The 124,074-nt window shown below is 40.7% G+C and overlaps 1 protein-coding gene across 1 annotated transcript; it reads right to left on the bottom strand.

The window, feature by feature from the left end:
• Positions 1 to 14,632: 14,632 nt before the first annotated feature.
• PDE3A (phosphodiesterase 3A) lies at positions 14,633 to 110,259 on the bottom strand. Its single transcript, XM_075706998.1, is given in 19 exon segments — positions 14,633 to 14,720; positions 15,180 to 15,191; positions 15,278 to 15,348; positions 15,901 to 16,040; positions 18,254 to 18,494; positions 23,239 to 23,394; positions 26,766 to 26,969; positions 29,179 to 29,378; positions 30,865 to 30,978; positions 34,395 to 34,506; positions 40,004 to 40,141; positions 40,851 to 40,854; positions 41,479 to 41,626; positions 42,068 to 42,153; positions 46,058 to 46,271; positions 50,044 to 50,159; positions 54,768 to 54,922; positions 57,786 to 58,046; positions 110,212 to 110,259. Coding segments are annotated over 19 exon segments (2,508 nt in total).
• Positions 110,260 to 124,074: the final 13,815 nt, after the last annotated feature.

Here is a 124,074-nt window from a genome sequence, read left to right as displayed (position 1 = left end):
TTGCTAGACAATCAATCAGACAAGAAAAGTTTTGCTTTCCCATAGTCCTAAAAGAAATTGCTTACTTATATATACTTATTCTGTAATCGAAACAAAGCCTTTAAAGTAGCTACAGAACAAAGAACCAGACTAAGACTTTTTCCTTGAGGTCTGTTTCTATTTTCTTTGCATTCCTACCTTGTATTAGTTACAGGAAATTAGAAGCCAGACCACCTTAATTTCTAAAGCACAGGGTTAAATTAATTACATTTCCAAAGCCTAGTCTAGCCATGCTGAATAGCTGTGACAAGAGTAATCTTGATTCATAGAAGTACCAATACACTAACAACACAGCAGGTTTGTGGGTCAGTCTTTAAACCATCCAACAACAACAGATCTCTGAAGCGTAGCTCCAGGGAACCAGCTGCTTCTTCCAGCACATTTCATGAGCAAATGCTAACCTTGTAAAGTCTCAAAAACGTCCCCCAGTGTTCAGAAGCATGAAACTTTTTCCTTTGTAAAAGACTTATTTTAAAAACATATTCCAACAGACTTACTTAAATCATAAGGGCTGGCTTGTAAAGATAAACTTCACGCTGAAATCTGAGTACATACATAACAGCTGCAAAGAAACTTTTGGTTCTATTGGATAGAAGGAAAATATTGACTTTTTTAGAAAAGAAAACAAAAAATGGATAAATGGGATTTTGATATACCATACCATCTTAAAATTTGAATTTACATAATTCCTAAGGTCTGACAGCGAACACATTCTCAAGCCTTAATACTGCATTACAAAGCAAAGCCACATAGAAACTCACAGTAGAATGAGTCCTCAAGTACTCAGTCTGACGCTTGGCCAAATGCTCCTTTATTATTTTATTTATGCTAGCATCTAAATACTCCAACCCTGAGCCGCTCTGCTGTTCCTGGAACGACTCAGAGAGGAGACCCAGTCAAGGCAGCAGCTACTTGTGGCCCAGAATTCTCCTACGGCAATGGTCTTCTAAACCGCTGGAGGCCTCAGCACGGGAGCTAAGGTGCAGCAGGCAAGACCAAGACAGCTGGCTAAATAGCAAGTAATATTCATATTTGAAGGAGACGCATTGAAACCGTTCATGTTTGCTGATGGTCATGCAGGAAGTCTGTGCAGAGCTCAGGAAAAACTCCAACAGATCCAGATCTTTTGAATCCTTGTCCAGAGAGCAGGAAGCTCAAGGCATCATGCCACTGTCGAGTCTGGAAATGCAGCTGCCAGAATAAAGGCAACTTAGAAAGTATGACGGCTTGGAAGCAGCTTTTTCTTTCAAAGAAACTTCTCCAAGTATTTAAATTTTAGTGCAATTTAACTTTTATAATTTATAAAAAAAATGTATTTCTGCTTGCTGTGATTCCTAGGCAGATATGTAGTTTGGAGTCAATAACAAGCAGACACAGTGAAGCCATTTACAGTTAACTAATAAAGTAATTCAGTTTCACCACCTATATAATTTTAATTGCTTTAGCTGTAGTCCTCTATTGCTATAGAGACATTATTTCTTGACATTACTGTTCCTCTTCTTTTGTTGCCAGCCCTAAGAACACGCTTGTTAAGAACATAAATGAGCAGGAACAAACCTTGTATATCCATTCCACATCAAAGAGCCAGAGACAAACAGTACGCTTTGGCTATTGGAAGCACTGGGAGATTGCAGTGAATATTTCAGGCCTGAAGGTATCTTCTTTGCCCAACTAAGGATTTCCAGGTCTAGCGTCAAAGAACAATTTTCTTTTCAAAGAACAGCAAAAACAATAGAAAAGTTGTCTAATTATTTTTTGGGCCCCGCTAACTTGTTATTAGGATATCCACAGGTCCTTCTGAGAAGTCTCGTTACCCTGAGTGCTCACCAAATTATTCATGACATTCAGATTTTCAGCCCCTTTCATGAGACCACAGGAAGAATAATTTTCAAAAATAGCAGCTGCAGTAAATTTAGCGTTTACTGCACCTGACCATAGAACAATGCCACATTTTCTACGTATGCTCCCCATGCTGGGTGCCTGAGGTAATGTACAGGAGCATGCATAACAGCTGTAGGTCACCTTGAAAGCACCTGCAGAAGGTAACCAATCAGGTAAAAGAGCTAGGAGGTTTTCCCTCCTGAATGATAAGTAAAAAAAAAAAAAAAAAATCAAAATTACAGATCCAGACAGATTTTAACTAGAATTTTCAAGAGAAGTAATGTGTATACCTAGATAGCACCACACTTTGCAAAGATCACAGTGGGCCCTGTGAAACCCAGCTCCAAGGGGGTATAACAAGGAGGATGAATGAGTGATCCAGTGACACGACACATCTCTTCAGGGCAGGAAGCATTTGTACCCACTGGAGATTTGGGGAGAATTTTAATTTAGAAGAACGTAATAAAAGAAACTGGAATTTGTCCAGCCACTAGGGATTAATACCATTAATCTTAATAAAATCCCATAGCACTTTCTCTAATGCAGGTAACTTCTTTGAACTAGGTTTAAACTCAAAGATTTTGGCTAGAAATGTGGAAAGAGAAGGTGTAAAGAATTTAACAGTAGAGTTTATTACACAGAAGGCGTTGAATTTGTAGAATATGATGCCTTTGGCAAGCACAGCAGTACACAATTGACATGTGCAAAGGATTGTGAGGGGAAGTAATTTATCAGCAACAACAACAAAAGTCACTGTAAATGAAGCCATCATGCAGATCAAACAGGAACCTTCTGCTTTGTATTTCCAGGCTGCAGACAAGCAGATGTTGCAGCAACCTTTTATCTGTATCAGACTTCCAAACCATGACAACTGCGTCTATCCCAGGTTATTTGATGATTATAACTAGCAGTCTGGATTGGGTGTGACACAAGCCATCAAAACCTTAGGTAAAACTTTAAACTTGCACATTTTCTCCCATGGCTCATGAATGAAGGCAACGTTACTCTCACCCTTTGGCTGTGAACCTGTTTAACAAAGTAGCTGGCTTTGACAGTTTCCTTCTCAGCATGCCAGGTTTTGGGGATCCCAGTGTGGAGCGGTTAAAACTCTCCCTCGGATTGTGTGAGGTGGCTGTCCCAGAGCTACAGACCCCATCAGTCAGGGTAGCACCTGGAAGTTACACATCTGACTGTCAAAGTCGTTTGCTGTTCTACCCCTACGTGAATCACCACTGATATCCAGGGAGTCCATGGTGGCATGAGGGATGATGTCGATTCCCACAGGATTTTGGTGAGATAACTGAAGAAACATTAAAGAAAGCATTTCTAAACAGAGTGCCGAGAGTTCTCTGAGATTTCTATTTTTAGTGAAACATTTTAAGTGGTTTTAGGCAAGTGGATTTGCCTGGGCAATTGAGAGTAATTTGAACACCTGGAAAATGCAACATTTAATTGAGCTGCTACTGACTGTGCATCATGGCCTCCTTTATGTTTTATCAGAAGCCCAGGAGAGGCATGCTCATGTGTGGTCTCATTAGCAGATTGACTGCTTCTGGGCCGTGTTTTATTGCTCATTTCTTCCCACGGGAACCTCTTGCTGTTTGAAGAGCTCCAGAGAGAGTTTGGTGATTTTCAAATGCAAGTGCATTCTTCACCTTGGTAGCCCCTACTCTTTGTGATGAGGAGTACTGAAGGAAAAGAGTTTTTCTTCATTACTTCAGTTGTATGCTTTTCTGTGGGCAGCTGTGAATCTCTGGATTAAATAATTCCATGCTAGGAAGTTAAGTGCTTGGGACAGACCAGCTGCAGAATTATGAGGAACTCCCCTAGAATAGGTATAACCATATTTTACTTTTGTACTGGCAACGATCCCAACTAATACCTTCCTAATCACTGCCCGGTGCAAATTTCCTTACATTTTCGCCATTCAGAATTTGAGCCAGAGGACAAATAAACTGGTGGGACTTCAAAACTGACAGCTAGATACGTGGCTGATGCTTTTCCATATTTTGACATCTGTTAATTTTTAAGCCATAGGAAAAGAGGCTTTGGGCACACAGTTGATGCACATAATTTGTGTGCAGCCAATTCAAATGAGTTGGCTGAAGAACTCTCCAGATCTTTGATGAAAGTAGGTAATAACTTCAAAAAATGGGGAAAATATTAGACAGCTGAAAGACACTTTTTTTCTAAATTATAAAAAGTGAGCAAAGAAAGTAGCTAGATGTCAATCCTAGCCCACATAATGGACTAACGAAATCTTTCACTGAAGAATGACAGTATACTTACCAATATAATTGCTAGAAAATTGATTTCACTTGCTGATGTCCCACTTTAACAGATTACTTCTGTGATTAATAAGGAAAGCACTGTTAAGGTAACACATTTCATTTTCTCTGGAAGCATTAGTCACTCTGCATTACTATGGCTGAATAGTGCCATGCCATATAGACCACATTCAAACAGTATGGTCCATATTAATTGGATTGAAATGTACACAGATGACAGATGTTGAAATATTGGTCATCATTAAAGAAGGATGTTTATAATAAGGCCCTCTGCAGATTGGTTGAGTCACACAGCATTTAACATGGGATTTATTAGTGATCTGAAATAAAGTGCAGAATTCTGCTGGTAAAAGTTGCAAATAGGATACCAATAAACGTGAGCTTGGGTCACTAACACATACCAAGCAGAGCCGGCAGATAAAATGGTAATTCAATATATACCAGCTTTACTGGATTTGACTCAGAGTTTGAAGAAGCTACAGGTCATTTGCAGTCTGGCGCTTAAACTGAAAGCTGGGCACTCAAAGCAAATTTGTTCAATAAAGGAAAAAGAAACACAGCAAACAGGATACCACAGAATTATATTTATGTTGTACATTTGTCTTCACATTGCAACATCCACATTGTTCAATTTGTGACAAGTATTTCTAATAATTTTGAATACATATTTACTGTATAATACATTTTACCAAGAGGCACTTCCAGTAATTCTGGCAAAAAGGAGCTTCATATAGTGTCTAACTTACAAAACAGTAAAAATAAATAATGTTTATCTAAAAGATTTTTTTTTCCCTGTACAGAATCTATTTTGTACAAAACATTTATCAGCCATTAACTAAATCACTTAACAAATACTTGTGAAGAGAATATATTAAGTATTGCTACATGTATCAAGTGCAAGATACTAGTGAAAGGAAAAGAATTATTCTGTTTATGAAAATCACCTAAAAATACAAGGCCTTGTTCCTGAAGTGTTTAAAAAGGAGAAGCTTGGTTACAACACTATTGACAATATATAAATATAAATTAACGTATGTAGTACTTAGTGAAAACACTGTGTTAAAAACTGGCGTGTACAAATCCTGAACAAGATGGCACTTTTCTGCATTGCCACTTTGGCTGGCAGTTATTTTTTTAAAATATTGCTTCAAAAGAATTATAAAGGTACACAAAACCCTTTTCAGAGAGCTGTATAAAATTACATTTCCCCCCTTTTCCTCACCTTTTGAAGTGAAAAAAATCCAGGAGGGATTAATTTTGAAGTACATGGGTGAATTGCAGAAACTTGCTACTAGAGCTGAATCTGAATGAGCATCATAAAATAATTCTGTCTGAGGTGCAGTGTCCCGAGGTCGCAGGCCAGGAGTCAAACCTCATAGGATAGGATATAAGGTGACCAAATTCCTCAGTGTTTTCTGAAGTAAAAAAAACGTCAGTTGGCCTTTTGTGAATCTGAAAATACAAAATTTGCATGATTTGGCCCCAAAATCTGGTGGGGGATCAAGCGCTTCAATTATATCAACACACCCAAAATTTTCACTCAGAAAGGGTTTTGACCTTGCCTGATTAATTTCTTGATTACTTTCAGCAAAATGGGAGGTGTTTGGGTTTGTTTTTTTTTTTAAATCATATCTTGTACATGAAATACATACTTGCATATTGTTACCCAGATGGCCAAACTGTATTGGAAAACAATGATTTTTTGAAAGGTACTACTTCCACAACTGGAGGCAAAGATTACAAAATGTGTTTCTGTAGGAAAATGTCCTAGGTGTTCTTCTATCAAAAGCACTAAAAAGAAAAAAAACTGCCACCCGTCAGTGAAAATGTTAATCTGTTAAACAAACACAACCTACAGTATGAATCACATCTTTTTAAAAAGTGAACTTAAATTACTTTCCATCATGCAAACATCTTATATCGATTACTCAAGAAAAGAAGACTTAACTTTAGAAAAGTAATGACCAAATGTAAGCTGACATGGTTGAAATATTAAAAATATCAACACCACATAGCAGTTAACACTGTCTTTGATCTCTTAGGATACCATCTGCAGTACTGTATTAAGGTTTACAAACATCTAAAAATGAAAATTTTGCATTCAAATACAGATTTTCATCGTGTATCAGAATCAGGCAGGAATTTTGAAAAGGAGACATATCTTTAACAGACGATGGGCTTTCTACCTAAAGTAGTATGTACACACATGGCAAACTCCTAACTATTTTCTCTCTGATCACATTATGGACTTTTTTTTTTTTTTTTCCCTTTTTATGAAAGCACGGGGGCAAAACGACTAGGGTCAGGGGAGAAAAAAAAAACCCAACAGCAAAACACTAAAACCTCAGTCTCCTTTAAATAAACATTTAGAAGCAAAAAGCAATTCCTAATTCACATTAATTGTAAGTGTTCACTGTGGTAAAGGAAGGCGGCGTTGAAAACCAGAGCATCTAAGCCCACTGCCTCGGGGCTATCGCTGTGAGCAAACCACGGCGAGGTGGGTATAGAGTTGGATTACATTACTCTAAGGCAGTTCTCCAGCTACTTTGACAACAGCCCTCTGAAATTTGGCATTTGTTCTCTACCTCCCACCAGGTCCTCCCCCTGAGCCGTGCTGCCCAAGACCCCACGCCATTTGCAGGCCAACGGTGCAAGCGCAGCTCCCTCTGCGAGCCCAAGGCAATGCAAGCTAATGCACGCCTGCCTCGCCGGGGCCACAGCACGCACTGTGTTTTGCTTATTTCATCTGATTTCTACAGTTTTTGAATCAGGACAAGAGAATTCAATCGTAAAAGGATACGTGGTCCCCAGCTGTGGCAGTCCTTTTTTACCTACTCTTTTGCTTCCACACAGACAGAAAACAGAAATATTTGGGTTTCCTCATGTAATTCACTGCTGGGATACACCCCTTTCCACGCCTGCAGATTTCAGAGGAGCTCCTTGGTGCACACAGATCCCATATGCCATCAATAGGAGAACAAGTGTCATCTGTTGTCCCACTTCCACACCTCAGACTTACTGCAAGCACGGCTTTGGAAGTAAGAAACAACTGGCATGGACTAGCCACCTGAAAAGCTCAACTGAAATAAATATTATCCTTTTTTTTTCCTCCTCTAGCACTAAAAAAAGTTTTCTTTAATGAGGGAGAATTAAACTACTTCAGTCAAAAAGTCCTTCTTGGTTTACTATATCCTTCAGCTTGACAGACCACGGCCAAAGCCAGTTGGCTATACCTGAACTCATCACCTTTCAGAAGGAACAGTTTTACAAATAGTTTTAATTTTTGCATACTCCTCAAGTGACGTTGGCAAGCTTTCAAACGGCACAACACTTAACACTTACTGTTGTTTCAGTTTTATCAAAGTAGTATTGTTAACTAGCTTGAGCTTTTGCCCCCTTTTGTCATTGTGAAAATGGACTCTCCAGAAATGCGCCCGCACTCTCCTGCCTGCAGGCTCCTGAGGAGCTTGTATCGTCCTAAGAATTCAGGTGGATGCTCACGCGGGCAACAGCTGCATCCTGCCAAGGAGGCGTGATATATTTTTCATCAAGAGAACACCTGCCTACCAGGAAAATCCTACTAATGGCCTCTGCATAAACCATAATTAGGATGGAAATAGAGGAGAACTCTGGCACTGCTCCCTCCAACAGTGGGATTCAATAACTACCACAGCAGGGGCTAAAACTCTGCTTTGATTTACCTCCAGAGGAATGTTGTTTTGCTAAATGAAAGTGATGAAATTCAAAGAAAGATTTATCATACTAAGTTGCTCTCGAAAGTACTGGTGCTTTTTTGCTCTAATTCAAATTTTGCCTCCAATAAACAATATTTTTTGCTAGATCTCCCAATGATTGCTTAAGACAACCGTCACCTAATTTCAATTATTGCCCTATCTGTTCAAAAACACTTGAACATGCATTTTCTTCAGGAGGCCTGGACACTTTTACTTGTTGGGTCACCTAAAAATATGGTGTGTGTGTGTGGGGAGATTCCCCCACCCTAGTTAATGGGAACAATTATCTTCTCTTTAATGCTGCCACCATTTTGAGTAACGCTGCAACATCAAACAGTAATTAAAATCCCAGGAACTCCATGGTTACTTCATTCCAGTGGGATTACATTTGATTTTGAAATAAAAGGAAAATTGTGTTGCATAAAGTCTGTTTCATACTGGACTACAAGTTCCTTTTCTCTTTCCTACGAATTGCCAGTTTGACTTGCTCCCTGTATGTCTACAGCCCCATCAACTTGAGGACTAATTACAGCAGGGCTGTGCTGCCAGCTGAGGAACACCCAGGTTCTCAGGCCAACATCCAGGCCTGAGACTGGAAAGAGCAAGCAACCTGCCTCCCAGCTGCGGTGCCTGCAGCGGACCTGGGAGAGGTACGTTCTCCGCTCCAGGCATGTGCCTCGATCTAACCTTCTGCCCATGAGGCCGTGGGACGCTCAAGAAATTCTCCTACTCATCTCTAAACTGAAACCTTTCTTCCTTAAACACGTAATGCTGGAACATCTCAACCATAACAGTACTTGCAAAAGTAATAGTAAATATACGTTTTTATGAATTACAGGTTTTCCAACACTCAAAAGCCTCTTCTTTCAGAGAAAGAAAAGCCACAGACTGTCATTGCTGTCCTCCCAACCTATTGAACACTATGTGTCTCAGATGGCTCAGCTCTAGAATGAACCACAGCACATCTGTGTTGCCTCTCCCACACTTGAATCAGCTGATGCATCTCCCTGGGGTATTTGCTGGTCAAGTGCCTTGTGCCCCCTCTCGTAGCCCCAGGCACAGCTGGATTTGCTGGGCTGCCCAGCTCACACTGACTCACATCTGGCTGTGCCTATGGAAAGTCACTGAGAGGGCGGACTCAAACCTGCAACCATCACCAGCAAAGCCCTCACCATCACCAGCACAGGATCTCACCACACAGACCAAGCAGGATGTGCCGGATAATTGAGACTTTGCACAAGTACTTCATTAACACCTGGGACTAACCACAAACCGTTTGTTGCATTATACTTACGGCAAATTTTTCAAAAGTGTCTAAGGTTCATTTTGGAAACTGACAAAACTCTCTCAGATCCCAAGTCCCACTAAAAGCTGGTGGGGCTCAGGCTGCTGAGTACCCAACCTGAGAGCTACTCCACACCTACCCAGCTCAGAGCTCAGCAGCACGGGCACGGCACTGGGTGTGAACGCGCCCAGCCTGGGGCACAGGTTGGGCAGTCCTCGTGGGCTGTACCACTGACTGATGCTCAGTTTGGCAAGGACCTTGGCTTCTCCACACTGCATTCTACTTTCTGCGGTATTTCTGAGGGAAGAAAGAAAGATGGGGCCAGAATTTCAGAAAAAATTTTGTATCTAAAAAGCAGACAGAAATTTAGGAGAACTTTCTAAAGAAAACAAATGAACTCAATGTCCAGCATGGAAAGCATAAAAAGGGAGTTGGGTACAGAATTTGCTTAGATGCCAAATGGTACTTTTAGAAGCATCTATCTGAACCTTTACAGACTTAACTTCCTTCCAAATTCAGACCATCAGGATCTTAAGAACTTCTAAGAGTAGTACACTAAAGGTAAAAGTCTCAAATGCATCCACTCAAAAGGTCCTGAGCAATTGAAATCTTGGATTTTAATTTGATGATGATGCAGAGACACGTTCACACATGATGTCAGGGCAAAAAGTGATGAACAACTATCCTTGCATTGTTAGCAAATGCATTCTCAAATTACATCTGCCCTGGGAACCATTTACTGCCAGAATGTGACCGCCATTTGCTATGAGAGCCAGCACCCTGCACAAGGTCACAGGGGAGGCCGTTGGTGACACACAGCCATTCCGAAGGTTTTCTGTAAAGCATTGCGCTCACAGAGGAAGGGAGTTCAAAATGCTGCCAAGAGCACAGTAGAATCCCTTTTTCCTAGTAGATTCCTGCAACTCACTTCTGATGCATGGCTTGCAGCATTGCATCAAACACCATCTTTCTACTGGAGGAGGCAGCTGAATTTCTCTGAAAAGAAGAAATTGCAGGTTCCCTCCGGAATTAGAGCATAAATAGTAAACTATGTCCCTCTGAACATGGTGGAAATTATTACTTCTAGACACAGGTATTTTTGGGTTCTTGGAAACCAAAGTCTCAGAATCCTCCTAAAAGAAAAGGTAATAAAATAAATAGTTTGGGGCTTTCACACTCTCTACTTCCATGTGTTCCTTCTGCAACACAAGCATAATGAAAGAAGTTATATTCCATGGTAAACAGCATGTGACTGTCAAGCAAACTGGGAATATGGGGACAAAAGGGTTTATATGTGATTGCTACGTGACGGGCAGAGTGCTCTTCTCGCTACACTCGGAGCTGCAAGCACTGCAAAAAGCCTCCTGTTTAAGGGAACAGCAAACTTCTCCTAGACTAGAAGGGAACAGCCGCCAAGTGACATTACAGTGGAGAAAACAAAATATCAATCTAAAAAAATAGTTCAATCCTTCTCTCCCTGTTTTTAAAGAACTGAAAACAAGAACATGTGTGGGATTTTTACTGCAAAACACTGTTTAAATGGGGCTTGCTTTTTCTAGTATTTAACAAACCTCTTTGCATACTGTACATACCAGAAACCCATATCAACATTGTAAACACCCCATGTGAAAGCAGAGCACTTTGCTGATAGAATACAATTCTTTTACTTATTTTCTTTCCAAAAACATTGCACAGGCTGTGGTTTATTTGGGGTTTGCAACACCAAAGGACTGCACAAAGTGGAAAACCATCAAGGTCTAGCTTCCAAAAGGTTGCTGCAGCTGCAGGTCAAAAAGTTTTGCCTCCTTTGGACTAGAAACTACTACAACCCCCCCTAAAAAATTACCTGCTTCATTATCTACTAAAAAACCCCAAAGCAAAACAAAAAATGGTATTCACATGTTTGATATAAAATCTCTCTGGTATTTTCTTTTGTGTTACACTTAAGCCAACCTGGAAAATTTCCTGATCGTTGCCTGCCAGAAATGCACTGCAAAGACTGAAAATCAGATTCATAAGGAGTGGACACCTGCAGAAACTGGAGTCTGTTAGTAACTATTTGGAGGGCAAAAAGAAGTCACCTCTTACCAAGTTAACGACTCCCAGCTACTTTAGCTTCTTCACTGGTATTCCTTCCAGGTTGGATAAAATCAATGATCATTCTGATTTTAAGCCTGCCAGCAATTCTTTCACTGTAAAAGACCTGAGTTAATCAAACTGTATGCACAAGCAGGCTTGTGTAGCAACGCAGTAACAAATTGTGACAGCTCCATTGGTAATATAGAAAGAAATCTTAACAAATTAGAAGCTGACCCTGATTTTATCTAATGGCAACCAAAAAATGATGACTAGGAAAAATATAGTAATTCCATTTCAGCACATTTTTAGGGTAATTTTTCTTAGTTCAACCCTGTGTATACCTGCTTAGAGGAGTACGTGGAAGTCCACTTGCAGGATTTCGCCTCATTCTTGAATGCCTCTTCGTAATTTTACCAACTGGGTACCCACTAACACTTTCTGCAATAACTTCTTTTTTTCTTCTTCTAGCAAAGGCAATAAAAAAATCAATATAAAAAAACCCAGTCTCAGTGATCATGCACTGAGAATGGAGAAAAAAGTGCTTGGAGATGTGACATTTTAAAGCATCTCTGTAAGTTTAATTTTTAAAGGACAGAATGAGGCATATTAAATTCTTCTCATACTACGCATATCACATGTACAAAACCCCCCCAAATAAAATGATTAATCCCAGTGACTGAAGAGGTGTGAAAACAGTGCAAGCTGGAATTGGTCGAGACTTGCTGAGATCCTGGAGACATCTTTTTTTCTTTTGAATGAACTCTGCTATATCCTTTTCCCTTTAAAATAATACCGCAATTTGGATCTTTGCTTTTCTGATTTCATTGAAAAACACTTACTAAATATTTCTGCTGCTAAGAGCATTCAGAGCCATGCTCTAGAGTCACTCTGTCAAAAGGCAAACCCCTTCTTTACTGGCAAGAGTAGGGTGGGACAATTTCATGCAAATGCAACCTGTAAGAAACCAAATCCTGTTTTCCAGCAAAAGCTCACTCGAATGGAAATGCAAAGCAAAAACAAACTCTGAAGTGGTAACACACATGCTGATTTGCTTTGATAGAGAATGTTTTTCCAACATTGTGGGGAAGGTGTCAACAGCATCATGAAATATGGTGAATGTGTAACAACAGCAAAAAGTGATGGATGCAATGTCAGAGATTTAATATAGAAAGGACTTCTCCTACAAACTCTTCCTTTCACAAGCATTCTTACTCACACAAGCAATCCTCTTCTTGGCAAGGGGCTGCAGGATCAAAATATAAAAAGCATACATAGTCGAATGATTTTTGAGAGATACTGAACTTTATATATATAATTCTTTTTGTGGGAACAAAACTCTAAATTGTGTGGTACTGGTTGGTGCTGCCAGTCCCGAAGAGCACTGATATTTTAAAGCCTTGATCCTGTAGACCACTGGCTTCCCAGAATGGTCTATACAAATCCCTCAAGACTTTATTTGTTGGGTTTGGAAATGGCTACACTGTATAAAAATGTTTTTGTATTTATTTTTTAAAAAATTAGCTTTACAAAAAAACTTTTCCCTTTTTTTCTTTTTCTTTTTTTTTCTTAAAGATATCATTATCTACAGGAACCCATAAAAATTTTTCCATATTTACATCTAGATAGCTAATCATTGACAAATATAATATCGTGAAATAAAATATTGAAAGTGAATATCCAACCTTTTAAATAGACATTTGGCTCACAGCATAAACAACAGAGAAAACAAATAAACAGAACAAAAAAAAAAAAAGATCTGCTCTTCTTACAGGCCCGATCTTTTCCTTTCTCTTAAAAAAAAAGAAAAAAGAAAAAAGAAAAAAAGTATATTGGTGGGATCAAACACGCTGCTTCTAAGCAGAATGCCAGCAACAAACTGCTCCCATCCAGCACCTCACACTGAAAAACCAAGTTCTCTGAAGCTCATGTGAGTGGTTGCTGAGACATACAAGTGTCCTGCTGACGCAGGACTGGCACCTGTCCCCCACGCTGCTCCTAATGCATCGTTTGCCTTTTATTCTGAGGAAGGGCACGGCCCCGCACTCCCCTTCTTTTGCTCTCAAGAGGCATAGTTTAGCTTCGTTCCTAAATGATATATTTGGCCACTGATGCATGGAGGCATAACGTTGACAGCGTGCCTCTAGTTTCCGAGTATGTACACACATTTGCTCTCTGTCCTCTCCTGCCCAAACACACACACCGCCCCATGCAGCCACTCACGCACTCAAAAGTATACAGAGGGCCAGGTCCTCTCAAGGGGAACAGACCAGCGTGCCACACAGTCCCTCGTAACCCCCTTTGGAAAATAAATTTCCTGGCACATCCCTTTCGCCAGCAGTCTGGGAAGTGCTGAGGAGGAGGAGGAGGAGGAGGAGGAGGATGAAGAGGAGGAGGCGGAGGAGCCCGCACAGCCGGATGGGGCCAGGCCAGCAGCCCGGGCCACCGCGGCCCCTGCTGAAAGGCTGCTGCCTGCAGCTGGAGTGCAAAATTGGGACTTGGAGGGCTACGGGGAATGCAAAGCTCCTCAAAATGGTCTCCGCTTCCCTTGTGGGCACAAATTCTCTAAAATTCAGGCCTTCTGTTTGTTGCTGTGTACTGGGATATGTGCTACAGCTAGTGTAATAAGAACTATGCTATATTACATGACATCCACTCACACTTGCAAACACCCCCTCACGCACATATACATGTTGGCAGGATATATCAGCATTCATATAGAGCTTTGGAACTTTTATCCCTCAGCATTAAGAGCAAAAGCTACTTAACTGGTACCTTACTGTTAACTGCAAATGTGCTTTAGAAGCAGCATTTCCTTAGATAACTTTCTTCTGTAAATATCACAGTGACCATAATATATCATTAAATGTATTTTGCTGAAGTGCGCAGCCAATAACCCTGGCTATATATATATATATATTTATATAATTCCACCCACCCCCAAATCTCTTTAAAGAAAGTCTGTAAAAGCCGGTGTCGCAGTGTGAAAGCTTCCTTGAGCATAGGAGTTTAAACAATGTACCTCACCATAAAAAGGAAAGATAAACAAATTAAACAGCTGTAGGCGCATTATCCCATACTTCTACAGTGTTGTGTCTAAATGCTGTGCTGGCTTGAGAAAGAGTCTGTGCACGAGTCAATCTGTCTTAAAATACTGCTGTAAATATTGTCATTGGTTCGGTTCTACAGTTGTGTTCTCCTCTTCATCCCTCTTGGGTTTCCCTTTCTCCTCTTCCTCTTCCCTGATGGCCTGGATTTGTTCTGAAGATTGGTGCAGTGTGGATTGCTCCGCGCCTTGCTTCTCTGTCCCGGCTAACCTCTCCTCGTCCTCAATTACTTTCTTCCACATTTTATGGTTCTGAAGCAGGTGCTGAGTGATCTGACAGTAGATTTTCCTCCTCTTAAACTTCTTCTTTTCTGTAAAATACCACATGACATTAATGTACTATGTTCTGTGAGAGAAGAAGGAAAAGGGACTGAAGGTGTAGGAAGCAGGGTGTACTACAACATATAGGAACTGTACCAGCAGATTTTTAAAACCACATACTTAAACAGTCTTAAAATTCAGAAAGCTATGCCTCTCCAGAACTCTGGGAAAGCTAACTGGTTTCCTGCGAAGTTGGAGCCCCAGCTTCATCCTATCATAGGCTGCATGCTGTCCCTGACCACGCAGCTCACAGAGACATCTAGTGTTTGAATGATTACGCATAAAACATGTTGCTGAGCCATTTCTGCTCATCTTTTTCTATCAAGTACTTAAAGACTCTGATCAACCTACTCCATAACACACACATTAAATTTGGTGCCCCCCCCACAATGGATGCCTGCTGATTGCCCTAGAAAAAAAATCCTGATTTTGTTTTCTCCACATTTTACCTCTGATCTAAGCTGTGGAAAGATAACATATGAGCAAGCATTAGTAATCAAAGGAGGAAACCCATTCCTATCTTCCTTTTTCAAAGTCAGAGATTTACCACACCACCGTCACAGTGGAGATGACCTTAAAGCCTTTGCACAACATTGCTCCGGCAACAGAGTCTGACCACTGAAGGAACAGTCATATAGCCAAATACTATCAGGGAGCTCACTTGTCTTTGGTTTTGAAGCATCAGTCCCCTGCTGTTAACCTACAAAATGTTTTTGCCACTGGTAGTTCTCATGGCTCCTGCCACAGCTGCACTACAAGTGTTTTGCTGTCAGAAGTGTGGTTTTTTTCTGTGTCAGTATAGCCTGTCTGACACAGATTGTTAACTCCTTAACAGTACAAAGCTTCAAAATTTTCCCTGGTCATTAACAGTGGCAATGGTAGTCACAGAACTCAAGTAACGACCCCTCCAAAGACAACTGCCGATTTCTTTTTTAAAGAAGGTGACGCAGAGGAATGTTTTGTACCAAATAAATTTGTGTGGATTAGTATTTGCAGGTTGCCTGAAGTATGTCTGTGTCAGGATCCAAAACGTTTAGCCCTTGAAGCTTTTGAACTGGAAACAAAGAGCTTTTCACTGAGAACAGACCAAATCCAACTCAATCCTTCATTAGAAAGCCCTTGGTTCCCTGCAGGAAACCTTCAGGTTTAGCACTAATAAGAAGCCCCTACCCTGCCAATGCCGCAGCACGACATTCTCTCCTGGGTTTCCCGGGTGACCTCGCATCTTGCTGCTCTCTGCAGACACCAGCGAACACTTGCTGTGGTGTTAAAATTTGTCTGAATCGCTACAGACTGAGCCTGTTTAATTCCTATACTTCAACAGAACTTTGGGGGAATTACATGCTCCTGTATAATAACAAAAATTATTTTAAGGTACCTTAGGGTTTTATAACTCTTAAATTTATCTCAACTGCTTTAGTGAATTATCAGGACCTAGGTGAAGTGTTTTCTGCCACTATTATATTTCCACCTGCCCTAAAAGGCATTTCCATCAAGAAAAAGATCTTCACCAACATCTACATGACTCTTATTATCTATGCATCTGACATCTTAACCTTTTATTTGGTTTCACTGAGAAAATTTAGAACATCCAAAATTGTGTTGACCATAGGTACAAATTTCTAACTTCCTGTAAGATCCCTATATCGACACAACATTGATTCCTGATTCAGATCCACACAGTTGCAGAGAATTTAGGGAACCGGAAGAAAACAGTTTGTAACATGTTGGTATGATCGAGAAGATGACCACTCCATATTTGATAAGAAGGAAATAGTAAGAATTTGGATATTTCAAAACTTCTGGTATATTCATTTTTAAGGTTTTTAAAAAGATAAAGAGCCTAAAAGCACCAGGTTGAATACTAAAGTACTGTCGTGGAGTAGAATGTGAAAAAGAAAACAGAAACCAACTAAAAAATGGTCTGTTTTCAATGTGACAAGGGTTAATAATGGTTTGTCCTTTCAACCTGAAAGCAGCATTGTTGGACTTGACTAGCAGTGATACAGAAGGTAAGTGAATACAGAAATGAGGTGAAAGGAAACTAAGGATTTCGAAGAAGGTTAGACGCTCCAATGGATAAATGAGAACATCTTTCATCTTTCTTTTTAATACAGCAATATCAGTTTCAGGCTTAGAGGTTTTATGTTGGTTACCAATCACATATGCTTTCCCCCTGCTGGGCAATTCCCTAAATGCCAATCTGCCACAGAAACATGTGGCTCTGCCTGCTATTACAGAGCTGATGGATCATAAGGTGCTAAAATAAACCTCTGTGTGCTATATTACTTAATGTTTGCTGTTCTCAGCAACGTTTTTTGTGCATATGAACCTGCTAAACTTAAAATATGTGCAAGTGTGTGTGTGAACAACAGCAATGATTTCTTAAATACAAACCGTGTACCTCTGGATCTTACTAGAGATAAAAGGTCAATTCTGCACATCAGGAGACGTAGATTTTAGTTCCACGTCCCTATGTGACTTATTGCAATCATCAAATCTTTCCACTTCTCAGCTTCCCCAACGGAAAACAGGGATGATACTCAGTAGGGCATGAAAGCGTGTGGAAAAGAACAGAAAAAGTGAGGCTGTTAAGAGAAAAAGCTACATATCAATATTTCACTTGTGCACTTAGGGCTGGTGCTTTCTAGAACAATTAGATATAGGGGAGGGAGAGAAAGATGACCTGGAAGAAGGAAATAACAGTAGTAGGAAACTCAGAGGGAGGAGGAACACAAAAGAGAGGAAAAGGTAATGCATGCAGGATTAAACTGGTCAAAGAAACAGGTCTACAGTTGCAGCCTTTTCTCTTAAAAATCACTTCCAATGAGTTCCTGAGATCTCCTTTGAAGGTACAAAGTTTTCCTCTCAGCATGACAAATGTTGGCACTGTTGCCCTTCTGGAGGAGAGGCAGACTAGCAGCTTTAGTTACTGATTAGCCAGAAGGGACAAGTGACGCAGCTCCCAGCACACAACACAGCGATGCTCAGTGCCAATTCTCTCCCCACTCTTCTCCACACATTACCTTGACGGGATTTGCATTAAAATACTTTAATTGCCAAAAACTCTTTTACTGCATCAGCATTTCAGAACCTCATTCTATTATTCCTGTACATCATGCTAATTCATGGAAATGTTGAGTGCTTTCCTCAAAAAATCTTCTCCCACCCATCTTTTCTTCAGCTGAAATTATTGCAATCTACTAACATCAGTGCTGAAATAGTCTAAAAAACCCTCATGCACAGATGGGTGATCCACCACCAGAAACCTCACCTGAAGATAGAAATGCGTAGTAGATATGAACAGCAATGTGTGTCAGTCCTGAAACCATGGTGCATCTCCATTACCAACGTAACTGGCTACATGCCAGCTTCACCAAGGACAGCACTGAATCACTATAACTCTGGAGAGGCCCATGTTGAACCTGACCAGTTTGCAGTCTCTACGCTTTTACAATATGGCTGCTTAGTTTTTGGTCACAATATGGAACTTGTTCTGTTGAAAAAAGTGTGAACAACTTACTGGATTCAGCATTTTCACAAGTTTCCATTTCTGCTGCTTCTTCCTCTTCGTGCTCATCAGTGTCTCCTGATTCATCACTATCTTCTATCCATTTTCCTGGCATCAGCCCCGCTGAGTCATAGGAGTTACATAGTGGTCCCACAATGTGAGTGATGAAAGATTCCTGGAGGTGTGCCAGCTGAGGAGCAGAGCGATCCATGAAAGGACTGATTGGCAAGCCAAGGCTAGCCTCTTCATCACCCTGGAGATGAAAAATAGCGGTAATTTCTTTGAAGTAAATGAAACAAAGCCATGTCACGAAAAGGAGTAATGCACATCAAACCAATTTAAAATGATGAAAGAAAAATAATTCAACTCTAATGCCACTTCCATAGCATGCCAGCATGACATTACTACAGTGCCATCACATCACATGGTTAATCAAAATTACAGGGCTTTGCACGAGTGTGCAAAATGATGCCCACCGCCCTTGTCCTGCCCTTTGTTATACTGTGAGTGTGAAAATCTGAAAATTATTATTTTCTTTCTTTCTTCACATTATTTTCAAAAAATCCCTTCTAATTTTGTGATTGTTACCTCACAACAACCTTGTAGTCAGACACCTGTTAGCAGGGAACAAGACTGAACTTGTACAAGCAAGGGCTATCTCATTGAACTAGTTTTCTTATTAATTTTGTACTTACTATACATAACATGGAGAGGTCCTCTTGCCTTTGGGTCATAAGTATTTGTTTCCTGTGACTATTAAAATGGTCCCTAAGAAAGCAGGGGTTACTCAGAAATAGTAAATCTTTCCCATAAAGCTTTTTGCTAGCTTTTCTTGGGGAGAGAGGGTAAAGGGGAGGTATAGGAAGACTTTTTTCTCCCTCCTCTCATGATGTAAAAGAAGGTAAAACTTTCTTGCAGTACCAAGTCTGATATACTCACTCATCCATATCACAGCAAAGCTTCTGGTGATATCAATGAGTTTTCAGCTGAGTAGACACGTCAAGACCGGATGCCACCTCCCCAGGAAAAAATCCAATCCCCCTAATCAAGCCTGATATGCAAATTAATGTTTAATGCAGTACAGAGATCTATATTTGAGAATATAGATTAGAATTTGCAGAGACATTTTCAGTTTCTATTACATTACAGATTGCTCAAATTTATCTCCTTGTAACCTAAATTTTCCAAAAGTCATCGAAAATGTTATCTGGTCAACACCCTGTTGATACCTGGGAAGGCCAATGAATGAGAGGTAAATTTTGATGCGTGTACGATAAATGTCTTGTTCCCTTGTGTTTTGTTTTGTTTTCTTACTTTCATGTTCCTGAAATGTTATGTTCAATCATTAAATGCAAAATATTAGTGTTAACGAAACACTGAAACATGCCATGCATTCTCGAAATAGCAAGCAAATTAAGAAGAGGTGGCAGCTCGCTCTTCTTTACAGTAACACATCTGAGACTTCCTGGTTACGAGCTGTCAATAGTGGAAAGCAAGCTGACTATCAAAATGCTTACAAGTTCTTTTTTCATGTTCTGTGAAAACATGATTTATTACATGAAACACCTTGCAGTGCATTTTTAAATTCTTTTTAATATGTCTAGCCTGTCTTCAAATAAGTATGCTGAGCATGTGGAGGGAAGAAAAGGAAACACACTCTAACAATACTGCACCAGATTTTGAATGATTCTATGCAACATGTTTTTAATAAGGAGTTTTTATTTATATGGGAGTTAAATTCTTCAAAGGAACTGGTGTTTATTAAAGAAAATTCAAGAAAGATATTTCATTATTTTCACAGCATAGGTTGAATGTACATATGTATGCTTTCTGATAACAATTCTAGGGAAATTCAAATTTCCCATAAAATTCTCCTTTTTAGCAATGAGAAAGCGAAGACTTTTCCCTTCTCAAAAAAAATCTGATAATCAAAAAGATGGTGAAGATGGTTTGATACACCTCTCATAGCATATTACATGAAAGAAAATCAGATTTTAACCTAGGTTAAATAAATTGAGAATCTAGCTTATTGTCCTGAATGCTAAAAGTAAGTCCTAGAAAGAACATCGTCTCTGTTTTCAGTCCCATCTGTATTGTGTCAGCATGGCAATATCGTGTCATGCAAAAAAACCAAAACAGGAAACCCACTGGGACATACTGATTTCTCAAGATAGTGAATACACATCTTCTATTAAAAAAAAAACAAAACCAAAAAACTCTAATATCTTACTGACTACCTGACCTCTTGGAATTTGCAGACTAACAGTTCAAATACATTTGCCCGCAATCCCCATGCCAAAAGGAATGCCATTAACAAAGATAATTTGTTATTCTGAATCAAATTTTGCAGAGAGGATAAATGTATTTTTTTTTTAATTACAGGACTGTAAGAAAGAGTATTGATCTGCTGGAGGGTAGGCTGGCCCTGCAGAGGGACCTGGACAGGCTGGGTTGATTGGCCGAGGCCAACTGTATGAGGTTCAACAAGGCCAAGTGCCGGGTCCTGCACTTGGGTCACAACAACCCCATGCAATGCTATAGGCTTGGGGAGGAGTGGCTGGAAAGCTGCCTGGCCGAAAAGGACCTGGGGGTGTTGGTAGACAACCGGCTGAACATGAGCCAGCAGTGTGCCCAGGTGGCCAAGAAGGCCAACAGCATCCTGGCTTGCATCAGGAATAGTGTGGCCAGCAGCAGCAGGGAGGTGATTGTCCCCCTGTACTCGGCGCTGGTGAGGCCGCACCTGGAATACTGTGTCCAGTTTTGGGCCCCTCAATACAAGAAAGACATTGAGGTGCTGGAGCGTGTTCAGAGACGGGCAACAAGGCTGGTGAAGGGTCTGGAGCACAGGCCTTATGAGGAGCGGCTGAGGGAGCTGGGGTTGTTTAGCCTAGAGAAGAGGAGGCTGAGGGGAGACCTTATCGCTCTCTACAACTACCTGAAAGGAGGTTGTAGTGAGGTGGGTGTTGATCTCTTCTCCCATGTAGTTAGCGATAGGACGAGAGGAAGTGGGCTCAAGCTGCGCCAGGAGAGGTTTAGGTTGGAAATTAGGAAAAATTTCTTTACGGAAAGGGTGGCCAAGAATTGGAACAGGCTGCCCAGAGAGGTGGTGGAGTCCCCATCCCTGGAAGTGTTCAAAAAACGGGTAGATGTGGCACTTCGGGACATGGTTTAGTCTAGTCTATCCTTGATTGGCTTAGTGTGGACTTGGTAGTGTAGGTTAGTGGTTGGACTGGATGATCTTAAAGGTCTTTTCCAACCTAAATGATTCTATGATTCTATAATCTCCAACAGTCCTTTGGAGCAGCCTCCAAGAGCACAGAAACATTAGTAGCACACTTTTCTGACTCAGGGAAAATAACCCAGATTCCTACTGTGGAACAGATAACAGTATCTTCCCACACGTGTTCCTCCCAAGCTCGATTCAGAGCTCACTATCCAACACTTTCACAATATTAATGTACTGGAGGACTTACTACCCTCTGACATTAGTTATGTTGGATCAAAGGAGAGTTATATCATATATCTGATTAAGAGGTTTTGTCTGCATGCAGTAGTCACCCACATAAGCTACAATCATCACTAGAATTGAGTGAAGTACAATTTGTTGGGAGAGTTGTAATGAAAACAGACAAATATGAAGAAAAGCATTTCCTGAAAGAAAATTTGGGAGATGAAGGTTGACCACTGTTGTTATGGGACTCACTCTCTGTCTTTAAGAAAAAGTGAAAAGAAAAATGAAACCAACTATATATGTAATACACATAAGGGTCATTGTTCTTTCTTTTTCTGAGCAGATCTGAAATAAATGAAGGAGCTTCAGGTCAATGTCTGAATTTTGTCCCTCTTCCCATTTCTTCACCTACTCCAGAAGGCAGCAGCAGCAGAAAATCCTGGTTTTTTCCAAACTGTAAGTACAGTAAATTTAAGGGAAGATGAAAAGGATTTAAAAGGGATTAATCTATGACTTCAAGCTACTGCACAGCCTCCCCAAGAAGTCTGTGGCGTGTCTGGTTCAGTGATTTAGCCTGCTTGCTTCCTCTTGAAAGGACAGGATGTAGAGTTTAGTCTAACTAGCGCATTCAAAATATGTTCCCTCTTGGGAAACAGAGGAATAGTGTGGGAACAGTCCTGTCCCTTGCACTCGGCAGGGCTAAATAGGTTATAATGAGAAAAGGTTCAATTAAGGGCTCCCTTACACCTGGCAGGAGAGGACCAGTGCTTGGCTGTATTCCCAGGTCTTTGTAAATCAATCTGTGGCTGTCCTCCTTGCTGATGCTGCCATCAGCTGAGCCTTGCATAATTAGAGCAGTTGTACTGACAAACCTTCTGAAAGCTGCAACTGTTGTCTTAAAAAATAAAGTATGAGTTAAGATCCACGTGTAGGGAGCAGATACGGTTAGTCTGTGATAAACTGAAAGTCAATTTTACAGTCATGCTCAGTACATAAAGGTTCTGCATGTGTGAACAGAGACGTGGCTCACAGGGAAGCTAAAATAATTTCTCTGCTCTGTTTAGATCATCTCAACAAGGATGTTGTGTCCAGTTTTGGAGACCACAGGTCAATAAAAGTGTGAGCCACCTGGAGTGACTGCAGAGGAGAGCAATGAGAACCAGCTGATGTCTTGAAAAGACATAGAAGGAAGGATGAAAAGACAGTTTGCACTAAAGAAGACTGAAAGGGAGACACGATGACTGCCAACAGAAAAAAAGAGGAAAGGAACACTTGTTCGCCATGTCCACTGTAAGGATAGTGCCAGACTGGAACAGTTAAACCTGTAGAAACCCCATCATCAGAGGTCTCTGAGGACACATCAGAAGTTTTAGTGACAAATGGACTTTCACTGATCCAGCAAAAGGATGGACTAGTGTAACTCTAGCCATCCCCTTCACCCCTGTTCTCTGTGATTTTCACTCATCACCACCACTAGCATGCTGCAGGACTGTTTAACACAAGACATGCAACCAGCAGATACCACTTTGGACATGCATTTACTTACCTGTTCATAAAACTCATTGACAATGCCTTCTGTCCACTGCAGATGTAAATCTTTGCATTTTGCAGGCCCATTTATGTCAGCCAGTTTGATGCACATCTGGCAAACCAGCAAGCGGTCATTCTCATTAGTCCAGTCAATTCCAACATCATCATTCACCTAGTAGACAGAAAAAGGAAAACCATGACAGTAATCCTGGCTAAAAGGATGCATCCACAGAGGAAGTTCTGCCCTGGGATATCTTACAGTATATTTAGCTATTTAACAAAATCACAAGTGCAAGCAGGTGAGCTAACCCAAGGTTGGAATTTACAATCAGCTGTAGAGCAATATGTAAAAAGAAAAATAAGTGAAAAACAATGAACATTGAGATAAATTATGAGAAATTAACATTTAGCAAATGATGTGCCTGTTTGAAAGCATTTGCTAGGAAAACAAACAATTGTTATCTTTCCATGGCATTTTCCAAGAAGTTACTACCTAATTGGTGTACAAAGATAAATCACCAACAAATGCCAGGCTGATTTAATTGCAGTGTGAAGATGCATGTAACGAGCTTATTTCCCTATTTGATCTGTCTGAAAGTATTCCCTATCTTTTTCCTTTTCTCTATTTTTCCCATACCTCCTCCCACAATAAAAAGTGATATATGCCATCAACTGCTCTAAAATAAAAGTGTCACCTTAAAGAATCGCAGAAAGGTTGAGGCTGGAAGGCACCTTTGGAGATCATCTAGTTCAACCCTCCTGCTCAAGGCAGGGCCAGCTAGAGCAGGCTGCTCAGGATTGTGTCCAGTTCGGTGCTGAATATGTCCAAGGAGGGAAACTCCACAACCTCTCCAGGCAACCTCTTCCAATGTACAACTCCCATCACAGAAAACGTGTCCTTCCTTATTTTTAAATGGGGATTCCTGTATTTCAGCTTGTGCCCGTTGTCTCTTGTCCTGTCACTGATACCACTGAGAAGAGTCTGGCTCCATCTGCTTTACTCTCCCTATCAGGTATTTATACACGTGGCTGCATCCCATCAGGTCCCATGGACTTGTGTACGTTCAGCTTGTTTAAGTGCTCCCTAACCTGATGCCATTCATTGAGGATAAGTCTTCACTACCTCAGACTTTCTCTCACACCTCAGGGGCCTGTGATTCCTGAAGCCAGGTCTTAGCCACAAAGATGGAGTCTGAAAAAGCATTGAGGACTTCGGCCTTTTATATCTCCAAATGGTGAGCGATGCCAATCTTTACTGCTGTTAGCCACATTTTCCCATCTCAGCCTTTTCTCCTAGAATACCTCCTGGTGTGGGAGGGGCTGTCTTCTACCATCCACTTAATTTTTGAAATTCAAATCCCTCCTTGAAACACAACTTTAATTGTCAAGCTTGCAATAGTTGAAAATGGACAGACAGTTGTTGTACTATGACTAGGTGAAACATCCACATCCTCTGTCAGCAGGTTCCCTGCCCCATACAGCAGTGGGCCCACATAGTGAGGGCTTTGCTTTTGGCGTACATGATCCAACATAACTAATGTCGGAGAACAGTAAGTGCTTCAATGCACTGATATCATCAGTGTCAGACAGTGAGCTTCCTTCATTATTTCTTGTTGGTACTTTCCAGACTGCAAGTTTTCTGGTGGGAGGATGCTTACACTACATGTGTTTACACTGACTTCTGTACAGAAGGGTCTCTCTGACTGTAGCTTCAATATACTAAACTACTGTTCAGCAACCCAATCAATAATGTGATCATTTAGAACTAATTTTATCAGTTACAGCAGCTCTACCCATATACAAACATGTCAGGTCTGCTCTCTGAGACCACTCTGGTACAAAAGAGTTTTTGCCAACCAAACATAAATAATCTGTTTTTTTGATTCCTCTGGGAAAGCCAGGCTCAGCGACAAGCACTGGTTAACATGTTCACCTTCTCCTCCACCTTTTGTTCTATGCATGACCATTTTACTATTCAAGTAATAAGGAGAGAGAAGGAGGTTAACAGATGTCCTTACAAATCTATAGTGAGCTGGCAGGACGTGATAAATCAGACTGTTCTATTTATCTGCAGTGTCTCAGGTACCACCTTGCTTGGTTACAACAGTGGTTACACCTACCGTTGTCTAGCCTGATACATATAAGACAAATTTCGTTTTCAATATCCACAATTTACGCCTAGTACTGTGGTCAAGCTTGTCCTCTTCCACAGTTAAGACAGTTAATCTCTGTGACAAAGCCACAGTAATCACTGGCTTAGCCTGTCTTTTTTCATTCCTTACTTATGTTCACAGAAGTCAAGGTTTTGGTTCAAACTGTCAAATTCAAAGGATGTATTCAGACAGCTTAAATTCCTTGTGCTTTATTGTCATTGTAGCCCTGACAGATGAGAATCTGCCAATACTGTTCAGTACTTTATGAGGAAATTAAGCTGGTGAAAATGATCCCAGAATTTAAAATTAAGACCTAAAGAAACCCCCCTGATATTACTGGAGGTTTTGGGACATGACTAGCATGGGTGCAGAAGGAGTTCAGACTTTTACAGATCTACAGATCAGATCTCTGTCTACCCTGGACCATAATTTAAGGCCTTTCTTTACAGCTTCTTAAAGCCTAAGAAGGAGAGGGATGTTACAGTGAAATGGAAAACAAAAGCAGTCATACACCTGGAGGCTTCAACATTTCAGGATACAGGTCCATCACAAGCAATACCACAAGAAAACATTTTATCTATGTCACCAAAACAGCTAGGAGGTCATAGTCCTGGATGAGAAACACACTGGGCTTGCTGTGTTTCTCACAAGGATCAAGAAGGCAGTACCAGCTCCAAAGGCAGGTATCACGAGGTAACATGCCAACAGCTCTGATAGATGATGGAGTTTAATAAAGTAACTTGATAGGTGGTGATTTCCAATAATTTAGGTTGAAACTGCACAATAATTTTTAAGAATCGTTTCCCAGGGTTGCAATTTTATACTCACTGAATGGAGCATGCAGGAAAGATCTTTTAGTGACCTTTCTCTGGGGTTTACCCATTTGAAACAAAGTAGGGAAGAAAGATCATGCTTTTATTGCATTTGAAATTAGAATTTCAAAATTGTTATGATTTCTGTGCTTTGATAATATAACAGTTCAATTATACCAATAAAAATTCACATTAAGTATTTAGCCATTATGGAAACTTGGTAACAGCTTTGATTTTTTTCGTGAGTGCTTTGCTAATACATCTGAAGTGCCAGTGAACAAGAGAACAATCTTGAAAAGTAGGATGTAAGTGGGATTTATATTCAAATAGTCCATAATATCCTTCGTCTTAAACCACTTACTGAAAAAACTAAACATATGTAAGAAAAGAAGCTGTGCCACTGAATTTAAATAAGTAAAAAATAACAGAAGTGCCAGATTACTATTCAACAGAATGTTTTGCAGCAGCCAAAAGGACATTCAGAAGAAAGAGCAACACAGCAGCCTTTTCACTGTGGTGCTACCAAGCCCCACAATCTTTTCTGACCATCCACCAGAGACCTGAATCAATCTTCTTACCTTGGCATTGAATTTGGCAACAAAGTCAAAGTGTTTCTTCAGGTCAGTAGCCAAAATTGCCTCAATGACGAGGAAGCGGAAATGCTTGAACTCCACGTGGTCGAGGTTGACCAGGAAGTTGTACTCTGGCCTTGACATGAAAAGGTTCCAGGCAGCAGCAGCGTGGTGGTTCTCCAGGACGGAGCGGTCATTGTACAGCACCGCCTGTGAAAGTAATGCGGGCAGCTGAAAGCTGAGAAACCGCTTAGCAAAAGAAACACTGCAATGCAGAAATGAGAATGGCGTGGGGATGATGCATGAGGGAGGTTCAGGTTTGCTTGATTTCTTTGGCTCTTTTTTTTTAAAGAACTTCTCGAGGTTTGAACATGTGATTTCGGCAGGACTAATAGCAGACACCTGAATTGTGATGGGGAAGATTTATTGGACGATTGATTTGAAAAATCTGGGTCTTTCATGCTCAAAGGTCTTTGGTTCCTGACTGAACTGCGTCATATGACTAGATTATTCTGTTTCAGGCCACAAATTAATAACTAATATAATATAGGTGTGTGCTTCCCTGTTTCTCAGAACTAACCTCATTTAACAGGGATTATTATCTTTGGCGTTTGTACCTGGCAATTCTGTCCATATTGGATTGATTCCAAACACAGAAACAAGTGAAATTCCAGTTTGCAACCTGACAACACACACTCAGCCTGACAGATTTCTCAATGCTAAAATCCAATCTGGCTCAATCTTTACCAAAACAAGATGCATAACTCTCATAGTGATGGCAATTCCATTCAGAAACTAAAGAAAGATCTCGAAAATTGAGTTTAGGGGACAACAACCATCCAGGAAATCTCTCCACTTCAGCAGCATTCAGACTTTTAACAATTTGGTTTATGGAAAGAAAAGCTTTTGGAAATTTCCTTCTATGTAAAACAGATACAAGTTTTGCAACTTTTTACGCAAATATATACACATACGTTCCAGTGGCTTTTCACTTCAATTATATTTTTCTGTCATCTAAAGATGAAAAAATTCAATCCTGTCCTAAAGTACAGAATCTATTCTTTACCCCAGACAACAGGTTGCTGAAGCAACTCAGCTTTACAGCCCATCTTGCCTAACTGCACAGTAAGCATTTGAGATAGATATATTGTGCTATCCAGGCCCAACTCCCGAGGTCAGATTTTTAATACAGCAGCACTGTATCATTACTGGAAGCTGATACTGCTTGTCATGAAAAAGAAGAAAAAAATCTAGATGCCAAATACAAGTTCTGCAAATTTCAGGTGATATTAAAAAAAAACAAAATAAAAACCCCAAACAACTAATGAAAACCAAAACTCCCAAAAATAACAAGAAGAATTTGAATTTTCCCCATTCATTTATCTTCAAACTAGGGACAATACATTAAGGCTAATCATCTAACTTCCCTTGTTGATTTTTACAACCACAAAGCTATAGCACTCATTTCTTAAAATTAGATTTAAGGATAGGATATGTTTTCTATCAATCTATTTACCTGGCCAGAGTATCAAAGTTCTCCATCACATAAAGATGTGGCAAGGATGAGAAGTATTACTACCAGTTTATAGACAGACACTGATACAGAGCAAGTTCAGGTGACTTGCTTTTAGTAAGAGAGGAAGTCTGGATCCAAGTTGGGGAGTAAATCTAGAATTTCTGCATCCCTACCCAACTCGTCACCATTAAGCTATCTTTTATTCTTTCCTTGTCCATAGAAATATTTTTCAGCACAGTATGCTGAAGCCAGGCAGGTCAGCTATGTAAAGTAAGGAAAGATGATCTCATAATTAAGCCAATAAACAGTGACTCAGAATTGCTGAATTCAACTGCCAGCCTTGGCAGCAACTTCTGTGCAATCTTAGGTAAGTCTCAATTCTTCATTTATAAAACTGAGATTATTTTCCACACACACACCCTGCCCTGATAAATGCATAGTGTAAAAATACATTCATAAAAGACTGCAGCTGCTCATATTTGATAGGAACAACAGAAAATATGTTATGATCATGCACAAACTAACCTGCATGGTGGACTGGCAACTATACAGGTGTTTTTTTATTTTATTTTAATCTTTCTGTGCCTTACTGAGTAGAATAATTCATCCCTTATTTCAGTTACAGCTTCTCTATCAGTCAGCAGAGAATTAGCTTCTCCTTCACTGAGACATTTTATCAGTACCTTTCTTAACAGCTCTACTAACTGAGGATGGTGAGGGTGTGTAAGAAGACTCTTACTGGTAATCCCCAAGTGAAGTGATTATTTCTGTCACTTCAATAAGCTGTTTCAAAATATTTGGTAGACTTGTGCTTAATGGAGGCCACAGGCACCACTGGCAAGGAGAAGCTGTTACCAAAGACCTTCCAAAACTTAACAGCAACGCTGCTTGAGATTTATTTACCTGAGGAGCACTCGTTGCTACCAAAAAGGCATTGGTCCTTCCTGGATGATCATAATCATGCATGGCTGCAGCTACATAAAGAGCCATCAATTCAAGGGCAGGGATGTTGCCAGCTAGGCATCCATAGCTGTCATCTGTAGGTGTATATGTCTTCGAAAACACATAACCCATATGGCCGTGAGTGATTCCACTGTCAGAATCTGAGCAGAAATAAATAAATGACAAAAAAAAAAAAAAAAATCCTTACTACTTTTTCAGGGACTTACTGAAACAGATAGAAGCAACAAAGCAGGAAGAAAAGGAGCAAATTTACAATACATAATAGAAGAGTAAACACATCCTGACCTCAATGCTTTCTGATACCGTGCACATGATCCAGTGCAATAAGGCACAAAATTGGAAAGGGACAAATTCCGATCCCACCTGGGGATCTTCCAGCCATACATCAGAGCCTGTTTTCAAACTATGTAAGTTACTAGCAATAAGCCATGGATTCATGGCCACGCTGGAGCTTTGTGGGTAACTCGATCTTCCCACTCCTTCCTCTAATTGCTTCAACATATAGATTAGTCTATGAGACACTAACAGTCTTTAAAGCAAAGGACTAGCATTTATTAATTCAATTAAGGTACATGTTTTCCAATCCAAAGGTCTAGACTTTGGATCTTTGCTGACAATCATCTTAACAGCATCTTTTTGAAGCAGCTTGAACATGCCTGTCAGAGGCAAATACTGAGTGAGATGTTTTGCTATTTTATTCTGCTTGAATGGGTCTTACATGCAGCTGAACAATGTCTTTCAAATAACAAACACCAAAAAGCCCCCAAACTCAACCCCTTTCATTCCACCCCTTTCACCTCACCTACAAAGCCTCCAACAGCCCTTGCTAATAAAATTTTCCAGGAATAAAAACTTTTCCTGCCCCACCAAAACATCCTGAAGTGTTTCACAAATGATATGTATGTGCCACACAGACACCACCAAAACAAGCAGAAGAAGAAGTGGTTTCTGCGGAACAAAGTCCTGCTTTTCCAGGAACTCCCTCAGAACTCCCACAAAATACAGACAGCTCCTCTAGTTGCTACAGCTGAATCTGGAGAAGTTAATATAAAGATGCAGTAAGAACATCTTCCTGTAAGGTGCAATCATAAACCACCAGATGAGTGGTCTGGCAAACTAGCTGCAAAATGGTAGTAAGTCTCTTTCTTTGGAGACAGTGAGGAAAAGCAAAGGAACACTTCACAACAGCCAAGCAGCAGCAAGTGCACGGCACTACCTGCATGCCCCAGTGGTTTTGTAATAGCAAAACAATGCAGGGTTTGAGGATTGAAAAGTATACACTGCTTCTGGAGCAGCAATGAAAAGCACTACTATTACAGTTTTCCTAGTAAAAGCTTTGTAAAAATCAAATGGTTACAAACATTCGTTGTTATGGGTGACAACAAAGGCCTGCATTCATACATCGTTGTGTGTGTATATAAGTATTAGGTTTTGGAGGACCAATTCTATTCTCTTCAGTTACACAAACATACCTTAACATCTCCAACATCCAATGTGCTACTGAACTTAGAAGTCTATATAAATAACAAATACTGCACACATTCCTCAATTGTTTGATTTCTTACAGCAAATTTCATGACAAAAACCTTAAAAATACAACCTATATACTTGCACATTTAAATATACCTGAATCGCTTGCTGACCCGTGATCATTAATCACAGTTGGGAGTCCTGGGATGGGCTGAGTAGTAAGGTACCAAACGGCATGTAGAACATCAGTTGCGTGGATTCGGTTGTGATCTGTGATACAAAGCAAATGACACTGCTATTAAACATGAAGGATATTTCCAACAGAGGGAAATCAGCACCATCTAGTGGGTACTGCATGGCAGTCAATCGAGCAGAGACAAATCGAACATTATCACAAGCATGAAAAACAGCTGTATTCTGTAAATGCTCAGTTTTTCTTTTACTAAAGTTGAAGCACTTTCAATAGTATATCTCACACCAGTCAAGAAAGAGAAAACAGCAGAGAAGCAGTAGGATCTGCAATGTAGGAAACTTTGCAAAGAAAGCGTTAAACAAGGAGCCTGACCTGTGCTACCAGCTCCGATCCTTTGCTCCAGTGGTTGCCTTTAGCTAGCTAAATGACATCGGGTACATATGCACTGTTAACCTCCGATCCAAATGAAATCAGTGGGAAAATCTCATCCACTTCAGTAGCCAGATTCCACCTAGCTTCTAAATACAAGGCAGGTAACACGTACCTGACTCTACTTGAACAAACTTAGGTGCTGTGCTAGCAGCTGCACTGCAAAAAAAGCAAACTCAGGATATGTGTACACTGCACAGTTAAACCAGGTTCTTTCTGCCATTTTCTGGCCAGAGATAAGAGTTCAGGCCCCAGATCCTGTAATCTGGCTTACTACAAGCTCTCTTCACAGAAATGAGAGATAAAAGTCACCCCAAGGCTCACACCACCAAATCCTTCAAGGCCAGATAAACTATCCCACAATCAACACAACTGGTCGAAAAAGAATCACATGGTAGTTCAGCACAAAGCATCATCTAAACGTATGCTAGCAAAGAGAAACCATGACGCTGAAAGAGGCACAATGCTTTGCTGCACCAGGGCCAAAGCTTACATCTGGACAAGCATTTCTGCTTGTGATTCAGGCTAATTTTGGGCAGAGCACAGGTATCTTCTACAGTGACAGAAACACAAAGAAATCTGCTAATCTAAATTATAACCTGGGGCTACATTACTGCTGCTGCAGTTCTGGAAAGATGCATTTCAGAGGACAAAGCACAAAAATGTGGGACTCCACTGCTGGGTCACCCCCATCTGTAAAACTCACGGTAACTGGCTACACCTCTAGATAATTGGTCATCTTACTTGGAGACACCTTGGAAATGCCAATCAGTAATGTGCCTCCCATTGGCAAACCAGCTACTGGAATAGGCTTGATGGGAACAGGTGAACAACTAGGTTATATTAAGAAGATAATGGTCAAGAATCAAGGTAACACTGGAGATGATATGTATCCTTCATTAGGAAAAATTACCAACACACAAGTCCAGAAGCCCTCTCTAAGAATAAGTAAAGTTGACCAGATTCATCAGGGGTGAAAAAACGTCTGTACTCTGAGGGAGTAGAAGGGACTGGCAGCAAGATGTGTAAGCAACCTGGTTTTATACCTGCTGCATCCTAAAGATATGCAGTGTGCACCTGACAGAGGGTTTCTCAGCACTGAAGTTGAACTTCAACCTAGAGGCCCCTCCTTCTGTGGGAGAGGAGGAAGGAAGGAGTCCTGGGATGGATAAAGCACCCTGGAGAGCCATATTTGCTCTCTTGCCACTACTGCTAGGGGATGGATAATGCCTGCTCCCGCTGGGGACAGCCACCTGCCCCCTCCAGAGCAGCACTGCTGAGCCCACATTTCTAACCCCTGCCATCAGCAAGGGCAGCAGCTGCCAGTCTGCATCTCCCTGGCTCTGCCAGAGGATGGCTCACCACCTTGCAGACCCTACACTCCAGTGCTCAAGGCAACTGTCTACTTTGGCTACGCCTAAAATCAGCAGTATCCTGCCTGCCAAGGGCAGGCAGCTGTAGCACAGAAAGATTTATTATATTCACAATTTGCAATCACTTTGCTTACTCACTAAACGTGAGCATGATGTCATGCCACTTGGCCCTTTTGTTTACCCCTTGCTTTCCTCGCTTGCTCTCCTTTGTCTTCCCTGTGAGCTTCTCTTTAAATACTTGTTAGTGACTGCTAGCTGAAATTTTTAACAGCAAAACAATAAGCAGCACAGGAATGGTTATTTTTGGAAGGAAGGAAGTAAAATAAGGAAGGAGTCTCTTCTCCCCTGCCTTCCTCAAAGTACTAAGAACATCTCTCCTGAGACACTAATCTCCTCACGCAAAACCTAGAGGACAGCCCTGCGTAGGGTTCTAATGCTTTTCTCAGGAGTAAAGGCTGAATTAGCCTCTTGTGAAACTTGTACTGATTTAATCTAGCTGGGATAGCCACCATTAGTTTTGTGTGAATAACCCATTTTTCAGTTCAGCAACCAGAAGAAAGAAGTGGTTAAGTCTAAACAAGTTGTTTTGCTTTCTACCCCTCCACAGAAATAAAACACTGGAAAGTAAATTAATTTTGTATCAGACAAAATATCCTGCTTTACTAAAAAGAAACACACTTAAGAAAAAACAAGGAAATGAAGGGCTACATTCACAAAACTTCCTAAGACTCTATGAATAGTTAAATGTTTTAAACAAAGAGGAATGGCTCCAGTAGGACAGACAGACTGTGGGACATCCACCTATAACTCCCTCAGGCTACAATCTGCTGCTTCTAACCCCTGATCTGGTTCAAACACAAGGAAAGATTTGAAATTTGGTCTCTCACTTTCCCAGAAGAGAGTCCAAACCACCTGGCTGGGAGGCATTTTGAGGTAGCTTTCCTTCAAACCCTCCCACTGTAGCTGTTCCAATTGGTATTTAATATTTTGAGAGAGAGACTATATGACTTATTAAACCAAAGTTTCAGACATTTTTCTGGGAGGTGGGAGAAAACAGGGTGTCCTATATTCCTCAACACTGCTGTTATCTGCCAGCTAAAGGGGGTAATAACACCCTCTCTCCTCCTGGAAAAAAAGTGTCTTTTGCAGTTGAAGCAGTTTGGTAAATTTAATTTGAATTAGTGAATACTTTGGGGATGACTGAAAGCAGGTTTTTCAGTGAATAAATGATTTACAGTGAAAAATAGGATGCACTCATATACTTGGCATATTTTTTCTGCTTTACAAAGCTCATCTCCTTTGGTAGCATAGCACTGCTACTGTGTAAAAATCCAAATTGCTTATGGGGGGTGGGGGGAAATGTTTCAAAAAACTTCAACTGGGGCACTGGGGTTCATTTGCATCATGAGGAAAATTCTTTGTACCTATAGTAGCTTTGTATGGTATCAGGCTTGCACAGAATTTGCCATAAATTATTATGAAACAACGAAACATTAAATGCAATGAAAGAAAGACTAGAGGCTGTGGTTCAGCACCAGCCTCTGACTAGAGAGCCATGCATTTGGTCGAGATGTAGCAGAAGAAAACAAGTAGCTGTTATAATAAGAGAAGAAAGGCTTCAATAACAAAACGTGTGGAAAATGCCCAAAACTTTAAGAAAGCATCATTATCTGCTGGGAATTTTTACTTACAAGGTATCTCTCGGTATCCACATTCCAAGGCATGAAAGTAGTTCATAAATTCCCTCACTGGTATTTTAAAGGTTTCAAACAGCCCCATGTCTTCAAAAAGCCTGTATGATACCTGAAAAAACCAAAAGAACCATGCTGCTAAATAGACCAGAAAAAGTCTAAAAATTAGATATAAAAATCATTCTGTTGAAATACCCCATGAAAACTTGCTTTCCTGTTAGTATCTTCTCAAGTACATCTGATCCAGCTATAGCTGCAGCTATATGCATTTCCATAGGGATGTGGCTAGACAGCCAAACAGACAAGCTATTAGTACCAAACAGTCCTCATTCCTTCATGACACCCTTCCAGGTGTTCTTCTCTTCCTTTCAGACATATGGATGCCCCAAATTTTGCAAGCACCTCAGAAACATACACACATAAAGAAGATATCCAGAGGTCCTTAGAGTCTTGGGAAAAATTTCCCCACAAACTTCTCCAAGGAGCATCCATGAGTCAAATCTATTCCCAGAAAAAGTGGGAACAAGTGACGGAATGACAAAAGCAGAGAACCATTCAGATCCTATGCATTATCTCCTTTCCCTCACCCCCATTTTGGAAGGGAAATGGCAAAAGTCACTTCTCCGATAGGATTTCAGAGGCAGCAAGTGGCTTAGGAAGCAGAGCTGCTTCAAGTGTTCCTGCACAGAAAGGTAACTGCAGACATCCAGGAGAGGATATATTGGAAGGGAGAATGTGATGGATGAGTGAGGGGGCGTTCAGGAGAGACGAGTGCTCAGAAATGTAGACAGCAGCTGCTGCAAAATGGACGCTTTTGAAAACAAGTTTGGACTTGACATACAGAACAATGGGACATAGTAAAATTACTGCCTGCCCTTTTCACTTCTTCACAAATTGGACCCTGAAGCCTTTCAACTTCTTTCTTTATTTACTGCTGTTAGCTAAACTCTGTCCTTTTGATGCCATCTGTCTGGTAATGATCTGCCTAGAGCCAAGTAATTTAAAGCACACTTGGTATGATGAGTGCTATACCAATAAGAAATTGTTACAAATTATGTTTCATGTTTCACACCTGAATGTAAATCAAACACCTATCCACAGCCACTTCTTTCTGCGTATTGTGTACATAGATTGGAACCTGCGAGCTGCACTTGAAGTTTCATGAACAGAAACTTCAAATGTCCTGCCACTATGGATTTTTACAGTAAGAATAATAAAAAAGGATATGAATTTGCAGCATTAATGATCTCCCCCACTGCCTGCCCTCCTAGTCATTCCCTACGAGGAAAAACCTGCATGTGAACTAACTCTGGCACAGCATTGCAACAAAGGCAGTGATGATGAGGAGACAGGTTGAGTGTGGTGTCTGACACCATCCAGGATGCCCCTCTAATGATACATATCTGACGGTTAGGGTTCTGCTTGTGGCCCCAGCTCTTACTTCTGTTCTTACTGTAATTGTTAAGTGCCACTAGCAATGCAGTCAGAAAAATCACTGCTGGTGGCAATTTCTCTTTGTGGCCATGGCTGTTGGCCACACAGAAAAAGCTCTTTATGGCAAAGGAGTGAAAGAACAACTGAATTACAGTGCTCTGGCAGACACGAGCCTAGAATAAAAGGTAGGGCCTGTAGAAGGCAAAACTTTACTCTCTGAAAACCCCTGGGATCCTCCTGTACTGAGGCAAAGTGAAGAGACTGACTTTATGCATAATTTGCATTAGAAACGGCATAGAATTCTGTTTATCTATCTGGAATCATGGCTGAAGTAAATCAGCTGGGATCCAAAGTTTCAGCTACAGAGAGTTGAGGCGGTTTACACTCTAGTCTTAGATCATTGAATGGTGAGCTTCATATGTCCAGCAAAATATCCCTGCATAAGAAGAGGAAGCATAAAGAAATATTATTCTACAGAACAAACCTTACTGGTCTACACTACCAATACTAGATATGTTGAAGCATGTCATAAAAGCATATTTTCCCCCCCCTTGGATTTTGGGGGGCAGGAAATTCCACAGCAGTTGAAGTGAAGCTGACTGTGTTGGATATGAATGATAGCTCTTCCCCATGACTTGGAGTAAAATGGTATTATTCTCTGTGGTCATTAGAAAGCATAAACAGCCCAGCAAGTCATTTAGACATTTTTGTAATGCTTTCTTTCTTTCTCTCTTTCTCAGCAAATAGGGAGGAGGAAGGGGTAAGGGCAGGTCTGAAAGAGCAAAAAAGGGCATTGATGTCTTCCAGAAAGTCAACTAACTAAATTGTTTCATTAAAAAAAAAAAAAAAAAGCCAGAAAAACTGTGCAGTTTTGTTTATTCTTTGCTCTGTATTAACCCCTTTTAAAGACTTCCGTCCTTTAAAATCCTTCCTTCCCAAACTGCATGCTGCTTCATGAGCTCCCTGGGAGTTACCAAACCACAGGCTGAGCACGGTGCCCTTGCAGCCGCAGCGTGGTCCCCACTGCCAGCGACAAGCCCAGGGAAACTCTGACGGCTGCCAGGTGCTTGGCAGTGGGTGCTCCACACTGCCTCTTCCCTCCTGCCTCCATTTTCTACTTGTCTCTGCAATGATTGCTAACACTTGAATGAATCATTTATCCCTCAGATACTTCTGGTGGTGCTGCATGAAGAAGGACAAGTGCTTCTCCCAAATGATTCCTAATAAAAGCTTTTTTTGGAAATGGGGATCGTTATTCACACGTAGCTCCTCTCCTGGGTGTTGCAGGCACACACAGACAGCTCTTGTTAGAGGACATGTGCAAAGTTTAGATTAGCAGTTCCCCACTCATTTTTTGCAGGCAACCCTCTTGCACTCCTTTTTTGTCTCTTGTATTTTCTTTCTGCAAACATATGTTTCTTTTAAGTTGTGGCCCCTGGTCGCTGGCTTTGACAAACACAATTCCTCACAAGGGCCATTGTGACAATCCTGGGAACATCTCATCCTCCGAGGATTGATCTCCCCTCGGTCCTTCATATAATGGCTGCAGTTTCTCTCTGCAGAAGTCATGCATGATGATGCGATGACCAAACGTTCCTCTTGGCACTACCCAGGGACAACTCACATGCATTGCAACGATGCCACCCCGCCTCGACGCTGCTCATGTACCGAGAGCACAGGAGCATCACCAGCACTTCACATCTCTATGGGCCCAGTAATAAAAGCTAGAGAGAGACCTTGACTTTAGCCTATTCTTTTTCACTTTATTTGCTTTCCAAAGAAAATGAGTTTTTCTTCCACAGGTTTTAGTTTTATAGGAGCTGTAAGAAGAGTGTTAAGTGTGACTGAAGACATTATCTAACTTTATGGCCTGTTGTGAAGCACCAACTCAGTTGGAGAGTTTTGCTGTTCCTTTCTGAAATGAGACTGGTATGTAAATTCCTCTCTAACCCCTGTCATGCATATTTGTTAGTGCCACATTTAGAGTGCTTTCCACTGTACTTTGCACAGATGCTTTTATGGCCGCTGACTGGTTTGGGGTCTTTTTATATGTCTAAATCAATTTAACATTCCAAAAAGAAGAAAAAGACATCTCAAGCAGCTTTAAAGATGCTAAGCCAGCATTTGCTTTCTAAACTGAATGCTTCCCTAGAGGCACGTGTCAACTCTGCTTTGTTCCATCTCATAAATTTAACCTAGCAAGGCAAACATAGTTAATTCAGCTTGTTAATTTACTTCTTTTTAATGGATGAGTCCATTTAATGGCAAAGTACAGAGAATAAATCATTAGAGCTTTTGTTTTTCTTTGTTTATAATATCCCCGGATTTAAAAACTATACAAGAAAAAGACAATACTTTTAGCTGGAGAAAAAGATTTATTTGTTTTAGTTCTCTTATTTCTGAAAATAATTTTGTAAGGAACATATGAATAGATGGAGGAAAGAACTAAAGGAACTATATTTTATGAACAAGGTTGAACTTGCTACATTCTGCTCTTAGGGAGTGGGAGTTATTACAAACAGCTGTTATAGAAAATGTTGAATTTTGATCACAAATATTACTTATCAAAGCTTCATTATTTCATTTCACAGGCCTCATTTTGTAGCATTGCAAAATGGATAATGTGCTCAGAACCTGTGCAAAAGCAGATGTTGGGAAACAGAGTGTGGAGCTTTAGTGCAAATTGAGGGCGGCACAGGGGAATTGTCCTGAGAGGTACAAAACTCCATGCATCTTGGTAAAGTGCTTAAAACCTACAGAGGTACCCATGTAAAACCAGAACAAATTTTGCCCCATCCAAACCGTGGGTTATGCCATTAAAAAAAAAAGTTCTGTTTTTCCTTATGTTTCATTTTTCATTCTATAATGTGCTTTGCTCTTAGAAAACACCATGACCAATATAATCTAGAAGTGCATTTTAATCACATGCTCACTGTCTAGTGTAAAAGTGTCTCAATGATAATCACCGAATTTATTATCAACATCCACATCCAGCCACAGTTTGCCTATTTCTCTAAAATTAACCTAGAGAGCTTGCAGGCTGGTTAAACACAGATGTTACTTGCCAAACTACAGAACGATAAAAGGCAGACCACAGAATAAATTTGAATTCATGCTGTGGTTTTCCTGGTTGATCACTGGATAATTGAATGTAGCTGAATAACAGTTAACCACCAAGGGACCAAGATTTGATACAGCATTCTCTGGAGCTTGTTGCACTGAGATCTGCCTGACACACTAACCTCTGTGTTTGGGGGGGGTGTTAATGGTCCCACATTATACCAATTAACATAATCTCTTCTTTCCAGCACTCATCACTACATAAAGCCTTGTAAAGTGATACTAGATCAGGTTCTCTTGGGTTTTTTTACCTTCCATTCCTAAATGTAATTACTTGCCTTTCCTGTTTAATAAACTTCAATACTTCCGTAAGAAAAAATGGCTAATTTGTCAGTGTGACAGGAAAAAGAGGCATAACAGAGCAGAAAGTTCAGCCAATAAGGTGATTATTGAAGTGACATTAATCGTGCTGGGCTGTGTCAGCATCTGCATTCAACATAAAGGAGAGAATGAAAAACTGGTAGTTGAAACACAGACTAGCAAGCTCTCACATCTTGATTCATAGTAAATTAGTCTTCCTTATGTAATAATGATATGAATTTCTTATCAAAGTGCTGACTCTTTAAAGGTGAGGGAATATAGCAAGGACTGTTTTTTTCCTCCACTTCCTGAGACCTTGCTTTCTTGCACAGCCTGACTGAAATCATAAAAGAGGATCAAAGTTCTGTATTTCCTGCATCAACTGAATATATTTACTGGTTAGCCATCCCATGCTGAACCCCATGAGAAATCCTTTCACAAAGAACTCAGTAAGGGGTGGCAGCACCTCCTGCAGATAGAAGAGAATATTCAGAAAGGTTTATGTAACTCATTGGCAGAAAGCAGCAGGCAAAATAGGTGTGTGTTTTTTTCTTTCACATTTTTAAATGTAAAAATATGGAAATGTAAAAGTAGGGAATGTAATGAGATGGAGTTCATATTGTTAGCTTCAAATTAGGTGGCAGGGATCATAATTCATTGGATGATCAGCTTGTAAGGACAATGGGTCTTAACACTACTTTGTCTAAATCTGTCAATAATCTAGCCAGTCATTGCAGACAAGATATCCTTCTTACCTGACTGAGAATCCGACCACATTTCTTTCCAATTTTTTCCACCAGATCAAAGATTGGGAAGTTCCAACTATTTAGCTGCTCCATCAGCGGATCCAGGTTGTCCATAACCAGAGGCTCAGGTGCAAGTACAGGCTTGTCCTATGCCAGAAATCAGAATAAAGAGAAATCATAGCTCTGTGAAGCAACTCATGCAAAAATTTATGCTCTTAAAAACTAAGGTCACATTAGCATCATCTGTAAGCCAATGGTACTCGACTCAGCTCAGCGGAGATGTCCCCATTTCTACGAGCCCTGCAGCTAGTCACTCTCCTTTATAATTTGTTTCACTTGAATGAATGGGAAATTCTGTATATGAAACATCAGTCTCTGAACTTATCCATGAGACGCATTCATTCATTCATTCATGGGAATCATTCATTCATTTCCAAGGGAGCCTGCCTTCATTGTAAAATTTGCTGCAGTACAGAGGGAAAAGTGTTCAGTTTCTGCTTCCGCATCAGGACCCATTCGTTATAATCTAACATGGCTAACGGAGCTTGGTCCAAGTGAAGACTTGTAGTTCTTAAACTGAAACCTACCTGTTTTTCAAGGTCCACAAATAAAAGATGGGGTGTGTCCCTCCTTTAACATTTCTCCCTATATGCTTCCTTGAATTTCATTATTACTAAGAAACTGTACATAAGTAAATGCCAAAATATCCCAAGAAAAATGCCTTCTCTCAGTACATCCAATTCAACAGATTACAATAAATTTTTCAAGAGCTCATGCCAACTTAAATTTGTTAATTCAGTTGTACAACAGGCTGTGGAAAATTTAACTAAACAAAGCTTTCCCTCTACATCTCAACCAAGCTTACAGCTGAATACAGTAGTCGTGAGATCAGCACTTGTTCACCATACTGCAATGTTCTTATGTTCAAGACATACACCAACAATAATATCATGCAGCACCCTCACACAAGTGTTAATTTATTTTTAAATAAGGACCACTGTATATATTAGCCAAGACTGCAAGGCCATTGAGAAACTGAAGTGGCTGAACAGGAAGACTATATATCATGCCGGTAATCTGAGAAGATAATTTCTCTTCCTTCCAATCTATTTCCTTTAAAGGCAACGTTAACACAGAAGCCAAACATTTCAGAAATGCCTAACGCCAGATCCATAAACTTGTATTTATTCATCAAAATAGATGGTTAGTGTTTCACAAGTGGCCAGTGCTTAGCAGCATATTTCAATGGTTCCTTTCAATTCTTGAAAGTCAATCCTCCTACTGCAAGGTAGGAGCCTGCTGCAATTGTTGCTTAAAACCACAGTCACAACCTTTAGACAGACCCAGGGTTTTTTTTGTGGGGGTTTGGGTTTTTTGGTTGGTTTGTTTTTTTGTTGTTTTTCCTTTTCCCAGTGTCAGTATACACTCAGTCTATTGTGCGAGTGGAACTTAAACAAATCACCTCAGGTGGTATTAAGGGATGCAGAATGATGGTCTCAGGCGTGTACGTCCTACAGACGGATCCCTTCCGGGTCTGCTCTTTGGAGCAATCTGTCTCATCATCATTTTGTACGATATCGCTGCTGTCACTGTTGTTGGTCTCATAGTCAGAAGTGGCTTGCGCAGGATCATCTACAACACAAATCACAAAGATTGTTGTGTGAATAGCAAGGATTGCATCAAAGTCATCCTGTGACCTTCTGAATAATAGCAACAGGATCTCTGACTCATAATACATATGTGCTGCTTGGCTGGGTCCAAAGTCGGACAATCTGTCCAAAGGCATTAAAGCATATACCCTGCAGAGTGTAAAAAATGGGATCAGGGATTGAAGAGTGAGAAAAATTTTGAGGACTGTTATTTGAGCTGATTAGGTTAGATGAGGGAAACCATATTTCCTTTATATTTTAACTCCATTCTTCGTTAGTATTTTGCACGTTGTACATACAAAAAGGAAAGGAGCCTCAAACACAGTTTGTATGGTCTCACCTACATATGTTCTCCTTTTATGACAGACAGTGAATGACTATTGAATCTTAAGGGATGAGGAGTTTTTGATGGACAAAGAATTACCTGTTCTGTTCAGGGTGTGTGTGGAACCATTATTTCTATCTAGTGTCCCATCACCAGCTTCTATTTGGTTATAGGGTCTGCCACAGCTGAAATACATCAAGAAACATGCACAATATAAAGAACCATGCGCATTAGACAGTCTTATGTAAAATGATTTCCTGCTGACAGTGTAAGATTATGTCATACAGTATAAGCTATGGTACAGGGTGCATTCTCCAGACAAAATCACAAGAGTGAGCTGAAGTTTTATTGGAAGTCAGGAATGTAAAAAGACAAAAGTACCAAAAGACCTTAGATTAACTGGCCACCACCATTAAATTTGTGTTGCCAACAGTAAACCTATACCATGTGATTTTTTTTTTTTTTAAATGACTTTTTTATTCTCTAAGTTTATCAGTACAAAAAAAATCCCCTGGTTTTGTACTACAGCTGCCCTATAAACATGATTTAAAATGATGAAAATGTGCCAGAGTGCCATACAATCTTATATAATTCAATTTGAACACACTCATGATGTGGCTTTACTCTACTTTCCTTGCTTAAAACTTCAATATGTTCCTCTTAAGGCGGAAAAAGGTATTTTGGCATTACTTCAGCGACAACATACCAAGTACACCAGAACCAAGGGGGCGTTTTGGGCGAACATGAGGTGAGTGATCTGGCATCCAAACATTTAGCAATGAAACAAGAAGACAGAGTTTGCTTCATCATTCCCAGAACAGACAGACATTGTGGGAGAGATCACAATATCATGGCCTTTCAAAATGAGTGGCTCTTCCCTTCCATTAAAATGCTTTATTCCTTGTGTGTGATTCCCTTTAAGCCCTAATAAATTCAATACCAGCTGGAACACTTCAAATTACACTCTCCCAATATGATTGAATCTAGGACCTGAAGGAACAATGATACACCATGAAAACATGAGAGAACTTAAGAAATCTGAAGCCTCATTTAGCAGCATTGTATCAAATCTGTCCATAAAAAACTGACATTTTAACATTTCCTTCTCTGGTTTGGGTCAGTATTTTGTGGCATATCTTATATATAACAGCCTTTGAAAAGCAACTATTACAAAATTATTTTGTTTGGTCAAACTTTGTATTAGAAACTTTGCACCAATGAAAGTCCACCAAATGAAAATGGCTGAAACCCCATGCCTGATGGCTTTTGACTGGGTCATTCAAAACATATTCTGGAGCTTGGTATGCCCTGAAAACATAATGAATTCCTGAAAGAATTTTAAATAAAAATACAAATCTGTATACAATGATAATTGTAGTGCATAGCCAAGCAAATAAATCTTGTATCACTCAGGCTGATAAACAAGATGAAAACAATGTATTAATTTCTCTCTCCCACATTCCTTGTGGTTTCCATAAGGTCAATGCTAACAAGCCAAAATGTAAGAGTAAAAGAGAAAGAGAGCCTTTGATTGGTTGTAATGCTACAAGGCTTTTGTGTCATTATGAGTGTACCTCCTTATTTCCAGATCATACACAAACTCACACTGATTTAATATATATGTGGTCCACATAAAACACTATACTAAAAAAAAATTACTGAGCTACCCAGTAGCACACTTGAAATCTGCTCTATGTCAGAAGTAAACGTGCCCATGCAACTTTAACTTAATCCCCTTCATGCATGGGCATTATAATATATTTCTTAATCACAGGATTGTTTAACATTTTTTCCACAGGATTCCTGCCTCTTCCACTAAGCAGAATTAAAAATGATTACTTACAAGTTATTTTAACAGCATTGCCTGGTGTATGTTCCTGTTTAATGCAGTTTTCAAACTCTGCTGTCCTACCACGTTTCACAAGTAAAAAAAAAGTACAGTAAAACCGCTTTCTTGATGCCACTGCCTGGGTGGATCTGATCTAAAGCACTGAACCCATCAAGAGTTCATTTCCTCTTTTGTTGTTGTTGTTGGGGGAGGGATTGGTTTGGTGGTGGCAGAGGTTTGCTGACTTGGTATTATTTCCTAGCAAGGCAGTTTTTTTGGCAGTAAATGCAGGGGATTGCATACCATGAAGACTAACAATCTATAATGTGAAAGCTCAAACATTAAAAGATTTATTTCTGGTGTTTGTTAATTTAACTCTCTCAGCTTGTCTTAGCCATTTAATTTCTTTGGGATTTTTTTGGGGGAGGGTTGTTTTTTTGTTGTGGGGTTTTTTTTTTTCAATTGTGCCTACATTACTAAGGGGTGCATTATTTATGTGCTGTTGGTTCAGCTTGTATCTGTGGTTACGACATTTCATGGCTAGAAATGTGACACTGCTTATGTTTTTTCAACAGACATTAAAGGCACAGTGACTATCAGTAATAGTGGATGCCAATTCTATTAGCAGTCATTACACCGTAATACTTTAAATAATAAGTTTGTTTCAAATAATCAACAACAAAGTCTATGCCAGCAATGTAAATATTTGAAATGCTTACACAGTCTAAGCATTTGAAAACAAGGAAATTAAGAACCTAAATATGCTATGCAACCTACGCAGATCACATAAGACAGTAGCCACATAAAAGCTAATGAACATTTTACCAATGATTATGCTGAAATCAAAGTCTACACATATGAAGAAAATATATTTCATTACTATCTACAACAACCTTACATTTATGATTTTTTTTGACATTTTTTATGCAACTGTTAACTTCTCTTTAATAGAAGGCCTCTAGCGATAACTGTTACTAGATAAAGTAATAATACCTTGTTGAAGTAGTAATAAAGGCACAGGTTAATAACACAGTAGCATGTCTATGGTATATTTCTTATGTGTAATATAGTTTTCATTTCAAATGAATCAGTGCAAGTCCCAGTTTTGCAATACCTTTGGAAAACTTTTAAAACTTCTTAGTTTCTATTCAGTCACCTAAATAGGTTTTAAAAGCCTGTCAGGATCCTAGTCTGAACTCCAGTGAGGATGACTCCCTTGAGCAAACTCGCAATCTCAATTTTGACTTGCTCACACCCACTTCCGAGCCCTGCACATAGCATACTGAGACACATCCAAAGTCACGTGACTGAAGCCAGAAACAAAAGACTATTTCCAAAGATAGTCAAACTTGACAACATTTAACCTAGCTTCAGATGACGTGCTGTCTGCTGGCTAGCCAATAATCACAAATCACTCACTACTATGACCAAAAGTAACATCTAATGAGTAAGGTAACCTTGAAACTGCACTGGAGCAGGCTTCTAAATACCAGCGTTTCCCACTGTTCCATACTGGACACATATTGCAAACTCCACTAATCTAACTTAGCCACTGAATCCTTTTCGAGAAGATAATGAGAATAACTTTCTTTCCAAACTGTTGATTTTGCAGAGCATGTCTGCATAATCTAATAATGGGTACTTTAAAGTGTGAAATTAAACTGTGTTACTCTAACTCTTAGCAGCAGAAAGAACTTGGCTGCAGTTGATTTCTGAAAAAAATCCCAACGCTACATAATCTGACTCTGCCTAGGGAGGACAGGATCCGCTTCTGAGAGAGTGCGCAAAATTACATAGTCTTCAGGCACTGTTGGCACACCTTTATCAGAAGGCTACAGGCCAGCAGCTTTTAAACCCTAGCAGTCAGATTTTTCTATCAAACATCAGGTGCCTCCTGTGAAAGACTTGGCCTGTGACCTGAAAGTGACTGTTCATGTTAAGGGCATAGCCTGAGAAACGCAAGTTGTTAACATGAAATCCAACCTTGGGATCTGGAAGTTACTGATGAAGAACTTATTTATGAATCAGACTGTGCATCTGACATGAGTAAAAGCTATAAATGTATCTTAACGTCTTGTGCTTCAAAAGCACTTTGTAGCATCAATCTACACAATTACTCATATACTAAGAACTGCTTAGATAGAGTGAAATATCAATACACAACACCGCAGCAAATCACAAAACCTTGTACGTGAGCCAAAAGAGCTTGTTCACAAGAACAACATGAAATGATTCCAAGGCATGTCAAATTACTATCTTACCTGCTGCAGATGACAGAGGGGCTGATAATAGGGTCTGAGAGGCTAGGTGCACTCTGAGTAGAAGTTAAGACTTTGTGTGGCTTTAAGCCTTGCTTGGTATCTGTAGAGTCTGGAAATGACACAGAAGATGTTTTTCCGGTAGGACTTGTGGCAGGCGTCCCCTGAATCGGTGAATGGCATGGGGAGGTGAGAGGTGAAATATTTGGTGGGATACCTGGCAAGAGAAAAGAGTTGTCTTGTCAGTTAACAGAAGTGGCAGATGGTTGTATGAGTTCACTGTGCAGAAATACTTCTCTTGATATGCGCAGGTACCAGCATAGCTTCCAAATGGAAAAATAAGAGAAAACCCTTCTCCAGTCTGAGCCAAGCCCACGGCTGTCACAGAGAAATGAAGCTCCATTAATATCAGCCACTTCTACCTGCTGAATATCTGGCTCAAAACATGAAGCACATTCTCCCTGTTGAGCAGGATGCACTAACTGGCAGGCATGAAATGAAAGGCATGCACTGGTGACATGACTATCGGTATCAACATGTTCTAGTGACAGAGGCACCAAACTCCAAATAGGCAGTTCCCAGACCCATCTGCAGTTTCTCTTTGCTTCACTGTCTCCATCTGTAAAGCAGGGACAAGAAAGGCTTACACACATTCCCAGCAAATTTGAATATCTACATGTGTGAAGAGTAGCAATAAACCAAAAAAGCAATTTTTAGTAGTCTTACATTATATGAAAATAAAATATTGCACTTATGGTGCCATTTCTGCATTCCTCACAGATTTCTGCCTTGATCTTGTGCAGCTTGAGTTTATTTTTCAAAATCTGCTGCTTACTGTGGTAGACTTGTGACCACTACCTGTACCACACGGTATTGTACTCCTGAGCTAGTGTATCAGAAAGTGCCAATATCGTGTGCAAACACCAGCAAGATGTAGTTCTCTCCATCCCTTATTCTATCTAAGCACCACTGCCAAGATGAAATGCATCAGCCAGTCCAGTGTTTGAGACAGTGCCGTCTTCTTTTTGAATACACTTCACATTTTCTAGTCTCAGACAAAAATGTCCCATTCACAATAAAGCACAGAGGAGCAAACATAATCTATCTTATGAGGAAATGCATGTAAATTGACTTCCTATTCGAAAGTTTGTAGGAACTAAGTCCCAGTTCATTTACCATGTTCTTCTTCAAAGCCAAATGATATAAAGAGCTTAGGAACTAGTTTTATGTTTGAATTGTGTCCACTATCTAAATGCATTCCAGACACAAAAATTATCTTAGAATAAGGCAATATGTTGATCTAAGTTTATGAAATACTAACCTTGCAGGATATATGTGTACACTTCCAGTGTTTTTTCCTGATAAAAACTTACTGTGATATGAGGTTAACATATGATTTAGTGTTGACAATCCAAGAGTTAAAAATAATCTCTGACGGTTACTACACTGTAATTTTGAGATATCCAACATCTCCTAAGTTTTGATTAGGGTATTTATTCAGCAAACATGTGGTATATATTACTGTCTTAATTCAATTATTGCAACTAGGATATTACGCTAGTCTTGAGATCAGAAACCTGAGCAATTAAAAAGTTATCAGATGGCCATGACATATGGAAATTGCTTTAAAATACAGAAAGCCTCTGTTTCACATTTACTAATCCTTTGAGATACCTGCCTTCCATCCAACAGAAATATGCCTTTAAAAACATTTCGCAGTCTGTTAGTTGCACAGGGGATTGAGTTGGATTATCATCTATCTTTGAGCTATATGTTACCAGATAATCTTCATGACTGTTAGAGAATACAATATATATGGTCATCTTTCAACAATTTAAAACACGTCCTGGGAATTTAAACAGAAATTTTCACAATAATATTTCTAATCACAGCTGGTTTTCTACTGCTAGTCTGGGCTCCTCTCTCTTGAAATATGTTTGGTTGTTTTTTTTTTTTAAAAGAGTAATTTGCCAGGGTACGTAAACAAAAATAAATAAATTTACCAGAAAAATGCAAAGCTATTTTAAATAATCCAACATTCAACCATTTACTGGCAAAAGTGAGAGAACACGTGTCTTGCTACAGCAAGGAATTTTGAACAATCAAGATAACAGAATAATAACAATACAGGGAGAATTTTCTTAAGTACATCCATCTGCTTAGGTCCTCCAGTACTTTTACACATGTGCACTGTTGAAGAAATAAAACAGTCACTTCAACGTGATGTGAAATTACATATGAAAACACTTGAGTTTACCTCATAATTTTGCCAAAATAGGTATAGCTAGCAGTATTTTAAAATGTTAATGTTTTCATGCATAATTAAAGACACATTTTGTAAATTAACAGATTTACAGATTTAGCGAGATTAACTTCTACCAAGAATTATTATATACTGCCAATGGAGCTAATATATGAAAGTCTAATTTGTATTAACTAGTGCAAACTAAAGCATTTCCTTAGTTGGAATGCAAAAACAAATCATAATTAAAAATGCAGAATTGTAAACAGTCTAAAACATCAAAATATCAATCTTCTGCATAAAATGCTGAACCAAAATTTTTACTCCTGTCATTCAGTGCCCTTAGGAATTGCTTGTGATGGAATGGAGCTCTCCCTTGATCACAGGGGAGCTCATGCATTTGGGCAACAGAGATGACTATTAATGCTTTCTGGAACCAGAAGAGACTAAATGTAAAACTGACTGATGGGGTTGATAAATCTTGTTTTCCAAGTATAAAATATTATACACACACACACACACACACAACCCTTTCAAGTTAATGGGTTAATCTCTGCAAATCACCAGTCTAAGCTGGATTTGTTTTGTTCTAAAACAAATTCCTGGATTCTTGGTACTTTATCTTCATTATTTTCCAGGTTCAATTTTATTAATTTGCCTTTGTGCCTATTACTTTTTAAGATAATACTGTGTTACTTAATCTTCACTGTGGTATAACAAAGCAGCTTCTGTACAAGAGGAGATTAAATAAACTCTTCAGTTGAAAAGGAGATGTGATGTGACAGTGCTAGATATGCAGAACAGTTGTGCAGCCGTATCTTCAAACCCATCTCTAAGTTAGGATTCTCTGACTTTTCTGGTGTCAGGCCTCAGGCATCTACCAATTTCCATCTGATGTCTGGGTGGCCAGTATCTATGAGTAACATTATCTCAACATTATTCCATGTTTGGAAAAAAAAAAGGGCTGATTTGAAAAAGGAAGGCCTTGTGATCATTTTGAATTGCAAGTTAAAGCATGGGTAAACATTACTTTATCCTGCATTTGTACAGGGAAGAGAACCACGTTACTGTGGATTAAGACTGCTTCATGGCTGTCATATTAGACATTTCATTATCAATTAGTAAGTCACCTTCTCGATTTCTTTCCCTCAGTTAAAACAGGAGTCATTTTTTTAAAGGTCCAAAAACCTGAGTAAAAAGCCCGTTATTTCTCATCTCTAAAAATCAGTAAGAACTACCTCAACTTTCTCAGTAATGAATATACAGAGATAGACCTCTGAGTTTTAATGGCTTTGTCTTGGATATGTTTGCACAAGACGGATCAGTTGCTGCCTACAGCTCTGAATGGCATTATGTATGTCGTGCTTCAGGAAATCTCAGTCAGGCAATATACACAGACAGTTACTCTAACAAATGTTATAGAAAACACTCTGTTCTCAGCCCCGTTGTAGTCAAGAGAATTACATGGATATAAATCACAACACAATTTAGTATTGCACTTGCCACATCATGTCATGACTAACCCCTGTAAATCATAAAAGTCAAAACATTTACAATGGCATCACTATGAGCTATGGTATTTTAAGCCACTGTTTTTTTTTTTTTTAAATAAAGGAAATAACTATATTTATATTGATGGAAAAATAAGAAAAGACACAGATTGGACAGAGATCAAAAGCAGCTGCATGTGCTAGTCACGTGCAAAAGCAGCTAAGCAAGCCTGACAGAGCCACAGATGCCCACTCACCTTGCCGGCTCTGCCTTTTGGCATTCAGGTGGTTGGTAGAAGACATGGCGTAGGAGGTGGAGAAGGACCTGCTCTTCGTGATTGTCATCAGAATTGAGCTGTTCCAGGAGTCAGTGCTGCAAAACCAGAGCGCAAACAAGCATCGTTCGACACAGTACAAAGCCTCAACGGCAGATCCTTAGGAAGTTAGGAGCCGCAGCAAGAAGTATGCGATACTGAGATAGAACAAAATCTGATGAGGAAAACAGCATCTATCTGCTAGCTGAACTGCTACTTGTGAGGTGCTCAGTATTGTATTCAGCAAAAATATTTACAATGCAGACACTCCAAAGCTGGGCTTCCTTCAGCGCTGAGGCCTATTCACTTTATACAAAGATGTCTTCATTACATTGTTCTGACAGTACAGAGGCTTAAAAGTTGACTTGAAATAAGTTAAATTTATATTCTCTTTTAACGCCTCCTTACAAGAGCCAGAAGTGCCAGAAGTTCTCAGTGTAAATGAAAGATCAGTCTCCTTGACTCCTCTGCTGCATTCGCCAAGGCAGATACCCAGTAACCCTTTGGGCACTGACGGAGCTCCTCGGGAGGCTGGGAGAGGCTCGGAAGAGCCCTGCCTTGCTGTTGCTAGTGGTGTGTCTCTTCTCTGGGTGAAGCACTTCATGCTCTAGCCAACTGAAATGCATGCTGCATCTCAAAAAAAATCCTACTGACAGACCCTGAAGACATTGGTCACTGATCCAAGAGAAACTCACTGAAGGAAAATAGGGTGCATGTGTCTGTGTGTGCGTGGAACAAATGCTGGTCCCCTACAACAGGATGGGCGCATGCTTTCAGCCTTCAGGCTATAACTGTGTACCAGAAGAGGCCAAATACTTCTGTACAGCAAGAGAATTGTATTTATCATTGTTTTCCTGAATGACACTCATCAAATGTCAGCTGCTTGCAGGGATGTAGCACTGGCTCTTATCACGAGGCATATGACTTCTCTGGACAGATCTGCTAGGCCTCTCCGGCTCCACATTTCTCCTCACAGCCTCACATCCAAGGGAAGAGATGACATGCATGGCAGAGACAGCCTTTTAAAGCAGCCTAGTCCCACCTGAACTTGAAAAAAACCTTGGAAAAAAAAGAAGCGTTCTGAAAGAAAAAAGCATGTAAGATTGTCTTAACTCTACAAACACCTTACTGTTTTGGAAGAGCAAGCACTACCTACAAAAATATTTGCTGGTTGCCTTCATTGGCCCAAATTCCTATAATCCATGATGAGTAAGATGAAGAAAAAATTCAGCTGGTTTTTTAATTACTTTTTTGTTTGTTTTGCGGTTTGGTTTTTAATTGACAGGAAGAATATAACACACTGGCCCACTGTAAAGAAAAAACAAACCAAAACAAACCAAAAACTCCCAAACCACATTCTTTGACTTCTTAAGGGGAACCACTGGATATAGAAGTGACTGAGGGAAGGAATGTGGAAGCTCTATTATTTTTCACAAATCATCTGAAGCTATACGAGGACGACGTCTTACCAGTTTAGTGATACGGGGTTGGAAGAATACAGGTTTACTAATCTTAAACACAGATTTAAGGGGGATTTTTGCAAGTATGTGACTATAGAAATCTAGAGGTGATGTCCCAGACTGTGAGGAACAAGTTGCAGATTTTGTAACCCCAGAATTTGCCACAGGGCAATTCCAGTGTCATCTCCCCTCTCCTACCCTTCAAGCCATGAAATGTTTCTTTCTCTGACCTGCGCTGTACTTGAATTTGGTACAGGGGAAGTGGCAGATAATCAAGATTTTTTTTTTCCCCTTCAGTTCAAAACTCTTTTCCTTGAAGTCAAATTTGTATTGGTCTGCCAAAATTTTTAAAGCCTGACTTATAGGATTAATTTTTCCCCTTTCTGGAATACACATTGTTTCTCCTACTGTAAAAGAACTGCAAACAGTAGGCTGGGAGGCTTGACAGAGCTATAATTATACAATTGGCGACATTAAACGTAGGAAGAATTGATAGCCTGCTTAGTTGGCTCATCATGCAGAGTTATATAACAACCGTAGAAAAGGACCAACAATAATATTTAATTGCTTTCCTTCTCCCTCTGATTCCTATCTTAGGATGCTTACATACTACGTGAGAGTCTGGGATCAACAGTATAAATCAAATGCACCCTGGGAACCACAGGCCGGTGACTGAAGAACATTTCCATTTGGTTATAGCTTCTTTATATTTACTTTTACTGAGATACATGGGACTCCTCACACAGGGAACTTTGGCTAACCATGTAATTTTCTTGCACCAGGCATTCAGTGTACTCCGCAGGCTGCCTTGAGCACCTAGGCGCCCTGCCTGACAGCCTCCTCTGTGGGAAAGGTTTATGTATCTGGAAGAAAGGCTGACCAAAGCAGCTCTCTTGGGCTGCATTCACGCAAGCTATCCAACGGCAAATACTGGTGATGTCGGGCCTTCTCAGGTCCTATCTTTTTCTCCACTACCGGCACCGAATTTTGAATTGCAAACACGTGAGTCTTCTGATACCATGGCTCTGAATTCTCTTCTTGAATTTGGTGCTTTTGCTCTGCTCTTCCTTTCCCCATAGCAAAGCATGTCTCCACAGTCTTTCCTCATCTACCAGCTCCAAGATGATAACCCTTGCTGAGGTGGGGAGTGGACCTGAACTTTACTCTTACAGGTTGGAACCTTAACTACCAGGCTGCATGACTCACTGCCCTCTGCCCTTCCTTTGAAGGCTCTGCTCCTTTCTGACTAGAATAGAAAAATATTCACAGAGCCAGAAAGGAGGAAATCCTGTTGAAATAGCTACACAACATATCATAGTTAACAGTGCTTGGGATCCAAGCCTCTTCTCACAGATGAGCACCCTTCCCACAAGACTAACATCCATTCAACTCCTTCCTTCACTCGCTGCTACTGGATTATCTGCGACAGCCCTTGTGGAGGGTTAAATGTAGCTCACCTCAGGCTATCTGGTAGCATGGAAGTCCCAAAATGTGAGGTACCTAGGTCTGAATGCCCTCAGGCAGAGAAGCAATTTTATTAGGGTAGTGCTCTGCAAACGCCCTAAACCAGTCAGCTGCTGGCTGTGAGCAGTTGAGCAGACACAACTTCTCTCTCTCCATTTCATGGGAGGACTATGTATTTTATGATACTCGTTCAGGGATCAGGCCCTGAGAAAAAGAGAATGGGTAAGAGTGAGCAGGGAATACCTAACTGATATAGTCAGTCATGAGGGACTACAGCCATAAGATAAAAACCCATCTCTTCAGAATAGTGAGAACTAGTGTGCTGCTGGGTAACACTGAAAGACTTTCAGGGACACGCTTTAGGAAACAGGAACAAAATTTTGGCTTGGGCACAAAATGGAGTAGGTAGGTACCTCAGCCTATGCAAACCTCTTTGCAGATCTACTGCTCTGTTTCTATGATGCACTATATGAACATAACCTTAAAGTGTATGTGTCATGATTGAATCTAGAACTCTTTTTCCAGGCAAGACAAACAAATAATGTACAATTCCTCCAGTGGTTTTGCCGAAATTCATTCCAAGGCTTCATTAATTATTGTTTTGTAGTTGTGACTCTTCCAGTATGAGCGCCTACTTACAGACCCCTTGAAAATATGAGGCATCTTAAATGAATAAGTAAATACATCATAAATAGAAGAGGGCACTCAGTCTGCACCCCAAAAAACCAGCTATGTTTTTCTAATTTGCTGCTTGTGGCAAATTAGGAAAAGCCTTTTAACTAGATGAGACAGTTGGGAATAAGGATGGGAGAGCTGGGATTCTGAGTCCCAGAAACTAAACTCTGTAGTCAATGGGAAAGAAGTGTTCTACTGCAGTGCTTAAAGTCAGGGAAAGTACAGCAACCATTCTGCAAGAAAACTTTACACTGCCCATTTCATTTTCAGCTTTGCTTTCAACCTCTGCTAGCAAATATTCCTTTGTAATTTTACTCCTAGATTATACCTTTCTTTTTCCCCCAGTGGTAACAAATCTACTTTCTTCTCTCCACTAGATCACTTTTTAACTTATCTAACTCACTGGTTTTTATTTACCATCTATTGCTGGTATTGCATTTGCATGAGTTCATTCAGGGAGCCCTAAGCACTTCTTATATTCTGGAATTAAGTGTGTACATGGGATGCAGGGCATGTACAGTGCTGTATGGGCTGATGATACTCCATTTCTATGGACAGAAAACCACAAAATTGTGTATTTTAGGAGGGACCACTTAAAATCAGGGTTTATGTTCTGGAAGTTAGTATCTAGAGGATGGAGAGGTGCTTTATAAACTGGTTTAATGACAGGACCACATCACTAGCTGTGTTCTTAGAAGCGATATTCAGCAGCTGGGTTACTTGTTAGAATTTTTTCTTGGCTGGGCAAATCCCATGGAGGAAACTGCTGCATATCAAGAAGACTTTAACCAGATACCCTGCCTTCTTTCCAATTTTATTGTGCAATTCTGCACTTTGCTAGCATAAATAGATTTTTTTTTTTATTGCTTCCCAATAATAAGAATAGTTTTGGCATAATCTGACTAAAATTGGGAATGCCACTCCTTTGGCAACCCAATTTAGAGAAACATGAAGAAGTAGTCCTAACACACTTTGGAATTAGCATTTTTAAATGAGGGACATCATCACACAGAACCAAAGCAATTTGCCCAAAGAGAGACATAAGAGAGAGAGGAGGTAATCTGTAACCTGGATGAAGATGATTCATGAGGTTTGATGCTGGCACTGCGATCCCTTCTCACTGGAGCTGGCTCCAGTGTAGGTAATCCTGTGGCTGATGTTGTTGTGGTCCAAGTTGAGGACACTCGTCTCAGCAGTCCCGGAGGCAAACTTCTCCGTAAGCGCTAGAGAGAAATCAGTTACTTAGAGTTTACATAGGCTTACAAAAACTTTAAACATGCAGAAGAAAACCATTTCCATTTGATTAATTCTGCCTGACAACATCTAGCGAGGTACCTTAAATCTGGATTCTCCCAGGTATTATGGTGCCTACCTTCTATTGACATCAACACAGCTGGTGCTTCAAATGCTTGCAGGGTCTGAACCATCCTCCCTATTTCAAGTTTAAAAAAAGGTATACATCCACAGCCCCATAACCACAGAGGTTCAACACCTGGAGCTCTCACTGGAGTCAGCCAATGTCAGTTGTGCTCTTTAAAAATTTTGGTCTTATAAGATGTGGCCAAAGGCACTTAAACAAATCATCAGGGCCACAAAGATAACTGAGGGATTGTGACATCTGTCATAAAAGGAAAGGCTGAAGGAGCTGGGATTGCACAGCCTGAAGAAGAGGAGGCTCAGGGGAGATCTTACCAACATATACAAATACCTGAAGGGAGAGTGTAAAGAAGATGGAGCCAGGCTCTTTCCAGTGGTGCCCAGTGACAGGACAAGAGGCAACAGGGCACAAATTGAAATACAAGAAATTCCATTTAAATGTAAGGAAATATTTTTTACTGTGAGGATGACTCAACACTGAAAGAGGTTGCCCAGAGAGGTTGTGGAATCTACATCCATGGAGACACTCAAAGCCCAACTGGACATCCTCCTGAGCAGCCTGCTCTAGACTGAGCCTAGAGAAACCTGCTCCAGGCTCAAATTGCTTGAGCTGAGGGACTGGACTAGACGATCTCCAGAGGTACTTTCAGCGTCAACTATTCTGTGGTTTAAACTGTCATGAACGCTCAGAATCAGAGATTCAAGGCAAGAAAGACTGTAAGAAAAATAAGGGAGGGGAGCTCCAACTTCTTTTCCTGCTATATCTACCCAACCCAAAGATCACCCACTGAAATAAAACTTTCATGCTCTGGGATATGATATCTCCTGAAAAACTTAGAGAAAGCTTCACTGTTTACAGCAGATTTTTCTTGACCACCCTGCATTTTTCTTTCACCTGACTCTTCCTTTTCTCCACTAACAGGACTCACATTGTTTTTCTGTACTTTTGAAGGCAGAGATAATAAAGGATGATGATAGAGAGTCTTTGTGGATCCAGATTTGCTGTTGCAGATGCTATAATTTTGTAAGATGTTTCTCTTGTAGTTCTTGTGAACTGTTTATAGTTAAGAACTAAAATAAATATGTCTCTGTGATGAAGAGCTTTGACTTTGCCAGAGGGTTAAGAGATACGAGATGGAAGACACTTGTGGCTCTGAAGCTCAAACTTACAGATAAATATGTTAACATACTATGTCCTTACCCAAAATGCTCAGTGTCAGATGCTTAAGGTAAAGACCCTAAATCTATATTTAGACCCTTAAATAAAGGACTGAAAACTATTAGTTTTATGAACTGTAATACATTTAGGTCAGTGAATTCTTCAGTCAAATTAGTCCTCTGTAGCATTAACTCATTCTTCATCCTTCATTTCTGTTCTCCTCACTAGGTATTATGCAACAGCAAACTGGTATTTGTTCACTGTATTTGCTCATGTGATGGCAGTGTTCTTCCATTTAACTCTTCTCCTCAGAGCCTAGAGTACAGCCATTATAGACATGTACATAAAATAAACTGGAAAATGGAAAATGCAGTTAAAAACGTGTGAACATCCACTCCATATATACAGCTGCTACTTAGGCAAAGAGGGTAATAATGACCATCACACTAAATATATTGAAACAAGAATCACACGTGTTGCAATTCAGATGCCAGGAAATGCTGGAATGAATGCTGGCTGTGCCCTTTGAACTGTTAAAAGCATTCGCCTGTGTAACGTACTCTGCCTATATTCAATTTTACAAGGGAGATTGCAGTACAGAAGTATTTTGGTTTAGTTTCAAAAGTGAAATGTAAGCCTTGCAGGTCAGCTAATTAGCAACGAACCTACAATTCAAACTACTTCAAAGCTGATGTGTTCTTTCTAGTTCTTCACTTACTGAATGTGGGTGGTTAACACTGTTTATTTCTTGTTGGATTCCTGAGCATTCATAAAGCCATCTGTCAAGGCAGTAATATATATATTTTGTTGGTTCAGTCTACTTTTGCTTCTTAAGACTGCTTCACATGAGCTCGCAATATTTGTCATATTAAGTATTGTGGTTATCTTTTTTGTTTGTTTGTTTGGTATACAGCTTTTTAAATTTGATCTAAAGCACCTGGAGGCCATCAGTAGAGACTTTTTCATTGACTTGTATAGGTTTCACACCTCTAGCTAAGGGAAGGAAGAAGAGACTGAAATTCATACAGAATTTCAAATTCCAATCTTCAAAGTGGGCAAAAAGGTCCTTCATATTATTACATAATTCCCCACTGCCCATCAATTAGGATAGTCACCCACATGCAGTGGGTCAAATCTTTTGAGTGGGAAGGGCATTTCTGCGTGAGAAGTAATGGGACAGACTTGTGTGCCTGGATGCTGAAAGGCTTTTGCTTGCTCTGTTCCCTATCATTTCTTCTCTCTTAAGCTCTAACCAACACCTGTGAGGAAATATGCACACCATCTACATGAGCTATCCTGTGTCGAACGTCATCTTCTAAAGATGCCTGATTCAAAGTTAGCCTGGCCATGAGTTGAAGGATACACAGGAATTGTCTTACTATGAAAGCAACAGTCCACTTAGCTGTCCTTTTATAGTAGAATATGATTAGTGCATAAGATGTTAATCTGAAGCAAACAAGCGAAAAGCCGGGCACCATCTCCCACTAGTCCAGTGCTGTCCCTTTAGGGAGAGCCAAGTTACAAGATGACAGACAGAGTCCAGTACTCACCTTGGGAATAGCTAGTTTCTCTCCTTTCTCTGGACATTCTTCTGAGTCAGAGCAGGTGTAGTTCTCACTGAAGGACACCAAAGGGTTCACCCTTGGCTTGTGGATGGCCTGGAAGGTTAACTGCGTATTAAGCAGGTTGCTCACTGTTCTCAGCGAAGTACACACGTTGGGGGGCAGTGAAGGATCTGCCAGAAGGTCTGTAATGAGCCCATGTGCTTCTCCCATGACAGCGATATCCACTGTGATACTGGTACCAGAAGACTAAAGAAGACAAAAATAATACATGTTAGATAATAGAAGTGAACAACCTGCCGAACAGTATCTAAAGCTGTGGTGAACTCTCTCCACAACTTTTGTTAAAGCAGTTACCCACAGAGTGCAAAAATAATAACACAAAATTCTTTAAATAAGGAGAATCATGCTGAATAGATTGATCATCAGGCATAATGCTTACAGTCCGCAAAGAGTTTGGAATTTCATCATATCTGATTTCACAGCTTTCACCATCTGCAGCTGACTTAACCCATCTGAATGAATTGTTTAGGCTCCCTACAGAGACATAGTCAATGGCCAGGGGCTATTTGCACAAATAATTTTGGAGACATAGCTCAGGATGGGAGGAGTCTCTCTTGAGAGATGCCTTTCTACTAACTACAGAGGCATCTAGAACAACTAATGTTCAATGCTTATACTTTGAAATGAATCCAAGCATATACTTTATATACTTTTTTGCATACATATATTTTTAAAATAACTCCACGCTTTTAAAAATATAGCATTCTGGTACAGTGGCAACAATATTCTTCTCCAAGCAATTGCATATTGGGCAGCTATACCAAAATTGAAATGGAGTAAAAAGTGCATTTTCCAATCCTTGTTTTATTCAGACAGAAGCGATGAGGATAGTTACTCTACAGACTTGTACGACCGGTTCGGATGGTCCTTACTTTCTCCTGGGTTTGAAATATGCACCTACTTTACAGGTATCATTTAGGAAGAATTATTAACTAAAGTGATGCATAAGCAGAAATAATACCAAGGAGCAGCTCATATCACTGGCAAATCTTACACACCCTACCCAGTACATGTAGGTAATTGATCTGTAAATGACGCACTGCAAACCAACTGCGGCCCCAGCAAACTGTCTTCATACATGTAGTCCATCCATCATGCACACAGGTAATCTAACACAGCTGTAGCACTAGGCTTCCAGTGCATGCACAAAAGGGTTGATCCACAAATGCATCTTTCAGTTCCTCCAGAACTTCCTGACATTCAGCAGCTCCAACTACCATCTGTCCCGAAACGCAGCAGGGCAATATATTGGCACTAAAAGAAACAGTCTATTGCCAAAAGCAGGAAAGTTGTCGAGTTTGTGAATTGACAGCTATATGACACAACTGCAAAAGACTGAGGATCTTTAAAATCTACTAGAAGGAACAGTGAGACTGGATGCGCATGGAAGTGGAACAACTAGAAAGGCAGGAGGCATATGAACTTTCAAGGCAGTAGTGACATTTCAGCCTCACTAGTTGGTGGACTATAAATCACCATAAATTCTGTGTGGAATCGCTAATTCGAGACACTCCAAGACCAACCATTTTTCCTTTGCTGTGTTTCTGACACACAAGCTCAATTCTGCTGCCACTGTTTGGGACTTTTGAGCAGAAAGACTATTGCAGGAGATTTGGTACTGATTTGTTTGCATGTATTTCTTAGAAAAATCGAAGATACACAGTTTTCCAAATGGGAAAGTTAGCCTGTGAAAAGAGCATAAGGGTTTCTTGGAGTGGCAAGTGCATAGCATGGAGAATCGGGCAGACTGCTTAGCAGGAGAGTGATCAGAGCCTCGGCCAGGAGTGACTCACCAGTGACAGCATTTATGGACCTCACAACACATCAAAGAATAGGGCAACAGAGCTTGACACTGCTTCATTCTCACAAAAGGCTTTACAGGCAACAGCAAAGTATTTCTGAGGGAAGTGATATATTAGCTAAGTTTAGCTAAACCTCTCCCCGCTACCTTCCCAGTTGCGTAGTGTGGACATCAGGCCCTTGGCAATAGTTGTCTTCACTCTACCAATCCACTCCTTGCATCCTACTTCTTGCTAACACAGAGGTAAGCCCCAGGACCAGAAGACAGGCATCTTCACTCACCATCCTCTCTCGCAAACAGAAAACAAGCGTCGTCTTCCCGCATGTCATGATACCAAAAAAAATAAACCAGAAACTGTTTGATATAATGAAGTGCTATTTCACCCTACTGAAAAAAATTAATGGCTGAAGTTAATTTAACGGCTCTTTCATTGCTTAACCTCTCAGGAGTACATGCAGAAGATTCAGGCAGATGCTAAAGTAAATTGTTAAATTAAAAGACAAGGCTTGGGATGGGAGGAATTAATTATCTATCTTAACCTCAGCCCTGAAAAACAGACCAAAGGGGAGTGAGGGAGAACACATCATTCAAAGTGCGATAGAAGCCTCATATTTTCAGCAAAACTGCACAATCTACAGTTTGAAATTCTATTAAGCCTGGAGCCTGGAGTTGTTGACTGCCAATCAGAGACAGAGATTAATACTTCAATGAAGTAAACAAGTCTGACTCAGCGGGCCATAAGCAGAGGCCCAGATTTTGTACAGCAGTACTAATATTTTGCAAAGCAGCCAGCATTGTTCTCCATGATTAGTACCAACTGGGGAGAGGGAGAGCCCTTTTCTTCTCAACGGTGAATTTCTGCCACATGGCCTCCGACATGTGGGGAGGCCTTGTCACGCCTTGGTGACCCCTGCCTTGACTCTGGGACCCAGCAGATTTGTCCAACTCAAAGACCAGGCTGTGCCGAGTTACGTGAGGAGCTGGTGCTGAGGCCGTATGGCCCAGGAAGAGAGACGCCACACACCGGGTCTGCATCCTCCCTCCCGAGCTGTGCCTGCACCTCACCGTGAAGGACAGCCTGCAATCAAATCTGGTTCGGTACTTACACATGTAACACACAGCAACACTGCTGCAGCCCATGCCCCACCAGAAAAAAAATCGGTGGAAATGAAGCGATTCTCTCTTCGGAAGTGTGCTTTGCACCTGGGAAAGGCTTCAGAGCTTGGCAATGGCACATACGATACCACCTCACCCTCTGCACAATGTGCTCTTCCTACAGCAAGGTGGCAGGACCTTTTGCATTTTTGACCAAAAGCTTTGCATTTTTGACCTGTAAATCTGACGCTTTCAAGTGACACCTCACACGAAACCCATGCAGCCATCTACCCTGCCCATGTGCAGTATTCCCAGAGAGGTCAGCTCCATGCCTGTAAGGAGGTGCATGCTAAGTGCCCCTCACCGGTGCTGAAATGAGACATATATTCTGCCAGCACAGCACAGCCCAGCCAGGGTCACCATAAAACATCAACAGTTATCAATTTGTGCAACATGACATACTGTATTGCACAATACTTCAAAGTGAAAACACTGTACACAGTATTTCAATGACACCACTGTTTTGCAGTGAGCTGCTTTAAACGGCACTTATATATCACAGTTACAGTGTTGTTTGAGCTACTCATAACGTTTAGAATCCTTAGAATGACAGCATATGTAAAAGGAGAACAGAGCAAGCTTAAATTCTTCTCAAAGAAGGAAGCTGAAGAGGATAAACACTGCTCTAATCCACTGATTTCAGCACATTAACATCATATCCTAAATGGGTACAGTTTATATGTTGTAATTTCATTGCACAAAACTTGTATACAGGAAAATAGTTTCTTTTTCCAGCAGTCTGAATATTTCATCTATCTCAGGATGAATTTAGAGTACTATTAGACTAGTCTGACTAGATAAAAATACAAGTGTTTATTATTTCCTAAAAACAGTTGCAAACTCAATGCATGAAACATTTTGAAATATTTTATTGTTTTAGATTCTCTAGTACAAAACAGCAGAGAACTGTGTATGCTTTGCAAACCATTACTCAGAATGTAAACTGTTTCCCTAAAGGACAAGAAAATCTGGATTTTTTTATAAAATACATATGATGATGCGAAACAATATAAAGATTTATGCAAGACAGTACATTGCTGAAAATTTTAGAGTGATGTAATTGTACATATGCATATACACACACGTGCACACATATATACACACAGAGTCTTTTTTTACATTAAAATGCACTCTCAGACTTTGTAAGTAGTTTTCTACTAACGTGCATAGCCTCTGCATGAACTGATCTGGATTCTTTCCAAACCACTTTACTCATCGAAACTCAAAGGCCGGATACTTGGGAATAGAGGCATGAATAACATGTTTGCAATCAACACTAACAAACAACTAACTTGATAAAATAAAACAAAACAACAACAACAAAAAAGAAGAGCTAAGCTAATGTGAATTTAATTTCACACCGGTCAGTATTCATTTACCAATCTATGCTAAAAATTTTCAATGCAGTTTCCTCCCATGAATTCTGGAGAAGACTGGCTTACTGTTCACTTTGTGACTTCATTCCAACTCTGATTTAAGCAGTGTCATGCAGTGACTAAAACTGAAATGCTCTAGGGCACGAGAATGAGAAAGCAAACAGGCTGGAAACAAAAGCAAAACCAGATCAACTAAACATGCTCATTGATAACTAAGGTAAAGAGTAAAACAAATTCCTTACAATGCTGAAAAACAGCTGGTTTTGTGCTTTCTCCCTGCCATTCTTTTTTTAAGCTGGCATCCAGGTGCGTGTTTTAGGCTGTGGTACCACCTGGAACTCCTAACTGGTCCCAAATGCACTTGCTGTATGTTTTGGGGCTTCATTTTATGTACCAAAATAAAAGAAAGGATTTTCCCCTAAAGAACTCATCTGAAAAAAAAGATGGCCAGATCACAGTAGGATGCATTAGAGACCGGGGACAGACATGCACAGTTCACAGCACCAACTGTGCAATCACCTGATTTTGCATGGGTGGGGGCTTACTGGGCATTTGCACGAGAACTTCCACGTACCAAGAAGCACACATACTGCTGCAACTGCAGGACCAAATCACAAGCAGCATGTCCCACTGTCACACATACAATTTTTGTCAAGGCAGGAAACTTTTCTTCAAGGAACATTCTTAAATGCAATATGAAAACAATATTCTGGTAAATTTTAATGATCACTTCGAATTTTTAATTTTGAATAGTTTGGTTTGGATTCTGTAACATGGCTAGAAAAAAAAGCTTTCAAAATTTGCATAACCTTCTGTAGGCTTTTATATTACATGTCACAAAATCCCATTCATTTTTTTCTATTAAATTATATTACGTATAAAAATACGAGAATAGCTTTTTACTCACTAGGGGAAAAAGCAGATAAAACTGTGTAGGAAAAACAAATTTAGGAAAATAGGAATAACAAATTCTTTTATCCATAAGACCTGATAGATAAATTTAGTTTACAAATTGTTCCTAGTTAAGAAACAGTTGACCCACCTGTGAAGCAGATTTGACATCCTCATACTTAACAGATGCCTTACTGCAAATAAAAGTCTTCCCCCCCCACTGGTGTTTTGCGTATGATTCTCATAAGACTGAACTCATCCAGCTTAACTAAAAAATACGTCTCTCTCTCCACCCTACAAGAAAGGACGACCAACATGACAACATAAAACCAGTCAAAACTTAAGCATAATAAAACAAAAAAACCAGAAGGAAAAAAAAAACCCAGTTATCAAACACAAACCGCAATTCATTTCACACAGCCTCATGTTAGGGAAAGAATAAAAACTTCATTTGCTGTGACTTGTACAAGGAAAAGCACTGAAGGTAGAGATGCTGGCCTTTCACCACATTACACTCAAGAACACTCTGTAAGCGAAAGAATAGGGGAGGCGAAGAGGAAAAAAGGAAAAAAGCAGTATCCAGCATATCTTCAATCTTCACACAATTACGAGCAACAATAAATCACAATTTGATATAGTTTCCAAGTCACATCATGAATGCTCAGGCCAAGCTGTCTGGAAACAAAATTAAAAGCAAATATAATTCTCCATTATTTTAATGTCCACAGAGCGATTTGAAGGATAAACATGAATTGGCTTCTATGGAAATAATGAATCATTTTAAAGGCGCCACAGGCTTAACTACTCCACCTTTCACTGAATGACTAAGGAGAAAAGAAAAGTATGCGTACTAGTCTTTGACATTTCACTTTTCTGTATTTAAAGCTGCAGAACTGGAGTCGTACCCAGACTTCTTATTTTTATTTTATTCTTACTTTGTACTAACATGAGATGTTGGGTTTTCTCTTCTCCAGCAAGCAAACAGGACATTTATGAGAATCTTTTCTCCGCCTTAATGAAGCATAGCTCCCTGGTGGTGGACCAGCCACAAACTCTGTAAGGCATATTCTTTGGTAGGACTCAATATAGCACCTTCCCTTTGACTCATCAAATCAATCAAAGAAAACCTTTCCAAATCAGCAATGTAATCACTGATTTTGCTGCTGATTCTTTGAAGTACCCAGAGTCACATAACCATAAACCAGACACTGAAGCACAGAAGATGAGCCTGAGTACTGCGTCCAGCTCTGGGGCCCTCAGCACAAGAAGGACATGGACCTGTTGGAGAGGGTCCAGAGGAGGGCCACAAAAATCATCAGAGGGATGGAACACCTCTCCTATGAGGAAAGGCTGAGAGAGTTGGGGTTATTCAGCCTGGAGAAGAGAAGCCTCCAGGGAGACCTTATTGTGGCCTTTCAATACTTAAGAAAGATGGGGACAGACTATTTAATAGGACCTGTTGCAATAGGACAAGGGGTAATGGTTTTAAACTAAAAGAGGGTAGATTTGGACTGGATATAAGGAAGACATTTTTTACAATGAGGGTGGTGAAACAGGTTGCTCAGAGAGGTGATAGACGCCCCATCCCTGGAAACACTGAAGGCCAGGTTGGATGGGGCTCTGAGCAACCTGATCTAGCTGAAGATGTCCCTGCTCCCTGCATGGGGGCTGAACTAGATGACCTTTAAAGGTCCCTTCCAACCTAAACTATTTTATGATTCTATGATAATGAGGGAAGACTCTGGATCTTGCGTGACCCATTATGATTACAGGTTTGACCCTGGTTATGTGGCGTTTGGGATGGCACCACTGTAATAAAGCAGACCTTCCTGGTAACAATTACAACTGAACTCTGATCTGCAGAGCAGAAAATGTCGTGACTGCCACACACAGTGTGTCTGTAGCTAGAGCACTTGCCAGCACAATGCCAGAGTCCAAGGATCACAGCGCAGCCAGAGGAAATTTTTGAAAGTAGTTCTGCAAACGGAGGATCTAATGAAATGGGACTCACTGAAGAGTTATATTTTTTGTCCCCTCAGCACTCCCTGTATTGCAGTGGCCCCTTTCCTCAGCAACAGCCCTGTGGCCACACAGTCAGCAGGAGGCAGCTGTGCTTGGGGCTATGTGCATGCTGATGGGCAGGCTTATATGTCTCTCTCTTCATAATCTCTCATTGTGTTAAATGGCCAGTCATCTACTACCAAGCAAGGCCACTAATTTGGACCTTCCTCTGGTATCCCATAGGTTGCCATAAAATTTCTAGGAAGACAGTAACCCCTGATGCTTCCTCCCACCTGCCAAATTTGCTTGAGACTGTCAGACGGTGTGATCACATAAGCCTACTTTCTTCAGAAAACCAGGATGAATGCAACACCATTCTTAAATGGCTCTAACATTTAATCTATTCAGAGTAATCCCAAACTTTGCAAATAATTAATTTGGAGCCTTTCAGAAAGAGGCACTGGTTTGAGGAAATGCTGCTTTTTTTTTCCTTTCTTGTAAGATTGGGGGAATGTATCATCATTTATAGCAAACTTTGTCTGGGGCTGCAGTTGCCATCGCCACATCCTGCACCTCTATCTTAGGTGACACCATTCACAAAGCTCACAGCTACAGCTGACTAAACTTCTTCCATTACAGGACCTTCCAGTTTGTGGTAGCTTTGTCAGCCAAAGAGCTCAGACTGAAAGAGCCTGTGCCAGGTATTTGTCTGGGGTGAATTATTTCAGCGTTTGAGAAAAATTGTTCAGACATTTACAAGAACGCTGTTGGAGTGTTTTATCCATACTAAAAATTTTTAGTAAACTGATACGATTCAATCTGCAGCAGGCACTGAAGGTGCAGTAAGGCTTTTTGCTTTCCCTGTCCTGGTATGTCCAGATTTAGTTATATAGCCACTGGGAAAAACAAAGCCAAAGCTAGCCTTGCATGACCTCTGCGGGTTGTCAGAAACCAGCCACCAAACTGCCTGAGGATGCTGCCTGCCCTAAGCACGCACACCTCCACGTGCTGCCCACGTGGCCTTGTGCTCTGTGCTCAACACCCGAAGGAGCAAAGGATCACGCTTAATCCAAGCTGCACTGTCAGTCTGCATCTCAGACTTACACCTCAATTATTCTTCCCTCTTGTTGAGTGACAATGTCAGGGTAATCATTAGCACTGATAACACCAGAATGATCGCTCTTCTCTTCAATGGCCAGGCTGGGGTGAGCATCTCCCTGGATGGGCCATGGCTGCTCAGAGAGAAGTCTGTCTCACAGCTTTAGCAAAGACATCTACATTTAAAAAAAAAATATGTAGGAGATTTTTTTGCATATAGACAAACTGACATGCCCTCAGAAAAGCAGACAAACTGATATGCCCTCAGGAAAGCACAGATTCAAGGTTTTCACAGATAAGCATTATGAACTTTGGGCGGGGGGAGAGAGAGAGAGAGGCAGAGAATACATTTTAGTCCTAAGCAGTTTTGATGCCATTTGTAACTTCCAAGGGAAACTATCAGTTCTTGCTTCCCGGTCACCTAGCAAGCTTTCCCAGATTTGGAACACGCACCAAGAGAAAATCTCTTTGTGGTTGTTGGCAACCAAGCAACAACAAAAAAAAGACAGATGCAGAAATCATCTCAAGGAGTGGGATGATTAGATTCGGTAAGATTCAAGACCTACAGACTAGGAAAGTCTGCACCCATGTGGATGCAAATGCTGGATGTAACCCAAAGCAACAGAATTCCCCGCCATTTATATCCGACAGAAAGGACCTCAAATTAACTAACTCCACTGGTACTGACATAAAGTACTACCTAATTTCCACATTACCTCCTGCCACAGTAGAGCACAAGTATCTCGGTTGCTGCTGGAAAACCCCAGAAAGTGTAGGGGATGGGGGCAGAGGGTTGTCGCCCAGCCTGTGTGGCGTGGTTAGCACCACCTCCACTCCATGGCACACAAGAACGGCGAGGGGCAAGCTGGAACCAGCGGTACACACGCTCTGCCTTTGGCTCCTGGAGAAATCCCAGTTCAAGTGAAGATACTCAGAGAGTTTTGGTGACCTTCTGCATAAGGCATCCTGCAAGGAGGATCCAGGGAAAGCAGCTCCTGGAAGGAGGCGAGAGCACGGGGTGCGCTTTCTGGCTAAGAGCCACTGCTTGCAGCTTGGAAACCTTGTGGAAACTCTGACACTGATGTTTGATGTTCTCAGCAGAGCCTCAGGGACTCAGTCACCCAATTCCAAGGGACTTCCCGTGAGATTTGGCTGCCTAAAAACCTGAAACTATCATGACTATCCCAGCTTGAAGAACTACTTGACGATGTAGAGCAGATCACAGAGTCAGTCACAAACAGGCAGGGTTTATTATTTAAAAAAGTAGACACTGCTCCAACTAAACTCAGGACTTGAAAAATTATTACTTCTCTTTAAAACACAGCAGATGGGAAAAATTAAATTCTAAATAGGGCTCAAATCTGCTTTGAATAACACAGACTGAGGAAAACAATTCTGTACTTCAGAGACTGTCCTCAATTGTCTTACATTATTGTTCTTCAATTTGTACATCAGATGGTCACAAATTGGTAGCTTGAAGCTGATAGTTTGCGTTCGTGCGAAGAAAACAGTGACAACTGTCTTCAGTCTCAACTTGAAATGCGGTAACACCAGCTGAGACCCAGCAGGAGTGGGACACTGGGTGCACACACAGGAGAGGATATGCCATCTATTAATACCTGGTGATCTTACCCATTTGAGTTTACAGCTCCGATATCCCAACTGTCCGCTTAGGATGGGAAGCTATTTTAATTCTACGGTGAACTAAAACAGAGCAGCCAAATGCACAGCATGAGTTAAAAAAAGATCCATTGAAAGCAATAATCACCATTCTGTCTCCTGTGTACTAACTAATCCTCTCACATTTTCAACTTGACAGTCTCTGTTACACTAGAACAAAGCCAAAGGAGCCATATACTGCCATATTTTCTCCCTTTCAAAATATTTCAGATTCTTCTGGGATGCAACTTGAGAGGCAACGTCACAATTAGCAGCAAACTGCAGAAATACATATGAAAATGATCCCATCTAAAGATTCACATTCACCTCAGTCCTTCACTAAGAACTTTTTAACAGTATTAAGCAGAATAGCATTACTAAATATCATTAAAAACATAATGCAAATAAACGCAGCCTCTAAATTAAGACAAAAGATGGCGGGGGGGCAGGGGGATAAAGAATTATTACAGTGTCCAACGTGTTTTTAAATACTAAAAAGGAGTTGCCATGAGGGGAATAAACTGAAAAAAAACCAAACTTGGTGAGGTTTTAAGAACTGTTCACTGAGTGTTGAAAACCAGAATAGAAAGAAAATTAGAAACTAGGATATAATCAGCAGTGAAGCTGCAGATACAGCATCTTTAAAGTTCAGTCTGTTCTTACTGAAATTACGACAGGGATTTGTAAATGACAGCCTGAGCCAGATGTATATCTTGGGCCATGTTTTGCATATGCCGTAGCAACAGGAGCAGGAAGATCTCATGGAACTCTCCAGGCGACCAAGAACACTAGTGGTATTCAGTGGCCCATTATTTAGAACATGCTTTCACTGAAGCCAAAGGCAAGCAAAGATATTCTGCACCTTTTGAAAAGGATAGAATAGAATAGAATCATAGAATGCTTTGGGTTGGAAGGGACCTTTAAAGGTCACCTAGCCCAACCCCCCTGCAGTGAGCAGGGACAGCTTTAACTAGATCAGGTTGCTCAGAGCCCCATCCAACCTGACCTTCAGTATTTCTAGGGATGGGGCATCTATCACCTCTCTGGGCAACCTGTTCCAGTGCCTCACCACCCTCATTGTAAAAAATGTCTTCCTTATATCCAGTCTAAATCTATCCTCCTTTAGTTTAAAACCATTACCCCTTGTCCTGTTGCAACCAGCCTTGCTAAAAAGATTGTCCCCATCCTTCCTATAGGCTCCCTTTAAGTACTGAAAGGCTGCAATAAGGTCTCCTTGCAGCCTTCTCTTCTCCAGGCTGAACAACCCCAACTCTCTCAGCCTTTCCTTGTAGGAGAGGTGCTCCATCCCTCTGATGATTTTTGTGGCCCTCCTCTGGACCCTCTCCAACAGGTCCATGTCCTTCTTGTGCTGAGGGCCCCAGAGCTGGATGCAGTCCTCCATGTGGGGTCTCACCAGAGTAGAGTAGAGGGGCAGAATCACCTCCCTCGACCTGCTGGCCACACTTCTTTTGATGCAGCCCAGGATACGGTTGGCTTTCTGGGCTGCAAGCGCACATTGCCGGCTCATGTCCTGCTTTTCATCCACCAGTACCCCCAAGTCCTTCTCCGCAGGGCTGCTCTCAATCCCTTCATCCCCCAGCCTGTATTGATATCGGGGATTACCCAGACCCAGGTGCAGGACCTTGCACTTGGCCTTGTTGAACCTCATGAAATTCACACAGGCCCATTTATCTCCTAGATAAAACCTGTGCTCAGGAAAGTCAAGCGATTGCCTCACTGCAATCAAATTTGTCAAATTTTAACACTTTTTTCTCCTCTGTCAGACCTTGTGGTTTGCATTATTTTAGTTATCCTGATTTAAAGCGCTCACACTAATACCAGTTAGTAACCATCTAGTGTTACAGATGCCTCCTCCTCTTTCTCACGTCTTTATGTCACTAATGAACTCCTCTGTGAAAAGAATTCATCATTTTTCTTTAAGACTTGGCTTTGGATTCTTATATTATGACTCATTCAAGAAAAGCAACTGTAGCCTTAGGGACTTGCAGCCCCCAAATTCTTCATCATCAGTGCTGCAGAGCTGTAATTTCTGTAAAGTACAAGCTACTTCAACATCTAAAGCCAGGACTTGCAAAAGACACTCTAAGCATGCACTATATGTGAAAATCCCTTACCTCTCCTAGATTGCTTGTAGGCAGACACTTCAATGAAGATCAGAACAGAGAGAAACAGTAATTCATATACAAGAAAAATAAAACTCTATCCTTTACATGTCTCGTATGATGTTAAACTGATTTTTTTCACTTAGCACAGATATAAGCTGACAGACCGGCAAGCCCTGAGGACTGCTTCCAACCTACTTCATCCTTGACCTGCAAAGATCAACTTAAAGACACACTAGGTTAGTTTATACCATAGGCTTATTTTGCCTTTGTTGTCACAAATGAGAAAAAATATTTGCCTGCTGAGATATAAGGTATACAGCTGATCACAACAACAGGTCAATGCCTGAATAAGATGGCCATTTGCAGCCACTACTGTTCTGCCCTATAATCTAGGAACTGGATGCTAAAGCCTCTAGGACTTTCTAAGCAACCTCAGCAATCACTGATTTCTTTCATGAAGCTGGTGACTGATTTGTCCTGGGCACAGTTGTAATCTAAGAAAAGTCCTACTTTCAACTTGTAGCTTTTAGGTTGTGAGCAGTTCTTGGATTGTATTTTAGAAAAAGAAAAAAAGAAAATGCATACAATATCCCTAGTTATGATATGCTGGCTGCTTCTCAATTCTAATTAGAGATTGATCCAATCTGTACTTCTGCATCACAAGTATCTCACCATACTGAACTTTGACCATCTGGCCCAGGGTCTGCACTTTTTGACAAGGGCCAAACACTTCTGTGTTTTTGGAAAGCTTGGATTCAAATTCACATCTAAATTTAACACCATCGGCTTCTCATTTACAAAAGGCAACAGAACCATAGAGACCAAAAAACAGACACAGATCGTGAAGCATTGGTGCTTATGCTGGCAACGCAGCTACACAATGATTTCTATTTCTATGGTGACTTATGTTTTCTGCTTGGATGTAGGTATTAAGAAAAGAAAAAAAATGAACTGTGGGTTACACATGTTTTTTTAAAATGTTAAATCCCCTTATGAAACTGAACTTCAGTGGTTCATCTGAATCTACTCCAGTAAGAAATGAGTGATGATGTACCAGTGAGTGCAATAGAAGTCCTTACTACTGAGTGGAGTAAACAGGCTAAATTTGGAGGCACAAGATGACCCACTGAAACTCTTATCACTAGGATTGTTACTGAACTTCACAAGAGAAACACTGAAATCACATTTAAAAGAGAACAAGTAAATGCAGCCCGCTTAAATAATCACTTCTTTCTTAGCACAAAAACCATCTGACACAGCAGACACAGCATCGGTACTGACACTCTGGCCTTTTAAAACTAAAGGCCCAAGGTGCTACCACCTCTGCTGACAATTAAGAAACGTGCTGTGACAGTGCTGCTATTAAATAACTATGAAGTCCTACATGACCACAGGATCAACGCAAAATAAGCAGCACTGTACAATGGGTAAGTCACCTACAGCACTGACAGTTACTACTTTTCGGACAAGTGATATGGTACCTCTGCCTGGACGCACGCACATGCAGGTATGTAAATAACTAAACATTTCATTTCTTCAACAACAAAATGATCCATTACAGACTGGACAAGCTCTGCCAAGAGGGTCAACAACCACAGAGTGCCCTGCGCTGCCTGGCCAGCTGGCACACCATGTACAACCCTGGCACCAGCTCCAAGGGGTGAAGCCCGCCAGCGTTGGAAGAGAGGTCCAGTGCACAACCCAGCCACCAGCCACCACCAGGCACAGGGTTTGAGCTGTCCTTGAAGGCAGGAATAGCACAGAGAAGTATGTAGATGTATGGAAATGTATGGAAGCATGGAGGAGTATGGGAACATATGGAGAATGTTGAAAAGCAGGACTAGAGTTTGGAGAAGACGACGTACTAACAAGTTGAAATCAAGGAGGAGGACACAGTGAAGGCCACTTTCAAAACAGCTGGAAACGGTGTATTAAAACCATACAGAAGTTCACATTTCCTGGCAGATGGGTTAAAGGGCTGCTCTGAATTTTTGAAAGGAGGTATAGAAAAGCAGTATCAACATACAAATCTCTCTCTTAACACTGAAAATCAACCATGTCGAAAGATATATCAGTACAAAGCCTTGGTATTTTAACTCAGGAGGAATCCTATTAATCAGTGGGCATAGTATTGAGCTATTTGCTGATGACACTTCACTTCTAATCACACAAATTTGCCACAGAGCTCTCTTATGCAGAGAACAGCGGTGTCCTCACAAACAAGAAACAGCGGTTCAAACTAGGCAGCTCAAGGATTCTCACTGTATTGACAACTTTAGACAAACACCAAAAATATTTTGTACCCTGACAGAAAAATTACTGGGTTTGGAATTTCTGGCAACTGAAAGGGCTTGTTTTGGCTTTGCTTCAGCAATTTTAAAGCATTTTTATTAAAAGATAGGAAGAAGTCACGTCAACTTTGCAAAACTTAAATCTACACTTTGAAAATGCTGAAACAAAGTTACTCAGTTTTTTCAAAAGTTATGACTCCTTGTCCTGCAGAACAGCCTGGTGCCCACATTTGTGTCTTTTGCTGCATCAGGCTTCTGCAGAGACTTAGCATGTCTCTCGCAGTCAGAGGCTCATTGTTGACTTAAATGGGTCTGATCCAAAATGGGTTAGACCCTGGAGATGACTTCAATATTCACGTCTGCTAACACTGGTGACCTAAGGCAGGAGGGTATTGAAGTGAGACGTCTCCCCCCCATAGTCAGTTTAGCTTTGGCAGGTTAAGCTCAGAACAACAAATATAAAAGATGGCTTTAATCACAAGAAAACACTTGACTTCGTACCACTGAAAAGTCACGCACATCTCTCATTGCAATGTTTTATGTAAACATATTTGTTAACAAATTGAAACAGACCACAAGCAAAATTGTTTGCCATACGGTGCTCTGACAAATCAGCTGATGAAGCATATACATTCAGTCTTCCTACTTCTGTATTATCTCCCTGACTGCCTCAAGCTGAGTGTTACAAGTGGCCCCAGATACCCCCCTTACCCTATTAAGGTAAAAAAGAAAAAATAAATTAAAAAAAATTACTGATCAATTTTCTCTGTACACCCCTCTTCTGCTCTTAATGCATTTGGTAAGGTTTTTGGCAATAACATTAGGAGATATTTTTGGCAATAACATCAGGAAGCAACCTTCTCTAGAAAGAAGAATTACTTCAGTTAAATTATTTGTTCTTTTAATTACTGTCATTCCTAGCAAAGTGCTAACACAGAGCAGAGAAATTTGTATCGGTAATGCTCACTCCCTGCAACATGCTGGCATTTTGCCAGTAACGTGAAGACTGCCCTTAATCTGAGTACAAATTTATTTGTATCCATTTCCTCTTTTAATGCAAGCTACAATTGCTGGAGAGAGTAAAGCTGAAATGTTCTACATGATATCACAGAAAAATGAAATAGCCAACCAGATTAAACATGCACAACACTTTATCCACTTGCCCTTTTTATCTTCACTCACAGATCAAGGAAATGCATTCGATTTCCTGTCAATAAAATCAAGGTGGCACAAGAAGGCAACGTGATAAGGTCCCACTTTGTTCTGCTTTTTAGGAAAGATGCCTTCAATTAGGATGGGATTTCTCCAACAGGATAAAAATATGCCTTTAAGCCATAACTAACTATATAATGATCCAATTCTATACAGAGCCATAGTAATATACTTCGCACTTAAACATGTTAATAGCTCAGTTGAAATGGGGGGAGGGGAATTAATTGGAAAGACAGGAATTAACATTTAGTTGGCCTTTTTTTAAACAGAGAAGAAAATGCAAATCAAAAGCTGTCTCTAAAGACTAGCTAATCCTTTGTGTATAAAGAGAACCATACGAGCCCGTGCCAGCTAAAAACCAACAGACAAGTTACAAACAGGACTTCATATTTAACTCTGAAGCCTGATTTGTGTGGATTTGGGTGTACTTAGTAACCAGTCAAAAAAGATAAAATCATGTTCTGACTCTACATATAATTTAGGGGTTTCTACTCTGCTTTAAGAGCTTGCTTATGTGATCAGCCTAAATGAGAACCAGTTAAAGGACGTTTCACCAAGTGCACAGAATAAATTATTTTAAATAAAACCTGTCCTTCGGCAGACTTCTAACCACACACAGGAACTATTTTCGCTTGTAAAATCATGTTTGTTTAGCTCTGTATAAACAATTTATGAATCCACCTTTAACATAACACAACCTTTTCTCCCTGCACTAAGCTGACAGCCATGCAAAACCCCACACGGCTCCAGAGCAGCAGGCTGAGCTCTCCTTCCCCTCGGGCAGCGGCGGCATCGGTGATTATCTGGACACCAGCCCTTCATTACCGATGAGAACGTAAGGAGAAAGGAGATCAGAGCGCAGGTCTTCTGCTGGAATGGAGCCACTGCCTTGCTTACAAACCAAGCGATGCAGACCGGGAGTTCCCAGCGGGATGGAGCAAGGAAGCCCAAAATTTCACTCGTCTTTCTAAGGGTTACTGCCTCCCGGATGGTCCGCTAGTATCTCACGGGGTCAACGGCACAGGGAAAGGGGAGAGGGCAGGAGAAGGGGGTACGCAGCACAGCTATGAGGACATCCAGCTGCGGAAGTGAAAATCACAACAGGAAAAAGGGATGAGAGCTTCATAGCGGGGAAGCCAGTGAGAAAATTACAGAACAGCTGGTTTGAATACATATTCAGGGCTAGAGCACAAATACTTCCATAAATGAGCACACTACCTAGGATACCTAATGCTAGGTAACCGCTTAAAGTGAGTCAGTGCTTCAGGAAAGGGTATAACGTAACAGCAATGGTACAACTGAGCAGAACTTTTAATACAGTGTGTTACAATCCTGCAGCTTTAGGTGCGGAAAAGCCTTTCCCAGGGATCACCAGATGGCACTATTCTTCCTTCAAATCGGGACTGTAACTCTGCTGTGCACATGAAATGCTACCATCAGTTTGGGAGGAAAAAGATCTTCATCCATGTTTTTTTTATATATTAGCCCAGTAGTCTCTCGCTGTTCGCATTCTTTCCGATGATCTTGAAAATCTTGTACAAACAACAAAGAAATTACTGTATCTGGGGGAAGTGGAGGGAATCTCATAACATTTTGAACTGACCCTCATACTAAAATATTCCATAGCAGAAGGATTACAGACATTTCTGTAGGAACACAGACCTCCCCAGCAATACATGCAGTGCTTGACAACTGTATTAAGAAAGCAGAATTTCTTTCACAGAAGTCAGTCAAACATACAAGAATAACATATACACGCCCCTCTTCTCCCTGTTTTTTTATTTCTGTCTGCTACCAGAGCTGTTGAAGATGCTAAACTCCATCTACAACTGTGCAGTGTTTAGTATGAAAGTATTCCCTAAATTTGCTTGAAGATTATTGTACTTTTTTTTTTTAATATAGCCGCTGAGAGTATCCACATACAAATAATAATGGAAGAGAGAAAATGAAAGAATATTGCAAAAAATGCTAATAATGAAAAATCAGCGCACACACACACACGAAAGGACAGCGTTTACATGTGCATGTTGGTGTAAGCATGCCTTCTTTCAGTTTGTTGATGTGATTTGCAAAAGGATGCAAAGTATTCAGCAACACGTTTGCAATTAGGTACAAGCTACAGAGGCTGTGGAAGCAAATCCAGAATACAGCTAATTTGGGATGGAAGTACAGAAGGGGCACATTCAAACTGAAGCCTCAAAAACCTCTCATCCGAGATAAGAAAAAGTGTTACTTATTTTTTTGTTTGTTTGTTTAATCCACCGAAGGTCTCACCTGCACTTAAGACTACAAATTGATAAACTGAGGGGCAAATTAATCTGCAGAGTGACTCCTCTAACTTCAGCAGGAGTCACAGCAGAACTGAAGTCTGCCTGCTGTGCTCATGAGCTGAATTCCCTCACAGAACAGATTTTTGTTTTTCTCTAGGCAACTCTCCCCCCTTTCAGCTCCCTAGAAGTTGACAGGCTGCTTCCTGTTCCATGATCTGTGAATCACGATGCGAACGCCAATCGCTACTCCCCTGTGAAATTAAATTAGGTATCGGAGCACAGCGTGAGCAATAAGTTTCCCTAAGATGCCAGCCCTAAAGAAACTGTACTTTTTCTTCCCCCAGCTGAAGAATGGAGTTATGAAAGCAGGGTCACGCTGGTTATTACTCTTTGTACTCCGCAACATCAACCAATCTGCTCTGAGCCAGCTTAAAGTAATTTCTCCACTTCCTAGTCATGAATATAATGGTACCAAATTTAAAGAGTCAAATAATGCATTATATTTATTTGTGTGTTCTTCTGTAACCACTTAACACCATGTGAATTGCAGCAATGCTTAACATACACAGAATACCATGATAAATCACCAGAACTTAGTGCATATCATACAGCTGGAAAATTGGTAAGACAAGAGTAAGCAATATTAACATATGGCTTATCAAGCAGGAAGGGGGAGTATGTGATGCTGCTTGTTTCATGCCTTTCAATAGCACTTTGTTAAGCCATAAAATATTCACACTTGGAAAGATCATAGGGTTATGTTGCCCATATTTTTTTTTTAAGACAGATGGCTCTTGGTAACTTCTGCACATCTTTGTCACTGCAGTGTACTCTGAGCAAGGAGGCACCACAGGGGCACATTTGAAAGCCGGAATTGGTAGAAAATAAAATAGTAATGTATTAAAAGCTGGTTTGTGTACAAAGATTATTGCTCATTCTGGAGCCTGTGGTAATCTCATATAGGTTTAGGGGAGTTTTAAATTATGATGTAGGAGTCAAAACCAGACTGCTTGGCCTCCGTTCTGCAACGCCACATGTGCTCCAGCCAAGGTACCTTGCATTTGCCTCAAAGAAAAATAAAAAGTGTTCCCGCCTTTTATTCTCAGAAAGAAATGCATTTCTCCTCCCTTTGACCTGAGAAACTAGCCCACGGACCAGCTTCATAATCTGCAAGAAGCAGAAGGCTTCCACTGCCTCATGCACCCCAAAATTAAGCCTGGCTTTTCCTTCTCCAGCATCCATGTGTTCCCCCACAGGCTTTGCAGGTTCATCCAGCATCACTTCTCCATGGTCTCAGTCCACTGAAAATCTAATCACAAGCTCTTTTTCTTCTAGGTTAGCTGCCAGACAAGGGCTACTGCCGGAGTTACCACGTCAGTAAGAGATTGTTCTGGCCTTCAAGTATTGCCATGTCCCCTGCCCAGCTGCTGCTGGGATGGCTCAAGCACGGCAAAGTAAATTGGTTTAATCTTGTGCATCTGGTACTGAGTTCCCAGTCGTCTGTTCAGGGGTATAAAGGGACTACGTTCCATTTCAATGCATCGATCATGTCACAGTCCAGCTCTAATCTCAGAGCCTGAAAGCTTCAAAATCTAAACCCAGACAGCTCCTCTCTGCCAATACTTATCACAATGTCAGACTCGCGTGTTTGTTCCGTAAGCTGCTGAGTCACCTGGATCTGGGAAACTGTAAGTAACCTTCTCAGAGCGAAGGCGTAGGTCTGTTTATTACCCTAAGTTCGCAAAAGTATTCCTTTGTCATTTTAACAAGAAACCCACAAAACCTCTGCAAAGCACAACCATCTGGAGGCTTTCAATATTTGGTAGCCAAATGAATGTGAAGCAAAACCTTCATCTATGCATGCCTCTTACAGGATTCACTTAAGGTAACAATATCCCACAGAAGGCCCTCTGGGTCTCTGGAAGGTGCAGAGCACTCTGCCTATACAGTGAGCAAAAGCTTTAGACCACTTCTGGGAATGCAAATGAATGGATCCACGTGACCCTGGTAATAAAAGGCTCCTGTCTCTTTGCAAAGCATTGAAATGCCATCTGGCAATTTTGTTGACGTCAGCAGGCGCAGAAAAACAACCACCACCTCCCCCAAAAAAGCAAAAGCCTTGGGCGGGAGGGGGAGGAATGCAGCCTTCCACGGTGCATGTGCACTTCAGGCTGGTGTTACTAAAAACCTGCAGCAGCGCTGCCAGCCCAGAGACCCGTAATTCTGTGGGAAGCAGCGCAGGCAAACGCACCGTCTGCTCCCGCTCTCGCCTACGCAGACCTCCTTGAAAAAAGGGGTCTCTCTTGCTCTCCTTAAGCTACTGAAGGTTTCCAAAATAACCGCTTAAGTCTTCTTCAGAGAGGTTTTCAGTTCTCTTAGGGAAGGGGAACAGAGCCCACGGCATAAGGAAGAACACTGTGCATCTAATCCCCGATCTGGCAGAAAGCAGGAGTTGTCTTCTCCACCGACAAGTCCCAAAGCACATAGAGAAGGCAACAGTAATATCTTGCCTCTTGAGCAGCCATGGGTTCCCTCGCACCCCAGTTTCAGAGGCTGCTACCAAGCACCAAGCAACACGCACTATGTCCTCTCCATTATTTTGCCTTGTCACTCTGTCAGGCTGCTGAATTTGTACGCGAGGGTCAAATCTCAGTGTAGACTACAGGGAGAGATAGAAAACTTCCAGCAACGCACAGTAACTTTGCACGGTACGGACGATGCACCACGCATTTGGGCTACTTTGACTAGATTTCTTGCCCGTTGATCTGGAACACAATGAAAGAAGCTCTGTACTATTTTAAGTAAAATAACACAGAAATATTTCATGATGACAAGAGATAAATGACCTGTACAAATAATGTTCAAATCCTGCAGGGATAATATAAGCTGCAGCTACTAATTTTATATTATATTTAATAGAAGGCACAATATTGCTGCTATGTGTTACCTGCTCCTGAACACAGAAAAAAACCCCAAATATTCATGTAAAATGCCGACATTTCAATTCCATAATGTAAGTTACCTCTTTTATGATGAGCTAAAATAGAACTATCAACACGTGCATACAGACTAAGCAGGCATCTTTTTGTACTAAAGTACATTTTGCTGTTATCAAAGACTTCCTCAGTTATTTCTGATCTCTGTTAACAATTCACATCAAAATGTAGAACAGGGCAACAGCGCACCACCCCAAAACAAACATTAAAGTGATGGATGTATCCTCCATGTGCCACATTTAAACCCTGAAGTGAGGAGCTTCTGAGTTACTTTTAATAGGGGATGAGAAATTTTATAGTAGCTTTGAGAAAGAAACTCAATCCCCTCAAAACTATTTCTGAATAGATTAGGACCCAGAACCATGCAAGATGAACCATGAAGGGAGGAGGCTGACCTGCCATCTAGGGCCACAGACATTACATGCTTTAAGTTGTCTCGCTGAAGCAGTGTAACATAAAAAATATTCCTAAGGCTCTACAGGATCAAGGTCTCACTGACTGACATATACAAACCTGCCTGAAGTAAGAATCCTTTTTCTTTCCCCTGCTCTCTCCCCCCTTTCTCCCTCCTTCACCACATCCCCTCTTACTGAATGAAACCGAGGCATTTTTGCTTACAAAACTGCTCTTTGAATTCCTAATCTCTGCCTCGGTGTAATTTTTTAACAGCAAGTCAAAGCAGCACTGTGTAAATAACTGCAATGAGACAGCTGTGCCTGGAAACTGGAAAGTTTTCCTTGCTCACATCTTAAGCTTGAAAGCTTATGCTCAATTCAATTAAGAAAATTTATGGGTAATTCCACAGTTTCTCCCCAAATCCTTATGTTCTCAGGCAGCCAACCCAGAAATGAACAAAACCCCAACAACTGACTACTTTCTGCTAGCACATGGGCAATTACGAGGAAAGTGTGTGTTTAATTGAGTTAGTTGTAAATCCTGACATAGGAATGAATCAGAGGATGGAGAAGAGGTACAGCTATTTCCCTGCTGCCATTTCAGGTATAATCACTTCTGCTTCACATTTCTTTATTGACTTCATAAAACACAAACAACAAAACCATCCTTCCATAATTTTATGGGTATTAAGTGTCCACTTGAAGCTGCAGGAGAATAAACTTAAAGCTCCAGGGTGACACACAAGACAGAGATTTTCCGAATTCTCCTCCTATCTCTCAGGGAGACCCTCAGAAGCTCCACTCTAATGAACTTTCAGCTCCTAATTAACACAAAGTCCAGATGGAGAGCCAAAATTCTTGATGCTGAAATGAATCTCATTTTCAAGGGTTTTCAAGGTTTGTGAGGATTATTCAGACACTGACATTCGCTATAATATGCACACGTTAAACGTAACTTATTCAAAGGGAGCCTGTCACTTTGACAACAGTAAGTAGCGTGGGAGGAAACCAGTGCCACCTGCAGATTCTCCTCTACAAATATTTGTTTATTCTTGTAGGGATAGCATTTCTTATTGCTATTTCCTGTTTTGCAATTGCACTGCTCTGCTTTTCAAGCAAGTCTTCTCTCTCTCCCCCTAATCAATGTTTTACCTTCCCCTGCCAGGAACACCTGAAACTTTATTTAGGCCAGTTCATCTACTGTTCCAACTACTGCAATACGCAAAACTAGTGGCCTCCCCACATGAAGTAAATATTCAGGCCTTGAGGATGTCACTTGCCCCTTTGCTCCCCTCCCAGAGAGGCTGCTCTCTCTTGGAGATCCTTCCGTATTTCAGGTTAGAGACTAGCGCTGAGCTAAGCTAAAACCCACGGAGGCCCAACCCGGACCGGGAAGTTTCAGTCTGGCCATCGCTGGAATAAATCCCGCACAGCAGGTTGACAGGTGACCTGCTACCCTGAAGGACCTCCGTAAGCTAGGAGGCCTCCCGGGTAGTAATTCAGTCGATCTTCTGATAACAGCATACAAACACAGACCCAGTTTTACGTTAATTGCTCTCATTTCTCACCTAGCCTCTGTGCACGTGAGGTGGTGGGGAGTCAGGCCCTGTTTCAGCTGCGTTACTCTGATCCTTGCAAACTCTGAATCATACCTTAACTGAAGTTAAGGTAAACTGAAAGGCTTACAAAAAAGTTTATAGACTCCTGAATTTAATACCAAAGTGTTCATCAAAATATTAATATAAACCCAAGGACATCCATACTGTCACGCCATTTGAGATGATTTCTCTCTCTGGGTTTGTGTGCCAACCCCTTGCTGAGAGCTCTGTGTTTCCCAATTCACAGCTGATAGCGCCGTAAACACCTCTGGCAGTGGAAAGAATGTGGCCTTGACACAATCTGGGCAGCCACTGCAGACCCAGCGAGGGAAGGTAAAATATGGAAATCCTGGCCTCACATGCTGAGGGCTGAAATGTTTGCAAGGTCCTCTTTTATCACGCTCGTGAAGCAGAGAGCACCGTGCTTATGAAGTGCGTGCAAGGGCCCGGCGGAGCCCTCGCCGGCTTCCTCTGAAGGCTGGGCATCCTCATCCGAGGAGAGTTTCAGAGTTTTATGCCACCGCTATAAAGCACAGTCAGAAACTCAACCAAAGGTTTACGATGCAGGTGCTATGCTCACATTTTTAAAGGCCATCAGCAAACAAGCTAAGTAAACCTTCCCACTGGACTAAAAGTGCAAAAATGTTAATATCCTGGGAAGAATAAAAATGACAAAGGCTCTGGATAAAATCTCTGTACTAGGATGAACAACAGTAAGAAATTACAGGTCATTCGATTACATTATTGACATTAATAGCCATGCAAATTTGTGGATCACTGAGGGACCATCCCCTTACCCTCTCCAAAGAGATGCCAAGAGGAAAAAAATGAGTAACACAGGTTCCAATACAGCAAGTTTTTTAAAGCAGGTGTTTACTTCATTAGTAAGTTAATTCATAATGGCATTACCAAATTTGGTTCTCATGCTAAGGTCCTTTAACACCTTTATAGCAGCCTTCAGACATGTGTGTACAATTATAATTATTCAACAGAACATACTTTTGACTGCCAGCAGTGTATCTCAGTAAGATAAGTAACTAAAACCTTGCTTTAGCCACATTTTCACTATCACCACAGCAAGAGAGAAGGGATTTCAAGGTAAATGGGAAACCATTGAGAAGCCACGTGCAGTCTTCAAACTGTAACTGTGCTTATGGTCAAGTATCTCACCAAATCGGGGCCACCACAAGTAAGGGCTCTGTCAGCGCATCCAGCGTTACCTTATGTAGAAATACTCTGTACTTGTAGCTGAGCTCTTCCACTACTGCTTTAACTTTCCAGTTTTATCAAGACAAAATAATTTCTGACAAAGAGTAGCTAATTCACATTTGTGAACTTGCCTTTTTGCTAAACCCTGTATTCTCTGCTGTGCTAGTCAATCTAGCACATACATCATTGTGAAGAGTTTTAAATTTAACTTACCACTGTGTTGAAGTCTTTAGCGTGGAGCAACGTGACAAATTTTACCAAAGCTTATTAAAAATAAAAAAAGAAGGGAGCAAGCCATAAATAAAATAAAGCGCTGGCAAAGCCTGGAATGCAATGAATACATCTGCACTTACAGCAGCGGCCAAACCATAGTGCTTTATCATAGAAAAGTAGCTTGAAATAACTTTTCAGTGTATTTGATATATGATATTGCTTTTTTAAAACCAAGACTAGAGCAAGTTTGGGAACTTCAAGGAGAAGCTGTTTCCGGTGGGAGGTTTATTTTGTTACGAGCTTGACATACTGTAGCTGTGACACTGAGCAGAGTTGCAGTGTCAGGGTTCGGGAAGTTCACCCACACTCTAATGACAGATGATCACATAAGCCTGACTGCAAAAAATGTCACGGGTGTGGGGGTGTTCTTCCAAAGTTTAATTTCCCAAGCAGTTTATCTTGCACAGATTGCACCCCCCCAAACTCAAATCTCAACATGGAACGAGGGCTGAAGCAAATGTTTGAATTTCTTTCTGTCTGGTGTATAATAAATCTAATTCATGTAAGGCAGTTTTGGCACTACGCTATGTATTTGCACATTTCTGTTGGCTTAAGTCACACTTTCTGTTAGGAAAGCTGTTCAGAAAAGGTTTATTTCCTCCACTCTTATAAATTGTTGGCATAAACAACCATTCAAAAATTTAACCTCAGTTATTTGGCATTCTAATGATTTACATCGAAGCCCACAAACTCGGGTTTCCTGTTAAAATCAGTGTGTGAATTTAAGTGTATTAACCTTCAAAATATTTGAATTATATTAAATAACCTTCAAATATTCTCAAGCTAAGAGAATAAGAAGGGGGTGGAAGACATCTGATAGCTACACCGCTCACTTTCACTGCTGTCTCACTGGAAGGTGGCACAGGATAACCCACACAGATGAATCCCAAACTGGCAGGAAGATGATGTGGAGAGATACTGTCGTTCTTTTTCCTCTTCCATTTCTATCTAGGCTCCTCTGCAAAACAGTGTTTCCTGTCTCAGCATTACACCCCTTCTTGGTCTTGATTGCTTTCTACTTCAGCCATTAATTAAAAAAAAAAAAAAAAAAAAATTGGGATGGGGGGGAGCTCCACAAATAATGTAAGCATTTTAAAAAACAAGCTACACAGTGACTTCAGACAGGAGTGCAGTCAGATAGGGCAAAGGGTTCGGTATGAAACACCAGAGTACTTCGACAGTGGCACAGATTCACCTGAGTCATGCCTGCTGGGTGCTGCAATATCTCCAGTCTGAAAATGAGGAGATGAATAAAACATGCATTCAGTCACTGACTCATACACATGCAAGCACACAAACTCTGGTATTTCTCCTCCTCTGGAATAATGCGGGGAAAAAAAAAAAATCCAAACAAACAACATAAGGAAAATTATTTTGTGCTTCGCAAATTCTGTTATGGTAAAGATTTATATACAAGAAAAATATTTGTGCGTGCAGCTGGAACTGAGCTTTCTGAGAAAAGTACTGAAGCACTGACTAAGTCTTTTGTGTCTTCATTTACCTAAAACTTGATTAGCACATTGACATGCAAAACACAGACACTTTCCAAAAAGGGTTACAACACATCTACCACGGGGAAAAGGAGCAGTGCCAAGACGACATCATACCATTCCTAGTTTGCTACAAACTCAATAACTCTGGTCAGTTAAGAGGTCCTTAAATGTTTTTCCTGACATCTATGCTACGTCATCTGAGACTGGTAAATCAAAGGCAGCTTTCTTTCTGCTCCCACAGCTTCATCGGTGATAAACACTCTGCAGCTGGCTAACGTTGGTAATAGTTTACAGGCAGGATTAAATCTGGTCACTCATCCAGAGGACTTTTTTGTGTCCATGCAAGAGAAAGCAGAAGAAGAAAGCAGGCCAGTTGGGTCAGGAGCACTTTGCAAGGAGCTGTCAGTCCTCTGACATGAGCTGTGCATTTAGCTAGTGCTGAGGCGGTAGCTGACATCGCAGGAGAGCGGAAAAGCAATCCGCCCAGTGCATCTTTCTGCACAGGGTGTTCAGAGACGTGGAGTTTCCACATCGTACAGTATCGAACTCTTTCCTTACAGTGCAAAGACAAGACCCTTTGATCTCAAGCAAGAGGGAAACTCTTTATGTCAATCAGCACGAGGATGGAGTTTCCACCATTCTCTGACCCTGGGCTCGAGGCGGTGGAGCAGGTTTAGTCTCCTGAGCGGCCTTGCTGCCGCCTCCCCTCATCTCCCTGCTACCCCAGCTGCTCAGGAGCTCACACAAGCGCTTTGTTCTCGATGTGGCATGACAGAAACAGCCTCGTCTCTCTGTAACTTGAGGCCTCTGCACTCACCCTGCCAAACCGTGCTGCTTTTTTGATTTTAGCTGTGTTGGTTTTTTTTTTTTTTGTTCGTTTGTTTTTGAGATGGAATTTGTTCTATCTTCTCTGAACTATATCCACTGCACCTGGCGTCTCTCTCCCATGAAAATAGTTGAATTTTAGTAACCTTTTTCCAACTGTCTCAGAGATGAGGGAAAAAAAGCCCAAAACACAAAAGGCAAGTAAATAGTTGAGCAATTATAGATAGTCAAGGCCACTGACACTTGCCGTAAAACACAGATGCTGGGTGGTTTAATTGCAATGCTTATGGAGTGATGTAGCATGGTACAGGGATACCAGAGCTAACCAGGAGAAGCAGACAAGCCAGGTGAGCTGAAAAATGGGATATGCTATTGAAGATATCTGCCTGCTTCAGTATAGGCTGAACTGTTCCCAATACCAAAGCTAATTTGCTTGTATCTACACATCAGTGTACTGCCAAAATCAAGTTTTCCCAAAACAGGTTGACTTTGGTAAGTTAGGAAAGAAACAAAGATGCCACACTACAAGAACCCTTTAATCTTACAATTACTGGTGTGCTAGCTCGATTCAAAGACATTTGTTTTGCACCTTCTTCCCTATATTCCTTAGTTACAGTCATCATGAAATTTTACACTGTTTAGAAGTCTTTAACAACAACAACAACAAAAAAAAAAACCAAAAATACCCCCCCAAACCCCACAACCCCACACCCAAAACTCAAGTAGTGACTAGGCACATCATTGGATGGTTGTGGTCAACCAGAGGGTAGTGGTCAATGGCTCAATGTCCAGATGGAGGATCAGTGACAAGTGGTGTCCCTCAGGGGTCTGTACTGGGACCAGTACTGTTTAATATCTTCATCCAGGACACAGACAGTAGGATTGAGTGCACCCTTGGCAAGTTTGCAGACGACACCAAGCTGAGTGATGCAGCTGATACGCATGAGGGACAGGATGCCATCCAGAGGGACCTGGACAAACTTGACAAGTGGGCCCATGTGAACCTCATATGAGGTTCAACAAGGGCAAGTGCAAGGTCCTGCTCCTGGGTTGGGGCAACCCCCAGCATTAACACAGGCTGAGGGATGAAGGGATTGAGAGCAGTCCTGCAGAGAAGGACTTGGGGGTACTGGTAGATGAAAAGCTGGACATGAGCCAACAATGCCCACTCGCAGCCCAGAAGGCCAACCGTATCCTGGGCTGCATCAAAAGAAGCGTGGCTACCAGGCCAAGGGAGGTGATTCTGCCCCTCTACTCTACTCTGGTGAGACCCCACATGGAGGACTGCATCCAGCGCTGGAGTCCTCAGCACAAGAAGGACATGGACCTGTTGGAGAGGGTCCAGAGGAGGGCCACAAAAATCATCAGAGGGATGGAACACCTCTCCTATGAGGAAAGGCTGAGAGAGTTGGGGTTGTTCAGCCTGGAGAAGAGAAGGCTGCAAGGAGACCTTATTGTGGCCTTTCAATACTTAAAGGGGGCTTGTGAGAAAGATGGGGACAGACTTTTTAATAGGGCCTGTTGCAATAAGAAAAGGGGTAATGGTTTTAAACTAAAAGAGGGTAGATTTGGACTGGATATAAGGAAGACATTTTTTACAATGAGGGTGGTGAAACACTGGAACAGGTTGCCCAGAGAGGTGGTAGAGGCCCCATCCCTGGAAACATTCAAGGTCAGGTTGGATGGGGGTCTGAGCAACCTGATCTAGTTAAAGCTGTCCCTGCTCACTGCAGGGGGGTTGGGCTAGGTGACCTTTAAAGGTCCGTTCCAACCCAAACTATTCTATGATTCCATTCTATGATTTGTAGGTAGGCTAACCAAATCAGAAGTGGGGGAGATCAAAATTGTGGCAGAAGAACAGATTCTTCTGTATTGCATCTATTCTATGCAGGAAACCTTTCCAACGCCCTCCGCCACCTCCCCGAAAAACCCCCACACCCCACAATGACAGTGGATGTCTAAGCATTCAGAACCTCTGTCAGATCACAAACTCTCTTTGAAAACACTTAAAAAAAAAATTCACTCTAACTTTTAAGAAAACAATTTAGATATGTAGACTTACACTTCATCTTATGATTCAATACCCAATTCTGGGCTCCCATGGAATCCAGCAGCATTTAAGCAGCACAAAAAATGGTATCTGCTTTGAAATCTGGTTTTGCCTCTTGCTGTGGTCACATGGTCTTTTTGTTCTTTCTAATGTTAATGTAATTGTATTAATTTTGTCAGAAAACAGAGGGAGGGACAGTGATCTAATTTCAGTGGGAATGTCAAAGGAAATTTGTATCTGCTGTGGCAGCAACTAATGATGTGTCTGCACCAAAGAAAAGAAATGTATTCTTTCAGTTGTCCTCCTGCTGGGAAGTGCAAAACTTCTGAAAGACCTATGATCCTGTCCTTTAATTTCTGTATTTTACGTGAATACTACCAAGTATATTATTCATTTTACACTCAATCAGGGAAGTAATCAGGCCAATAATTACAGATACATGCTAATCCACAATTAATGAACACTCTTGGAAGTACTGTATGCTCCTACATATGTCAACAAACTCCAACACACAGCAACAAAAAAAAAATTACCTGAACAGGCTAAGAAATGCTCTAGTCTCAACAAAGTATCCTTGGCTAGAAATGTGATCAGTTATTTATAACAGCCTAATAAATACAAAATGTCTGGCATATCACCTACTCTTTTTATGCATTGGCAGCATTTTACCGAAATAAAGCTAATAATGTGGTACCTCTCCTCCTGTCCATCCATCAGAAGCCTCATACTGAAACAGCTGAAAGCTCTTGGCCACTCTCAGTTGAGTCTAACAGCAAAATAAAAGCCAAATGTATTTCAATTATGGCAAGACTCCTTTACACGACCATCAGTTTTCATGAGAGGTAATGCTTGGTATGACTTCCCAAGTGGAGAGGGAAAGGCTTGAAGATGAGGTCAGTAGTTACCTGGCCTGGCCAGCCTGCCCCTACCCTCTGTTGTCCAGCTGATTCTTAGTGGATTTACAGTAGTAATAGGGATTAGGGAATTGGGGTGCATATGGGATGTGAAATGTAAATTACTGACTAATTAGGTTTAATTAGATTTTCTGCCTGCAGAGCAACCCATTTAGGTTAAGCTGTAATTGCAAGCCATCTAAAACTAAATGATTAGATTTACACTAGAAGTGCTGCCTAGCTGCTCTCCTTCATCAGTACTCACTCCATGCTCCAAAAGGAAACAGTTGTTCTTTCCTAGGATTAGTACTTTCTGCCTTGCCTTCTAAAAGACAATAAAATGTTTCAATCAACAGAAAATTAATCACTTTAAAAAAAAATTAAGAAATCATTACTCCTCAGAAAACTCCTCAAACACAGAAAGGAGTCATGCAACTAGCTGGAGAGCCAGACGACCTGGAGCTGCAGACCTATCTGCACTTCTCCACAGGACTGATTATCAGGGAGCAAACAACAAGTAAGAATTTGTTTTAGAATCCTGCAGTGCAGGCATGTTTCATGGTCAGGAAGTAATTTCCAGAATTGAAAATACAGGGTCTGCACAGATGCTGCATCTGCTTTCTCCATGGCTAGTCCTGGAACCAAACAACCCAGCAAAACACGCACCAAAGCTGTAATTGGTTCTCCAGAGCAGATCTGTCTGATATATCAGATCCAAATAATAAACAACAGAAATAAGACTTTTGTAACAAAGACATGACACATTTTCTCATGTTTTAGATTTTTTTTTTTTTTGCATTATATAAGATGGCTTTTTAAATGCAGCATACACCCACATCCCTCCCACATGCCTACATATATGGTCTACCCATATACCTATGGAAAATACATTATTTAAACATTATTCACAAAAACTACAAAACTGAAGAAACTCCAGCTTGACAGCAGAGCAGAAGAAAAGCTGCACCAAACTGCTAGATTTGTCCCATGATATCTGACAACCCACGCATCTGAGAAAGGGATGGGATCTAACACCCTTTCTTAGACACATAAAGTATATGTTACGGGCTGTTACAATGAGGTCATCTGACATCACAGGCAGAAAGTGCTTTCACTCTCTTGCTGAACCTCTGCCAGAAATGCCTTGGAGAATGTCTGCCTAAAGGAGGACTTTGCATCTGACATCACCAGCTCCCAAATCAGCACACGCAGCCTGGTGGGAAACACTTCCTAACACAGGTTCCCAACTTGCTTTGGGTCACAAGGCACTATAGTTATTTGACTGCAGTCATCATTTGTGCCATGCACCAGCTGAGACTTGAAAGTGTCACCTGCCTTCCCTTTAAACACTAGATAGAGAAAAGAAAGCGCATCTTAGCAAAGCATCAGGGCAAGTTCCCGATTACAAGACTGACACCAAAGTTGTAATAAGAAAAATAAACCAATGAAATGCAATTCTTGATTTCATTTAAGCAGTAGATTCCTCTTTAACTGCTCCAATGCATAAGGTGATCTAGGGGAGAGAGACAGACGACTGGCAATTTACTCCATCTCCTATGGCTATTTGCCCTGGAGAAGGCTTCTGGTTTTCTGTCCCTTTGTGCAAGATGGAATATTCCTTCTGCCTTTTTCTTCAACTATTTTTTCATATAATTAAATGAAATACAACTTCAGGGGGGGAAAAAGGCCACGAAAACTCAGTTCTTGCTCTCTAGGACTGGGATTCTTCCTGCTCCCTTTTTCCCTGGAATCAAATTACAAAATGTGAACATGGCAAGCACAATACTACCTTCTTTTGCAGTTTTGCCAACTTTATATCCGTTTTCTATCTCTAATTATCATACAGATATATCTGTCATAATTTAAGAGTTCTTGTTCTTCAAATGTCCAAGAACACTACCAGTCTTCACTAAATACATTTTGGGCAACCTCTACCTTGCTCTTTGCTTATCATACACACCACAAACAGCGGGTTAACCTGCCAGTTTGGACCATGTATTTCTATTATTTGTCCCTGAAGAACTTAACCTGTATGCAGTTGCATGAAATTTGCTTCTATCACTACAGTCCTCCAGACAGCAGAGACAGACTCAGCGTTAAAGTCCCCTCATCCCCTTCCCCCCTGACATCATACACGCTGTTTTTTCACAGCTGTGGTACATCTGATGTAGGTAACAGAAGTGAAACTGTTAGTCTGGCTGCTGCTGCTGAGGAAATTAGTGACAAAAATCCTGAGGAATCACCTATGAGGATGTGTCAGTGTGGACTGCAGAGAGATAATTTTTTAAATTTCTCAAAGGCCAGGTCAGTCTTAGGAAAGATCATAATTAATATTCTTATCAGTGCGACTTCACAGGGAGTACAGTCAGCAAATGCCGTGTGCCGACAACAGCATTCAAAGACACTGCCCACACAACAGAGAACTGTGACATCATAACAAAAAGCCTGGGTGAGGGATGGAGTGATGGAAATGGACACAATTCAGTAGTGCAGCTAAAGGCTTTATTCCTGGAGAGTAGCAATAAGAGCATTCCATGAGCCCAAATTCAAGGATTCGCCATTTTAGATGGTCAAGATCATGCTCATTCAATTCAAGAAGAAATACAAGGCGATGATGCAATGCAGTCGCCACAAGAAAACATAATACTTAGATAAAGCAGAAAAAGCCTTTTTGCTAGGTGCAGGGAAATTTTATGACATTGAACAAGGCACAGATTAGACGTCTCTTGGAATACCACATAGAGGAAAAACATTATGCTCTGAAGTTGAACTAAATGGCTTGTGCTTTACAAGAGGATTAAAAAATGAGATTTATACTTGATGTATATTCTTTCCTTTAATCAGATAACTAGGTGGACTCTATAATTTCTATCCAATTTATGCAGAAAGTTGAATTCTACTTAACTGCAACAAATGCAGAAAAGAGCCTTTAGAGGAACGAAACAAATAACCTATGGGCAGACTAGAAAAAGCAAACCCTATCTAATGTAGCAGGCTGACGGCTGACAGGGGGTACGATTGCTTTTTAAAATACCCTAGAGAGGGGGCTGGTTTATGCTACAGGACAATGTTGGACTGTAACAAATGGGATGGACATAAATATAAGTAGATAATCAGAAGACTGTTCCTTACCACTAGAGGAGAATTTGGGAAGGGGGGGGGGGGGGGGGGCGAGAAAAGTGAAGTAACGGTAAGATAGAGCTTGGATTAGGTTTATGAAAGGATTACATAGTGGTGCTAGCAGGAGGCAGCATCGGAAGAATTGTCCTTGCTCATTAACGCAAATGTAAATACTGCAAATTCTCTCCTATTTCTCCCTTCTACAGTGCATCAAACATGGAGCACGGAAAAAATCTTGTCTCTTGCAGCAGGAAAACTAGTAGAGGAGGAAACCAGCAAGAGTTTTGCATGTGGCCTCAAAACTTAAACCACAGTCATGAAGTGGACAACATGAGGGAAATGGTGACGTCAAGGTCTTGCAACACGCTGATCCATGTTAAATAACTGAGAAGTCTTCTGATAGTTACTGAGCACAGAAGGCAAACCTGTGTGCAGCAACAGCAGCTGAAGAGATGAATTCATTGACACAGGACAGGGCAGTTTTCTGCCAAGTTTCATTTTGAAAACTGAGTACCTAGCAAGTGCTCCAGCGTCCTGGCAGCAGCAGAAACCCACAAACTGGGCCACTATGCCCCCAGTTCCCTTCCCACCCCCACAGCATACTCACTGCACAAAAGAAATCTGGATACATTGGTACCGATCATATTCTAGATGCTGGCAAAAAGCAGAAGGCAGTGAGTCATTTTCTTGCACTTATGCAAAAATCTCGCTTGATGTTAATATAATATCCTCACACAGACATAACAAATTAAGGCATCACCTGGATGGCAATTCTCACTGAGCAATATTTCCGGCTGCCAGGAATTTAGAAATCAGGTTACACCCAACTAAGGCATCCAGAGCACATCGTATACAGGGCAGCCTATTCCATCCCCCTCAACAGTACAAATCCTACCTCAGATTTTCACACTTTTCACCACTTACTCCTATTTATAACTGCATCTCCCCAGTACTTTTAAATCGTTCATCCTTGTTGATGAATCATGATATAAAAAAATAAAATAAATATTCACTGATTAGTGACTTTTTAACAGAAAGAAGGCAAATAAAGTCAAATTACATGAAATAGACAAAGAATTTATTTTTATAAATTGAAATAGCAATGCCAAATTCACTTTGTTCTCTGGGCAGCAAGCCAAAAAAATGCAGAAAACAGTAAAAACATGGTCACATCATCTGTTATGATGTTTCCGTGAAAGTACTGTTGCAGAGATGGGCATTTTCTGTCACATGAGTAAAAAAAAAGTTATAGTACTATGACAGCCAATTTTTGGTTTGTAAATTATCAATATTCTCATGTAAGACAACAGGTTTTGTAGGCCATAGGATTTGGTTTATAAAATGTAATAGCAACAAAAATGAAAAAATGTTCTGAATAGAAAAAAAAACCACAACAAATATTAAAGATTAGCAGAAACGAAATGAAGTTATAAAGAAGTTTGAGAGAGTCATCTTTTGTTTGCCTGGTTTAGAGAGTCACTAGGTTATGATACCGTCAAATGGCACAGTGAAAGAGTTAAGTTTAGATATAGGATAAAAACTGAAAGGCATAGAGAGGCTCTGATGAGAACAGATCAAATCATTAGAAGCAGTAACAGATGGACAAGAACAATGAGAACAATTTCAAGATTTCATCCTTAACTGAAAAGGGCATTTTTTAAAGATCAAAGCAATGGGCATTACAGGGATTAAGGTTTAAATATTGAGAACCCAGACTGCATTTGGTGGGTGGGAAAAGTTCCATATTAGAAATGTTGCAAAAGAAAAAAAAAGGTTGGCAAGGCTAAGGCAACTTTGCTTGGATTCAAGGGCCTACACAGAGCCAAAGATGATACAAAAAAGGCCTGAGAGGAATCTAGAAGGGAATTAGGAGGAAGCATAGGTCTGTTGTCTCCATACTAGGCTTCTCATGAGTTAAAAAGTAAAGTAAAGAGGCATTTGAACTTTTTTGAAGGAAAACAAAAAGGGATACAGGCCCTAATACAGTAAGTTAAGCATACAGAAGAATATAATCAAATGTGGAGGTGAAGAAAAGTTAGTAAGTGCTGACATGCACTCTGGTCAGCTGAAAATGTGTCTGGGATGCCAGTAGTACAAAGCAATTTTCACAAAGGACTGGGCAGGCTTTACAGTTGAATGGGAGTAGCCTGGGATCCCCTGAAGTAGTATCTGGAAAAATAACAATCATATATTACTAAGCTAAAAAATTGCATTTAAGACAGGCTCAGGATCAATATGCATAACAGATTTTATGGCAGTATGAGAAACTTACAGACAAGACCAAGTTAAATTCCAATTTCATGGTAACAGCCAAAAAGGTCCTCTGATGTCATCAGTGTTACTCCAACACGGCAGGGGATATAAGTGGGACAGGTTCTGACTAGTTAGCTTCATACTGGGAGGGATGATCAGGCAAGTGAGAGGAAAACAGAGGAAAGTACTCCAAATGAGATCAAATGCCATGATGGGAAGAACCACACCAGTTAAAATAGTGCTGCTTATTTATCTCCCTAGCAAAGGCAGCTGAGATCAAGAGACACCAATTTCTAATTAAAGAGAAATAGGGGGTGCACTTCCAAGTATCACCAGAAGAAAAGTCTGACCCAGAAATTGTGCTGCTCCTTTATGTGACTGGCACCTCAAATGGTCCTCTCTAGAGCACACAAAAGAAATGTTGACAAAGGAAGGTTCATCTACCCTACTACAAGGACTCCAAAAAGCCCAACTTGAACGAACAAGCAGAGTACAGCTTACCTATCCATTACACAATAAACGCCTCACAAGCATTGAAAGACTGAGGTAGAGTTTTCAGTGAAAGACAGCTGACCATTAGAAACTGGACTGGGATCAACAGATCATTTCTCTCAAGTCAGCTGTTGCTAACATTGTCTTGACATTTAAGTAGAGCACTTCCCTTTGGCAACAACAGAACTATGTGTGCCATATTAAAATATCTTGGATTTGTTTCTTTCTGCTCCCATGGTGAGGACTTGCTAAAAATTCCTGGACTTCAGAACTCCAGCAATAATTCCAAAACAAAATGTTGGAAGTACATTTTTTTAAATGCCTGCAGCAACAAAAATAGCACATCCCTAGGACCTCGAGCATCTCAGGAATCCACCGCCCAGTTGCATAACTTTTCCAGTTTCTTCTTCCCAACTCTAAGACTTAGTGTTGAGGGGGGGTGGGGTGGAGAAGGAGCATCATGATCTTGAAAGATGCTGTCTATGCAGCCCCAAAGCCAATAGGATACCCCATGTCAAGAGATCATGAAATTTACTCCAGAAAATGTGTCTGGTGCAGGACCAGATAGTGTACCTTACCAATTCACACCCCTCTTAAGGCACTTCCATTTCAGTTTCTACTTTTCCTCCTCTTCCATGCTCTACTTGCTCTTCAGCAAAAAACATACATTGCACAGCGTGCCCTCTTTTGCTATAGCCTAAGCACACTGGAGGTGTTTTATCACAACTGAGATGCTGATGTACCACTGTCCATCTGCACTGTCTCCTTTGATGAAGGAGACGCTGTGCCTTGTGTTGCTCCTCTACCAACATCAAGCTGTACCCATCATTGATGCTAATAGTAGTAATAGCTTCAAAAAGAAAGCTAGTCTCTGTTCATGAGACAGAAGGTGGCAGCTACACGCAGAAACCACATGTACAATCCTACTTTTTCATAACTCCTATATGGACAGAAATGAGTCAAAATCTACAATGTGATTTTGTCCAGGGGCTGTTTCTGCGATGAGAATGCAACCACATCAAAATCCCAGCAACAGTTGCCATTCTGAGACTGCACTGTCTCAAAGGCAAAGTTGGTCCTTTAAGATCCTAATCATGGACTTCAGCTATTCATCACTTTCACATCCCACAGAGTCCTAAGGAATAGAAAGTACTACTGCAGCTTCTCTTGTCAGCTCCCCCCTTTCCTTTTCTGCATCTTAATGAAGAAGTTAATAGAAAATAATTATTTGCAGATTGTTCACTCAACTCCGACTGCTAATTTAAAAGCAGCAAGCACATAAAACCCTCCAGGAGTCCTAAAACACAATCTTTATATGCAAAGAGTTATTATTTTCAGACACCTATAAAAATCGGTCTGTGATAATATGACACACAAAAAGTTTATTGCCATTCCACATTTCTGTCATATCCGTTGCCTAACTTTGAAGATTCAGGTTCCCCTGTCCTGGATGTGAAAAATGAAAATGCCATATGTGTGAGGTTTACTCTGAAGCTGAGGGCATGTATGTGAGAACAGCATATGAACTTTCAAATATGTACACCACAGAAAATTTCAAATTGTTTGTCTGTCAAATACAAGAATAATAGACAATATATACAAAATAACAAATGCCATTTTCTCATTTGTAGAGCTCATTTGTAGAGCAGTGAGCTCTTGTGCTTCAGAAGCAAAGTTACTGGAAACAGAAAGAAAGGTTATCTGGGTTTCTACCAAAATACTATCCATGTAGTCTGAAGAAGGATTACACGTTTTAAATCACTACATTGGTAGCCAGTTTTTAATAAAGCTCCAGCTCTGTTTGGAAAGATTTTTTTTCTGGCTCCCCTTCTCCATCTATAGCTTTTTTTCCTTCCTCCCAATTTTTGTGTGCTTGTGGGGGGAGGTGTAGGGAAAAGGAAAAGGCAAACATCTGCTACTGCCACGTGTCTTCCAGCTACTGGGTGAGGCTCACATGTAGAGAGGATGAGTCTTTACTGCTCTACAAGCTCACCTTCTGCTTCCACACCTCAATAAGCAGGATAGGATCACTAACACTGTATCCCTCACTCTCTCTGTGAGCTGCAAAGAGTTAGTAGAAAAAGACACCATTCCCCTTCTCTCTGGACTTTTTCCATCCCTTTTACCAATATCATCCAGAAACCCAAAGGGCACCAGTTAATGCACTACGATCTACAGGTGCCACAGAATGGTACACTGTGGCACCACACTCTCAGCAGGAGCTTCTTGGCAATTCTGCTTACCAGCAACTGTATGAATATCAGTAGAAACAACTATCTGGTAGCACTAATGGACCTCATCACAGCTTTGAGCTGCTAAATTTAGTGAAAAAAAACCCTGCCTGTAGTTTAGGGCAAATAACAGTGCCCCATGGAAGCCTATCATTCATGATGACACGGGACACAGAACCACAGAAGGGCTGAGGGTAGGAAGGGACCTCTGGAGATCATCCAGTCCACCTCCCCTGTCAACTAAAGTGGGTTGCTCAGGACTGTATCCAGTTGGGTATTGAGTATATCCGAGGATGAAGGTTCCACAACCTCTCTTGGGTAACCTGTTCCACTGCTCGGTCACCCTCACAGTAAACAAGTTCGTTCTTATTTTTAAATGGGAATTCCTGTATTTCAGTTTGTACCCATTGCCTCTTGTCCAGTCCCTGGGCACCACTGAGAAGAGTCTCACTCCATCTCCTTTACTCTCTCCCATGAGCTATTTGTACACATTGATAAGATCCCCGTGAGCCTTTTCTTTTCCAGGCTGAACAGTCCCAGCTCTCTCACCCTCTCCTCATATGACAGATGCTCCAGTCCCTTAAACACTTTTGTGGTCCTTTGTAGGACAGTATTTCTGTGTCTCTCTTGTACTGGGGATCACAGACCTGTACCCAGCACTCCAGATGTGTCTCACCAGTGCTGAGCTGAGGAGAAGGATCACCTCCCTCAACCTGTCGGCAATGCTCTGCCCAATGCAGTCCAGGATGCTGTTGGCTTTCTTTGCCATAAGGACACATTGTTGGCTCATGTTCAACTTGGGACCCATGAGGACCCCTAAAATCCTTCTCTGCCAATCTGCTCCCCAGCTAGTCAGTCCCTAGTCTGTACTGGTACCTGCAGTTATTTCTCCCCAGGTGTGGGAGGACTTTGTATTTCCCTCTGCTGAAGTTTGTAAGATTCCTCTTGGCCCATTTCTCCAGCCTGTTGAGGTCCCTCTGAATGGCAGCACAACCATCTGCTGCAGCAGCCACTCTTCCCAGTTCTGCATCATCTGCAAATTTGCTGAGGGTGCACTCTGTCCATCGTCCAGCTCATTAATAAAGATACCTTTTTCGTGCTAATTTTTTTTTTTCCCCAGTTCAATAACTGATGCCTCTACCTCTCCTCTAGGGGCTTGTCTATTCACTGTAACAAGTAGCTTTTTTAGTTCTGCATAAAGCCCAGTAACTCAATAATTATGAACTCTAGATTCAGGTCTGATAATCTCCAGACTTCCTTTATGGACTGCAAGAATTCATACTGCTCTTGTAACATTCAAGGTTATTCAGGAATTGAAAATTGAGCAATGCAGACCCATTACACAATGAACCTTTGATCTGTAAAATCCAACCCAACATGAAATTTTCTTTTTTATGACTTGACTTTAAGATTTACTCCAGCTGTGGCTTATTCAAAAATCTCAGGAGGCTGCTCCAATAATTCATTTTGAAATTTTGAACACTGATCCATCAGACACAGAACAAAATTATGGCTCACTACTAAAGTCAAGCAGAAAAAGAACATCTGCTGTTGAGAACAGAGCTGATCAGCTGTGAGCTTTTCCACTGGGAAACTCATAAAATATGCTACTAGAGAGTTCAGCATGTGTTCTTGTAAGGAAGGAACAATAGGAAATACTTTCACTTATTTATTCTATAAAACTATCCCAGAGAGCAGCAATTACAGCATACATGTCTTCCCCAGTATGGACACAAAGCACAGGGGGGAAAAAAATATTAAAACAGTATTAATAAAAATGCTTTTAAACTGAAGTTTCCATTATAGAGTGAAATCAGTCAGTTCATTTTGTCCTCGTTACCGAAGACATGTTCTGACACTAACGGCATTGTAGAAACTCTGTAAGGAAGGTTAGAGTAGCCCACATCCTCTAGCAATGCTACTATTAACATACCAGTGGAAGCATCCTGGCTGAACAGTAGGCATAATCACTGCTCAGTAAAAAATTAAGTACATTAATCATGTTCATTCCATAATTGGGTTCATCTCAGAAAACAGGAAGCCAAAAATTTATAATGATTGTGTTCAACAATTTCCTTGGGAAGGCGACAAATACCTGCAACACACATACGCAATAAGTGAAATTTAAGATGTTACTGGAAATGAAAAGAACACCTTGTGGCACAACTCTCAGCTTTTAATAGCTGTGAGGTAGTGAAAGTTAGTCTTTTATCATCTCAAAAGCCACAGTGTTACATAATTTTAATGTGAGGGGTTTTTTTTTTTTTTTTTTCATTACGAGGAAGCTAGCTGTATCGCCTGTTATTATGTTGGTCATTGCTTCCTTTCATAAGACCCTGTTTTCAGTTGCCTATACCTTTGTGGAACTTTAAAGATTTGCACTGATGTTTCCCCTTGCAACTGTTAGCCTGTATTCGGAAAAGTTTATCCAGCATAGCCATTTCCAGAAGACTAAGGGACACTTTTACTTATCATTAACTACTAACCTCTTTGGGGTGCACCATTCTGGACTCAGAACATTCTCAGTGTAGTTTTTGTGTCAGAGATTGGCATATGGATGCCCAAATTTTGGCAATTTGAGGAATTTGAAATCTGGAAACCTGCAGATAGCTCTAGCTTGTGCTAAAGTAGAGGACTTGAATTTCAGCAGATTAAACTCTCTTAACGTTTGCAAGTTTCTCTATGGGTACTTAAAGGTAACCAGCAACTTTAACTGTCAGATGCCAATACACTTCAAATCCCTCTAAATCTAAGCATTTTTTGTAACAGTTTGCAATTGGAAAACTAAAAAAAGTGCACACGAACAAAACCTCCTAATTGATACTTTTTAACCTGAAGATCATAAGCCTCTGAACTATTTCAAAGGAATTTATGAAGAAGCAATTGAGAAATACAAGCAGTAGCCAGTAAACTTACATTGTATAAAAAACAGGGATCTGAAAATAAACAAGCAAACGAACAAAATAATGAAAACTGCTGGACCAGAAAGATACACTGCGGTGATGAGAGAAATGCAGGGAGATTAACGACTATTTCAGGAGTCTGATCACCCCAGACAGAAAAAGATCCACTTCCTCTGCTCCAAATGATGACAGTTCACAATCTTGCCCTCTCAGTTCAATTGCTGTAATCAATCTATATCTGCACCACAGAAGTGGATACGCACTTTCCAGTCTAAGGCAATGCTTGGGAAAAAAAAAAAAAGACAGCATATAAGCTTCTTCCAATACCTCTGCTTTTCAAAATACTAAGTCAAATGCTTATTCTCTTAACATGCCGCTTCAAGGAATCATTTCACCAGGATATGTTTTCAGACTACCGTTTCCATTTCAATGCTGATTCCTTTTCCAAACTGCACTGAACTGCAGCATGGCTACGATCCTACAAACTGCAATCTTCCTGAACTGGAACTTGCTCACTGAATAAAGTAAAATACAGTTTGAAGTATCATCACCAAGCTTCTGTTCTATTTCACACAACTGGACTGCCTGACTAGCAGCAAGACTTGCATTAGAAACCTGGGAGGATTAATGGTAGAGAAAGGTTTTCAAGAAGAAAGGCAGTATTTCTGGAAATCTGTGTTAAGCTCCTGCTTAGCTATGAAGAATATTGACATGAGAGAGTGACTGAGTCTTAAGAAGAGGGCTGTCATTATCAAGCTTCCAGTCCACTCCTGTCCCGCTGCCAATCATTTTGGGACAGAGAAGTTGAGAGAACATTATTCACAGAGTGACTGACACCATTTAAAAGGTTATTCTCCATCCTGCAAGTGATGGATATGGGAGGTTGCAGGAGGTTTGCCGGCATCATCTGTGTCACAACTGCCAGTATGACATATCCTGTCTTTTGTCCTGCCAGCTTCTGCCTCTTACAGCTCTACATCAACACTAATTGCAATTTCTGCATCACACTTCAGGCTCTTGTGAATCACTATGGACATTTTATTGCCATTTGCCAGCATGGAAGCATGTACAGTGCTGAGATTGCCTGCCCCAGCTCTTGCCTGGCCAAAGCCATGCGAGATGACAAGTATATTTCTGGTGCTGATCCTTCTGAAATGAACTGGTCTCTGTTATACTTTGGAAACATTCGCTCCCTGGCCTAAATGCACATCCTGACAATCCTGACTACCTGCAGAACCTCTCCAGTCATCTCCTGAGCAGTGGTGATGGCACATCGGCAAGCAAGAGCGGTCTCTCTCAGGTGCCAAGCTCACTACCACCCTGTTCCCCTCCCACACATTTGTTAGAGCAGCAGGGTAGAAAGCCTGGGAGACAAACAGAAACGGTCCCACAGTTGCAGCTAGTGCCTGTCTGAATTTAATGGACATCTGAGAGAAAAATAAAGCACAGGAGCTCCAGCCTTCTCATAAAGATATCAGATACGATGTATCCATCCTCATGGATGTGTAGGGTTTATCAGTGAGGACCATTCAGAGCAGAAAGGCAAGATGCAACTAGCAAAAGGGTCTGTGGCTGGGTGAGCCATTAATAAAAAAAAAAGAAAAAAAAAGAAAAAAAAAGAAAAAAAAAAGAAAAAAAAAAGAAAAAAAAAAGAAAAAAAAAAGAAAAAAAAAGAAAAAAAAAAGAAAAAAAAGAAAAAAAAAGAAAAAAAAAGAAAAAAAAAAGAAAAAAAAAGAAAAAAAAAGAAAAAAAAGAAAAAAAAAGAAAAAAAAAGAAAAAAAAAGAAAAAAAAAGAAAAAAAAAGTGAGAACACAGTTCCCAATCCTGACAAAGTGAACGTCTTCCATTTCTTTACAGCAGCTTTAATCCATCAGAATTACTTTATACATGAACACACTGAAAACATGCTGGCTGCATGACCTAATGTTATACCAAGCTCACTCTCGGAAAATCCGTGGATTTATTTCACAGTTATGACTCATGTCATCTTGGGATCAGTTTATTTGCTGTTTAGCACCCTGCATAGGTTGTAGGCTATGGAAGTTTCTCCTGTCTACTGGATCAGTGGTAAGGAACACGATTATTGTACCGTACAGGCAAACTGCCTTAGGCATAGCTGTGCTGTAAATCACTGGCAGGTAAAGAGAGGCATCACTTCATGGGATTTACACAAAGCCATCAAAATCTAAACTGGTGACTTAATGGTACAGAAAGCATTGCCATTGTTTATACTGCTATAAGCATGCATTTCTAGCTAAAGAAATATTATTGATGCCTTTGCATGCACAGCACATTCCTTTGAACAATCTATAGGTATAAAAATCTGTGTATCAATTAGTGGGTTATTTGGCTTTTATATTGTTGTATAAATCTAGTTTCTGTTTTCAAATCCACAGTCATCAATGAAACACTTAAATGTTTACATCACGGGCTAATGTGTGAAAATTTTTCTTGTCTTAGGACTGGTAACAAATGCAACTTATGCTCAAAGACTATAGCTCATGAAACCTACAGGGAATTTCAGGCAGAGGGAAATACTCAATATCCTAACAGCAAATATTTAACACCTCATCACCTTTGGCTCAATTGGTTACCACAGCATTTTAAATGCACATCCATTCAGCAAAATCATTCTCAGTTGTAGCTATCAGGCAGAAAAAATTATGATCAGTCCAAGAAACAAGATCATCAGGCACATACACCAAATAAAACCAACAGCGAATTTCCCCCGAAACCTGTACTGAAACTTGAAGACAGACATTCAGGCAATCTGAGCTGCTGCATGGACAAGAAAGAAAAGCACTGATAAATTCTTTCCTTAGGTCTATAGAGGCAGTGCCTTCTGAAATTATTGTGAGGTTACTAAAGACATTCAAGATTCAAGCACTAAGAGATACTACAGTTTGTTGAATAGAGCTAACATATAATATATAATTCATCACCATTTTTCTTAAATTTACCCATGCAAAACACCCACAGTATCAGGCTCTCCCACATATAAAAATGTATAGCTAGGTGAGAAGTTTCTCATCAACTGAAACCAAAAAGATCTAATTCAGGGTTCACACTCAAACCCACTTTCCTCAGCCTTTCACACACACAAAAAGCCAACAACCAACCAAAAAATTCGCGTGTCATACCAGACCCCAGAAACCATGGAGACTTCTGTGCTGTAGTGTCTGTGAGTGTAAACGATGCTCAAAGATCAAAAATAAGTTGACAGAGAAGGTGATTCACAGAGTGACTGACATAATTTAAAAGGTTTTCCTCCATCCTACAAGTGATGGATATGGGAGGTTGCAGGAGGTTTGCGGGCATCATCTGTGTCACAACTGCCAGTGCGACATATCCTGTCTTTTGTCCTGCCAGCTTCTGCCTCTTACAGCTCTACATCAACACTAATTGCAATTTCTGCATCACATTTCAGGCTCTTGTGAATCACTATGGACATTTTATTGCCATTTGCCAGCATGGAAGGATGTACAGCACTGAGATTCCCTGCCCCAGGGAATTTTTGCTTAAATTTACCCACACAAAACACCAACAGGATCAGGTTCTCCCACATATAAAAATGTATAGCTAGGTGAGAAGTTTCTCATCAACCAAAACCAGAAAGATCTAATTCAGGGTTCACACTCAACACCTCACTTTCACACACACAAAAAGCCAACAACCAACCAAAAAATTCGTGTGTCATACCAGACCCCAGAAACCATGGAGGCTTCTGTGCTGTAGTGTCTGTGAGCGTAAATGATGCTCAAAAGATCAAAAAAAAAGTTATACATCCCCTCCAAAAAGAAATAAACCACCCCCCCAACAATATTGTCTATAGCCATTGTAACCACTCTTGTTTTTTCTCTACCCCTACTTCTCAGCCTGCTCACGATTCTGGGTTTCATTTGATTTACTGTAAAGTATGTAAGATGAGGAATAAAAATCACTTAATGACTTCTAAAAGATACAAAGTATGTTCAAATAGAGTATCAGACTTCACTGTGGACTTACAGCTCCCATGTCCTTAAAAGTCAGATCTGCTATGTTATTTTAAACTAGAAACAAGATCAAGCCAAAAATCCCATTTTCAGAATTCATTCAGAATTCCATTTTATTTCCTTCCTTTAGTCTTTAAAAAAAAAAAAAAAAAAGTGGTAATACAGTAAACCAGTATATACAGTAGAGCATAGTAAGCTAGTGCATCCCTTTAAGGACTAAATAATGAATTTGCACCAAAAGGCAGAGCTATTATTTTTATACAATCCTATGAACAGGATCAGCCTAAAATGCTCAAGAAGTTGTCTCTTTGTGGCTGTCATCTTGCACAGTAACTGCATTTTCCTATGAGGCACTGTTGAGCAAGATGGAGAACAAGCAGAGCAGCCCCACTCCACCTGTGCCACCCAGCGTGAGGAGCAGTACGAACAGCCAGAGAAATATCTGCGTTTGAAGCTGAATGTCATTTTCCCTCCCATAGTTTACCTTCAAGCAATCCTTACAGATTCACGCTATGCTCAAGTCAACTCCATCTAGATGCATCACTTACTGAGTCTCACTTCTCCCAAAGTGGTAGATGGGTCCAGGGAAATTTCCTTTTCTCTTTTAAAACCCTCCGTAGGTGTTGAGGGGCTGATGATAGAAGAGATACACAGCTCAGTGCAGTAAAGCACACCTCACACCTAGGTAAGGAATATTTATTTTTCCCAGATACATCATGCTGTAGCACAGTATGATGCAATGCAACATCAGGGTTAAGAGTGATTAAAAGGAAAAGGCAGCACAGGAAAAGTGAACTGGTGAGCAATCTAAATGCAACAGCAGGGATGCCTTACTGCTCAAATGTCTGTTCAAAATAAGCCAAGGACCTGCATTTATGTCAGAGGAAGAAGGAAGCCAAGAGCCTGAAATACAGCTTTCCTTTGAAACGACTCTAGTCTCCCTACACCTTCTTAACAGAAGCAAGATGACAAATGACTCACTTCATAACAGAGCATTTCTTTACCCCTCTTTTACCAGGAGATTTAAGAATGCCTGATTGAACTGGATCAATGCAATTCAATTTCAATACAATGTAATTGTATTCATCAACAATGCCTTATTATTGTTATTGTGAATTTTTTATTGCGAATTACCAGAGAATCTGATTCCTTTGAAGTTTAGTATTTCAGGTCATTTAAATGATAGCAAACCAAAGGAGAATAATAATCTAGGTATCTGTTCAGGAAAAAAAGTATTTCTGAAAGAGGGCTTTTTAAATTTGGCATTCAAAGGTGTAGCAAATTGATATGGTGGGAGACTTAAAATAGAAAAAGTCAAACGAGAAGGCATTATGTTAAAAAAGACAACATTTTAAAAAAGAGAAAAAATTTATCAGAGAATATGGTGGATTGGTATTCACTTGAAGCCTTTAAATTAAGACTGGATATATTTAAAAGGCATATTCTTATTTAACCAGAAAACAATGGCCTGATGTGACAGGATGTGACAGCACTTTTTGACTAGTAATATGTCTGAGATCTCTAGATGTTCACAGTGGTCCAATTTGGCTTTAAAAATCTACAACTCTATAAAACTTGGCATGTAATCTGCCCTTCCCTTCCCCCTCTCAATTAAAAGGATACAGGAGGATCATTCTCAAAAACTGGGAAGTATTTCTGTAGTCCAGCCTTCTTTCTGTTGAAGAATTTTCTCCCAAATTGCCTCTTTCCCAATGATAAAGGCATCCCTTCATAGTGAACTGCTTTATAAACAGAAAACTGAGTTGGAGCACGTAATAAGCTACTACCTCCAGTTTCCTTTCAATATTGTTTCTAGAATTATTTCTTTTAGTGTCTTTACATCCCAAGTAAGATACTGAAAAAATTTCACAGAACCCTGGAGTGCCTGGAGCAAGAAGCAGGAAATGTACTAATTGCACTCCCATTCATCACATCTTAGTCCTACTTATGGTGACGATCCTTGCTCCAAACAGCATCCCACAATTTTTATGTTACGTCTGGTCTATATCATTTACATCTGCTTTACTCTCACCCTTGTTAACGTACTCGAAATGATGCATCAACCAAGATGATGCTGAAAAAGCTGAGGTTCTGCCAATGCATTACATCTACTTGTAATCAGTGATTTCATACATACATACATGTAAGATATGAAATGCAACAAAGACTTGCACTGAGGAACCCATCAGCAGTAGGCTACACTTTTCCTTAGCCACTCAGTTTAAAATACTCGTAAAACCTTTAGAAAAGTCTCATTTTTGAGACAGGGACATTCTTTCAGTTACTTAAGTCTGCATTAGTGGACTGTCATGGCACCTCCACATTCACAAGCACATGCTCCTGCAAAATCGGTTTTACCAACATTTTGCACTATTCATCATGGAAACAACAAGTAATGATCAGCTGGTTCTCACTGTATGCAGAGGACCCCAACCACCACTGCTAAATCACCGTAAATCTCTTTACAGTGGCATTGCAAGGGAAGACAGTGACACAACAGATGCACCAGAGCACAGTACCTGGTTAGTAGCGGGAATCGACTCCCATCTACGCTTCAGCAAGTACAGAGATTTCCGGCTCATGATTTTGAATCTGCTCTAGAGGTTTTTCCACACTCGAGAAAAAGGCTTCTCCCAAACCAGTGTCAAGAACCTTATTTCTGACTCCTGTGCTTCATTGCTGTAGACGGCAGAGCTCCCCGATGTACACAAGTTTTTGCAAGCTGCAAGGTTGAGACCGGTTACACCCAAGCTTCTCCTGTTTCTCTAAAGCATCCGTCTCCTTACAGTGCCACGACAAAGGGAATCGGGCGAGAGAGTGAAAAGCCTAGCTTTCACTGACGAATTACCTCGCAAAAGCATGAAGTAGGTAGACAACACCAGACGCACTCAATCTGAAAATAGCTGTTGCTTAGGAACTGGCCGGGTAAAATGCAGCACCTCAGATATATAATTGAGAGCTTTTATATTTAAAGAGAATTAAAAACACTGGACCTCTGTGTTTCTCTCCCAATTATCATCCTTTTATAATGTTGGAGGAACGATCACTCGATTCCACTGACTCCTAGGGCTACGCCTACATCTTCAGCAAGCCAAACAAGTCTTGATGACAGAGCAACAAATAACTCCCACACATTCAAGGTCCCTCATAAAAACGTGTGCACAAAGTGTGCCATGGGTCCCACCTGAAATATCTTAGAAGTATCAAGTATTATGTTTTAGTAGAATAATTAAAATACAGTTTGCATATTTTTTCTGCAGAGGGATAATATGCCAAGGATGAATTCTGCTACTCACATTTTCTTGTACCTTATACTGATATTAGAAATGGGTATGAATATTTTCCCCTCATATGAGTGAGATGATGTGGTTTTACAGACTGCATATGTATACTTGAGAGAGATGTTTCTTTAGGTGGGTTAAACATTCCTAAATATTTAGGAATTTCTTTAACTTGGAACTCAATTTCAAAGTTTCGTGCCTAAATCCTAACCTGTATTAATTTCAAAAATTAAGCATGGAACATAATGAAATTAACTTTGCACTTTCTGCATGATTTCAAATCTACAGAGTAAGTTCTCTGCATGAAGCATTTACAGCAGGAAGTTATCTTCAGAGATTAAAAAGAAAGAAGGAAAAAAAAAAGCAGGTAGCCAGGAACTCATTGCTCTTTGTAAGGCAACCTATAATTCACTCTAATTACAGCAGCTTTAATAGTATAATTATTCTAAAAGAAAAGGAATCCTACAATATACACACATACATGTACATATATACGTGTGTAATCTACAAAAAAGTGAGTGCGGTGTTGGTGTGGAAGTCGGGAGCAAGTTAAATATTGTAAAGACAGCTTTTTACTTGTCCCATTTACATTCTATTGAATTGCAGGTGCTTATCAGGAGACAAATTCCTGCAAACAGAAATTCCCATAAGCCTCGGTGTATTTAATTTGACAGCCATCACTGCCTGTAACTACATCACTTTGCATTTAACTCCCACATGCAGAAAAGGAATATATTTTCCAAGTGGGTCATTAAGAAGTACGATATGCACCGTAGTAGTTTCCTCTCATGTTTCAAGACATACCATAGAAAACCTACTAGTTCTTAAAAAAATCTTAACAGAATTAAAGTTTTGTTTAATGAGCCTTGGTAGAATAATTTTATGAGGTTATATGTGGATTTTAGTTTTACATTATGGTAAACCAGTGGTTCCACTTCCTTTTCTCACAAGTGACATTGCTAACGTTCACACACAGAGGTGGCTTCCTAAGATCTATCTTCCCACTTTCTTCACTTTACTCCGTAAGAATTAAAAGATCATAGAAGACTAATCAATTCTCTCCCAATAACATAAGCCTAAACCCCTTCCTTCCTTCCTTCTCGCTGCTTGCCCAAGCAGCGCAGGCTACCACTGGCCAGGAGAGACCTCTCCTCCCAAGACCCATTTCTCTGCTGGAGGAAAGCCCCACAGATGTGGCAAAACACCATAAGCAACGCCGTGGCAGATCCTGCAGACAACTGCCCGTCCATGTTTAAACACCTGATGCGTTAGATTTGAAGAAGTATACCTTAACAGATTACTCAACGTTTAAGCAAGAGCTTGTTTAACAAAAGGTACATTTATTAAGGGCACAAATTGGCCACAATGCAACTGAATCACAAAAGGGTAAAAGAGGTCTTTTGACATGAAAAAATCGGAACCTTCTAAATTTCCCCTAACCTTTCAAGGAACTAGTTAAATTAGATTTAACACTATTCCTATCAAAGACAGTTTTCAGAGCCATGTAAAAGAGAGAGAGTCTGAGGCCACAGTGGAATAACTGAGGCTTATTTTCTTCCCCCAATGAAACTTTTCTTCCTTGCTTCTTGTGACTGGGCACTAGGATACCACGCTGTAATCACAGAACTTGGGTCATTTTCTTTTCCCACCCTATTCAAGGTCTTTTAACATTTCTGTGGTATGTATTGATTGTTAGTTTTACACAGTTCTTCCAAGATTTGTAAGTAGCTTTCTAGAAGCTTTGCAGAACACCTATACACAGCACAAATGAAATAGAAGAGTGCTTACAGGATGAAATTGATTAAAACTATGCACTTCTTTTTAGATGGACTGAGAAGAAAACACCTCATTGCTCTGTCAAGGAAACCCTACATATGCAGATTTTATCCTGTTTTGAAGGAACGCACTCTCAGGGATGAGGTATTTTTGCTTATTTTGTTAAGAAAATAAAATTAAAAGATATTCTGCCTAAGAAAAAAAATAATCAGCAGGAGTCTTCTACATGAATATCTGATACAGAGTTTTCTAGAATAATGCTTTTAATAATTCAACAATATCCTTCAGGAAAGGTTCAAACGACTGCAGGCTGACCTGCAGAGAATTTCACTGAACTTCTCATCACCTCCCCCCGCCTTTTTTTTTTAAATATAAAATGGTGGTGGGGTATCTAAAACATCACACAAGGAACAAAACCGTTCTCAGAAAGATAGAGAAAACTTCTGAATTTATACAGTTATCTTCTCACAGTTACCTTCTTCTCAGCCTCTACTGAAACCCAGAGAACTTCATCTATATGTTTAGTAACCAGTTATCTCATTTTACCCAAGTACAGCCTTCCCTAACAGTACACAACGAATGATTTTACTTGCGCTCCATACAGATGGGCATTTGCAGCAACTGAGTTAATGCCCACGAGACCTCTTCCTTTGAAATTAGGCCATGCCATGCAAGCCTTCCTTATTCTCACGAAGGGGTGAAAGAGACAAACCAGGCAATGTATTAATTTCTCTGGAACCCTCCTTGGAAGAAACCATAGCCTCATGAGAACAAATAATTAAAAAATTCTTTGGCAACTATTTCATCCTGTGAGTTCACTTTTTCAGAAAACTCAAAAGGGATCTATTAAACAGCCCGAGTTCAATTTCCTGCAGCAAGATATATTTTTGATAGTCAACTTGATCCATCTTACCTTTTAATTTAAAATCTATTTGGACCAGATTGATACCACTTAGCTTCCACCTAAATCCCTTTCTCTAACGTTTCTTATTGGCTAGCTGTAAACCTTCAAAAATGTCTAGCCAACAACAAAAAATCCTTCAAGCATGGAGGCACATAGCCAACAGGATGTATCAGGCATGAGGACTTAGACAGGACTTAGGCCTGTCTCTGATGCAACACCAGCGCAGACTTCATATGCACTCCAGTCAGCAGTGTCTAAATATTTTGCTGCCATAAGCAAAGCATAAGGAATGTAGGGCATGGTTCAGAGCATACGAAAGACTACCCATATTTTCATATGCATAAAAAAATTAGATGAAGATTTGCAATAACGCTAGACAAGTTTAAGAAGTCTGTCACCTTAAGAGTCCTTCAACTAACTGCTTTCCTCTTAACAGTAGTTTAGAGGAATCCAATTTACCTTCTACTCTTTGGACCAGAAGAACACAACGCGATCAACTAGAACACCAGATGAGGCAGGAGAGATTACTTACTGAACAGGTGTCACCTTTCTGGATAGGATTTCCCTGATTTCTGAAATTCCTCAGTTTCCATGGAAAACTAGCTTGCTTTCTGTTTTGGGGTTTTTTTTTTTTTTTTAATCCTTTTGAAATGACAGATTGTCACCTGAAAAAATCAGATCTGCAACCCATCTTAAAATGTTTAATGAAATACTGAATTTCCTGCAAATTTCAAGATGGTTTTGCAATGAGATGCAAGACAGAAGCTTACAAAACTTCAGAAAAAAAAAAATGCAAAATTCTGCAACAAGAAGGGCAAAAAAGCAAAACTTAGCAAATTAATTTTACATTAAAAATAGTCAATGTTGTCTATAAAATAAGTAGCAGCATCCTGATTAACATATGATATTTTCTCATTAAAAAGTCATGTACTCCAGTGATTTTTGCAAGGGGCATAATGAAGGTTAGGCTAGGAACTACCCTACTGAGATTAAGGTTGCAAACATGTAGCTCCACAGCAGCAGAGCCTGTTTATTAAAGATTTAGACATAGATGTTCATATTTGTATAAAAATCCTTCACCTGAAGGAAAAGCAATTCCAAAATACCAAAGTCCTAGTAATGCAGTTATATAATTTCAACACCAGACAGGAAAGACTGCTTTATCCAAGCAGGAAAATCCCTGAACATCAGTACTGGTCTCCTTTGCAATGTCTCCTTTGCAGCAACTTTAATTCTATAGATAATTTAAAAATGTATCAGCATGATGCCATTAACACTACCAGCACAGCTTCCTTTCAATGATGTGTCAAGAGCAAACCAGTAGCTACACATGGCTTTCCTGCACTCCCCATACAGTTCTAACACCACTAATCCCTTAATTATTGAACATGGTGAGAGGGCCATCCACGTTTTACAAGTCTGTCAGGTTTTAAAAAAAAACAAAAACAAAACACAAAACATACACAAATTATTTGAAATTGCATTCCTTTGATACCCCGACGGAGACAGCTGCATAAGAACTGCTTTCTCAATACATCTAATCCATCTTTCTGCTACTGAAAGAAACTTTCTGCTGCATGACTCAGCTCTGTCTGGATCAACTGTTTGGATTACAGCTCAAAAATTATACTAATGAAACCTGTCACGGTTTTATGCTTTTTTCCATTGATTCAATCCTGCAAATATTAACAAAATGAGCAATTTTGCCAATCTTAGATGGAAAACTTGCTTGAATAACTCAAACTTACAAAACGCCAAAACCAAACACAAAATACTGAGCAACTGACCTGTGAGCCTCTGGGTCCTCGTTTGTGATCCCATTCAGAATGCCCCATGAGCTGAAAAACAAAGAAAAGCACAGGTAAGTGAGAAATTGCGCTCATTAGCTTTAATTGAAACGTTCATGCTTTTATATCCATTGCTCATTTTCTTTTAAAAAAGCCAGGTTTGCTTTTACAGTTTATTTCACGCAGCTTTTAGCTTCATAATGAGGGTGAGAAGGCTTGGGAGTTGTTACTATAACTTTGTACCTTTAAATTCAGAGCCAAAACACATCTAGCCTCACAACACTGCTCATGCCAATAAAATTCCCACTGCCACAGATTCAGCTTTAGCCAAATGTTTAATACTGATCTGGCAAAAGGAGAGCTGATATATCAGCAAGGACATTACTAAAACCAGGGGACATTTGATTAAACAGCAATGCATGTTTTATACCAGGCATGAAAGTTAGAGACAGCTTTAATTCTGTCTCACCACTAAATTATTCTCAATTTAATAAAAAAGTAGGCATACACCCTCTAAAGGAAAACAGGTTGGGGTCAATACATTGCAAAGGGGAAACCGAGAGAGTTTAGAGATGATGCGTTCTTGTGGAAATTAAGATTTGTGATGGTATACAGCGCCTCAAGTTAAAGAGAAGGCAAACATTAATTACAGCCCAAATTCAGCTCTCAAATCCTCCGTGCAACCCTACAGGAGACTGTGTTGTGAGACAAGTGGTCAGACATTGGACAGTACAGATGGACTCCAGAAAAAAATAATTTTTCTTCTCTCATCTTTTTTCTACTGTACTTCATAACTGTATGCTAACACAGGCACTCACTCTCTTTCTTTAAGCAACATACAATTTGCACACAGCAGCTCTTTCCGTATATGTCATGGTGGGGGACAAAGAAAGAGGAGAGAGAATACCTAGTAGGCTTTATTACTGCTTTCTGTATCCGAAGATTATGGGTAAATGTGAACTGCTGACAATAAAGCTATCCTCACGCCTGCCTAAAAAACCCTGGAAAGCACCCGGGAGTGCCAAGGCCCAGCTCCGGTGGAGCCCGAGCTGTGCAGCACACAAGGTGGCTGCCGCTGCTAATCCTGCCTCTGAGCGCTCGGCCGGCACGTGTTCCAGCCTGGGAGCTGGCTTTTTTTCACGGCTGTTCAGGGATCTCTTCTGGGTAATGCTTTTTCTTACTCATACAAGCATAGCTTAATGCAAATATAAAAATATGTGAATGAAAGATAGGAGGGTCAATGTGACATGTAATGACTTAACAGTCACAAACATTTTCTTGCTCTCTTTTCCCGAACATTCTTTCCCAAAGGAAACGCCTTCTCCCAGGTCAGAGGTAGGCAATGAGATTCACAACCTACGCTTATTGCAGAATATGCTTTTGAAAGACTCACCCCAGGACAAGAAATTAAAATTACTTCAAAAAATGAGGAAAGCCACATACATCTCATAAGAAATCTTTATCTTCTCCATCAATGTTCCTACTTATCCTTTCCTTCTCCAAGGGCCCCTTCATTTCTTTAAGTTATTACTTACAATTACCTACCCCCATAACTGGAGACAAACTGCACACGCAGACAGGCATCAAAGATCAGAAATGTCGCACCATTTTTTTACCTGATACAGCCTCACAACCGACCCCCTCGTTTTACTGTAATTATTTCCTTTTTCCATATACTGTTGGTGGAAACACTGGCTATGCCAGCTTTCCCTGTTTGTTTCTCCATACTCTTACATTTGCTTATTACTGCATGAAACCGAGCTTTGATGTTTATGAAAGCTGGCCTCTCAGTAAATAACTGGCATGCAAAAGCTACCAAGAGATGCATCTACCAAAGGTTATGTGCTTCACAGAACCTCTGCCAAAACCCTCATACCTGTGCTTCCTCCCTGGCTCCTGCCACTCTGGACCAAGAAAACCTCTTCAGTTTTAACTCCTCAGCCTCTATGTCTGGTGGGGAAGTGGTGCCCGCTTTCTTAATTTACTTGGCTAAAGAAAAATTAATTTAGCATGAGTCTGACCACCTGTGATTCCCAGCATGATAAGGGCTATCTTTATCTACAACTTCCTACCAGCAAAATTAGCACAAAAAGTATGCCTGTTATTTCACAGTTAAGAAAAAAGGATTAATGTTGCAGGCCTGGCTATGGTTACTGTGGTTCTCCAGGCTCTACAGACATTTGGCAGTGTGTACCACACCCTCAAAACCAAGTGTACCATGAGATCGCACTGCCAGGTTTTTGATGCTCCTACCCTCACTGAATCCATAGTTTACTGAAAAGCGAAGGGTTCCTTTACTAGTACTGCCAAAAATAAGCAACACAGTTAAGAGTCAAGCTTGGAGTTATTGCTCCCATTAGAGGAGGTGCACCGAATATAGGGATGGTCCCAGTCCAGCCAGTCCCAGGAAACCAGACTGACATGTGCCAGGCGTGGTTACTTGTGATCACCACCAATCCTCAAGCCCAAATCAAGTCCTCTTAAACACTCAATTCTTCTTCAGGCACAGTTTGCCCACCCTGTTCCCTGTTCCCCAGTTACTGCCTGGTGCTTCACGTCTCCACAGAGTTTTTCAGCCCCCGGAGTGCTCTCCTGCGCTTCCCCAGCCCCTGCTCTGCTCCGCTGCTCCTCCTTTTCCACACCTTGCAGGTGCCTTTTGGCCCAGGTCCCCCATCTCCAGCCCTGCTCCTCTACAAGGTGTGGGCAATCCTGGGGTGCTCCACAAACTGGATGTCGCAGCAGCAGCTAATGTTACAGTGAAAAATTAGTCCAAAGGCTGTAACAACTCATCCTTGCTCCATTTCTCAGCATCTAACAACCAAAATCACTTACGGAAGAGAGGCCAAAGTCACCAATGAAGCAACCAGTCATAAATGTATTGGAACCAACGGAGTGACGCCTTGCTTATTCTGGCACTGTTATATTAGCAAACTGCTAACTCCTCATAGCAAATTACACAACCCGCATTTCATTTCATTTCTCTACAAATGTGCCTTTGTGGAATCAGCCATGTTTGTATTTTTGCTGATAGATCCATTGCCCCTAGTGTAAAAGAATTTCAACACCACTGTTCTCTCTTTGTATGTCATATACGATGCCAGGATGCTCTACTGAGTTAACCCTGTGGTTATCACCTGGTAAAATGGTGAGCACGAGGAAGCAAAGGAAGAGTTCTAGAATGGTAAGAGACCTTGCCAATTCTAGGCAGTTTTCAAGCATGGTAGTAAAATGCATGACCCTATGAAGCCAACCTTTTCCTCACATTTTTATAACCTACCAAATCTTACTTGACTTTAAAATGTATTTCATCTGATGCTAGAATGTTCTTGGCATATCTGCAATGGTCCATAGTAACAAAGGAGTGAAGGAGTTAAAAATGAAATAAAAAGTATATCACACTTACAAAAATGCCTCAAGCTTTAAGACATAAGACAGAAAACAAATTAAATAAACAGGTAGAGCCTTTGTAAAAAAAAAAAATCTCTGCCAGGCCAACATCCTACAGAGGGATGATTGGCCTCCATATGACACCCTTTAGCTCAACAAGCCACACTGTGCTAGATTACTTCTGAACCTGGGAAAGATCTTCTTTGACTGGACAAACAGCAAGTGCTGGAGTATGATATGTAGAAAAGGAGGAAAGCAAGTATGCCTGACCTATCAGGCAATATCCACAAACTTTATAGAAATCAAAAGATGAAGAAAACAGTATTAAAAGAACCAAACCAAAACCAAAACAAACCAACCACAAACACTCAGAAACATAGAGTGTGAATAAATCCACTTGAGTCTGAGTCAACCTTCTGAAATCAGAAAAAAAAGAAAAAAATATGTTGTTTAATTGGTGCATGCATGAAAACAGAGATACAGACACAAAAATGCATTTGGAAGTAGAAGGATTTATGTTTATCACTAACAGAAGGGTTTGTTCCAGACCCTACCACCTCTAAAAACTACTGTTTATCGATTTGGTCCAGAGTGATGCTAAACAGCCTCACACCATCCAATTACTTTTCTTTATCCTTCTTACTGACCAGGCTGCTGAGGCTGAGTGTACCAGCAGCAGCAAAGGGAGGATAAAACCAAAATCAAACTCCCACACTGCTTATATGCATGCAGTCTCTCTCAGAAGGAAAGTATCTACTTTACATTTCATCTAAAACTGTCCTGGAAACCCAGCTCTGACAGTTTTAACACTTGAAGATGAAGCCAGCTTTCATCAACATGAACAACTCTTGCATGTACAAGAATGCAGAAAACCATGGGTTTTGCTAAAGTCAACTGGCTCCCTCTACCCTACTAATTGACTAACAGGTCTCAAGGGAAAACAGCCTCCTCCCAGCCCAGCTGAGTGCAAGGACTGCGGATGGAAGAGGAGGCAGGAATGGAGAAGACTCTAATACCAAAATCACAGTTACAGAGAGAAAAAGAGAAGTGAAAAGGGGCTAGCTCGCTCTGAACGTGTAGGGTGGTAGCCTGTGCTCTAAAACTCAGGCTTTCACTATAAACACTATGAAGTCTCTAGGCCTTAAGGGTTGTAAACCCAAATTTTAAATGTAAACCAGATGTTCACTAATGCAATGATACCTGCAAAGGAGTAAGGAATGGTATAAGGGATTGCCTGCATTAGATATCTGAGATATCCATGCCAAAGTAGAACAAAGACATTTAAAAATTAGCATCTTCAGCTCTCACCTCTCTAAATGCAGTACTTCTCCTATTTGGTGGTTTAATTAAAGCCCCAGCATATGATTACATAATAATCTCAACCTTCATTAAAATTCATAAACCATAATTCTAAGCCTCCTTAGTATTAGAGAACTGCAGGAAAATGTGACCCACACATACTGTGAAACATCTAAATAAATAAAAAGACAGAAAGCAAAGAATGACAATTCAAACCTTTTTAGCTGTTTCTAGGTCTTCTTTTTCCCTTAAATGATCTTTTCTGGCCTAGGTTTTTGATTTTGGCACCCTCGAACCAGCAATACTGCTAGGTATGACACGGCTGGAAAAAAAAAACCCCAACCCAAAAAACAACTCACAGAAATAGAAAAGGCATAATCTTATCATAAGGACCTCCACAACGGGGCATAAGTGGGAAAACCCCCCAACATTTAGAATATGAGCAGTCCTATGTATATTCTTAGGAAGGGAAGGGAGTCCTCAGTAGCAGAATGCAACAGCATTTTGAAACCACAGGGGGTTTCTATTTAAGCAAATATAACATTCAGCACAGTTTCATTAGAGGGAATGAGCAGATCTTTTCATGGTAAGTATTTAAGAAGACCAATGAACCAGTTATACTTAGTGCTTAATAAAAGAGTTTAAATCAATCCAGACCCTATTCTAATTCTATTCAGATTATACTCTGCTACTCTGGAATTTTATTTAGATATATATTTACACATACACAACACTTTTACAATTATAAAAATAATTAGATAGGGATGACAACGGTGAGCTAAATCAGCCATAACTCACCAAAGCTAGCAAATAGGATTCAAATAGACTGAAGAAGGATCACACAGTCCAAATGCATGTGTCAGAACCTTGCCCCAACTCACTAGCTTCTTCACTTGGTCTTTAAAGATTTCAGACCATGGCTGGACACTGCGTTTACATTACAGTGAGCATAAGAGAGCCCTGCTCTCCTCTAGTGAATAAACAAAAGGTGAACACAAAGCAAAGCACAGGAATGCTAGAGAAATTGCTCATCGGCCCCATCTGTGATTGGGAGCCAAACACTTAGCATCCAATATTCTCTGCTGAACTGACTGCGATACATGAATAGGATACCCCGAGCTCCCCCAAACAGCCGAGTACCTGTAAAAATGCCTTTTTGCCATTTATGCAATGATTTAGAGCATTTAGTAGCAGCAAAAATGAATTACCAATGAGATTCTGAGAAGTTTTGGCTGGGCGGTAGCCAGCAGTTTTAAGAGTTGCTTATATTTGGGAATCAGTGTCCAGCAGAGCTAGATAGGAGCATCCAATCTGGCTGGCACCTGGCTTCATCCTTCGTCAAAATAGCAGAGCCTGTATTTAAACATGAGCATAGCATCTTCCCTCTTTGGAAGAGATTTTGTTGAATGGGCATGTTGAGGATATGAAACAGTGTCTCACTGTTGAGTTCTTTGACACTGTCTCCTTACAGCTTGCGCTGAATGGGGCACAGTATGATATATATTCTCTGACTGAATGGGTATTAACTATGCTTCAGTCAGGATCATATTTCCACTGGTAAAAAGAAACTGTTTGTTACCAGCATGTAGGCACAAAATGTTCCCGATAAATTTCTTTCTCAGTGACAAAAAAGCACAAATTATTTCCTTGATTACACATTAGAAGAAACATTTATTTTTTCAAATATGCAGGAGTCGGGTCATACCAAAACTAACAGGGCTTTCTTGCACATTGAGTAGGATTCTTTCTATTCGACAGACTGTTCCCTGCACTTTCATGATAATCAAGATAAACGAGGTGATTTACTGACTCGACTGACTTAGGGAGTGCAGTTTTGGTGTGGACCATGAGCAGGAGAAGCTAAGCTGTAGCTGCTGAGATTCTGCACTGCCAGAACCTGATAACGTAACTGGGGAACAACTGCATGGCTGTAGTGACCACCTTCTCCATCAAATGGCACAGCTGTAGCTTACCCTGCAGGCATCCAAAGTGTCACAGATGTCTTCCTTGCTGTGTGGTAAGCGTGATCATACACAGGCATGTGTAGACTATGACACACAGATAGCAAAGTGCTCCAATATTTGGAAAAACAATCCCTTTTCCACAACCACTCGCCAATTCCCAGGGTCAGCTTAAAGCACAAGATGTCAGAGCTGCACTGTTCAGCCAGATATGTGAGCTGCACGCTTGCCCCATCGCGGCCTCTGGCTGTGCAATTAGTGGGGAGGAAACTCTCCACCCAAATGCTCCCAATGCGTTGGAGCCCTGCAAATCATCAAGGTCAGTCCCCGTTCTGAGACTGGTTAAAAAACAAAACAAAAAAACTCCACCACAATAAACTAACTAAATTAATAAAAGGGGGGGCAGGCGGGCAGTGTAAGAGCCTTTAAGCTGCCTCCTGATCAATTAAGTTGTTTCAAAGGTTTGTGGGCTGCTGGACAACAGCTGGAAGCAGAGAGAAGATTTTTAAACCGAGGCACAGGCAGAAATGCTTTGAAACTTGGCATTGCTTTGAACTGGAGGCAGGGGCAGCGAGGTAGAATGATGGGTCTGGAGAGGAGCTGCAGCGAACGGCTTCCCTGCAGGACGAGCCCTGTGCAGGGGATGGAGTTAAGCCCTCTGAAGCTGGTACCCTGGTGAAGCTGGAAGCCCCGGAGGGAGCTGCCTCCTTGACCCCTACAGCCCTCTCACAGTCTGGCTGGCAGGTCAAGCAATGAGCCACAGCACTGCCAGAGGCTACACAAAACAGGGGAAAAACATATGTAGTGAACGTCATACTGAGACGCTGTGGTGGAAGGGAATGGAGGAAATAGGGCACTTGGCAAGGTGAGGCTGAGGGGAGGTGAATGGGCACTGCAGCACAGGAGGACAACCTGAAAGGCACCAGCAGTGGCTGTCCCGCAGGCATGGTGAAGAAACTGTCCCGAGCACTTAACCAGGGACTCAGCTCCAAAGGAATAAAAGGAATGAGATCATATCTGGCGCTGGGCGAGACGGCAAGAGAGAGACTACATTTTTGAGGACTTTTCTCATGGCAGCATGTGACCTTTTAGAATATTTCCAGACAATAAACTGCATCTGACTTCTTCAGGGATCTGGGCTCCCTTGCATGGGGGCAGCAGGCATGAAGACGCACACCACGGCAAATTGGCAGTGGTGGGTTTGTGGACAACTGTCGTGTCCCTTGCTCCACTCCACTTCTTGAAATGAGCAGGTTTAACTTTAGGTAGTGTGAAGGTACTGTGAAATAAAAAAAAAGGCAGGTGGGAAAAAGAAAAGGCGGGGTAATAGCCACCCCCATACCCTGTATCTGGATTTATATACATTTTTGTCACAACTACTTAAACAGATGACAGTAATAAAACAAAATGCTACACGTTTCTATTCTTTTCAGTCCTACCATCGAATTTCTCAGGGCCCTATTAATCTTTCACACATCAAACAGGATTTTAAACAATGGGGTTTTGAGGTAGAGCTGTAGTAAAATACAGAAAAGGACTGAATTTTCTTTTCTTTTCTTTTTTTTTTTTTTTTTTTTTAAAGAAAAGCAACTGTTATTCTTCGGTGATCCCCAAGGATGGATGCCACACAAAGAGCTACTTGCAGATGTGGAACAGATTTCTTTTAGCAAAGACTTCCTAAGTTAATAGTCTTATCTTAATCTGGGTATTTAAAAGATTTCCAGAATAAATGAATAAAACAATTAAACTGATCATAAATAGATTTCTTAGCCCCTTAAACAGATCTGGTGGATTAATAATAGGCATGTTGATCTGGTAGACCAGTACTCAACAAGGAAAAGGGTTCACCAAATTTTCCATGTACTCACTTTCCCATTCTGAGCATAATCATGAAAATCAAAGCCCTGGAAAAAAAATATCCATACTGGTGAGATAAAATATATGGGCACAGATACTCTGATATCCTCTCACCTTAGCCATGGCCCTAATTTTACAGACAGTAACCTACAGAAGAAGATTCCTTGGTATGGGGATGCCAGGGCAACGTAGCAATATCAAGACTCCTAAATGTAACAGCAAGCTGACAAAAGAACAAAAATAAATCATTAAAAAGAAGAAAATTACTATTTAAACCTTGCTTGCTATTCAAAGTAGACACATTAAGTTCCTGGATTTCAAAGCTACACAATCAAGTCCATTCTGGTGTAATTAAGTTCCTAGAAAAAGTCAGAAAGCTTATTTACTTTTTTTCCATTGGGAATCATTAACTATGCATTAAGAACCCCAGTCACAATACCAACCCTGGCACAGGCTTGATAAACAAGCTAGCTATGGCAGCAAAGTCAGCATAGTCTGAAAGCACGTTTAGGTATCTAAAGCCTATTATTTATTTTTAAAAGGAGTCTAAAGACTTCTACAAAAAAGTCTGCTCTGCAATGTGTGTTACCAATACTGTTCTCTCTTTAGTGCATGATTTGTCTCTCACTTTCCATCTTTTCAGAGACACTAGTTTCATATGCAGTATTTGCACTTGCTGTTATTAGTCAACACAAGCCTCAAAGATGACTCTTTTCGGCTGGTTATCAGCGCACAGGAAGGTCTCTGCTTCCAAAGAAATTAGTTCCTTGAAGATACGGGGGATGTCTTTTTGCATAGCAATTAAAAACCCCACTGAAAGAGTAGGAAAACTTTTAAGAGATTTTTCAGTCAAGCTCTGATTTTAGTTGAATGACCCACAATAATAACACAAAACATGAAAGGTCATATGGAAGGCAACTTAGTCCCATTAGTTTATTAAGTGCATTAACCTAACAGCTGACCACTCTCTGGTAGTCTGCATAAAAACAGGAATTTCCCAATTCAATTCCCAGTGGGTAAGTGTCTACCTCACAGGAAAAAACCCAACCCAAACCAAAAAACAAAACCTTGTCAAACTGACATCATTACTGGCAGTCTCAGCAGCAAAAAACCCCTTAGGACTGAGTAAGCATGGAGGTTTCACCAGACATTTAACCTTCAGAAGTGGTTCCTCTGCAAGGGAACTGAGCCACACCGGCGGGGGTAGGGACAAGCATGACTTGCTTGTGTCCCCGTTGTACTTCCCTCGTGCGGGCAGGATGGCATTCCGTCATAGCTGTCAACTCAAAACCTCTCAGAAGAGCAAAGAACCACTTAAAAAAAGGAAGGGGGCAGAGGGCGAACCCCCAGGCCCCAACCGCTTGGTCAGAGAAGTCAAATAAAAGTTGCAGTGCCATTGCCCCCCAAAATTGGAAATTCTGTAAGCAACAGAATCCAGTAATTTGAACAAATCAGATCTCTTCTGTTACCATATGCACTTACTGAAAAGGAAAAAGCAAACGTTACTTTTTTTAATACGGCAACTTAATGTCCACCTGGCGTGAAACACAAAACACAGTGATTATAGGAATCGGCCCCTGGTGAGGCTAAAATACAGTGAGACGCAAAGCCAGAAACATAATTTCTTACAGTTTCAGCAGCTCATTTTCCTGAAACGCATTAACTTTAATGGTAGCACACTGAGAGATAGCTGAGATTCAGTAATGAAAATTTTAAGATACTGAGAATTTGGCCTCCCTCAAGCTAGTGCACAGAGCAGATTGACCCACAGTGCCTTCTCCCACCGTGAGAGCAGCACTGTGTCTGGTCAGGTGAAGCCTCAGCTTCCAGGGTTGGCCTAGAAAAGAAAAGAGCATCGCTCTGCCAAAGCTCATTCCAGCCTGACACCCACACAAACAAGCTACTTCTTTCATTAACACCCCATTTTCCCAGTTTTGAGGTTTCACAATGCAGAAGAATAGCACTGACATTCCGACAGCTAGATCCCAGCTAGCAAATGTCCTAAAATTGCACTGTAGAGCCTGGTAGCTTACTAAAAAACCTCAATGTCAAAACTCAAAGTACATTCAGTTTAAAGACACCCTTGGGGGGATTTTATACTAACTACTTTCTCTTTCAGACTATTCACTTTAAGCTCAACCAACTCGCTTTATCACTCATCCAGGAAAACTCCCCTCTCTGCCACCCAATCTCAATCAACCTGCCAAATTAATTATCACCCTGCGTTTGCCTATTGCTAAGAGGGGGGAACAAAGCAAATAGATGAACGTAGCAGTGACCTGAGCAAAAATGAATCCTCTGAAACAGAACTAATTAAATCAGTTCAATGATCTTCTTCCAGCACCACACGTTTCACCCACCCCTTCCCCAGGCAGCCCACTTTCCGCATCTCCTCCAACTGTCCTCGGCAGTGCGCTCATACGGGGTTCAGATGTCTATCCAGCAGCAAACTAGGGATCTTTCCTACTCATCCTTGTAACTGCATGGTTTAAAATAAAGAAAAAACCAACTGCGACAGAAAATTCACCACGATAACTTCACACTGACATTTACATGCAAATTCCTGGCCACAGAATATGTGTTTCAGCCAGATAGCAGTAGGATTTGATTACCTACCTCAAATTTATGGGACCACAGGCACCAAACTTTGGTGCTTCGCTGACTCTATGAAACAAGCAGAGTTCAGAGTGCTGGCAGAGCAAGGCTTCCCCTTTGGTACCCCAGTCAGGCCTTACAGCAAAGCTGGCAGGACTAACACATAGAGAAATTACAGAATTTGTGGATTTCAAATCACTGCCATGAGTCAGACACCAAACCTTGTGCTATCTGCATTCCTAACCTAGCAAGTACATGTGCATGCACGACCGCAGCATTGGTGACCCTGCTGACTTGAAAGGGACCAGTTCAAGGAAGCAAGTTACACATGCATTTTAGACTTCCCTGTCCTACAATTTTAAGTGACAGTCCAGCCGAAATACATGTGAAAATACATTTTGGCTATAAATTTCCCTGCCACTGGAAATGGCATCATTTTCATTGCAGTCATGCTGTTGGACAGTGCGTGAAATTCTGTACGAGCTGTTAACGGCGTGCCCGTGCAGCACTAATGTTGAAAGCTATAGATGTAGGACTGCAACAGAAACACCGACCTCTCCTCTCTCAGCGCACTTCACTTTCCATCACTTCTCTCTTTATGCAGAACACATTCAGAGCAAGAGCAGAAAAGGGGAAGGCAGCTCAAATAAGGCAAGAAATGCGGGGCGACAGGCCCACCTGGGGAACAAAAAGACACCAAAGCAGGATCTCTCTTTACTAGGGAGTTCAAATATAAAGTCAATCCCAGCTTGGTTTTCTCCCTGTACGATTTTTAACATGGTCAGTGCTTCCTTAGATGGAAGGCACATCACGAATGGACATGAGTACTGAAAGGTACTGAAATCTGGATGCCTGCACAGGATCCCTGTCAAGTTCGGTAAAGCTTCAGACGCGGGAGCCCTGACAGTGCCCTCTTCGATAACGGTGCATAGGAACAGAACAACAACACACAGAGGCAGGACTCTGAGTAATCTCTAGGTAGGTGCCTACACAGGCAACAGTTTGTCATTCGCACCCATCTGCTGCTCCAAATCACACACACACACTGTCACATGTGCTTTTCCCCATCTGGATTGCAGAGATCCTGGATATAAACAGGCGAAAGCCAGGAAGATGAATACTGGGCTTGTGCTGTACAGGGGGGAATCGGCAGTCAGCTTCATCCCCTCTAAAGGGAGTAATTTCTGTGGAGATTTCTAGAAGTCAAAGTAAAAACAGATTTTTCACAATGGCTGCAGGTTTTTCCATGATTTGAACCGGTATGACTCTTTAAAAGCTCTGCTTCTGAGATTTTATTTTTAAAGTAATAAAACCATGCACGTTGTCTTCAGAGGGATATCATAACATACATTCCCCTGCAATGTTGTCTGCCAACATTTAATTCCACGTGGTCACCCAAGACATATTTCCATAGCGTCACAGTACTGCTAACAGCAAAACCAGAGCCCGCAAGAGGTGCAGTCTCTATCATGGTGTAAGGGATGCACAGCATATACGCTATTCAGGGGTGTCACAGTGCAGATGGATATACCAGGCGGCGTTTTAGAGTCAGAAGGAGAAAGGCAGAGCAGGGCAGAGGGGAGAGGAGCCTGTTCTGGAAGGGCTGACCTTGAAGCCGCGTGCTTGAGAGACGTGCGGCTGCCCTGTCCCCTCTGGTTTAGGATCCCAGTTTGGTTCAGTTAAACTGAGCCACATGAAAGCTGCTGAAATATTGAGGGAAGAATCTTCCATCGAAAATATGTCATTTTGACTAATCTGCCTTTCAGAAACAGGCTTCAACAAAATTAAGTAGCATTTCTGTGGTGAAAAAAAGAAGTTGCATGTCAAAAAGGTCCATCTATTCAAAACACAAAGTTCTGAAATTTGCTTTCTTTTATATGAGCAACTACTTCCCCCTCCACTATCAGTCCTTTTTTCCCCAGAATTTTATTCCTTGCATAGCCTAACTTTGCATGTTGATGAAATATACTTCTAAACCAAACTTGATCAAAAAAGCAGTATTTCCTCTTCTTATGACAAGCTGTTCAGCATTCCCTCAGAAATAAGAGCTTTCCTTTCTATTAATCTCATTACGATGTGTTCAGCCCCCTCCTTTTTTGCTGAAAAAGTCATTTAAGTTCCTTTTTCCTGTGTCCCAAATATTCTTCTTTTATCTTCTTATGGTCAGCTTGTGTAAAAATGCTATTTTGATTCAGAGGAAGTGTTATTTTAGTTAGACGCTTGTATACATCACTTTACCTTAACTAGGAGAGTCCAGATGGAAAGGTATTCATATTTCTAGCTACAAAACTAAAAAAAAAAAAAAAAAAAAAAAAAAAGGCACTGCTAAGTGCTAAACAGCTGTGTGGATCTGGTCCTATGACTATGAAAAAGAGATCTCCAGATCTGTATTGATGACAGATACAATCCTGATCCCCTAAGGCTAACAACAACATTTTCATCAATTCAGTGTGGCCTGGACATTGTCCTTTGTTTTTCCTCTTACGCCTGGGAGCCAGCCTGGTCTTCCGGGAGACACAGTTAAAACACAATTAGTCTGAGTCTTTGTAAGATGACTTTGAATCTCTCCCTGCTATTATATATCAACTGCAAATCAGAGAAATCTTAGTAGCAACCACTTCTAAAGCACTTATTTCCAGACCACCATACAAACTCATTAACTCAGACAGGACCTTTGTGAGAAAAAAATTGATTTATCTCCATTTCACAGATGGAGAACTGAGGCATTTACCCAGCACAGTACTGCAAAACTGGGAATAGAAAC

This window comes from Pelecanus crispus, chromosome 1, assembly GCF_030463565.1.
Source record: "Pelecanus crispus isolate bPelCri1 chromosome 1, bPelCri1.pri, whole genome shotgun sequence".
In the NCBI taxonomy this organism is placed as follows: domain Eukaryota; kingdom Metazoa; phylum Chordata; class Aves; order Pelecaniformes; family Pelecanidae; genus Pelecanus; species Pelecanus crispus.
The sequence above is the reverse complement of the archived record's forward strand: the minus strand, read 5'-3'. Positions and strand labels throughout refer to the sequence as shown.